Below are 134,210 nucleotides of genomic sequence, written 5' to 3' on the forward strand. Positions count from 1 at the left end.
GCGCGTCGGTGTGGAGGCGGTGCTGTGATACCGCGGTGCGAGGGGAGGCTGCGCGTCGGTGTGGAGGCGGTGCTGTGAGAGGCCGCGGTGCGAGGGGAGGCTGCGCGTCGGTGTGGAGGCGGTGCTGTGAGAGCCGCGGTGCGAGGGGAGGCTGCGTGTCGGTGTGGAGGCGGTGCTGTGAGGCCGCGGTGCGAGGGGAGGCTGCGCGTCGGTGTGGAGGCGGTGCTGTGAGGTCGCGGTGCGAGGGGAGGCTGCGCGTCGGTGTGGAGGCGGTGCTGTGAGGCCGCGGTGCGAGGGGAGGCTGCGTGTCGGTGTGGAGGCGGTGCTGTGAGGCCGTGCCGCAGTGCGAGGGGAGGCTGCGCGTCGGTGTGGAGGCGGTGCTGTGAGAGGTCGCGGTGCGAGGGGAGGCTGCGCGTCAGTGTGGAGGCGGTGCTGTGAGGCCGCGGTGCGAGGGGAGGCTGCGCGTCGGTGTGGAGGCGGTGCTGGGAGGCCGCGGTGCGAGGGGAGGCTGCGCGTCGGTGTGGAGACGGGGGTTTGAGACCGCGGTGCGAGGGGAGGCTGCGCGTCGGTGTGGAGGCGGTGCTGTGAGGTCGCGGTGCGAGGGGAGGCTGCGCGTCGGTGTGGAGGCGGTGCTGTGAGGCCGCGGTGCGAGGGGAGGCTGCGTGTCGGTGTGGAGGCGGTGCTGTGAGGCCGCGGTGCGAGGGGAGGCTGCGCGTCGGTGTGGAGGCGGTGCTGTGAGGCCGTGCCGCAGTGCGAGGGGAGGCTGTGCGTCGGTGTGGAGGCGGTGCTGTGAGGCTGCAGTGCGAGGGGAGGCTGTGCGTCGGTGTGGAGGCGGTGCTGTGAGGCTGCGGTGCGAGGGGAGGCTGCGCGTCGGTGTGGAGGCGGTGCTGTGAGGCCGCGGTGCGAGGGGAGGCTGCGCGTCGGTGTGGAGGGGGTGCTGTGAGGCCGCGGTGCGAGGGGAGGCTGCGCGTCGGTGTGGAGGGGGTGCTGTGAGGCCGCGGTGCGAGGGGAGGCTGCGCGTCGGTGTGGAGGCGGTGCTGTGAGGCCGCGGTGCGAGGGGAGGCTGCGCGTCGGTGTGGAGGCGGTGCTGTGAGGCTGCGGTGCGAGGGGAGGCTGCGCGTCGGTGTGGAGGCGGTGCTGTGAGGCCGTGCCGCAGTGCGAGGGGAGGCTGCGCGTCGGTGTGGAGGCGGTGCTGGGAGGCCGCGGTGCGAGGGGAGGCTGCGCGTCGGTGTGGAGGCGGTGCTGTGAGGCCGCGGTGCGAGGGGAGGCTGCGCGTCGGTGTGGAGGCGGTGCTGTGAGGCCGCGGTGCGAGGGGAGGCTGCGCGTCGGTGTGGAGGCGGTGCTGTGAGGCCGTGCCGCAGTGCGAGGGGAGGCTGCGCGTCGGTGTGGAGGCGGTGCTGTGAGGCTGCGGTGCGAGGGGAGGCTGCGCGTCGGTGTGGAGGCGGTGCTGTGAGGCCGCGGTGCGAGGGGAGGCTGCGCGTCGGTGTGGAGGCGGTGCTGGGAGAGGCCGCGGTGCGAGGGGAGGCTGCGCGTCGGTGTGGAGGCGGTGCTGTGAGAGGTCGTGGTGCGAAGGGAGGCTGCGCGTCGGTGTGGAGGCGGTGCTGGGAGAGGCCGCGGTGCGAGGGGAGGCTGCGCGTTGGTGTGGAGGCGGTGCTGTGAGGCCGTGCCGCAGTGCGAGGGGAGGCTGCGCGTCGGTGTGGAGGCGGTGCTGTGAGGCTGCGGTGCGAGGGGAGGCTGCGCGTCGGTGTGGAGGCGGTGCTGTGAGGCCGCGGTGCGAGGGGAGGCTGCGCGTCGGTGTGGAGGCGGTGCTGGGAGAGGCCGCGGTGCGAGGGGAGGCTGCGCGTCGGTGTGGAGGCGGTGCTGTGAGAGGTCGCGGTGCGAAGGGAGGCTGCGCGTCGGTGTGGAGGCGGTGCTGGGAGAGGCCGCGGTGCGAGGGGAGGCTGCGCGTTGGTGTGGAGGCGGTGCTGTGAGGCCGCGGTGCGAGGGGAGGCTGCGCGTCGGTGTGGAGGCGGTGCTGTGAGGCCGCGGTGCGAGGGGAGGCTGCGTGTCGGTGTGGAGGCGGTGCTGTGAGGCTGCGGTGCGAGGGGAGGCTGCGCGTCGGTGTGGAGGCGGTGCTGTGAGGCCGCGGTGCGAGGGGAGGCTGCGCGTCGGTGTGGAGGCGGTGCTGTGAGGCCGCGGTGTGAGGGGAGGCTGCGCGTCGGTGTGGAGGCGGTGCTGTGAGAGGCCGCGGTGCGAAGGGAGGCTGCGCGTCGGTGTGGAGGCGGTGCTGTGAGGCCGCGGTGCGAGGGGAGGCTGCGTGTCGGTGTGGAGGCGGTGCTGTGAGGCCGCGGTGTGAGGGGAGGCTGCGCGTCGGTGTGGAGGCGGTGCTGTGAGGCCGCGGTGCGAGGGGAGGCTGCGCGTCGGTGTGGAGGCGGTGCTGTGAGGCCGTGCTGCGGTGCGAGGGGAGGCTGCGCGTCGGTGTGGAGGCGGTGCTGTGAGGCCGCGGTGCGAGGGGAGGCTGCGCGTCGGTGTGGAGGCGGTGCTGTGAGGCCGCGGTGCGAGGGGAGGCTGCGCGTCGGTGTGGAGGCGGTGCTGTGATACCGCGGTGCGAGGGGAGGCTGCGCGTCGGTGTGGAGGCGGTGCTGTGAGGCCGCGGTGCGAGGGGAGGCTGCGCGTCGGTGTGGAGGCGGTGCTGTGAGAGGCCGCGGTGCGAGGGGAGGCTGCGTGTCGGTGTGGAGGCGGTGCTGTGAGGCCGCGGTGCGAGGGGAGGCTGCGCGTCGGTGTGGAGGCGGTGCTGTGAGGTCGCGGTGCGAGGGGAGGCTGCGCGTCGGTGTGGAGGCGGTGCTGTGAGGCCGCGGTGCGAGGGGAGGCTGCGTGTCGGTGTGGAGGCGGTGCTGTGAGGCCGTGCCGCAGTGCGAGGGGAGGCTGCGCGTCGGTGTGGAGGCGGTGCTGTGAGAGGTCGCGGTGCGAGGGGAGGCTGCGCGTCAGTGTGGAGGCGGTGCTGTGAGGCCGCGGTGCGAGGGGAGGCTGCGCGTCGGTGTGGAGGCGGTGCTGGGAGGCCGCGGTGCGAGGGGAGGCTGCGCGTCGGTGTGGAGACGGGGGTTTGAGACCGCGGTGCGAGGGGAGGCTGCGCGTCGGTGTGGAGGCGGTGCTGTGAGGTCGCGGTGCGAGGGGAGGCTGCGCGTCGGTGTGGAGGCAGTGCTGTGAGGCCACGGTGCGAGGGGAAGCTGCGTGTCGGTGTGGAGGCGGTGCTGTGAGGCCGCGGTGCGAGGGGAGGCTGCGCGTCGGTGTGGAGGCGGTGCTGTGAGGCCGTGCCGCAGTGCGAGGGGAGGCTGCGCGTCGGTGTGGAGGCGGTGCTGTGAGAGGTCGCGGTGCGAGGGGAGGCTGCGCGTCAGTGTGGAGGCTGTGCTGTGAGGCCGCGGTGCGAGGGGAGGCTGCGCGTCGGTGTGGAGACGGGGGTTTGAGACCGCGGTGCGAGGGGAGGCTGCGCGTCGGTGTGGAGGCGGTGCTGTGTGAGGCTGCGGTGCGAGGGGAGGCTGCGCGTCGGTGTGGAGGCGGTGCTGTGAGACCGCGGTGCGAGGGGAGGCTGCGCGTCGGTGTGGAGGCGGTGCTGTGAGGCCGCGGTGCGAGGGGAGGCTGCGCGTCGGTGTGGAGGCGGTGCTGTGAGGCTGCGGTGCGAGGGGAGGCTGCGCGTTGGTGTGGAGGCGGTGCTGTGAGGCCGCGGTGCGAGGAGGCTGCGCGTCGGTGTGGAGGCGGTGCTGTGAGACCGCGGTGCGAGGGGAGGCTGCGCGTCGGTGTGGAGACGGGGGTTTGAGACCGCGGTGCGAGGGGAGGCTGCGCGTCGGTGTGGAGGCGGTGCTGTGAGGCCGCGGTGCGAGGGGAGGCTGCGCGTCGGTGTGGAGGCGGTGCTGTGAGGCCGCGGTGCGAGGGGAGGCTGCGCGTCGGTGTGGAGGCGGTGCTGTGAGGCCGCGGTGCGAGGGGAGGCTGCGCGTCGGTGTGGAGACGGGGTTTGAGACCGCGGTGCGAGGGGAGGCTGCGCGTCGGTGTGGAGGCGGTGCTGTGAGAGGCCGCGATGCGAGGCGAGGCTGCGCGTCGGTGTGGAGGCGGTGCTGTGAGGCCTCGGTGCGAGGGGAGGCTGCGCGTCGGTGTGGAGACGGGGGTGTGAGACCGCGGTGCGAGGGGAGGCTGCGCGTCGGTGTGGAGGCGGTGCTGTGAGGCCTCGGTGCGAGGGGAGGCTGCGCGTCGGTGTGGAGGCGGTGCTGTGAGAGGCAGCGGTGCGAGGGGAGGCTGCGCGTCGGTGTGGAGGCGGTGCTGTGAGGCCGCGGTGCGAGGTGAGGCTGCGCGTCGGTGTGGAGGCGGTGCTGTGAGGCCGTGGTGCGAGGGGAGGCTGCGCGTCGGTGTGGAGGCGGTGCTGTGAGGTCGCGGTGCGAGGGGAGGCTGCGCGTCGGTGTGGAGGCGGTGCTGTGAGGCCGCGGTGCGAGGGGAGGCTGCGCGTCGGTGTGGAGGCGGTGCTGTGAGGCCGCGGTGCGAGGGGAGGCTGCGTGTCGGTGTGGAGGCGGTGCTGTGAGGCCGTGCCGCAGTGCGAGGGGAGGCTGCGCGTCGGTGTGGAGGCGGTGCTGTGAGGCCGCGGTGCGAAGGGAGGCTGCGCGTCGGTGTGGAGGCGGTGCTGTGAGGCCGCGGTGCGAGAGGAGGCTGCGCGTCGGTGTGGAGGCCGTGCTGTGAGGCCGCGGTGCGAGGGGAGGCTGCGCGTCGGTGTGGAGGCGGTGCTGTGAGGCCGTGCCGCAGTGCGAGGGGAGGCTGCGCGTCGGTGTGGAGGCGGTGCTGTGAGGCCGCGGTGCGAGGGGAGGCTGCGCGTCGGTGTGGAGGCGGTGCTGTGAGGCCGCGGTGCGAGGGGAGGCTGCGCGTCGGTGTGGAGGCGGTGCTGTGAGGCCGCGGTGCGAGGGGAGGCTGCGCGTCGGTGTGGAGGCGGTGCTGTGAGGCCGCGGTGCGAGGGGAGGCTGCGCGTCGGTGTGGAGACGGTGCTGTGAGGCCGCGGTGCGAGGAGGAGGCTGCGCGTCGGTGTGGAGGCGGTGCTGTGAGGCCGCGGTGCGAGGGGAGTCTGCGCGTCGGTGTGGAGGCGGTGCTGTGAGGCCGCGGTGCGAGGGGAGGCTGCGCGTCGGTGTGGAGGCGGTGCTGTGAGGCCGCGGTGCGAGGGGAGGCTGCGCGTCGGTGTGGAGGCGGTGCTGTGAGGCCGCGGTGCGAGGGGAGGCTGCGCGTCGGTGTGGAGGCGGTGCTGTGAGGCCGCGGTGCGAGGGGAGGCTGCGCGTCGGTGTGGAGACGGGGGTTTGAGACCGCGGTGCGAGGGGAGGCTGCGCGTCGGTGTGGAGGCGGTGCTGTGAGGCCGTGCCGCAGTGCGAGGGGAGGCTGCGTGTCGGTGTGGAGGCGGTGCTGTGAGGCCGCGGTGCGAGGGGAGGCTGCGCGTCGGTGTGGAGGCCGTGCTGTGAGGCCGCGGTGCGAGGCGAGGCTGCGCGTCGCTGTGGAGGCGGTGCTGTGAGGCCGCGGTGCGAGGGGAGGCTGCGCGTCGGTTTGGAGGCGGTGCTGTGAGAGGCCGCGGTGCGAGGGGAGGCTGCGCGTCGGTGTGGAGGCGGTGCTGTGAGGCCGCGGTGCGAGGGGAGGCTGCGCGTCGGTGTGGAGGCGGTGCTGTGAGGCCGCGGTGCGAGGGGAGGCTGCGCGTCGGTGTGGAGGCGGTGCTGTGAGGCCGCGGTGCGAGGGGAGGCTGCGCGTCGGTGTGGAGGCGGTGCTGTGAGGCCGCGATGCGAGGGGAGGCTGCGCGTCGGTGTGGAGGCGGTGCTGTGAGGCCGCGGTGCGAGGGGAGGCTGCGCGTCGGTGTGGAGGCGGTGCTGTGAGGCCGCAGTGCGAGGGGATGCTGCGCGTCGGTGTGGAGGCGGTGCTGTGAGGCCGCGGTGCGAGGGGAGGCTGCGCGTCGGTGTGGAGGCGGTGCTGTGAGGCCGCGGTGCGAGGGGAGGCTGCGCGTCGGTGTGGAGGCGGTGCTGTGAGGCCGCGGTGCGAGGGGAGGCTGCGCGTCGGTGTGGAGGCGGTGCTGTGAGGCCGCGGTGCGAGGGGAGGCTGCGCGTCGGTGTGGAGGCGGTGCTGTGAGGCCGCGGTGCGAGGGGAGGCTGCGCGTCGGTGTGGAGGCGGTGCTGTGAGACCGCGGTGCGAGGGGAGGCTGCGCGTCGGTGTGGAGGCGGTGCTGTGAGGCCGCGGTGCGAGGGGAGGCTGCGCGTCGGTGTGGAGGCGGTGCTGTGAGGCCGCGGTGCGAGGTGAGGCTGCGCGTCGGTGTGGAGGCGGTGCTGTGAGGCCGTGGTGCGAGGGGAGGCTGCGCGTCGGTGTGGAGGCGGTGCTGTGAGGTCGCGGTGCGAGGGGAGGCTGCGCGTCGGTGTGGAGGCGGTGCTGTGAGGCCGCGGTGCGAGGGGAGGCTGCGCGTCGGTGTGGAGGCGGTGCTGTGAGGCCGCGGTGCGAGGGGAGGCTGCGTGTCGGTGTGGAGGCGGTGCTGTGAGGCCGTGCCGCAGTGCGAGGGGAGGCTGCGCGTCGGTGTGGAGGCGGTGCTGTGAGGCCGCGGTGCGAAGGGAGGCTGCGCGTCGGTGTGGAGGCGGTGCTGTGAGGCCGCGGTGCGAGAGGAGGCTGCGCGTCGGTGTGGAGGCCGTGCTGTGAGGCCGCGGTGCGAGGGGAGGCTGCGCGTCGGTGTGGAGGCGGTGCTGTGAGGCCGTGCCGCAGTGCGAGGGGAGGCTGCGCGTCGGTGTGGAGGCGGTGCTGTGAGGCCGCGGTGCGAGGGGAGGCTGCGCGTCGGTGTGGAGGCGGTGCTGTGAGGCCGCGGTGCGAGGGAGGCTGCGCGTCGGTGTGGAGGCGGTGCTGTGAGGCCGCGGTGCGAGGGGAGGCTGCGCGTCGGTGTGGAGGCGGTGCTGTGAGGCCGCGGTGCGAGGGGAGGCTGCGCGTCGGTGTGGAGACGGTGCTGTGAGGCCGCGGTGCGAGGAGGAGGCTGCGCGTCGGTGTGGAGGCGGTGCTGTGAGGCCGCGGTGCGAGGGGAGTCTGCGCGTCGGTGTGGAGGCGGTGCTGTGAGGCCGCGGTGCGAGGGGAGGCTGCGCGTCGGTGTGGAGGCGGTGCTGTGAGGCCGCGGTGCGAGGGGAGGCTGCGCGTCGGTGTGGAGGCGGTGCTGTGAGGCCGCGGTGCGAGGGGAGGCTGCGCGTCGGTGTGGAGGCGGTGCTGTGAGGCCGCGGTGCGAGGGGAGGCTGCGCGTCGGTGTGGAGACGGGGGTTTGAGACCGCGGTGCGAGGGGAGGCTGCGCGTCGGTGTGGAGGCGGTGCTGTGAGGCCGTGCCGCAGTGCGAGGGGAGGCTGCGTGTCGGTGTGGAGGCGGTGCTGTGAGGCCGCGGTGCGAGGGGAGGCTGCGCGTCGGTGTGGAGGCCGTGCTGTGAGGCCGCGGTGCGAGGCGAGGCTGCGCGTCGCTGTGGAGGCGGTGCTGTGAGGCCGCGGTGCGAGGGGAGGCTGCGCGTCGGTTTGGAGGCGGTGCTGTGAGAGGCCGCGGTGCGAGGGGAGGCTGCGCGTCGGTGTGGAGGCGGTGCTGTGAGGCCGCGGTGCGAGGGGAGGCTGCGCGTCGGTGTGGAGGCGGTGCTGTGAGGCCGCGGTGCGAGGGGAGGCTGCGCGTCGGTGTGGAGGCGGTGCTGTGAGGCCGCGGTGCGAGGGGAGGCTGCGCGTCGGTGTGGAGGCGGTGCTGTGAGGCCGCGATGCGAGGGGAGGCTGCGCGTCGGTGTGGAGGCGGTGCTGTGAGGCCGCGGTGCGAGGGGAGGCTGCGCGTCGGTGTGGAGGCGGTGCTGTGAGGCCGCAGTGCGAGGGGATGCTGCGCGTCGGTGTGGAGGCGGTGCTGTGAGGCCGCGGTGCGAGGGGAGGCTGCGCGTCGGTGTGGAGGCGGTGCTGTGAGGCCGCGGTGCGAGGGGAGGCTGCGCGTCGGTGTGGAGGCGGTGCTGTGAGGCCGCGGTGCGAGGGGAGGCTGCGCGTCGGTGTGGAGGCGGTGCTGTGAGGCCGCGGTGCGAGGGGAGGCTGCGCGTCGGTGTGGAGGCGGTGCTGTGAGGCCGCGGTGCGAGGGGAGGCTGCGCGTCGGTGTGGAGGCGGTGCTGTGAGACCGCGGTGCGAGGGGAGGCTGCGCGTCGGTGTGGAGGCGGTGCTGTGAGGCCGCGGTGCGAGGGGAGGCTGCGCGTCGGTGTGGAGGCGGTGCTGTGAGGCCGCGGTGCGAGGGGAGGCTGCGCGTCGGTGTGGAGGCGGTGCGGTGAGGCCGCGGTGCGAGGGGAGGCTGCTCGTCGCTGTGGAGGCGGTGCTGTGAGGCCGCGGTGCGAGGCGAGGCTGCGCGTCGCTGTGGAGGCGGTGCTGTGAGGCCGCGGTGCGAGGGGAGGCTGCGCGTCGGTGTGGAGGCGGTGCTGTGAGAGGCCGCGGTGCGAGGGGAGGCTGCGCGTCGGTGTGGAGGCGGTGCTGTGAGGCCGCGGTGCGAGGGGAGGCTGCGCGTCGGTGTGGAGGCGGTGCTGTGAGGCCGCGGTGCGAGGGGAGGCTGCGCGTCGGTGTGGAGGCGGTGCTGTGAGGCCGCGGTGCGAGGGGAGGCTGCGCGTCGGTGTGGAGGCGGTGCGGTGAGGCCGCGGTGCGAGGGGAGGCTGCTCGTCGCTGTGGAGGCGGTGCTGTGAGGCCGCGGTGCGAGGCGAGGCTGCGCGTCGCTGTGGAGGCGGTGCTGTGAGGCCGCGGTGCGAGGGGAGGCTGCGCGTCGGTGTGGAGGCGGTGCTGTGAGAGGCCGCGGTGCGAGGGGAGGCTGCGCGTCGGTGTGGAGGCGGTGCTGTGAGGCCGCGGTGCGAGGGGAGGCTGCGCGTCGGTGTGGAGGCGGTGCTGTGAGGCCGCGGTGCGAGGGGAGGCTGCGCGTCGGTGTGGAGGCGGTGCTGTGAGGCCGCGGTGCGAGGGGAGGCTGCGCGTCGGTGTGGAGGCGGTGCTGTGAGGCCGCGATGCGAGGGGAGGCTGCGCGTCGGTGTGGAGGCGGTGCTGTGAGGCCGCGGTGCGAGGGGAGGCTGCGCGTCGGTGTGGAGGCGGTGCTGTGAGGCTACGGTGCGAGGGGAGGCTGCGCGTCGGTGTGGAGGCGGTGCTGTGAGGCCGCGGTGCGAGGGGAGGCTGCGTGTCGGTGTGGAGGCGGTGCTGTGAGGCCGCGGTGCGAGGGGAGGCTGCGCGTCGGTGTGGAGGCGGTGCTGTGAGGGGCCGCGGTGCGAGGGGAGGCTGCGCGTCGGTGTGGAGGCGGTGCTGTGAGGGGCCGCGGTGCGAGGGGAGGCTGCGCGTCGGTGTGGAGGCGGTGCTGTGAGGCCGCGGTGCGAGGGAAGGCAGCGCGTCGCTGTGGAGGCGGTGCTGTGAGGCTGCGGTGCGAGGGGAGGCTGCGCGTCGGTGTGGAGGCGGTGCTGTGAGGCCGCGGTGCGAGGGGAGGCTGCGTGTCGGTGTGGAGGCGGTGCTGTGAGGCCGCGGTGCGAGGGGAGGCTGCGCGTCGGTGTGGAGGCGGTGCTGTGAGACCGCGGTGCGAGGGGAGGCTGCGCGTCGGTGTGGAGGCGGTGCTGTGAGAGGCCGCGGTGCGAGGGGAGGCTGCGCGTCGGTGTGGAGGCGGTGCTGTGAGGCCGCGGTGCGAGGGGAGGCTGCGCGTCGCTGTGGAGGCGACGCTGTGAGGCTGCGGTGCGAGGGGAGGCTGCGCGTCGGTGTGGAGGCGGTGCTGTGAGGCCGCGGTGCGAGGGGAGGCTGCGCGTCGGTGTGGAGGCGGTGCTGTGAGAGGCCGCGGTGCGAGGGGAGGCTGCGCGTCGGTGTGGAGGCGGTGCTGTGAGGCCGCGGTGCGAGGGGAGGCTGCGCGTCGGTGTGGAGGCGGTGCTGTGAGGCCGCGGTGCGAGGGGAGGCTGCGCGTCGGTGTGGAGGCGGTGCTGTGAGGCCGCGGTGCGAGGGGAGGCTGCGCGTCGGTGTGGAGGCGGTGCTGTGAGGCCGCGATGCGAGGGGAGGCTGCGCGTCGGTGTGGAGGCGGTGCTGTGAGGCCGCGGTGCGAGGGGTGGCTGCGCGTCGGTGTGGAGGCGGTGCTGTGAGGCCGCGGTGCGAGGGGAGGCTGCGCGTCGGTGTGGAGGCGGTGCTGTGAGACCGCGGTGCGAGGGGAGGCTGCGCGTCGGTGTGGAGGCGGTGCTGTGAGGCCGCGGTGCGAGGGGAGGCTGCGCGTCGGTGTGGAGGCGGTGCTGTGAGGCTGCGGTGCGAGGGGAGGCTGCGCGTCGGTGTGGAGGCGGTGCTGTGAGGCCGCGGTGCGAGGGGAGGCTGTGCGTCGGTGTGGAGGCGGTGCTGTGAGGCTGCAGTGCGAGGGGAGGCTGTGCGTCGGTGTGGAGGCGGTGCTGTGAGGCTGCGGTGCGAGGGGAGGCTGCGCGTCGGTGTGGAGGCGGTGCTGTGAGGCCGCGGTGCGAGGGGAGGCTGCGCGTCGGTGTGGAGGGGGTGCTGTGAGGCCGCGGTGCGAGGGGAGGCTGCGCGTCGGTGTGGAGGGGGTGCTGTGAGGCCGCGGTGCGAGGGGAGGCTGCGCGTCGGTGTGGAGGCGGTGCTGTGAGGCCGCGGTGCGAGGGGAGGCTGCGCGTCGGTGTGGAGGCGGTGCTGTGAGGCTGCGGTGCGAGGGGAGGCTGCGCGTCGGTGTGGAGGCGGTGCTGTGAGGCCGTGCCGCAGTGCGAGGGGAGGCTGCGCGTCGGTGTGGAGGCGGTGCTGGGAGGCCGCGGTGCGAGGGGAGGCTGCGCGTCGGTGTGGAGGCGGTGCTGTGAGGCCGCGGTGCGAGGGGAGGCTGCACGTCGGTGTGGAGGCGGTGCTGTGAGGCCGCGGTGCGAGGGGAGGCTGCGCGTCGGTGTGGAGGCGGTGCTGTGAGGCCGTGCCGCAGTGCGAGGGGAGGCTGCGTGTCGGTGTGGAGGCGGTGCTGTGAGGCTGCGGTGCGAGGGGAGGCTGCGCGTCGGTGTGGAGGCGGTGCTGTGAGGCCGCGGTGCGAGGGGAGGCTGCGCGTCGGTGTGGAGGCGGTGCTGGGAGAGGCCGCGGTGCGAGGGGAGGCTGCGCGTCGGTGTGGAGGCGGTGCTGTGAGAGGTCGTGGTGCGAAGGGAGGCTGCGCGTCGGTGTGGAGGCGGTGCTGGGAGAGGCCGCGGTGCGAGGGGAGGCTGCGCGTTGGTGTGGAGGCGGTGCTGTGAGGCCGTGCCGCAGTGCGAGGGGAGGCTGCGCGTCGGTGTGGAGGCGGTGCTGTGAGGCTGCGGTGCGAGGGGAGGCTGCGCGTCGGTGTGGAGGCGGTGCTGTGAGGCCGCGGTGCGAGGGGAGGCTGCGCGTCGGTGTGGAGGCGGTGCTGGGAGAGGCCGCGGTGCGAGGGGAGGCTGCGCGTCGGTGTGGAGGCGGTGCTGTGAGAGGTCGCGGTGCGAAGGGAGGCTGCGCGTCGGTGTGGAGGCGGTGCTGGGAGAGGCCGCGGTGCGAGGGGAGGCTGCGCGTTGGTGTGGAGGCGGTGCTGTGAGGCCGCGGTGCGAGGGGAGGCTGCGCGTCGGTGTGGAGGCGGTGCTGTGAGGCCGCGGTGCGAGGGGAGGCTGCGTGTCGGTGTGGAGGCGGTGCTGTGAGGCTGCGGTGCGAGGGGAGGCTGCGCGTCGGTGTGGAGGCGGTGCTGTGAGGCCGCGGTGCGAGGGGAGGCTGCGCGTCGGTGTGGAGGCGGTGCTGTGAGGCCGCGGTGTGAGGGGAGGCTGCGCGTCGGTGTGGAGGCGGTGCTGTGAGAGGCCGCGGTGCGAAGGGAGGCTGCGCGTCGGTGTGGAGGCGGTGCTGTGAGGCCGCGGTGCGAGGGGAGGCTGCGTGTCGGTGTGGAGGCGGTGCTGTGAGGCCGCGGTGTGAGGGGAGGCTGCGCGTCGGTGTGGAGGCGGTGCTGTGAGGCCGCGGTGCGAGGGGAGGCTGCGCGTCGGTGTGGAGGCGGTGCTGTGAGGCCGTGCTGCGGTGCGAGGGGAGGCTGCGCGTCGGTGTGGAGGCGGTGCTGTGAGGCCGCGGTGCGAGGGGAGGCTGCGCGTCGGTGTGGAGGCGGTGCTGTGAGGCCGTGGTGTGAGGGGAGGCTGCGCGTCGGTGTGGAGGCGGTGCTGTGAGGCCGCGGTGCGAGGGGAGGCTGCGCGTCGGTGTGGAGGCGGTGCTGTGATACCGCGGTGCGAGGGGAGGCTGCGCATCGGTGTGGAGGCGGTGCTGTGAGAGGCCGCGGTGCGAGGGGAGGCTGCGCGTCGGTGTGGAGGCGGTGCTGTGAGAGGCCGCGGTGCGAGGGGAGGCTGCGTGTCGGTGTGGAGGCGGTGCTGTGAGGCCGCGGTGCGAGGGGAGGCTGCGCGTCGGTGTGGAGGCGGTGCTGTGAGGTCGCGGTGCGAGGGGAGGCTGCGCGTCGGTGTGGAGGCGGTGCTGTGAGGCCGCGGTGCGAGGGGAGGCTGCGTGTCGGTGTGGAGGCGGTGCTGTGAGGCCGTGCCGCAGTGCGAGGGGAGGCTGCGCGTCGGTGTGGAGGCGGTGCTGTGAGAGGTCGCGGTGCGAGGGGAGGCTGCGCGTCAGTGTGGAGGCGGTGCTGTGAGGCCGCGGTGCGAGGGGAGGCTGCGCGTCGGTGTGGAGGCGGTGCTGGGAGGCCGCGGTGCGAGGGGAGGCTGCGCGTCGGTGTGGAGACGGGGGTTTGAGACCGCGGTGCGAGGGGAGGCTGCGCGTCGGTGTGGAGGCGGTGCTGTGAGGTCGCGGTGCGAGGGGAGGCTGCGCGTCGGTGTGGAGGCAGTGCTGTGAGGCCACGGTGCGAGGGGAAGCTGCGTGTCGGTGTGGAGGCGGTGCTGTGAGGCCGCGGTGCGAGGGGAGGCTGCGCGTCGGTGTGGAGGCGGTGCTGTGAGGCCGTGCCGCAGTGCGAGGGGAGGCTGCGCGTCGGTGTGGAGGCGGTGCTGTGAGAGGTCGCGGTGCGAGGGGAGGCTGCGCGTCAGTGTGGAGGCTGTGCTGTGAGGCCGCGGTGCGAGGGGAGGCTGCGCGTCGGTGTGGAGACGGGGGTTTGAGACCGCGGTGCGAGGGGAGGCTGCGCGTCGGTGTGGAGGCGGTGCTGTGTGAGGCTGCGGTGCGAGGGGAGGCTGCGCGTCGGTGTGGAGGCGGTGCTGTGAGACCGCGGTGCGAGGGGAGGCTGCGCGTCGGTGTGGAGGCGGTGCTGTGAGGCCGCGGTGCGAGGGGAGGCTGCGCGTCGGTGTGGAGGCGGTGCTGTGAGGCTGCGGTGCGAGGGGAGGCTGCGCGTTGGTGTGGAGGCGGTGCTGTGAGGCCGCGGTGCGAGGAGGCTGCGCGTCGGTGTGGAGGCGGTGCTGTGAGACCGCGGTGCGAGGGGAGGCTGCGCGTTGGTGTGGAGGCGGTGCTGTGAGGCCGCGGTGCGAGGAGGCTGCGCGTCGGTGTGGAGGCGGTGCTGTGAGGCTGCGGTGCGAGGGGAGGCTGCGCGTCGGTGTGGAGGCGGTGCTGTGAGGCCGCGGTGCGAGGGGAGGCTGTGCGTCGGTGTGGAGGCGGTGCTGTGAGGCTGCAGTGCGAGGGGAGGCTGTGCGTCGGTGTGGAGGCGGTGCTGTGAGGCTGCGGTGCGAGGGGAGGCTGCGCGTCGGTGTGGAGGCGGTGCTGTGAGGCCGCGGTGCGAGGGGAGGCTGCGCGTCGGTGTGGAGGGGGTGCTGTGAGGCCGCGGTGCGAGGGGAGGCTGCGCGTCGGTGTGGAGGGGGTGCTGTGAGGCCGCGGTGCGAGGGGAGGCTGCGCGTCGGTGTGGAGGCGGTGCTGTGAGGCCGCGGTGCGAGGGGAGGCTGCGCGTCGGTGTGGAGGCGGTGCTGTGAGGCTGCGGTGCGAGGGGAGGCTGCGCGTCGGTGTGGAGGCGGTGCTGTGAGGCCGTGCCGCAGTGCGAGGGGAGGCTGCGCGTCGGTGTGGAGGCGGTGCTGGGAGGCCGCGGTGCGAGGGGAGGCTGCGCGTCGGTGTGGAGGCGGTGCTGTGAGGCCGCGGTGCGAGGGGAGGCTGCGCGTCGGTGTGGAGGCGGTGCTGTGAGGCCGTGCCGCAGTGCGAGGGGAGGCTGCGTGTCGGTGTGGAGGCGGTGCTGTGAGGCTGCGGTGCGAGGGGAGGCTGCGCGTCGGTGTGGAGGCGGTGCTGTGAGGCCGCGGTGCGAGGGGAGGCTGCGCGTCGGTGTGGAGGCGGTGCTGGGAGAGGCCGCGGTGCGAGGGGAGGCTGCGCGTCGGTGTGGAGGCGGTGCTGTGAGAGGTCGTGGTGCGAAGGGAGGCTGCGCGTCGGTGTGGAGGCGGTGCTGGGAGAGGCCGCGGTGCGAGGGGAGGCTGCGCGTTGGTGTGGAGGCGGTGCTGTGAGGCCGTGCCGCAGTGCGAGGGGAGGCTGCGCGTCGGTGTGGAGGCGGTGCTGTGAGGCTGCGGTGCGAGGGGAGGCTGCGCGTCGGTGTGGAGGCGGTGCTGTGAGGCCGCGGTGCGAGGGGAGGCTGCGCGTCGGTGTGGAGGCGGTGCTGGGAGAGGCCGCGGTGCGAGGGGAGGCTGCGCGTCGGTGTGGAGGCGGTGCTGTGAGAGGTCGCGGTGCGAAGGGAGGCTGCGCGTCGGTGTGGAGGCGGTGCTGGGAGAGGCCGCGGTGCGAGGGGAGGCTGCGCGTTGGTGTGGAGGCGGTGCTGTGAGGCCGCGGTGCGAGGGGAGGCTGCGCGTCGGTGTGGAGGCGGTGCTGTGAGGCCGCGGTGCGAGGGGAGGCTGCGTGTCGGTGTGGAGGCGGTGCTGTGAGGCTGCGGTGCGAGGGGAGGCTGCGCGTCGGTGTGGAGGCGGTGCTGTGAGGCCGCGGTGCGAGGGGAGGCTGCGCGTCGGTGTGGAGGCGGTGCTGTGAGGCCGCGGTGTGAGGGGAGGCTGCGCGTCGGTGTGGAGGCGGTGCTGTGAGAGGCCGCGGTGCGAAGGGAGGCTGCGCGTCGGTGTGGAGGCGGTGCTGTGAGGCCGCGGTGCGAGGGGAGGCTGCGTGTCGGTGTGGAGGCGGTGCTGTGAGGCCGCGGTGTGAGGGGAGGCTGCGCGTCGGTGTGGAGGCGGTGCTGTGAGGCCGCGGTGCGAGGGGAGGCTGCGCGTCGGTGTGGAGGCGGTGCTGTGAGGCCGTGCTGCGGTGCGAGGGGAGGCTGCGCGTCGGTGTGGAGGCGGTGCTGTGAGGCCGCGGTGCGAGGGGAGGCTGCGCGTCGGTGTGGAGGCGGTGCTGTGAGGCCGTGGTGTGAGGGGAGGCTGCGCGTCGGTGTGGAGGCGGTGCTGTGAGGCCGCGGTGCGAGGGGAGGCTGCGCGTCGGTGTGGAGGCGGTGCTGTGATACCGCGGTGCGAGGGGAGGCTGCGCATCGGTGTGGAGGCGGTGCTGTGAGAGGCCGCGGTGCGAGGGGAGGCTGCGCGTCGGTGTGGAGGCGGTGCTGTGAGAGGCCGCGGTGCGAGGGGAGGCTGCGTGTCGGTGTGGAGGCGGTGCTGTGAGGCCGCGGTGCGAGGGGAGGCTGCGCGTCGGTGTGGAGGCGGTGCTGTGAGGTCGCGGTGCGAGGGGAGGCTGCGCGTCGGTGTGGAGGCGGTGCTGTGAGGCCGCGGTGCGAGGGGAGGCTGCGTGTCGGTGTGGAGGCGGTGCTGTGAGGCCGTGCCGCAGTGCGAGGGGAGGCTGCGCGTCGGTGTGGAGGCGGTGCTGTGAGAGGTCGCGGTGCGAGGGGAGGCTGCGCGTCAGTGTGGAGGCGGTGCTGTGAGGCCGCGGTGCGAGGGGAGGCTGCGCGTCGGTGTGGAGGCGGTGCTGGGAGGCCGCGGTGCGAGGGGAGGCTGCGCGTCGGTGTGGAGACGGGGGTTTGAGACCGCGGTGCGAGGGGAGGCTGCGCGTCGGTGTGGAGGCGGTGCTGTGAGGTCGCGGTGCGAGGGGAGGCTGCGCGTCGGTGTGGAGGCAGTGCTGTGAGGCCACGGTGCGAGGGGAAGCTGCGTGTCGGTGTGGAGGCGGTGCTGTGAGGCCGCGGTGCGAGGGGAGGCTGCGCGTCGGTGTGGAGGCGGTGCTGTGAGGCCGTGCCGCAGTGCGAGGGGAGGCTGCGCGTCGGTGTGGAGGCGGTGCTGTGAGAGGTCGCGGTGCGAGGGGAGGCTGCGCGTCAGTGTGGAGGCTGTGCTGTGAGGCCGCGGTGCGAGGGGAGGCTGCGCGTCGGTGTGGAGACGGGGGTTTGAGACCGCGGTGCGAGGGGAGGCTGCGCGTCGGTGTGGAGGCGGTGCTGTGTGAGGCTGCGGTGCGAGGGGAGGCTGCGCGTCGGTGTGGAGGCGGTGCTGTGAGACCGCGGTGCGAGGGGAGGCTGCGCGTCGGTGTGGAGGCGGTGCTGTGAGGCCGCGGTGCGAGGGGAGGCTGCGCGTCGGTGTGGAGGCGGTGCTGTGAGGCTGCGGTGCGAGGGGAGGCTGCGCGTTGGTGTGGAGGCGGTGCTGTGAGGCCGCGGTGCGAGGAGGCTGCGCGTCGGTGTGGAGGCGGTGCTGTGAGACCGCGGTGCGAGGGGAGGCTGCGCGTCGGTGTGGAGGCGGTGCTGTGAGGCCGCGGTGCGAGGGGAGGCTGCGCGTCGGTGTGGAGACGGGGGTTTGAGACCGCGGTGCGAGGGGAGGCTGCGCGTCGGTGTGGAGGCGGTGCTGTGAGGCCGCGGTGCGAGGGGAGGCTGCGCGTCGGTGTGGAGGCGGTGCTGTGAGGCCGCGGTGCGAGGGGAGGCTGCGTGTCGGTGTGGAGGCGGTGCTGTGAGGCCGCGGTGCGAGGGGAGGCTGCGCGTCGGTGTGGAGACGGGGGTTTGAGACCGCGGTGCGAGGGGAGGCTGCGCGTCGGTGTGGAGGCGGTGCTGTGAGAGGCCGCGATGCGAGGCGAGGCTGCGCGTCGGTGTGGAGGCGGTGCTGTGAGGCCTCGGTGCGAGGGGAGGCTGCGCGTCGGTGTGGAGACGGGGGTGTGAGACCGCGGTGCGAGGGGAGGCTGCGCGTCGGTGTGGAGGCGGTGCTGTGAGGCCTCGGTGCGAGGGGAGGCTGCGCGTCGGTGTGGAGGCGGTGCTGTGAGAGGCAGCGGTGCGAAGGGAGGCTGCGCGTCGGTGTGGAGGCGGTGCTGTGAGGCCGCGGTGCGAGGTGAGGCTGCGCGTCGGTGTGGAGGCGGTGCTGTGAGGCCGTGGTGCGAGGGGAGGCTGCGCGTCGGTGTGGAGGCGGTGCTGTGAGGTCGCGGTGCGAGGGGAGGCTGCGCGTCGGTGTGGAGGCGGTGCTGTGAGGCCGCGGTGCGAGGGGAGGCTGCGCGTCGGTGTGGAGGCGGTGCTGTGAGGCCGCGGTGCGAGGGGAGGCTGCGTGTCGGTGTGGAGGCGGTGCTGTGAGGCCGTGCCGCAGTGCGAGGGGAGGCTGCGCGTCGGTGTGGAGGCGGTGCTGTGAGGCCGCGGTGCGAAGGGAGGCTGCGCGTCGGTGTGGAGGCGGTGCTGTGAGGCCGCGGTGCGAGAGGAGGCTGCGCGTCGGTGTGGAGGCCGTGCTGTGAGGCCGCGGTGCGAGGGGAGGCTGCGCGTCGGTGTGGAGGCGGTGCTGTGAGGCCGTGCCGCAGTGCGAGGGGAGGCTGCGCGTCGGTGTGGAGGCGGTGCTGTGAGGCCGCGGTGCGAGGGGAGGCTGCGCGTCGGTGTGGAGGCGGTGCTGTGAGGCCGCGGTGCGAGGGGAGGCTGCGCGTCGGTGTGGAGGCGGTGCTGTGAGGCCGCGGTGCGAGGGGAGGCTGCGCGTCGGTGTGGAGGCGGTGCTGTGAGGCCGCGGTGCGAGGGGAGGCTGCGCGTCGGTGTGGAGACGGGGGTTTGAGACCGCGGTGCGAGGGGAGGCTGCGCGTCGGTGTGGAGGTGGTGCTGTGAGGCTGCGGTGCGAGGGGAGGCTGCGTGTCGGTGTGGAGGCGGTGCTGTGAGAGGCCGCGGTGCGAGGGGAGGCTGCGCGTCGGTGTGGAGGCGGTGCTGTGAGGCCGCGGTGCGAGGGGAGGCTGCGCGTCGGTGTGGAGACGGTGCTGTGAGGCCGCGGTGCGAGGAGGAGGCTGCGCGTCGGTGTGGAGGCGGTGCTGTGAGGCCGCGGTGCGAGGGGAGTCTGCGCGTCGGTGTGGAGGCGGTGCTGTGAGGCCGCGGTGCGAGGGGAGGCTGCGCGTCGGTGTGGAGGCGGTGCTGTGAGGCCGCGGTGCGAGGGGAGGCTGCGCGTCGGTGTGGAGGCGGTGCTGTGAGGCCGCGGTGCGAGGGGAGGCTGCGCGTCGGTGTGGAGGCGGTGCTGTGAGGCCGCGGTGCGAGGGGAGGCTGCGCGTCGGTGTGGAGACGGGGGTTTGAGACCGCGGTGCGAGGGGAGGCTGCGCGTCGGTGTGGAGGCGGTGCTGTGAGGCCGTGCCGCAGTGCGAGGGGAGGCTGCGTGTCGGTGTGGAGGCGGTGCTGTGAGGCCGCGGTGCGAGGGGAGGCTGCGCGTCGGTGTGGAGGCCGTGCTGTGAGGCCGCGGTGCGAGGCGAGGCTGCGCGTCGCTGTGGAGGCGGTGCTGTGAGGCCGCGGTGCGAGGGGAGGCTGCGCGTCGGTTTGGAGGCGGTGCTGTGAGAGGCCGCGGTGCGAGGGGAGGCTGCGCGTCGGTGTGGAGGCGGTGCTGTGAGGCCGCGGTGCGAGGGGAGGCTGCGCGTCGGTGTGGAGGCGGTGCTGTGAGGCCGCGGTGCGAGGGGAGGCTGCGCGTCGGTGTGGAGGCGGTGCTGTGAGGCCGCGGTGCGAGGGGAGGCTGCGCGTCGGTGTGGAGGCGGTGCTGTGAGGCCGCGATGCGAGGGGAGGCTGCGCGTCGGTGTGGAGGCGGTGCTGTGAGGCCGCGGTGCGAGGGGAGGCTGCGCGTCGGTGTGGAGGCGGTGCTGTGAGGCCGCAGTGCGAGGGGATGCTGCGCGTCGGTGTGGAGGCGGTGCTGTGAGGCCGCGGTGCGAGGGGAGGCTGCGCGTCGGTGTGGAGGCGGTGCTGTGAGGCCGCGGTGCGAGGGGAGGCTGCGCGTCGGTGTGGAGGCGGTGCTGTGAGGCCGCGGTGCGAGGGGAGGCTGCGCGTCGGTGTGGAGGCGGTGCTGTGAGGCCGCGGTGCGAGGGGAGGCTGCGCGTCGGTGTGGAGGCGGTGCTGTGAGGCCGCGGTGCGAGGGGAGGCTGCGCGTCGGTGTGGAGGCGGTGCTGTGAGACCGCGGTGCGAGGGGAGGCTGCGCGTCGGTGTGGAGGCGGTGCTGTGAGGCCGCGGTGCGAGGGGAGGCTGCGCGTCGGTGTGGAGGCGGTGCTGTGAGGCCGCGGTGCGAGGGGAGGCTGCGCGTCGGTGTGGAGGCGGTGCTGTGAGAGGCCGCGGTGCGAGGGGAGGCTGCGCGTCGGTGTGGAGGCGGTGCTGTGAGGCCGCGGTGCGAGGGGAGGCTGCTCGTCGCTGTGGAGGCGGTGCTGTGAGGCCGCGGTGCGAGGCGAGGCTGCGCGTCGCTGTGGAGGCGGTGCTGTGAGGCCGCGGTGCGAGGGGAGGCTGCGCGTCGGTGTGGAGGCGGTGCTGTGAGAGGCCGCGGTGCGAGGGGAGGCTGCGCGTCGGTGTGGAGGCGGTGCTGTGAGGCCGCGGTGCGAGGGGAGGCTGCGCGTCGGTGTGGAGGCGGTGCTGTGAGGCCGCGGTGCGAGGGGAGGCTGCGCGTCGGTGTGGAGGCGGTGCTGTGAGGCCGCGGTGCGAGGGGAGGCTGCGCGTCGGTGTGGAGGCGGTGCTGTGAGGCCGCGGTGCGAGGGGAGGCTGCGCGTCGGTGTGGAGGCGGTGCTGTGAGGCTACGGTGCGAGGGGAGGCTGCGCGTCGGTGTGGAGGCGGTGCTGTGAGGCCGCGGTGCGAGGGGAGGCTGCGTGTCGGTGTGGAGGCGGTGCTGTGAGGCCGCGGTGCGAGGGGAGGCTGCGCGTCGGTGTGGAGGCGGTGCTGTGAGGGGCCGCGGTGCGAGGGGAGGCTGCGCGTCGGTGTGGAGGCGGTGCTGTGAGGGGCCGCGGTGCGAGGGGAGGCTGCGCGTCGGTGTGGAGGCGGTGCTGTGAGGCCGCGGTGCGAGGGAAGGCAGCGCGTCGCTGTGGAGGCGGTGCTGTGAGGCTGCGGTGCGAGGGGAGGCTGCGCGTCGGTGTGGAGGCGGTGCTGTGAGGCCGCGGTGCGAGGGGAGGCTGCGTGTCGGTGTGGAGGCGGTGCTGTGAGGCCGCGGTGCGAGGGGAGGCTGCGCGTCGGTGTGGAGGCGGTGCTGTGAGACCGCGGTGCGAGGGGAGGCTGCGCGTCGGTGTGGAGGCGGTGCTGTGAGAGGCCGCGGTGCGAGGGGAGGCTGCGCGTCGGTGTGGAGGCGGTGCTGTGAGGCCGCGGTGCGAGGGGAGGCTGCGCGTCGCTGTGGAGGCGACGCTGTGAGGCTGCGGTGCGAGGGGAGGCTGCGCGTCGGTGTGGAGGCGGTGCTGTGAGGCCGCGGTGCGAGGGGAGGCTGCGCGTCGGTGTGGAGGCGGTGCTGTGAGAGGCCGCGGTGCGAGGGGAGGCTGCGCGTCGGTGTGGAGGCGGTGCTGTGAGGCCGCGGTGCGAGGGGAGGCTGCGCGTCGGTGTGGAGGCGGTGCTGTGAGGCCGCGGTGCGAGGGGAGGCTGCGCGTCGGTGTGGAGGCGGTGCTGTGAGGCCGCGGTGCGAGGGGAGGCTGCGCGTCGGTGTGGAGGCGGTGCTGTGAGGCCGCGGTGCGAGGGGAGGCTGCGCGTCGGTGTGGAGGCGGTGCTGTGAGGCCGCGGTGCGAGGGGTGGCTGCGCGTCGGTGTGGAGGCGGTGCTGTGAGGCCGCGGTGCGAGGGGAGGCTGCGCGTCGGTGTGGAGGCGGTGCTGTGAGGCCGCGGTGCGAGGGGAGGCTGCGCGTCGGTGTGGAGGCGGTGCTGTGAGGCCACGGTGCGAGGGGAGGCTGCGCGTCGGTGTGGAGGCGGTGCTGTGAGGCCGCGGTGCGAGGGGAGGCTGCGCGTCGGTGTGGAGACGGGGGTGTGAGACCGCGGTGCGAGGGGAGGCTGCGCGTCGGTGTGGAGGCGGTGCTGTGAGAGGCCGCGGTGCGAGGGGAGGCTGCGCGTCGGTGTGGAGGCGGTGCTGTGAGGCCGCGGTGCGAGGGGAGGCTGCGCGTCGCTGTGGAGGCGGTGCTGTGAGGCTGCGGTGCGAGGGGAGGCTGCGCGTCGGTGTGGAGGCGGTGCTGTGAGGCCGCGGTGCGAGGGGAGGCTGCGCGTCGGTGTGGAGGCGGTGCTGTGAGAGGCCGCGGTGCGAGGGGAGGCTGCGCGTCGGTGTGGAGGCGGTGCTGTGAGCCCGCGGTGCGAGGGGAGGCTGCGCGTCGGTGTGGAGGCGGTGCTGTGAGGCCGCGGTGCGAGGGGAGGCTGCGCGTCGGTGTGGAGGCGGTGCTGTGAGGCTGCGGTGCGAGGGGAGGCTGCGCGTCGGTGTGGAGGCGGTGCTGTGAGGCCGCGGTGCGAGGGGAGGCTGCGCGTCGGTGTGGAGGCGGTGCTGTGAGGCCGCAGTGCGAGGGGAGATTGCGCGTCGGTGTGGAGGCGGTGCTGTGAGGCCGCGGTGCGAGGGGAGGCTGCGCGTCGGTGTGGAGGCGGTGCTGTGAGGCCGCGGTGCGAGGGGAGGCTGCGCGTCGGTGTGGAGGCGGTGCTGTGAGACCGCGGTGCGAGGGGAGGCTGCGCGTCGGTGTGGAGGCGGTGCTGTGAGGCCGCGGTGCGAGGGGAGGCTGCGCGTCGGTGTGGAGGCGGTGCTGTGAGGCCGCGGTGCGAGGGGAGGCTGCGCGTCGGTGTGGAGACGGGGGTGTGAGACCGCGGTGCGAGGGGAGGCTGCGCGTCGGTGTGGAGGCGGTGCTGTGAGGCCGCGGTGCGAGGGGAGGCTGCGCGTCGGTGTGGAGGCGGTGATGTGAGGCCGCAGTGCGAGGGGAGGCTGCGTGTCGGTGTGGAGGCGGTGCTGTGAGGCCGCGGTGCGAGGGGAGGCTGCGCGTCGGTGTGGAGGCGGTGCTGTGAGAGGCCGCGGTGCGAGGGGAGGCTGCGCGTCGGTGTGGAGGCGGTGCTGTGAGGCCGCGGTGCGAGGCGAGGCTGCGCGTCGGTGTGGAGGCGGTGCTGTGAGGCCGCGGTGCGAGGGGAGGCTGCGCGTTGGTGTGGAGGCGGTGCTGTGAGGCCGCATTGCGAGGGGAGGCTGCGCGTCGGTGTGGAGGCGGTGCTGTGAGGCCGCGGTGCGAGGGGAGCTGCGCGTTGGTGTGGAGGCGGTGCTGTGAGGCCGCATTGCGAGGGGAGGCTGCGCGTCGGTGTGGAGGCGGTGCTGTGATGCCGCGGTGCGAGGGGAGGCTGCGTGTCGGTGTGGAGGCGGTGCTGTGAGGCCACAGTGCGAGGGGAGGCTGCGCGTCGGTGTGGAGGCGGTGCTGTGAGGCCGCGGTGCGAGGGGAGGCTGCGCGTCGGGGTGGAGGCGGTGCTGTGAGACCGCGGTGCGAGGGGAGGCTGCGCGTCGGTGTGGAGGCGGTGCTGTGAGGCCGCGGTGCGAGGGAGGCTGCGCGTCGGTGTGGAGGCGGTGCTGTGAGGCCGTGCCGCAGTGCGAGGGAGGCTGCGCGTCGGTGTGGAGGCGGTGCTGTGAGACCGCGGTGCGAGGGGAGGCTGCGTGTCGGTGTGGAGGCGGTGCTGTGAGACCGCGGTGCGAGGGGAGGCTGCCGTCGGTGTGGAGGCGGTGCTGTGAGACCGCGGTGCGAGGGGAGGCTGCGCGTCGGTGTGGAGGCGGTGCTGTGAGGCCGTGCCGCAGTGCGAGGGGAGGCTGCGCGTCGGTGTGGAGGCGGTGCTGTGAGGCCGCGGTGCGAGGGGAGGCTGCGCGTCGGTGTGGAGGCGGTGCTGTGAGACCGCGGTGCGAGGGGAGGCTGCCGTCGGTGTGGAGGCGGTGCTGTGAGACAGCGGTGCGAGGGAGGCTGCGCGTCGGTGTGGAGGCGGTGCTGTGAGGCCGCGATGCGAGGGGAGGCTGCGCGTCGGTGTGGAGGCGGTGCTGTGAGGCCGCGGTGCGAGGGGAGGCTGCGCGTCGGTGTGGAGGCGGTGCTGTGAGGCTACGGTGCGAGGGGAGGCTGCGCGTCGGTGTGGAGGCGGTGCTGTGAGGCCGCGGTGCGAGGGGAGGCTGCGTGTCGGTGTGGAGGCGGTGCTGTGAGGCCGCGGTGCGAGGGGAGGCTGCGCGTCGGTGTGGAGGCGGTGCTGTGAGACCGCGGTGCGAGGGGAGGCTGCGCGTCGGTGTGGAGGCGGTGCTGTGAGGCCGCGGTGCGAGGGGAGGCTGCGCGTCGGTGTGGAGGCGGTGCTGTGAGGCCGCGGTGCGAGGGGAGGCTGCGCGTCGGTGTGGAGACGGGGGTGTGAGACCGCGGTGCGAGGGGAGGCTGCGCGTCGGTGTGGAGGCGGTGCTGTGAGGCCGCGGTGCGAGGGGAGGCTGCGCGTCGGTGTGGAGGCGGTGATGAGGCCGCAGTGCGAGGGGAGGCTGCGCGTCGGTGTGGAGGCGGTGATGTGAGGCCGCAGTGCGAGGGGAGGCTGCGCGTCGGTGTGGAGGCGGTGCTGTGAGAGGCCGCGGTGCGAGGGGAGGCTGCGCGTCGGTGTGGAGGCGGTGCTGTGAGGCCGCGGTGCGAGGCGAGGCTGCGCGTCGGTGTGGAGGCGGTGCTGTGAGGCCGCGGTGCGAGGGGAGGCTGCGCGTTGGTGTGGAGGCGGTGCTGTGAGGCCGCATTGCGAGGGGAGGCTGCGCGTCGGTGTGGAGGCGGTGCTGTGATGCCGCGGTGCGAGGGGAGGCTGCGTGTCGGTGTGGAGGCGGTGCTGTGAGGCCACAGTGCGAGGGGAGGCTGCGCGTCGGTGTGGAGGCGGTGCTGTGAGGCCGCGGTGCGAGGGGAGGCTGCGCGTCGGGGTGGAGGCGGTGCTGTGAGACCGCGGTGCGAGGGGAGGCTGCGCATCGGTGTGGAGGCGGTGCTGTGAGGCCGCGGTGCGAGGGGAGGCTGCGCGTCGGTGTGGAGGCGGTGCTGTGAGGCCGTGCCGCAGTGCGAGGGGAGGCTGCGCGTCGGTGTGGAGGCGGTGCTGTGAGACCGCGGTGCGAGGGGAGGCTGCGTGTCGGTGTGGAGGCGGTGCTGTGAGACCGCGGTGCGAGGGGAGGCTGCCGTCGGTGTGGAGGCGGTGCTGTGAGACCGCGGTGCGAGGGGAGGCTGCGCGTCGGTGTGGAGGCGGTGCTGTGAGGCCGTGCCGCAGTGCGAGGGGAGGCTGCGCGTCGGTGTGGAGGCGGTGCTGTGAGGCCGCGGTGCGAGGGGAGGCTGCGCGTCGGTGTGGAGGCGGTGCTGTGAGACCGCGGTGCGAGGGGAGGCTGCCGTCGGTGTGGAGGCGGTGCTGTGAGACCGCGGTGCGAGGGGAGGCTGCGCGTCGGTGTGGAGGCGGTGCTGTGAGGCCGCGATGCGAGGGGAGGCTGCGCGTCGGTGTGGAGGCGGTGCTGTGAGGCCGCGGTGCGAGGGGAGGCTGCGCGTCGGTGTGGAGGCGGTGCTGTGAGGCTACGGTGCGAGGGGAGGCTGCGCGTCGGTGTGGAGGCGGTGCTGTGAGGCCGCGGTGCGAGGGGAGGCTGCGTGTCGGTGTGGAGGCGGTGCTGTGAGGCCGCGGTGCGAGGGGAGGCTGCGCGTCGGTGTGGAGGCGGTGCTGTGAGACCGCGGTGCGAGGGGAGGCTGCGCGTCGGTGTGGAGGCGGTGCTGTGAGAGGCCGCGGTGCGAGGGGAGGCTGCGCGTCGGTGTGGAGGCGGTGCTGTGAGGCCGCGGTGCGAGGGGAAGGCTGCGCGTCGCTGTGGAGGCGGTGCTGTGAGGCTGCGGTGCGAGGGGAGGCTGCGCGTCGGTGTGGAGGCGGTGCTGTGAGGCCGCGGTGCGAGGGGAGGCTGCGTGTCGGTGTGGAGGCGGTGCTGTGAGGCCGCGGTGCGAGGGGAGGCTGCGCGTCGGTGTGGAGGCGGTGCTGTGAGACCGCGGTGCGAGGGGAGGCTGCGCGTCGGTGTGGAGGCGGTGCTGTGAGAGGCCGCGGTGCGAGGGGAGGCTGCGCGTCGGTGTGGAGGCGGTGCTGTGAGGCCGCGGTGCGAGGGGAGGCTGTGCGTCGCTGTGGAGGCGGTGCTGTGAGGCTGCGGTGCGAGGGGAGGCTGCGCGTCGGTGTGGAGGCGGTGCTGTGAGGCCGCGGTGCGAGGGGAGGCTGCGCGTCGGTGTGGAGGCGGTGCTGTGAGAGGCCGCGGTGCGAGGGGAGGCTGCGCGTCGGTGTGGAGGCGGTGCTGTGAGGCCGCGGTGCGAGGGGAGGCTGCGCGTCGGTGTGGAGGCGGTGCTGTGAGGCCGCGGTGCGAGGGGAGGCTGCGCGTCGGTGTGGAGGCGGTGCTGTGAGGCCGCGGTGCGAGGGGAGGCTGCGCGTCGGTGTGGAGGCGGTGCTGTGAGGCCGCGGTGCGAGGGGAGGCTGCGCGTCGGTGTGGAGGCGGTGCTGTGAGGCCGCAGTGCGAGGGGTGGCTGCGCGTCGGTGTGGAGGCGGTGCTGTGAGGCCGCGGTGCGAGGGGAGGCTGCGCGTCGGTGTGGAGGCGGTGCTGTGAGGCCGCGGTGCGAGGGGAGGCTGCGCGTCGGTGTGGAGGCGGTGCTGTGAGACCGCGGTGCGAGGGGAGGCTGCGCGTCGGTGTGGAGGCGGTGCTGTGAGGCCGCGGTGCGAGGGGAGGCTGCGCGTCGGTGTGGAGACGGGGGTGTGAGACCGCGGTGCGAGGGGAGGCTGCGCGTCGGTGTGGAGGCGGTGCTGTGAGAGCCCGCGGTGCGAGGGGAGGCTGCGCGTCGGTGTGGAGGCGGTGCTGTGAGGCCGCGGTGCGAGGGGAGGCTGCGCGTCGCTGTGGAGGCGGTGCTGTGAGGCTGCGGTGCGAGGGGAGGCTGCGCGTCGGTGTGGAGGCGGTGCTGTGAGGCCGCGGTGCGAGGGGAGGCTGCGCGTCGGTGTGGAGGCGGTGCTGTGAGAGGCGGCGGTGCGAGGGGAGGCTGCGCGTCGGTGTGGAGGCGGTGCTGTGAGGCCGCGGTGCGAGGGGAGGCTGCGCGTCGGTGTGGAGGCGGTGCTGTGAGGCCGCGGTGCGAGGGGAGGCTGCGCGTCGGTGTGGAGGCGGTGCTGTGAGGCCGCGGTGCGAGGGGAGGCTGCGCGTCGGTGTGGAGGCGGTGCTGTGAGGCCGCGGTGCGAGGGGAGGCTGCGCGTCGGTGTGGAGGCGGTGCTGTGAGGCCGCGGTGCGAGGGGAGATTGCGCGTCGGTGTGGAGGCGGTGCTGTGAGGCCGCGGTGCGAGGGGAGGCTGCGCGTCGGTGTGGAGGCGGTGCTGTGAGGCCGCGGTGCGAGGGGAGGCTGCGCGTCGGTGTGGAGGCGGTGCTGTGAGACCGCGGTGCGAGGGGAGGCTGCGCGTCGGTGTGGAGGCGGTGCTGTGAGGCCGCGGTGCGAGGGGAGGCTGCGCGTCGGTGTGGAGACGGTGCTGTGAGGCCGCGATGCGAGGGGAGGCTGCGCGTCGGTGTGGAGGCGGTGCTGTGAGGCCGCGGTGCGAGGGGAGGCTGCGCGTCGGTGTGGAGGCGGTGCTGTGAGGCTACGGTGCGAGGGGAGGCTGCGCGTCGGTGTGGAGGCGGTGCTGTGAGGCCGCGGTGCGAGGGGAGGCTGCGTGTCGGTGTGGAGGCGGTGCTGTGAGGCCGCGGTGCGAGGGGAGGCTGCGCGTCGGTGTGGAGGCGGTGCTGTGAGACCGCGGTGCGAGGGGAGGCTGCGCGTCGGTGTGGAGGCGGTGCTGTGAGAGGCCGCGGTGCGAGGGGAGGCTGCGCGTCGGTGTGGAGGCGGTGCTGTGAGGCCGCGGTGCGAGGGAAGGCTGCGCGTCGCTGTGGAGGCGGTGCTGTGAGGCTGCGGTGCGAGGGGAGGCTGCGCGTCGGTGTGGAGGCGGTGCTGTGAGGCCGCGGTGCGAGGGGAGGCTGCGTGTCGGTGTGGAGGCGGTGCTGTGAGGCCGCGGTGCGAGGGGAGGCTGCGCGTCGGTGTGGAGGCGGTGCTGTGAGACCGCGGTGCGAGGGGAGGCTGCGCGTCGGTGTGGAGGCGGTGCTGTGAGAGGCCGCGGTGCGAGGGGAGGCTGCGCGTCGGTGTGGAGGCGGTGCTGTGAGGCCGCGGTGCGAGGGGAGGCTGTGCGTCGCTGTGGAGGCGGTGCTGTGAGGCTGCGGTGCGAGGGGAGGCTGCGCGTCGGTGTGGAGGCGGTGCTGTGAGGCCGCGGTGCGAGGGGAGGCTGCGCGTCGGTGTGGAGGCGGTGCTGTGAGGCCGCGGTGCGAGGGGAGGCTGCGCGTCGGTGTGGAGGCGGTGCTGTGAGGCCGCGGTGCGAGGGGAGGCTGCGCGTCGGTGTGGAGGCGGTGCTGTGAGGCCGCGGTGCGAGGGGAGGCTGCGCGTCGGTGTGGAGGCGGTGCTGTGAGGCCGCGGTGCGAGGGGAGGCTGCGTGTCGGTGTGGAGGCGGTGCTGTGAGGCCGCGGTGCGAGGGGAGGCTGCGCGTCGGTGTGGAGGCGGTGCTGTGAGACCGCGGTGCGAGGGGAGGCTGCGCGTCGGTGTGGAGGCGGTGCTGTGAGAGGCCGCGGTGCGAGGGGAGGCTGCGCGTCGGTGTGGAGGCGGTGCTGTGAGGCCGCGGTGCGAGGGGAGGCTGTGCGTCGCTGTGGAGGCGGTGCTGTGAGGCTGCGGTGCGAGGGGAGGCTGCGCGTCGGTGTGGAGGCGGTGCTGTGAGGCCGCGGTGCGAGGGGAGGCTGCGCGTCGGTGTGGAGGCGGTGCTGTGAGAGGCCGCGGTGCGAGGGGAGGCTGCGCGTCGGTGTGGAGGCGGTGCTGTGAGGCCGCGGTGCGAGGGGAGGCTGCGCGTCGGTGTGGAGGCGGTGCTGTGAGGCCGCGGTGCGAGGGGAGGCTGCGCGTCGGTGTGGAGGCGGTGCTGTGAGGCCGCGGTGCGAGGGGAGGCTGCGCGTCGGTGTGGAGGCGGTGCTGTGAGGCCGCGGTGCGAGGGGAGGCTGCGCGTCGGTGTGGAGGCGGTGCTGTGAGGCCGCAGTGCGAGGGGTGGCTGCGCGTCGGTGTGGAGGCGGTGCTGTGAGGCCGCGGTGCGAGGGGAGGCTGCGCGTCGGTGTGGAGGCGGTGCTGTGAGGCCGCGGTGCGAGGGGAGGCTGCGCGTCGGTGTGGAGGCGGTGCTGTGAGACCGCGGTGCGAGGGGAGGCTGCGCGTCGGTGTGGAGGCGGTGCTGTGAGGCCGCGGTGCGAGGGGAGGCTGCGCGTCGGTGTGGAGACGGGGGTGTGAGACCGCGGTGCGAGGGGAGGCTGCGCGTCGGTGTGGAGGCGGTGCTGTGAGAGCCCGCGGTGCGAGGGGAGGCTGCGCGTCGGTGTGGAGGCGGTGCTGTGAGGCCGCGGTGCGAGGGGAGGCTGCGCGTCGCTGTGGAGGCGGTGCTGTGAGGCTGCGGTGCGAGGGGAGGCTGCGCGTCGGTGTGGAGGCGGTGCTGTGAGGCCGCGGTGCGAGGGGAGGCTGCGCGTCGGTGTGGAGGCGGTGCTGTGAGAGGCCGCGGTGCGAGGGGAGGCTGCGCGTCGGTGTGGAGGCGGTGCTGTGAGGCCGCGGTGCGAGGGGAGGCTGCGCGTCGGTGTGGAGGCGGTGCTGTGAGGCCGCGGTGCGAGGGGAGGCTGCGCGTCGGTGTGGAGGCGGTGCTGTGAGGCCGCGGTGCGAGGGGAGGCTGCGCGTCGGTGTGGAGGCGGTGCTGTGAGGCCGCGGTGCGAGGGGAGGCTGCGCGTCGGTGTGGAGGCGGTGCTGTGAGGCCGCGGTGCGAGGGGAGATTGCGCGTCGGTGTGGAGGCGGTGCTGTGAGGCCGCGGTGCGAGGGGAGGCTGCGCGTCGGTGTGGAGGCGGTGCTGTGAGGCCGCGGTGCGAGGGGAGGCTGCGCGTCGGTGTGGAGGCGGTGCTGTGAGACCGCGGTGCGAGGGGAGGCTGCGCGTCGGTGTGGAGGCGGTGCTGTGAGGCCGCGGTGCGAGGGGAGGCTGCGCGTCGGTGTGGAGACGGTGCTGTGAGGCCGCGGAGCAAGGGGAGGCTGCGCGTCGGTGTGGAGACGAGGGGTGTGAGAACGCGGTGCGAGGGGAGGCTGCGCGTCGGTGTGGAGGCGGTGCTGTGAGGCCGCGGTGCGAGGGGAGGCTGCGCGTCGGTGTGGAGGCGGTGATGTGAGGCCGCAGTGCGAGGGGAGGCTGCGCGTCGGTGTGGAGGCGGTGCTGTGAGGCCGCGGTGCGAGGGGAGGCTGCGCGTCGGTGTGGAGGCGGTGCTGTGAGAGGCCGCGGTGCGAGGGGAGGCTGCGCGTCGGTGTGGAGGCGGTGCTGTGAGGCCGCGGTGCGAGGCGAGGCTGCACGTCGGTGTGGAGGCGGTGCTGTGAGGCCGCGGTGCGAGGGGAGGCTGCGCGTTGGTGTGGAGGCGGTGCTGTGAGGCCGCATTGCGAGGGGAGGCTGCGCGTCGGTGTGGAGGCGGTGCTGTGAGGCCGCGGTGCGAGGGGAGGCTGCGCGTTGGTGTGGAGGCGGTGCTGTGAGAGGCCGCGGTGCGAGGGGAGGCTGCGCGTCGGTGTGGAGGCGGTGCTGTGAGGCCGCATTGCGAGGGGAGGCTGCGCGTCGGTGTGGAGGCGGTGCTGTGAGACCGCGGTGCGAGGGGAGGCTGCGCGTCGGTGTGGAGGCGGTGCTGTGATGCCGCGGTGCGAGGGGAGGCTGCGCGTCGGTGTGGAGGCGGTGCTGTGAGGCCGCGGTGCGAGGGGAGGCTGCGCGTCGGGGTGGAGGCGGTGCTGTGAGACCGCGGTGCGAGGGGAGGCTGCGCGTCGGTGTGGAGGCGGTGCTGTGAGGCCGCGGTGCGAGGGGAGGCTGCGCGTCGGTGTGGAGGCGGTGCTGTGAGGCCGTGCCGCAGTGCGAGGGGAGGCTGCGCGTCGGTGTGGAGGCGGTGCTGTGAGACCGCGGTGTGAGGGGAGGCTGCGTGTCGGTGTGGAGGCGGTGCTGTGAGGCCGCGGTGCGAGGGGAGGCTGCGCGTCGGTGTGGAGGCGGTGCTGTGAGACCGCGGTGCGAGGGGAGGCTGCGCGTCGGTGTGGAGGCGGTGCTGTGAGACCGCGGTGCGAGGGGAGGCTGCGCGTCAGTGTGGAGGCGGTGCTGTGAGGCCGCAGTGCGAGGGGAGGCTGCGTGTCGGTGTGGAGGCGGTGCTGTGAGGCCGCGGTGCGAGGGGAGGCTGCGCGTCGGTGTGGAGGCGGTGCTGTGAGAGGCCGCGGTGCGATGGGAGGCTGCGCGTCGGTGTGGAGGCGGTGCTGTGAGGCTGCGGTGCGAGGGGAGGCTGTGCGTCGGTGTGGAGACGGTGCTGTGAGGCCGCGGTGCGAGGGGAGGCTGCGCGTCGGTGTGGAGGCGGTGCTGTGAGACCGCGGTGCGAGGGGAGGCTGCGCGTCGGTGTGGAGGCGGTGCTGTGAGGCCGCGGTGCGAGGGGAGGCTGCGCGTCGGTGTGGAGGCGGTGCTGTGAGGCCGCGGTGCGAGGGGAGGCTGCGCGTCGGTGTGGAGGCGGTGCTGTGAGGCCGTGCCGCAGTGCGAGGGGAGGCTGCGCGTCGGTGTGGAGGCGGTGCTGTGAGACCGCGGTGCGAGGGGAGGCTGCGTGTCGGTGTGGAGGCGGTGCTGTGAGGCCGCGGTGCGAGGGGAGGCTGCGCGTCAGTGTGGAGGCGGTGCTGTGAGGCCGCGGTGCGAGGGGAGGCTGCGCGTCGGTGTGGAGGCGGTGCTGTGAGGCCGCGGTGCGAGGGGAGGCTGCGCGTTGGTGTGGAGGCGGTGCTGGGAGAGGCCGCGGTGCGAGGGGAGGCTGCGCGTCGGTGTAGAGGCGGTGCTGGGAGAGGCCACGGTGCAAGGGGAGGCTGCGCGTCGGTGTGGAGGCGGTGCTGTGAGGCCGCAGTGCGAGGGGAGGCTGCGCGTCGGTGTGGAGGCGGTGCTGTGAGGCCGCGGTGCGAGGGGAGGCTGCGCGTCGGTGTGGAGGCGGTGCTGTGAGGCCGCGGTGCGAGGGGAGGCTGCGCGTCTGTGTGGAGGCGGTGCTGTGAGGCCGCGGTGCGAGGGGAGGCTGCACGTCGGTGTGGAGGCGGTGCTGTGAGACCGCGGTGCGAGGGGAGGCTGCGCGTCGGTGTGGAGGCGGTGCTGTGAGGCCGCAGTGCGAGGGGAGGCTGCGCGTCGGTGTGGAGGCGGTGCTGGGAGAGGCCGCGGTGCGAGGGGAGGCTGCGCGTCGGTGTGGAGGCGGTGCTGTGAGGCCGTGCCGCAGTGCGAGGGGAGGCTGCGCGTCGGTGTGGAGGCGGTGCTGTGAGACCGCGGTGTGAGGGGAGGCTGCGTGTCGGTGTGGAGGCGGTGCTGTGAGGCCGCGGTGCGAGGGGAGGCTGCGCGTCGGTGTGGAGGCGGTGCTGTGAGACCGCGTGTGCGAGGGGAGGCTGCGCGTCGGTGTGGAGGCGGTGCTGTGAGACCGCGGTGCGAGGGGAGGCTGCGCGTCGGTGTGGAGGCGGTGCTGTGAGGCCGCAGTGCGAGGGGAGGCTGCGTGTCGGTGTGGAGGCGGTGCTGTGAGGCCGCGGTGCGAGGGGAGGCTGCGCGTCGGTGTGGAGGCGGTGCTGTGAGAGGCCGCGGTGCGAAGGGAGGCTGCGCGTCGGTGTGGAGGCGGTGCTGTGAGGCTGCGGTGCGAGGGGAGGCTGTGCGTCGGTGTGGAGACGGTGCTGTGAGGCCGCGGTGCGAGGGGAGGCTGCGCGTCGGTGTGGAGGCGGTGCTGTGAGACCGCGGTGCGAGGGGAGGCTGCGCGTCGGTGTGGAGGCGGTGCTGTGAGGCCGCGGTGCGAGGGGAGGCTGCGCGTCGGTGTGGAGGCGGTGCTGTGAGGCCGCGGTGCGAGGGGAGGCTGCGCGTCGGTGTGGAGGCGGTGCTGTGAGGCCGTGCCGCAGTGCGAGGGGAGGCTGCGCGTCGGTGTGGAGGCGGTGCTGTGAGACCGCGGTGCGAGGGGAGGCTGCGTGTCGGTGTGGAGGCGGTGCTGTGAGGCCGCGGTGCGAGGGGAGGCTGCGCGTCAGTGTGGAGGCGGTGCTGTGAGGCCGCGGTGCGAGGGGAGGCTGCGCGTCGGTGTGGAGGCGGTGCTGTGAGGCCGCGGTGCGAGGGGAGGCTGCGCGTCGGTGTGGAGGCGGTTGCTGGGAGAGGCCACGGTGCGAGGGGAGGCTGCGCGTCGGTGTGGAGGCGGTGCTGTGAGGCCGCAGTGCGAGGGGAGGCTGCGCGTCGGTGTGGAGGCGGTGCTGTGAGGCCGCGGTGCGAGGGGAGGCTGCGCGTCGGTGTGGAGGCGGTGCTGTGAGGCCGCGGTGCGAGGGGAGGCTGCGCGTCTGTGTGGAGGCGGTGCTGTGAGGCCGCGGTGCGAGGGGAGGCTGCGCGTCGGTGTGGAGGCGGTGCTGTGAGGCCGTGCCGCAGTGCGAGGGGAGGCTGCGCGTCGGTGTGGAGGCGGTGCTGTGAGACCGCGGTGCGAGGGGAGGCTGCGTGTCGGTGTGGAGGCGGTGCTGTGAGGCCGCGGTGCGAGGGGAGGCTGCGCGTCAGTGTGGAGGCGGTGCTGTGAGGCCGCGGTGCGAGGGGAGGCTGCGCGTCGGTGTGGAGGCGGTGCTGTGAGGCCGCGGTGCGAGGGGAGGCTGCGCGTCGGTGTGGAGGCGGTGCTGGGAGAGGCCACGGTGCGAGGGGAGGCTGCGCGTCGGTGTGGAGGCGGTGCTGTGAGGCCGCAGTGCGAGGGGAGGCTGCGCGTCGGTGTGGAGGCGGTGCTGTGAGGCCGCGGTGCGAGGGGAGGCTGCGCGTCGGTGTGGAGGCGGTGCTGTGAGGCCGCGGTGCGAGGGGAGGCTGCGCGTCTGTGTGGAGGCGGTGCTGTGAGGCCGCGGTGCGAGGGGAGGCTGCACGTCGGTGTAGAGGCGGTGCTGTGAGACCGCGGTGCGAGGGGAGGCTGCGTGTCGGTGTGGAGGCGGTGCTGTGAGGCCGCAGTGCGAGGGGAGGCTGCGCGTCGGTGTGGAGGCGGTGCTGGGAGAGGCCGCGGTGCGAGGGGAGGCTGCGCGTCGGTGTGGAGGCGGTGCTGTGAGGCCGCAGTGCGAGGGGAGGCTGCGCGTCGGTGTGGAGGCGGTGCTGTGAGGCCGCAGTGCGAGGGGAGGCTGCGCGTCGGTGTGGAGGCGGTGCTGTGAGACCGCGGTGCGAGGGGAGGCTGCGCGTCGGTGTGGAGACGGGGGTGTGAGGCCGCGGTGCGAGGGGAGGCTGCGCGTCGCTGTGGAGGCGGTGCTGTGAGGCCGCGGTGCGAGGGGAGGCTGCGCGTCGGTGTGGAGGCGGTGCTGGGAGGCCGCGGTGCGAGGGGAGGCTGCGCGTCTGTGTGGAGGCGGTGCTGTGAGGCCGCGGTGCGAGGGGAGGCTGCACGTCGGTGTGGAGGCGGTGCTGGGAGAGGCCGCGGTGCGAGGGGAGGCTGCGCGTCGGTGTGGAGGCGGTGCTGTGAGGCCGCAGTGCGAGGGGAGGCTGCGCGTCTGTGTGGAGGCGGTGCTGTGAGGCCGTGCCGCAGTGCGAGGGGAGGCTGCGCGTCGGTGTGGAGGCGGTGCTGTGAGGCCGCAGTGCGAGGGGAGGCTGCGCGTCGGTGTGGAGGCGGTGCTGTGAGACCGCGGTGCGAGGGGAGGCTGCGCGTCTGTGTGGAGGCGGTGCTGTGAGGCCGCGGTGCGAGGGGAGGCTGCGCGTCGGTGTGGAGGCGGTGCTGTGAGGCCGCAGTGCGAGGGGAGGCTGCGCGTCTGTGTGGAGGCGGTGCTGTGAGACCGCGGTGCGAGGGGAGGCTGCGCGTCGGTGTGGAGGCGGTGCTGTGAGGCCGCGGTGCGAGGGGAGGCTGCGCGTCGGTGTGGAGGCGGTGCTGTGAGGCCGCGGTGCGAGGCGAGGCTGCGCGTCGGTGTGGAGGCGGTGCTGTGAGGCCGCGGTGCGAGGCGAGGCTGCGCGTCTGTGTGGAGGCGGTGCTGTGAGGCCGCGGTGCGAGGGGAGGCTGCACGTCGGTGTGGAGGCGGTGCTGTGAGACCGCGGTGCGAGGGGAGGCTGCGCGTCGGTGTGGAGGCGGTGCTGTGAGGCCACAGTGCGAGGGGAGGCTGCGCGTCGGTGTGGAGGCGGTGCTGTGAGGCCGCGGTGCGAGGGGAGGCTGCGCGTCGGGGTGGAGGCGGTGCTGTGAGACCGCGGTGCGAGGGGAGGCTGCGCGTCGGTGTGGAGGCGGTGCTGTGAGGCCGCGGTGCGAGGGGAGGCTGCGCGTCGGTGTGGAGGCGGTGCTGTGAGGCCGTGCCGCAGTGCGAGGGGAGGCTGCGCGTCGGTGTGGAGGCGGTGCTGTGAGACCGCGGTGCGAGGGGAGGCTGCGTGTCGGTGTGGAGGCGGTGCTGTGAGGCCGCGGTGCGAGGGGAGGCTGCGCGTCGGTGTGGAGGCGGTGCTGTGAGACCGCGGTGCGAGGGGAGGCTGCGCGTCGCTGTGGAGGCGGTGCTGTGAGACCGCGGTGCGAGGGGAGGCTGCGCGTCGGTGTGGAGGCGGTGCTGTGAGGCCGCAGTGCGAGGGGAGGCTGCGTGTCGGTGTGGAGGCGGTGCTGTGAGGCCGCGGTGCGAGGGGAGGCTGCGCGTCGGTGTGGAGGCGGTGCCGTGAGAGGCCGCGGTGCGAAGGGAGGCTGCGCGTCGGTGTGGAGGCGGTGCTGTGAGGCTGCGGTGCGAGGGGAGGCTGTGCGTCGGTGTGGAGACGGTGCTGTGAGGCCGCGGTGCGAGGGGAGGCTGCGCGTCGGTGTGGAGGCGGTGCTGTGAGACCGCGGTGCGAGGGGAGGCTGCGCGTCGGTGTGGAGGCGGTGCTGTGAGGCCGCGGTGCGAGGGGAGGCTGTGCGTCGGTGTGGAGGCGGTGCTGTGAGGCCGCGGTGCGAGGGGAGGCTGCGCGTCGGTGTGGAGGCGGTGCTGTGAGGCCGTGCCGCAGTGCGAGGGGAGGCTGCGCGTCGGTGTGGAGGCGGTGCTGTGAGACCGCGGTGCGAGGGGAGGCTGCGTGTCGGTGTGGAGGCGGTGCTGTGAGGCCACGGTGCGAGGGGAGGCTGCTCGTCGGTGTGGAGGCGGTGCTGTGAGGCCGTGGTGCGAGGGGAGGCTGCGCGTCGGTGTGGAGGCGGTGCTGTGAGGCCGCGGTGCGAGGGGAGGCTGCGCGTCGGTGTGGAGGCGGTGCTGTGAGGCCGCGGTGCGAGGGGAGGCTGCGCGTCAGTGTGGAGGCGGTGCTGTGAGGCCGCGGTGCGAGGGGAGGCTGCGCGTCGGTGTGGAGGCGGTGCTGTGAGGCCGCGGTGCGAGGGGAGGCTGCGCGTTGGTGTGGAGGCGGTGCTGGGAGAGGCCGCGGTGCGAGGGGAGGCTGCGCGTCGGTGTAGAGGCGGTGCTGGGAGAGGCCACGGTGCGAGGGGAGGCTGCGCGTCGGTGTGGAGGCGGTGCTGTGAGGCCGCAGTGCGAGGGGAGGCTGCGCGTCGGTGTGGAGGCGGTGCTGTGAGGCCGCGGTGCGAGGGGAGGCTGCGCGTCGGTGTGGAGGCGGTGCTGTGAGGCCGCGGTGCGAGGGGAGGCTGCGCGTCTGTGTGGAGGCGGTGCTGTGAGGCCGCGGTGCGAGGGGAGGCTGCACGTCGGTGTGGAGGCGGTGCTGTGAGACCGCGGTGCGAGGGGAGGCTGCGCGTCGGTGTGGAGGCGGTGCTGTGAGGCCGCAGTGCGAGTGGAGGCGGTGCTGGGAGAGGCCGCGGTGCGAGGGGAGGCTGCGCGTCGGTGTGGAGGCGGTGCTGTGAGGCCGCAGTGCGAGGGGAGGCTGCGCGTCGGTGTGGAGGCGGTGCTGTGAGACCGCGGTGCGAGGGGAGGCTGCGCGTCGGTGTGGAGGCGGTGCTGTGAGGCCGCAGTGCGAGGGGAGGCTGCGCGTCGGTGTGGAGGCGGTGCTGTGAGGCCGCAGTGCGAGGGGAGGCTGCGCGTCGGTGTGGAGGCGGTGCTGTGAGACCGCGGTGCGAGGGGAGGCTGCGCGTCGGTGTGGAGACGGGGGTGTGAGGCCGCGGTGCGAGGGGAGGCTGCGCGTCGCTGTGGAGGCGGTGCTGTGAGGCCGCGGTGCGAGGGGAGGCTGCGCGTCGGTGTGGAGGCGGTGCTGGGAGGCTGCGGTGCGAGGGGAGGCTGCGCGTCTGTGTGGAGGCGGTGCTGTGAGGCCGCGGTGCGAGGGGAGGCTGCACGTCGGTGTGGAGGCAGTGCTGGGAGAGGCCGCGGTGCGAGGGGAGGCTGCGCGTCGGTGTGGAGGCGGTGCTGTGAGGCCGCAGTGCGAGGGGAGGCTGCGCGTCTGTGTGGAGGCGGTGCTGTGAGGCCGTGCCGCAGTGCGAGGGGAGGCTGCGCGTCGGTGTGGAGGCGGTGCTGTGAGGCCGCAGTGCGAGGGGAGGCTGCGCGTCGGTGTGGAGGCGGTGCTGTGAGACCGCGGTGCGAGGGGAGGCTGCGCGTCTGTGTGGAGGCGGTGCTGTGAGGCCGCGGTGCGAGGGGAGGCTGCACGTCGGTGTGGAGGCGGTGCTGGGAGAGGCCGCGGTGCGAGGGGAGGCTGCGCGTCGGTGTGGAGGCGGTGCTGTGAGGCCGCAGTGCGAGGGGAGGCTGCGCGTCTGTGTGGAGGCGGTGCTGTGAGACCGCGGTGCGAGGGGAGGCTGCGCGTCGGTGTGGAGGCGGTGCTGTGAGGCCGCGGTGCGAGGGGAGGCTGCGCGTCGGTGTGGAGGCGGTGCTGTGAGGCCGCGGTGCGAGGCGAGGCTGCGCGTTGGTGTGGAGGCGGTGCTGTGAGGCCGCGGTGCGAGTGGAGGCTGCGCGTTGGTGTGGAGGCGGTGCTGTGAGGCCGCATTGCGAGGGGAGGCTGCGCGTCGGTGTGGAGGCGGTGCTGTGAGGCCGCGGTGCGAGGGGAGGCTGCGCGTTGGTGTGGAGGCGGTGCTGTGAGGCCACAGTGCGAGGGGAGGCTGCGCGTCGGTGTGGAGGCGGTGCTGTGAGGCCGCGGTTGCGAGGGGAGGCTGCGCGTCGGGGTGGAGGCGGTGCTGTGAGACCGCGGTGCGAGGGGAGGCTGCGCGTCGGTGTGGAGGCGGTGCTGTGAGGCCGCGGTGCGAGGGGAGGCTGCGCGTCGGTGTGGAGGCGGTGCTGTGAGGCCGTGCCGCAGTGCGAGGGGAGGCTGCGCGTCGGTGTGGAGGCGGTGCTGTGAGGCCGCGGTGCGAGGGGAGGCTGCGCGTCGGTGTGGAGGCGGTGCTGGGAGGCCGCGGTGCGAGGGGAGGCTGCGCGTCTGTGTGGAGGCGGTGCTGTGAGGCCGCGGTGCGAGGGGAGGCTGCACGTCGGTGTGGAGGCGGTGCTGGGAGAGGCCGCGGTGCGAGGGGAGGCTGCGCGTCGGTGTGGAGGCGGTGCTGTGAGGCCGCAGTGCGAGGGGAGGCTGCGCGTCTGTGTGGAGGCGGTGCTGTGAGGCCGTGCCGCAGTGCGAGGGGAGGCTGCGCGTCGGTGTGGAGGCGGTGCTGTGAGGCCGCAGTGCGAGGGGAGGCTGCGCGTCGGTGTGGAGGCGGTGCTGTGAGACCGCGGTGCGAGGGGAGGCTGCGCGTCTGTGTGGAGGCGGTGCTGTGAGGCCGCGGTGCGAGGGGAGGCTGAACGTCGGTGTGGAGGCGGTGCTGGGAGAGGCCGCGGTGCGAGGGGAGGCTGCGCGTCGGTGTGGAGGCGGTGCTGTGAGGCCGCAGTGCGAGGGGAGGCTGCGCGTCTGTGTGGAGGCGGTGCTGTGAGACCGCGGTGCGAGGGGAGGCTGCGCGTCGGTGTGGAGGCGGTGCTGTGAGGCCGCGGTGCGAGGGGAGGCTGCGCGTCGGTGTGGAGGCGGTGCTGTGAGGCCGCGGTGCGAGGCGAGGCTGCGCGTCGGTGTGGAGGCGGTGCTGTGAGGCCGCGGTGCGAGGCGAGGCTGCGCGTCTGTGTGGAGGCGGTGCTGTGAGGCCGCGGTGCGAGGGGAGGCTGCACGTCGGTGTGGAGGCGGTGCTGTGAGACCGCGGTGCGAGGGGAGGCTGCGCGTCGGTGTGGAGGCGGTGCTGTGAGGCCACAGTGCGAGGGGAGGCTGCGCGTCGGTGTGGAGGCGGTGCTGTGAGGCCGCGGTGCGAGGGGAGGCTGCGCGTCGGGGTGGAGGCGGTGCTGTGAGACCGCGGTGCGAGGGGAGGCTGCGCGTCGGTGTGGAGGCGGTGCTGTGAGGCCGCGGTGCGAGGGGAGGCTGCGCGTCGGTGTGGAGGCGGTGCTGTGAGGCCGTGCCGCAGTGCGAGGGGAGGCTGCGCGTCGGTGTGGAGGCGGTGCTGTGAGACCGCGGTGCGAGGGGAGGCTGCGTGTCGGTGTGGAGGCGGTGCTGTGAGGCCGCGGTGCGAGGGGAGGCTGCGCGTCGGTGTGGAGGCGGTGCTGTTAGACCGCGGTGCGAGGGGAGGCTGCGCGTCGCTGTGGAGGCGGTGCTGTGAGACCGCGGTGCGAGGGGAGGCTGCGCGTCGGTGTGGAGGCGGTGCTGTGAGGCCGCAGTGCGAGGGGAGGCTGCGTGTCGGTGTGGAGGCGGTGCTGTGAGGCCGCGGTGCGAGGGGAGGCTGCGCGTCGGTGTGGAGGCGGTGCTGTGAGAGGCCGCGGTGCGAAGGGAGGCTGCGCGTCGGTGTGGAGGCGGTGCTGTGAGGCTGCGGTGCGAGGGGAGGCTGTGCGTCGGTGTGGAGACGGTGCTGTGAGGCCGCGGTGCGAGGGGAGGCTGCGCGTCGGTGTGGAGGCGGTGCTGTGAGACCGCGGTGCGAGGGGAGGCTGCGCGTCGGTGTGGAGGCGGTGCTGTGAGGCCGCGGTGCGAGGGGAGGCTGCGCGTCGGTGTGGAGGCGGTGCTGTGAGGCCGCGGTGCGAGGGGAGGCTGCGCGTCGGTGTGGAGGCGGTGCTGTGAGGCCGTGCCGCAGTGCGAGGGGAGGCTGCGCGTCGGTGTGGAGGCGGTGCTGTGAGACCGCGGTGCGAGGGGAGGCTGCGTGTCGGTGTGGAGGCGGTGCTGTGAGGCCACGGTGCGAGGGGAGGCTGCTCGTCGGTGTGGAGGCGGTGCTGTGAGGCCGTGGTGCGAGGGGAGGCTGCGCGTCGGTGTGGAGGCGGTGCTGTGAGGCCGCGGTGCGAGGGGAGGCTGCGCGTCGGTGTGGAGGCGGTGCTGTGAGGCCGCGGTGCGAGGGGAGGCTGCGCGTCAGTGTGGAGGCGGTGCTGTGAGGCCGCGGTGCGAGGGGAGGCTGCGCGTCGGTGTGGAGGCGGTGCTGTGAGGCCGCGGTGCGAGGGGAGGCTGCGCGTTGGTGTGGAGGCGGTGCTGGGAGAGGCCGCGGTGCGAGGGGAGGCTGCGCGTCGGTGTAGAGGCGGTGCTGGGAGAGGCCACGGTGCGAGGGGAGGCTGCGCGTCGGTGTGGAGGCGGTGCTGTGAGGCCGCAGTGCGAGGGGAGGCTGCGCGTCGGTGTGGAGGCGGTGCTGTGAGGCCGCGGTGCGAGGGGAGGCTGCGCGTCGGTGTGGAGGCGGTGCTGTGAGGCCGCGGTGCGAGGGGAGGCTGCGCGTCTGTGTGGATGCGGTGCTGTGAGGCCGCGGTGCGAGGGGAGGCTGCACGTCGGTGTGGAGGCGGTGCTGTGAGACCGCGGTGCGAGGGGAGGCTGCGCGTCGGTGTGGAGGCGGTGCTGTGAGGCCGCAGTGCGAGTGGAGGCGGTGCTGGGAGAGGCCGCGGTGCGAGGGGAGGCTGCGCGTCGGTGTGGAGGCGGTGCTGTGAGGCCGCAGTGCGAGGGGAGGCTGCGCGTCGGTGTGGAGGCGGTGCTGTGAGACCGCGGTGCGAGGGGAGGCTGCGCGTCGGTGTGGAGGCGGTGCTGTGAGGCCGCAGTGCGAGGGGAGGCTGCGCGTCGGTGTGGAGGCGGTGCTGTGAGGCCGCAGTGCGAGGGGAGGCTGCGCGTCGGTGTGGAGGCGGTGCTGTGAGACCGCGGTGCGAGGGGAGGCTGCGCGTCGGTGTGGAGACGGGGGTGTGAGGCCGCGGTGCGAGGGGAGGCTGCGCGTCGCTGTGGAGGCGGTGCTGTGAGGCCGCGGTGCGAGGGGAGGCTGCGCGTCGGTGTGGAGGCGGTGCTGGGAGGCTGCGGTGCGAGGGGAGGCTGCGCGTCTGTGTGGAGGCGGTGCTGTGAGGCCGCGGTGCGAGGGGAGGCTGCACGTCGGTGTGGAGGCGGTGCTGGGAGAGGCCGCGGTGCGAGGGGAGGCTGCGCGTCGGTGTGGAGGCGGTGCTGTGAGGCCGCAGTGCGAGGGGAGGCTGCGCGTCTGTGTGGAGGCGGTGCTGTGAGGCCGTGCCGCAGTGCGAGGGGAGGCTGCGCGTCGGTGTGGAGGCGGTGCTGTGAGGCCGCAGTGCGAGGGGAGGCTGCGCGTCGGTGTGGAGGCGGTGCTGTGAGACCGCGGTGCGAGGGGAGGCTGCGCGTCTGTGTGGAGGCGGTGCTGTGAGGCCGCGGTGCGAGGGGAGGCTGCACGTCGGTGTGGAGGCGGTGCTGGGAGAGGCCGCGGTGCGAGGGGAGGCTGCGCGTCGGTGTGGAGGCGGTGCTGTGAGGCCGCAGTGCGAGGGGAGGCTGCGCGTCTGTGTGGAGGCGGTGCTGTGAGACCGCGGTGCGAGGGGAGGCTGCGCGTCGGTGTGGAGGCGGTGCTGTGAGGCCGCGGTGCGAGGGGAGGCTGCGCGTCGGTGTGGAGGCGGTGCTGTGAGGCCGCGGTGCGAGGCGAGGCTGCGCGTTGGTGTGGAGGCGGTGCTGTGAGGCCGCGGTGCGAGGGGAGGCTGCGCGTTGGTGTGGAGGCGGTGCTGTGAGGCCGCATTGCGAGGGGAGGCTGCGCGTCGGTGTGGAGGCGGTGCTGTGAGGCCGCGGTGCGAGGGGAGGCTGCGCGTTGGTGTGGAGGCGGTGCTGTGAGGCCACAGTGCGAGGGGAGGCTGCGCGTCGGTGTGGAGGCGGTGCTGTGAGGCCGCGGTTGCGAGGGGAGGCTGCGCGTCGGGGTGGAGGCGGTGCTGTGAGACCGCGGTGCGAGGGGAGGCTGCGCGTCGGTGTGGAGGCGGTGCTGTGAGGCCGCGGTGCGAGGGGAGGCTGCGCGTCGGTGTGGAGGCGGTGCTGTGAGGCCGTGCCGCAGTGCGAGGGGAGGCTGCGCGTCGGTGTGGAGGCGGTGCTGTGAGACCGCGGTGCGAGGGGAGGCTGCGTGTCGGTGTGGAGGCGGTGCTGTGAGGCCGCGGTGCGAGGGGAGGCTGCGCGTCCGTGTGGAGGCGGTGCTGTGAGACCGCGGTGCGAGGGGAGGCTGCTCGTCGGTGTGGAGGCGGTGCTGTGAGACCGCGGTGCGAGGGGAGGCTGCACGTCGGTGTGGAGGCGGTGCTGTGAGGCCGCAGTGCGAGGGGAGGCTGCGTGTCGGTGTGGAGGCGGTGCTGTGAGGCCGCGGTGCGAGGGGAGGCTGCGCGTCAGTGTGGAGGCGGTGCTGTGAGAGGCCGCGGTGCGAAGGGAGGCTGCGCGTCGGTGTGGAGGCGGTGCTGTGAGGCTGCGGTGCGAGGGGAGGCTGTGCGTCGGTGTGGAGACGGTGCTGTGAGGCCGCGGTGCGAGGGGAGGCTGCGCGTCGGAGTGGAGGCGGTGCTGTGAGGCCGCGGTGCGAGGGGAGGCTGCGCGTCGGTGTGGAGGCGGTGCTGTGAGGCCGCGGTGCGAGGGGAGGCTGCGCGTCGGTGTGGAGGCGGTGCTGTGAGGCCGCGGTGCGAGGGGAGGCTGCGCGTCGGTGTGGAGGCGGTGCTGTGAGGCCGTGCCGCAGTGCGAGGGGAGGCTGCGCGTCGGTGTGGAGGCGGTGCTGTGAGACCGCGGTGCGAGGGGAGGCTGCGTGTCGGTGTGGAGGCGGTGCTGTGAGGCCGCGGTGCGAGGGGAGGCTGCTCGTCGGTGTGGAGGCGGTGCTGTGAGGCCGCGGTGCGAGGGGAGGCTGCGCGTCGGTGTGGAGGCGGTGCTGTGAGGCCGCGGTGCGAGGGGAGGCTGCGCGTCGGTGTGGAGGCGGTGCTGTGAGGCCGCGGTGCGAGGGGAGGCTGCGCGTCAGTGTGGAGGCGGTGCTGTGAGGCCGCGGTGCGAGGGGAGGCTGCGCGTCGGTGTAGAGGCGGTGCTGGGAGAGGCCGCGGTGCGAGGGGAGGCTGCGCGTCGGTGTGGAGGCGGTGCTGTGAGGCCGCAGTGCGAGGGGAGGCTGCGCGTCGGTGTGGAGGCGGTGCTGTGAGGCCGCGGTGCGAGGGGAGGCTGCGCGTCGGTGTGGAGGCGGTGCTGTGAGGCCGCGGTGCGAGGGGAGGCTGCGCGTCTGTGTGGAGGCGGTGCTGTGAGGCCGCGGTGCGAGGGGAGGCTGCACGTCGGTGTGGAGGCGGTGCTGTGAGACCGCGGTGCGAGGGGAGGCTGCGCGTCGGTGTGGAGGCGGTGCTGTGAGGCCGCGGTGCGAGGGGAGGCTGCGCGTCGGTGTGGAGGCGGTGCTGTGAGGCCGCAGTGCGAGGGGAGGCTTCGCGTCGGTGTGGAGGCGGTGCTGGGAGAGGCCGCGGTGCGAGGGGAGGCTGCGCGTCGGTGTGGAGGCGGTGCTGTGAGGCCGCAGTGCGAGGGGAGGCTGCGCGTCGGTGTGGAGGCGGTGCTGTGAGACCGCGGTGCGAGGGGAGGCTGCGCGTCGGTGTGGAGGCGGTGCTGTGAGGCCGCAGTGCGAGGGGAGGCTGCGCGTCGGTGTGGAGGCGGTGCTGTGAGGCCGCAGTGCGAGGGGAGGCTGCGCGTCGGTGTGGAGGCGGTGCTGTGAGACCGCGGTGCGAGGGGAGGCTGCGCGTCGGTGTGGAGACGGGGGTGTGAGGCCGCGGTGCGAGGGGAGGCTGCGCGTCTGTGTGGAGGCGGTGCTGTGAGGCCGCGGTGCGAGGGGAGGCTGCGCGTCGGTGTGGAGGCGGTGCTGGTAGGCCGCGGTGCGAGGGGAGGCTGCGCGTCTGTGTGGAGGCGGTGCTGGGAGAGGCCGCGGTGCGAGGGGAGGCTGCGCGTCGGTGTGGAGGCGGTGCTGGGAGAGGCCGCGGTGCGAGGGGAGGCTGCGCGTCGGTGTGGAGGCGGTGCTGTGAGGCCGCAGTGCGAGGGGAGGCTGCGCGTCTGTGTGGAGGCGGTGCTGTGAGGCCGTGCCGCAGTGCGAGGGGAGGCTGCGCGTCGGTGTGGAGGCGGTGCTGTGAGGCCGCAGTGCGAGGGGAGGCTGCGCGTCGGTGTGGAGGCGGTGCTGTGAGACCGCGGTGCGAGGGGAGGCTGCGCGTCTGTGTGGAGGCGGTGCTGTGAGGCCGCGGTGCGAGGGGAGGCTGCACGTCGGTGTGGAGGCGGTGCTGGGAGAGGCCGCGGTGCGAGGGGAGGCTGCGCGTCGGTGTGGAGGCGGTGCTGTGAGGCCGCAGTGCGAGGGGAGGCTGCGCGTCTGTGTGGAGGCGGTGCTGTGAGACCGCGGTGCGAGGGGAGGCTGCGCGTCTGTGTGGAGGCGGTGCTGTGAGGCCGCGGTGCGAGGGGAGGCTGCGCGTCGGTGTGGAGGCGGTGCTGGGAGAGGCCGCGGTGCGAGGGGAGGCTGCGCGTCGGTGTGGAGGCGGTGCTGTGAGGCCGCGGTGCGAGGGGAGGCTGCGCGTTGGTGTGGAGGCGGTGCTGTGAGGCCGCGGTGCGAGGGGAGGCTGCGCGTTGGTGTGGAGGCGGTGCTGTGAGGCCGCGGTGCGAGGGGAGGCTGCGCGTCGGTGTGGAGGCGGTGCTGTGAGGCCGCGGTGCGAGGGGAGGCTGCGCGTCGGTGTGGAGGCGGTGCTGTGAGAGACCGCGGTGCGAGGGGAGGCTGCGTGTCGGTGTGGAGGCGGTGCTGTGATGCCGCGGTGCGAGGGGAGGCTGCGCGTCGGTGTGGAGGCGGTGCTTTGAGACCGCGGTGCGAGGGGAGGCTGCGCGTCGGTGTGGAGGCGGTGCTGTGAGGCTGCGGTGCGAGGGGAGGCTGCGCGTCTGTGTGGAGGCGGTGCTGTGAGGCCGCGGTGCGAGGGGAGGCTGCGCGTCGGTGTGGAGGCGGTGCTGTGAGGCCGCGGTGCGAGGGGAGGCTGCGCGTCGGTGTGGAGGCGGTGCTGTGAGGCCGCGGTGCGAGGGGAGGCTGCGCATCGGTGTGGAGGCGGTGCTGTGAGGCCGCGGTGCGAGGGGAGGCTGCGCGTCGGTGTGGAGGCGGTGCTGTGAGACCGCGGTGCGAGGGGAGGCTGCGTGTCGGTGTGGAGGCGGTGCTGTGAGGCCGCGGTGCGAGGGGAGGCTGCTCGTCGGTGTGGAGGCGGTGCTGTGAGGCCGCGGTGCGAGGGGAGGCTGCGCGTCGGTGTGGAGGCGGTGCTGTGAGGCCGCGGTGCGAGGGGAGGCTGCGCGTCGGTGTGGAGGCGGTGCTGTGAGGCCGCGGTGCGAGGGGAGGCTGCGCGTCAGTGTGGAGGCGGTGCTGTGAGGCCGCGGTGCGAGGGGAGGCTGCGCGTCGGTGTAGAGGCGGTGCTGGGAGAGGCCGCGGTGCGAGGGGAGGCTGCGCGTCGGTGTGGAGGCGGTGCTGTGAGGCCGCAGTGCGAGGGGAGGCTGCGCGTCGGTGTGGAGGCGGTGCTGTGAGGCCGCGGTGCGAGGGGAGGCTGCGCGTCGGTGTGGACGCGGTGCTGTGAGGCCGCGGTGTGAGGGGAGGCTGCGCGTCTGTGTGGAGGCGGTGCTGTGAGGCCGCGGTGCGAGGGGAGGCTGCACGTCGGTGTGGAGGCGGTGCTGTGAGACCGCGGTGCGAGGGGAGGCTGCGCGTCGGTGTGGAGGCGGTGCTGTGAGGCCGCAGTGCGAGGGGAGGCTTCGCGTCGGTGTGGAGGCGGTGCTGGGAGAGGCCGCGGTGCGAGGGGAGGCTGCGCGTCGGTGTGGAGGCGGTGCTGTGAGGCCGCAGTGCGAGGGGAGGCTGCGCGTCGGTGTGGAGGCGGTGCTGTGAGACCGCGGTGCGAGGGGAGGCTGCGCGTCGGTGTGGAGGCGGTGCTGTGAGGCCGCAGTGCGAGGGGAGGCTGCGCGTCGGTGTGGAGGCGGTGCTGTGAGGCCGCAGTGCGAGGGGAGGCTGCGCGTCGGTGTGGAGGCGGTGCTGTGAGACCGCGGTGCGAGGGGAGGCTGCGCGTCGGTGTGGAGACGGGAGTGTGAGGCCGCGGTGCGAGGGGAGGCTGCGCGTCTGTGTGGAGGCGGTGCTGTGAGGCCGCGGTGCGAGGGGAGGCTGCGCGTCGGTGTGGAGGCGGTGCTGGTAGGCCGCGGTGCGAGGGGAGGCTGCGCGTCTGTGTGGAGGCGGTGCTGTGAGGCCGCGGTGCGAGGGGAGGCTGCACGTCGGTGTGGAGGCGGTGCTGTGAGGCCGCAGTGCGAGGGGAGGCTGCGCGTCTGTGTGGAGGCGGTGCTGTGAGGCCGTGCCGCAGTGCGAGGGGAGGCTGCGCGTCGGTGTGGAGGCGGTGCTGTGAGGCCGCGGTGCGAGGGGAGGCTGCTCGTCGGTGTGGAGGCGGTGCTGTGAGGCCGCGGTGCGAGGGGAGGCTGCGCGTCGGTGTGGAGGCGGTGCTGTGAGGCCGCGGTGCGAGGGGAGGCTGCGCGTCGGTGTGGAGGCGGTGCTGTGAGGCCGCGGTGCGAGGGGAGGCTGCGCGTCAGTGTGGAGGCGGTGCTGTGAGGCCGCGGTGCGAGGGGAGGCTGCGCGTCGGTGTAGAGGCGGTGCTGGGAGAGGCCGCGGTGCGAGGGGAGGCTGCGCGTCGGTGTGGAGGCGGTGCTGTGAGGCCGCAGTGCGAGGGGAGGCTGCGCGTCGGTGTGGAGGCGGTGCTGTGAGGCCGCGGTGCGAGGGGAGGCTGCGCGTCGGTGTGGACGCGGTGCTGTGAGGCCGCGGTGCGAGGGGAGGCTGCGCGTCTGTGTGGAGGCGGTGCTGTGAGGCCGCGGTGCGAGGGGAGGCTGCACGTCGGTGTGGAGGCGGTGCTGTGAGACCGCGGTGCGAGGGGAGGCTGCGCGTCGGTGTGGAGGCGGTGCTGTGAGGCCGCAGTGCGAGGGGAGGCTTCGCGTCGGTGTGGAGGCGGTGCTGGGAGAGGCCGCGGTGCGAGGGGAGGCTGCGCGTCGGTGTGGAGGCGGTGCTGTGAGGCCGCAGTGCGAGGGGAGGCTGCGCGTCGGTGTGGAGGCGGTGCTGTGAGACCGCGGTGCGAGGGGAGGCTGCGCGTCGGTGTGGAGGCGGTGCTGTGAGGCCGCAGTGCGAGGGGAGGCTGCGCGTCGGTGTGGAGGCGGTGCTGTGAGGCCGCAGTGCGAGGGGAGGCTGCGCGTCGGTGTGGAGGCGGTGCTGTGAGACCGCGGTGCGAGGGGAGGCTGCGCGTCGGTGTGGAGACGGGGGTGTGAGGCCGCGGTGCGAGGGGAGGCTGCGCGTCTGTGTGGAGGCGGTGCTGTGAGGCCGCGGTGCGAGGGGAGGCTGCGCGTCGGTGTGGAGGCGGTGCTGGTAGGCCGCGGTGCGAGGGGAGGCTGCGCGTCTGTGTGGAGGCGGTGCTGTGAGGCCGCGGTGCGAGGGGAGGCTGCACGTCGGTGTGGAGGCGGTGCTGGGAGAGGCCGCGGTGCGAGGGGAGGCTGCGCGTCGGTGTGGAGGCGGTGCTGTGAGGCCGCAGTGCGAGGGGAGGCTGCGCGTCTGTGTGGAGGCGGTGCTGTGAGGCCGTGCCGCAGTGCGAGGGGAGGCTGCGCGTCGGTGTGGAGGCGGTGCTGTGAGGCCGCAGTGCGAGGGGAGGCTGCGCGTCGGTGTGGAGGCGGTGCTGTGAGACCGCGGTGCGAGGGGAGGCTGCGCGTCTGTGTGGAGGCGGTGCTGTGAGGCCGCGGTGTGAGGGGAGGCTGCACGTCGGTGTGGAGGCGGTGCTGGGAGAGGCCGCGGTGCGAGGGGAGGCTGCGCGTCGGTGTGGAGGCGGTGCTGTGAGGCCGCAGTGCGAGGGGAGGCTGCGCATCTGTGTGGAGGCGGTGCTGTGAGACCGCGGTGCGAGGGGAGGCTGCGCGTCGGTGTGGAGGCGGTGCTGTGAGGCCGCGGTGCGAGGGGAGGCTGCGCGTCGGTGTGGAGGCGGTGCTGGGAGAGGCCGCGGTGCGAGGGGAGGCTGCGCGTCGGTGTGGAGGCGGTGCTGTGAGGCCGCGGTGCGAGGGGAGGCTGCGCGTTGGTGTGGAGGCGGTGCTGTGAGGCCGCGGTGCGAGGGGAGGCTGCGCGTTGGTGTGGAGGCGGTGCTGTGAGGCCGCGGTGCGAGGGGAGGCTGCGCGTCGGTGTGGAGGCGGTGCTGTGAGGCCGCGGTGCGAGGGGAGGCTGCGCGTCGGTGTGGAGGCGGTGCTGTGAGAGACCGCGGTGCGAGGGGAGGCTGCGTGTCGGTGTGGAGGCGGTGCTGTGATGCCGCGGTGCGAGGGGAGGCTGCGCGTCGGTGTGGAGGCGGTGCTGTGAGGCTGCGGTGCGAGGGGAGGCTGCGCGTCGGTGTGGAGGCGGTGCTGTGAGGCCGCGGTGCGAGGGGAGGCTGCGCGTCGGTGTGGAGGCGGTGCTGTGAGGCCGCGGTGCGAGGGGAGGCTGCGCGTCGGTGTGGAGGCGGTGCTGTGAGGCCGCGGTGCGAGGGGAGGCTGCGCATCGGTGTGGAGGCGGTGCTGTGAGGCCGCGGTGCGAGGGGAGGCTGCGCGTCGGTGTGGAGGCGGTGCTGGGAGAGGCCGCGGTGCGAGGGGAGGCTGCGCGTTGGTGTGGAGGCGGTGCTGGGAGAGGCCGCGGTGCGAGGGGAGGCTGCGCGTTGGTGTGGAGGCGGTGCTGTGAGGCCGTGCCGCAGTGCGAGGGGAGGCTGCGCGTCGGTGTGGAGGCGGTGCTGTGAGGCCGCGGTGCGAGGGGAGGCTGCGCGTCGGTGTGGAGGCGGTGCTGTGAGGCCGCGGTGCGAGGGGAGGCTGCGCGTCGGTGTGGAGGCGGTGCTGTGAGGCCGCGGTGCGAGGGGAGGCTGCACGTCGGTGTGGAGGCGGTGCTGGGAGAGGCCGCGGTGCGAGGGGAGGCTGCGCGTCGGTGTGGAGGCGGTGCTGTGAGGCCGCAGTGCGAGGGGAGGCTGCGCGTCTGTGTGGAGGCGGTGCTGTGAGACCGCGGTGCGAGGGGAGGCTGCGCGTCGGTGTGGAGGCGGTGCTGTGAGGCCGCGGTGCGAGGGGAGGCTGCGCGTCGGTGTGGAGGCGGTGCTGGGAGAGGCCGCGGTGCGAGGGGAGGCTGCGCGTCGGTGTGGAGGCGGTGCTGTGAGGCCGCATTGCGAGGGGAGGCTGCGCGTTGGTGTGGAGGCGGTGCTGTGAGGCCGCGGTGCGAGGGGAGGCTGCGCGTTGGTGTGGAGGCGGTGCTGTGAGGCTGCGGTGTGAGGGGAGGCTGCGCGTCGGTGTGGAGGCGGTGCTGTGATGCCGCGGTGCGAGGGGAGGCTGCGCGTCGGTGTGGAGGCGGTGCTGTGAGGCCGCGGTGCGAGGGGAGGCTGTGCGTCGGTGTGGAGGCGGTGCTGTGAGGCCGCGGTGCGAGGGGAGGCTGCGCGTCGGTGTGGAGGCGGTGCTGTGAGGCCGCGGTGCGAGGGGAGGCTGCGCGTCGGTGTGGAGGCGGTGCTGTGAGGCCGCGGTGCGAGGGGAGGCTGCGTGTCGGTGTGGAGGCGGTGCTGTGAGGCCGCGGTGCGAGGGGAGGCTGCGCGTCGGTGTGGAGGCGGTGCTGTGAGGCCGCGGTGCGAGGGGAGGCTGCGCGTCGGTGTGGAGGCGGTGCTGTGAGAGACCGCGGTGCGAGGGGTGGCTGCGTGTCGATGTGGAGACGGTGCTGTGAGGCCGCGGTGCGAGGGGAGGCTGCGCGTCGGTGTGGAGGCGGTGCTGTGATGCCGCGGTGCGAGGGGAGGCTGCGCGTCGGTGTGGAGGCGGTGCTTTGAGACCGCGGTGCGAGGGGAGGCTGCGTGTCGGTGTGGAGGCGGTGCTGTGAGGCTGCGGTGCGAGGGGAGGCTGCGCGTCGGTGTGGAGGCGGTGCTGTGAGGCCGCGGTGCGAGGGGAGGCTGCGCGTCGGTGTGGAGGCGGTGCTGTGAGGCCGCGGTGCGAGGGGAGGCTGCGCGTCGGTGTGGAGGCGGTGCTGTGAGGCCGCGGTGCGAGGGGAGGCTGCGCATCGGTGTGGAGGCAGTGCTGTGAGGCCGCAGTGCGAGGGGAGGCTGCGCGTCGGTGTGGAGGCGGTGCTGTGAGGCCGCGGTGCGAGGGGAAGCTGCGCGTCGGTGTGGAGGCGGTGCTGTGAGAGGCCGCGGTGCGAAGGGAGGCTGCGCGTCGGTGTGGAGGCGGTGCTGTGAGGCTGCGGTGCGAGGGGAGGCTGTGCGTCGGTGTGGAGACGGTGCTGTGAGGCCGCGGTGCGAGGGGAGGCTGCGCGTCGGAGTGGAGGCGGTGCTGTGAGACCGCGGTGCGAGGGGAGGCTGCGCGTCGGTGTGGAGGCGGTGCTGTGAGGCCGCGGTGCGAGGGGAGGCTGCGCGTCGGTGTGGAGGCGGTGCTGTGAGGCCGCGGTGCGAGGGGAGGCTGCGCGTCGGTGTGGAGGCGGTGCTGTGAGGCCGTGCCGCAGTGCGAGGGGAGGCTGCGCGTCGGTGTGGAGGCGGTGCTGTGAGACCGCGGTGCGAGGGGAGGCTGCGTGTCGGTGTGGAGGCGGTGCTGTGAGGCCGCGGTGCGAGGGGAGGCTGCTCGTCGGTGTGGAGGCGGTGCTGTGAGGCCGCGGTGCGAGGGGAGGCTGCGCGTCGGTGTGGAGGCGGTGCTGTGAGGCCGCGGTGCGAGGGGAGGCTGCGCGTCAGTGTGGAGGCGGTGCTGTGAGGCCGCGGTGCGAGGGGAGGCTGCGCGTCGGTGTAGAGGCGGTGCTGGGAGAGGCCGCGGTGCGAGGGGAGGCTGCGCGTCGGTGTGGAGGCGGTGCTGTGAGGCCGCAGTGCGAGGGGAGGCTGCGCGTCGGTGTGGAGGCGGTGCTGTGAGGCCGCGGTGCGAGGGGAGGCTGCGCGTCGGTGTGGAGGCGGTGCTGTGAGGCCGCGGTGCGAGGGGAGGCTGCGCGTCTGTGTGGAGGCGGTGCTGTGAGGCCGCGGTGCGAGGGGAGGCTGCACGTCGGTGTGGAGGCAGTGCTGTGAGACCGCGGTGCGAGGGGAGGCTGCGCGTCGGTGTGGAGGCGGTGCTGTGAGGCCGCAGTGCGAGGGGAGGCTTCGCGTCGGTGTGGAGGCGGTGCTGGGAGAGGCCGCGGTGCGAGAGGAGGCTGCGCGTCGGTGTGGAGGCGGTGCTGTGAGGCCGCAGTGCGAGGGGAGGCTGCGCGTCGGTGTGGAGGCGGTGCTGTGAGACCGCGGTGCGAGGGGAGGCTGCGCGTCGGTGTGGAGGCGGTGCTGTGAGGCCGCAGTGCGAGGGGAGGCTGCGCGTCGGTGTGGAGGCGGTGCTGTGAGGCCGCAGTGCGAGGGGAGGCTGCGCGTCGGTGTGGAGGCGGTGCTGTGAGACCGCGGTGCGAGGGGAGGCTGCGCGTCGGTGTGGAGACGGGGGTGTGAGGCCGCGGTGCGAGGGGAGGCTGCGCGTCTGTGTGGAGGCGGTGCTGTGAGGCCGCGGTGCGAGGGGAGGCTGCGCGTCGGTGTGGAGGCGGTGCTGGGAGGCCGCGGTGCGAGGGGAGGCTGCGCGTCTGTGTGGAGGCGGTGCTGTGAGGCCGCGGTGCGAGGGGAGGCTGCACGTCGGTGTGGAGGCGGTGCTGGGAGAGGCCGCGGTGCGAGGGGAGGCTGTGCGTCGGTGTGGAGGCGGTGCTGTGAGGCCGCAGTGCGAGGGGAGGCTGCGCGTCTGTGTGGAGGCGGTGCAGTGAGGCCGTGCCGCAGTGCGAGGGGAGGCTGCGCGTCGGTGTGGAGGCGGTGCTGTGAGGCCGCAGTGCGAGGGGAGGCTGCGCGTCGGTGTGGAGGCGGTGCTGTGAGACCGCGGTGCGAGGGGAGGCTGCGCGTCTGTGTGGAGGCGGTGCTGTGAGGCCGCGGTGCGAGGGGAGGCTGCACGTCGGTGTGGAGGCGGTGCTGGGAGAGGCCGCGGTGCGAGGGGAGGCTGCGCGTCGGTGTGGAGGCGGTGCTGTGAGGCCGCAGTGCGAGGGGAGGCTGCGCGTCTGTGTGGAGGCGGTGCTGTGAGACCGCGGTGCGAGGGGAGGCTGCGCGTCGGTGTGGAGGCGGTGCTGTGAGGCCGCGGTGCGAGGGGAGGCTGCGCGTCGGTGTGGAGGCGGTGCTGGGAGAGGCCGCGGTGCGAGGGGAGGCTGCGCGTCGGTGTGGAGGCGGTGCTGTGAGGCCGCGGTGCGAGGGGAGGCTGCGCGTTGGTGTGGAGGCGGTGCTGTGAGGCCGCGGTGCGAGGGGAGGCTGCGCGTTGGTGTGGAGGCGGTGCTGTGAGGCCGCGGTGCGAGGGGAGGCTGCGCGTCGGTGTGGAGGCGGTGCTGTGAGGCCGCGGTGCGAGGGGAGGCTGCGCGTCGGTGTGGAGGCGGTGCTGTGAGAGACCGCGGTGCGAGGGGAGGCTGCGTGTCGGTGTGGAGACGGTGCTGTGAGGCCGCGGTGCGAGGGGAGGCTGCGCGTCGGTGTGGAGGCGGTGCTGTGATGCCGCGGTGCGAGGGGAGGCTGCGCGTCGGTGTGGAGGCGGTGCTTTGAGACCGCGGTGCGAGGGGAGGCTGCGCGTCGGTGTGGAGGCGGTGCTGTGAGGCTGCGGTGCGAGGGGAGGCTGCGCGTCGGTGTGGAGGCGGTGCTGTGAGGCCGCGGTGCGAGGGGAGGCTGCGCGTCGGTGTGGAGGCGGTGCTGTGAGGCCGCGGTGCGAGGGGAGGCTGCGCGTCGGTGTGGAGGCGGTGCTGTGAGGCCGCGGTGCGAGGGGAGGCTGCGCATCGGTGTGGAGGCGGTGCTGTGAGGCCGCGGTGCGAGGGGAGGCTGCGCGTCGGTGTGGAGGCGGTGCTGGGAGAGGCCGCGGTGCGAGGGGAGGCTGCGCGTTGGTGTGGAGGCGGTGCTGGGAGAGGCCGCGGTGCGAGGGGAGGCTGCGCGTTGGTGTGGAGGCGGTGCTGTGAGGCCGTGCCGCAGTGCGAGGGGAGGCTGCGCGTCGGTGTGGAGGCGGTGCTGTGAGGCCGCGGTGCGAGGGGAGGCTGCGCGTCGGTGTGGAGGCGGTGCTGTGAGGCCGCGGTGCGAGGGGAGGCTGCGCGTCGGTGTGGAGGCGGTGCTGTGAGGCCGCGGTGCGAGGGGAGGCTGCACGTCGGTGTGGAGGCGGTGCTGGGAGAGGCCGCGGTGCGAGGGGAGGCTGCGCGTCGGTGTGGAGGCGGTGCTGTGAGGCCGCAGTGCGAGGGGAGGCTGCGCGTCTGTGTGGAGGCGGTGCTGTGAGACCGCGGTGCGAGGGGAGGCTGCGCGTCGGTGTGGAGGCGGTGCTGTGAGGCCGCGGTGCGAGGGGAGGCTGCGAGTCGGTGTGGAGGCGGTGCTGGGAGAGGCCGCGGTGCGAGGGGATGCTGCGCGTCGGTGTGGAGGCGGTGCTGTGAGGCCGCATTGCGAGGGGAGGCTGCGCGTTGGTGTGGAGGCGGTGCTGTGAGGCCGCGGTGCGAGGGGAGGCTGCGCGTTGGTGTGGAGGCGGTGCTGTGAGGCTGCGGTGTGAGGGGAGGCTGCGCGTCGGTGTGGAGGCGGTGCTGTGATGCCGCGGTGCGAGGGGAGGCTGCGCGTCGGTGTGGAGGCGGTGCTGTGAGGCCGCGGTGCGAGGGGAGGCTGTGCGTCGGTGTGGAGGCGGTACTGTGAGGCCGCGGTGCGAGGGGAGGCTGCGCGTCGGTGTGGAGGCGGTGCTGTGAGGCCGCGGTGCGAGGGGAGGCTGCGCGTCGGTGTGGAGGCGGTGCTGTGAGGCCGCGGTGCGAGGGGAGGCTGCGTGTCGGTGTGGAGGCGGTGCTGTGAGGCCGCGGTGCGAGGGGAGGCTGCGCGTCGGTGTGGAGGCGGTGCTGTGAGGCCGCGGTGCGAGGGGAAGCTGCGCGTCGGTGTGGAGGCGGTGCTGTGAGAGACCGCGGTGCGAGGGGAGGCTGCGTGTCGGTGTGGAGACGGTGCTGTGAGGCCGCGGTGCGAGGGGAGGCTGCGCGTCGGTGTGGAGGCGGTGCTGTGATGCCGCGGTGCGAGGGGAGGCTGCGCGTCGGTGTGGAGGCGGTGCTTTGAGACCGCGGTGCGAGGGGAGGCTGCGCGTCGGTGTGGAGGCGGTGCTGTGAGGCTGCGGTGCGAGGGGAGGCTGCGCGTCGGTGTGGAGGCGGTGCTGTGAGGCCGCGGTGCGAGGGGAGGCTGCGCGTCGGTGTGGAGGCGGTGCTGTGAGGCCGCGGTGCGAGGGGAGGCTGCGCGTCGGTGTGGAGGCGGTGCTGTGAGGCCGCGGTGCGAGGGGAGGCTGCGCATCGGTGTGGAGGCGGTGCTGTGAGGCCGCGGTGCGAGGGGGGGAGGCTGCGCGTCGGTGTGGAGGCGGTGCTGGGAGAGGCCGCGGTGCGAGGGGAGGCTGCGCGTTGGTGTGGAGGCGGTGCTGGGAGAGGCCGCGGTGCGAGGGGAGGCTGCGCGTTGGTGTGGAGGCGGTGCTGTGAGGCCGTGCCGCAGTGCGAGGGGAGGCTGCGCGTCGGTGTGGAGGCGGTGCTGTGAGGCCGCGGTGCGAGGGGAGGCTGCGCGTCGGTGTGGAGGCGGTGCTGTGAGGCCGCGGTGCGAGGGGAGGCTGCGCGTCGGTGTGGAGGCGGTGCTGTGAGGCCGCGGTGCGAGGGAGGCTGCACGTCGGTGTGGAGGCGGTGCTGGGAGAGGCCGCGGTGCGAGGGGAGGCTGCGCGTCGGTGTGGAGGCGGTGCTGTGAGGCCGCAGTGCGAGGGGAGGCTGCGCGTCTGTGTGGAGGCGGTGCTGTGAGACCGCGGTGCGAGGGGAGGCTGCGCGTCGGTGTGGAGGCGGTGCTGTGAGGCCGCGGTGCGAGGGGAGGCTGCGCGTCGGTGTGGAGGCGGTGCTGGGAGAGGCCGCGGTGCGAGGGGAGGCTGCGCGTCGGTGTGGAGGCGGTGCTGTGAGGCCGCATTGCGAGGGGAGGCTGCGCGTTGGTGTGGAGGCGGTGCTGTGAGGCCGCGGTGCGAGGGGAGGCTGCGCGTTGGTGTGGAGGCGGTGCTGTGAGGCTGCGGTGTGAGGGGAGGCTGCGCGTCGGTGTGGAGGCGGTGCTGTGATGCCGCGGTGCGAGGGGAGGCTGTGCGTCGGTGTGGAGGCGGTGCTGTGAGGCCGCGGTGCGAGGGGAGGCTGCGCGTCGGTGTGGAGGCGGTGCTGTGAGGCCGCGGTGCGAGGGGAGGCTGCGCGTCGGTGTGGAGGCGGTGCTGTGAGGCCGCGGTGCGAGGGAGGCTGCGCGTCGGTGTGGAGGCGGTGCTGTGAGGCCGCGGTGCGAGGGGAGGCTGCGTGTCGGTGTGGAGGCGGTGCTGTGAGGCCGCGGTGCGAGGGGAGGCTGCGCGTCGGTGTGGAGGCGGTGCTGTGAGGCCGCAGTGCGAGGGGAGGCTGCGCGTCGGTGTGGAGGCGGTGCTGTGAGAGACCGCGGTGCGAGGGGAGGCTGCGTGTCGGTGTGGAGACGGTGCTGTGAGGCCGCGGTGCGAGGGGAGGCTGCGCGTCGGTGTGGAGGCGGTGCTGTGATGCCGCGGTGCGAGGGGAGGCTGCGCGTCGGTGTGGAGGCGGTGCTTTGAGACCGCGGTGCGAGGGGAGGCTGCGCGTCGGTGTGGAGGCGGTGCTGTGAGGCTGCGGTGCGAGGGAGGCTGCGCGTCGGTGTGGAGGCGGTGCTGTGAGGCCGCGGTGCGAGGGGAGGCTGCGCGTCGGTGTGGAGGCGGTGCTGTGAGGCCGCGGTGCGAGGGGAGGCTGCGCGTCGGTGTGGAGGCGGTGCTGTGAGGCCGCGGTGCGAGGGGAGGCTGCGCATCGGTGTGGAGGCGGTGCTGTGAGGCCGCGGTGCGAGGGGAGGCTGCGCGTCGGTGTGGAGGCGGTGCTGGGAGAGGCCGCGGTGCGAGGGGAGGCTGCGCGTTGGTGTGGAGGCGGTGCAGGGAGAGGCCGCGGTGCGAGGGGAGGCTGCGCGTCGGTGTGGAGGCGGTGCTGTGAGGCCGTGCCGCAGTGCGAGGGGAGGCTGCGCGTCGGTGTGGAGGCGGTGCTGTGAGGCCGCGGTGCGAGGGGAGGCTGCGCGTCGGTGTGGAGGCGGTGCTGTGAGGCCGCGGTGCGAGGGGAGGCTGCGTGTCGGTGTGGAGGCGGTGCTGTGAGGCCGCGGTGCGAGGGGAGGCTGCGCGTCGGTGTGGAGGCGGTGCTGTGAGGCCGCGGTGCGAGGGGAGGCTGCGCGTCGGTGTGGAGGCGGTGCTGTGAGAGGCCGCGGTGCGAGGGGAGGCTGCGTGTCGGTTGTGGAGGCGGTGCTGTGAGGCCGCGGTGCGAGGGGAGGCTGCGCGTCGGTGTGGAGGCGGTGCTGTGAGGCCGCGGTGCGAGGGGAGGCTGCGCGTCGGTGTGGAGGCGGTGCTGTGAGGCCGCGGTGCGAGGGGAGGCTCCGCGTCAGTGTGGAGGCGGTGCTGTGAGGCCGCGGTGCGAGGGGAGGCTGCGCGTCGGTGTGGAGGCGGTGCTGTGAGGCCGCGGTGCGAGGGGAGGCTGCGCGTTGGTGTGGAGACGGTGCTGTGAGGCCGTGGTGCGAGGGGAGGCTGCGTGTCGGTGTGGAGGCGGTGCTGGGAGAGGCCGCGGTGCGAGGGGAGGCTGCGCGTTGTTGTGGAGGCGGTGCTGGGAGAGGCCGCGGTGCGAGGGGAGGCTGCGCGTTGTTGTGGAGGCGGTGCTGTGATGCCGCAGTGCGAGGGGAGGCTGCGCGTCGGTGTGGAGGCGGTGCTGGGAGAGGCCGCGGTGCGAGGGGAGGCTGCGCGTCGTTGTGGAGGCGGTGCTGTGAGGCCGCAGTGCAAGGGGAGGCTGCGCGTCGGTGTGGAGGCGGTGCTGTGAGGCCGCGGTGCGAGGGGAGGCTGCGTGTCGGTGTGGAGGCGGTGCTGTGAGGCCGCGGTGCGAGGGGAGGCTGCGCGTCGGTGTGTAGGCGGTGCTGTGAGGCCGCGGTGCGAGGGGAGGCTGCGCGTCTGTGTGGAGGCGGTGCTGTGAGGCCGCGGTGCGAGGGGAGGCTGCGCGTCGGTGTGGAGGCGGTGCTGTGAGGCCGCAGTGCGAGGGGAGGCTGCGCGTCGGTGTGGAGGCGGTGCTGTGAGACCGCGGTGCGAGGGGAGGCTGCGTGTCGGTGTGGAGGCGGTGCTGTGAGGCCGCGGTGCGAGGGGAGGCTGCGCGTCGGTGTGTAGGCGGTGCTGTGAGGCCGCGGTGCGAGGGGAGGCTGCGCGTCTGTGTGGAGGCGGTGCTGTGAGGCCGCGGTGCGAGGGGAGGCTGCGCGTCGGTGTGTAGGCGGTGCTGTGAGGCCGCGGTGCGAGGGGAGGCTGCGCGTCGGTGTGGAGGCGGTGCTGTGAGGCCGCGGTGCGAGGGGAGGCTGCGCGTTGGTGTGGAGACGGTGCTGTGAGGCCGTGGTGCGAGGGGAGGCTGCGTGTCGGTGTGGAGGCGGTGCTGTGAGGCCGCGGTGCGAGGGGAGGCTGCGCGTCGGTGTGGAGGCGGTGCTGTGAGGCCGCGGTGCGAGGGGAGGCTGCGCGTCGGTGTGGAGGCGGTGCTGTGAGGCCGCGGTGCGAGGGGAGGCTGCGCGTCGGTGTGGAGGCGGTGCTGTGAGGCCGCGGTGCGAGGGGAGGCTGCACGTCGGTGTGGAGGCGGTGCTGGGAGAGGCCGCGGTGCGAGGGGAGGCTGCGCGTCGGTGTGGAGGCGGTGCTGTGAGGCCGCAGTGCGAGGGGAGGCTGCGCGTCTGTGTGGAGGCGGTGCTGTGAGACCGCGGTGCGAGGGGAGGCTGCGCGTCGGTGTGGAGGCGGTGCTGTGAGGCCGCGGTGCGAGGGGAGGCTGCGCGTCGGTGTGGAGGCGGTGCTGGGAGAGGCCGCGGTGCGAGGGGAGGCTGCGCGTCGGTGTGGAGGCGGTGCTGTGAGGCCGCATTGCGAGGGGAGGCTGCGCGTTGGTGTGGAGGCGGTGCTGTGAGGCCGCGGTGCGAGGGGAGGCTGCGCGTTGGTGTGGAGGCGGTGCTGTGAGGCTGCGGTGTGAGGGGAGGCTGCGCGTCGGTGTGGAGGCGGTGCTGTGATGCCGCGGTGCGAGGGGAGGCTGCGCGTCGGTGTGGAGGCGGTGCTGTGAGGCCGCGGTGCGAGGGGAGGCTGTGCGTCGGTGTGGAGGCGGTGCTGTGAGGCCGCGGTGCGAGGGGAGGCTGCGCGTCGGTGTGGAGGCGGTGCTGTGAGGCCGCGGTGCGAGGGGAGGCTGCGCGTCGGTGTGGAGGCGGTGCTGTGAGGCCGCGGTGCGAGGGGAGGCTGCGCGTCGGTGTGGAGGCGGTGCTGTGAGGCCGCGGTGCGAGGGGAGGCTGCGTGTCGGTGTGGAGGCGGTGCTGTGAGGCCGCGGTGCGAGGGGAGGCTGCGCGTCGGTGTGGAGGCGGTGCTGTGAGGCCGCAGTGCGAGGGGAGGCTGCGCGTCGGTGTGGAGGCGGTGCTGTGAGAGACCGCGGTGCGAGGGGAGGCTGCGTGTCGGTGTGGAGACGGTGCTGTGAGGCCGCGGTGCGAGGGGAGGCTGCGCGTCGGTGTGGAGGCGGTGCTGTGATGCCGCGGTGCGAGGGGAGGCTGAGCGTCGGTGTGGAGGCGGTGCTTTGAGACCGCGGTGCGAGGGGAGGCTGCGCGTCGGTGTGGAGGCGGTGCTGTGAGGCTGCGGTGCGAGGGGAGGCTGCGCGTCGGTGTGGAGGCGGTGCTGTGAGGCCGCGGTGCGAGGGGAGGCTGCGCGTCGGTGTGGAGGCGGTGCTGTGAGGCCGCGGTGCGAGGGGAGGCTGCGCGTCGGTGTGGAGGCGGTGCTGTGAGGCCGCGGTGCGAGGGGAGGCTGCGCATCGGTGTGGAGGCGGTGCTGTGAGGCCGCGGTGCGAGGGGAGGCTGCGCGTCGGTGTGGAGGCGGTGCTGGGAGAGGCCGCGGTGCGAGGGGAGGCTGCGCGTTGGTGTGGAGGCGGTGCAGGGAGAGGCCGCGGTGCGAGGGGAGGCTGCGCGTTGGTGTGGAGGCGGTGCTGTGAGGCCGTTGCCGCAGTGCGAGGGGAGGCTGCGCGTCGGTGTGGAGGCGGTGCTGTGAGGCCGCGGTGCGAGGGGAGGCTGCGCGTCGGTGTGGAGACGGTGCTGTGAGGCCGCGGTGCGAGGGGAGGCTGCGCGTCGGTGTGGAGGCGGTGCTGTGATGCCGCGGTGCGAGGGGAGGCTGCGCGTCGGTGTGGAGGCGGTGCTTTGAGACCGCGGTGCGAGGGGAGGCTGCGCGTCGGTGTGGAGGCGGTGCTGTGAGGCTGCGGTGCGAGGGGAGGCTGCGCGTCGGTGTGGAGGCGGTGCTGTGAGGCCGCGGTGCGAGGGGAGGCTGCGCGTCGGTGTGGAGGCGGTGCTGTGAGGCCGCGGTGCGAGGGGAGGCTGCGCGTCGGTGTGGAGGCGGTGCTGTGAGGCCGCGGTGCGAGGGGAGGCTGCGCATCGGTGTGGAGGCGGTGCTGTGAGGCCGCGGTGCGAGGGGAGGCTGCGCGTCGGTGTGGAGGCGGTGCTGGGAGAGGCCGCGGTGCGAGGGGAGGCTGCGCGTTGGTGTGGAGGCGGTGCAGGGAGAGGCCGCGGTGCGAGGGGAGGCTGCGCGTTGGTGTGGAGGCGGTGCTGTGAGGCCGTGCCGCAGTGCGAGGGGAGGCTGCGCGTCGGTGTGGAGGTGGTGCTGTGAGGCCGCGGTGCGAGGGGAGGCTGCGCGTCGGTGTGGAGGCGGGTGCTGTGAGGCCGCGGTGCGAGGGGAGGCTGCGTGTCGGTGTGGAGGCGGTGCTGTGAGGCCGCGGTGCGAGGGGAGGCTGCGCGTCGGTGTGGAGGCGGTGCTGTGAGGCCGCGGTGCGAGGGGAGGCTGCGCGTCGGTGTGGAGGCGGTGCTGTGAGAGGCCGCGGTGCGAGGGGAGGCTGCGTGTCGGTGTGGAGGCGGTGCTGTGAGGCCGCGGTGCGAGGGGAGGCTGCGCGTCGGTGTGGAGGCGGTGCTGTGAGGCCGCGGTGCGAGGGGAGGCTGCGCGTCGGTGTGGAGGCGGTGCTGTGAGGCCGCGGTGCGAGGGGAGGCTGCGCGTCGGTGTGGAGGCGGTGCTTTGAGACCGCGGTGCGAGGGGAGGCTGCGCGTCGGTGTGGAGGCGGTGCTGTGAGGCTGCGGTGCGAGGGGAGGCTGCGCGTCGGTGTGGAGGCGGTGCTGTGAGGCCGCGGTGCGAGGGGAGGCTGCGCGTCGGTGTGGAGGCGGTGCTGTGAGGCCGCGGTGCGAGGGGAGGCTGCGCGTCGGTGTGGAGGCGGGTGCTGTGATGCCGCGGTGCGAGGGGAGGCTGCGCGTCGGTGTGGAGGCGGTGCTTTGAGACCGCGGTGCGAGGGGAGGCTGCGCGTCGGTGTGGAGGCGGTGCTGTGAGGCTGCGGTGCGAGGGGAGGCTGCGCGTCGGTGTGGAGGCGGTGCTGTGAGGCCGCGGTGCGAGGGGAGGCTGCGCGTCGGTGTGGAGGCGGTGCTGTGAGGCCGCGGTGCGAGGGGAGGCTGCGCGTCGGTGTGGAGGCGGTGCTGTGAGGCCGCGGTGCGAGGGGAGGCTGCGCATCGGTGTGGAGGCGGTGCTGTGAGGCCGCGGTGCGAGGGGAGGCTGCGCGTCGGTGTGGAGGCGGTGCTGGGAGAGGCCGCGGTGCGAGGGGAGGCTGCGCGTTGGTGTGGAGGCGGTGCAGGGAGAGGCCGCGGTGCGAGGGGAGGCTGCGCGTTGGTGTGGAGGCGGTGCTGTGAGGCCGTGCCGCAGTGCGAGGGGAGGCTGCGCGTCGGTGTGGAGGCGGTGCTGTGAGGCCGCGGTGCGAGGGGAGGCTGCGCGTCGGTGTGGAGGCGGTGCTGTGAGGCCGCGGTGCGAGGGGAGGCTGCGTGTCGGTGTGGAGGCGGTGCTGTGAGGCCGCGGTGCGAGGGGAGGCTGCGCGTCGGTGTGGAGGCGGTGCTGTGAGGCCGCGGTGCGAGGGGAGGCTGCGCGTCGGTGTGGAGGCGGTGCTGTGAGAGGCCGCGGTGCGAGGGGAGGCTGCGTGTCGGTGTGGAGGCGGTGCTGTGAGGGCCGCGGTGCGAGGGGAGGCTGCGCGTCGGTGTGGAGGCGGTGCTGTGAGGCCGCGGTGCGAGGGGAGGCTGCGCGTCGGTGTGGAGGCGGTGCTGTGAGGCCGCGGTGCGAGGGGAGGCTGCGCGTCGGTGTGGAGGCGGTGCTTTGAGACCGCGGTGCGAGGGGAGGCTGCGCGTCGGTGTGGAGGCGGTGCTGTGAGGCTGCGGTGCGAGGGGAGGCTGCGCGTCGGTGTGGAGGCGGTGCTGTGAGGCCGCGGTGCGAGGGGAGGCTGCGCGTCGGTGTGGAGGCGGTGCTGTGAGGCCGCGGTGCGAGGGGAGGCTGCGCGTCGGTGTGGAGGCGGTGCTGTGAGGCCGCGGTGCGAGGGGAGGCTGCGCATCGGTGTGGAGGCGGTGCTGTGAGGCCGCGGTGCGAGGGGAGGCTGCGCGTCGGTGTGGAGGCGGTGCTGGGAGAGGCCGCGGTGCGAGGGGAGGCTGCGCGTTGGTGTGGAGGCGGTGCAGGGAGAGGCCGCGGTGCGAGGGGAGGCTGCGCGTTGGTGTGGAGGCGGTGCTGTGAGGCCGTGCCGCAGTGCGAGGGGAGGCTGCGCGTCGGTGTGGAGGCGGTGCTGTGAGGCCGCGGTGCGAGGGGAGGCTGCGCGTCGGTGTGGAGGCGGTGCTGTGAGGCCGCGGTGCGAGGGGAGGCTGCGCGTCGGTGTGGAGGCGGTGCTGTGAGGCCGCGGTGCGAGGGGAGGCTGCGCGTCGGTGTGGAGGCGGTGCTGTGAGGCCGCGGTGCGAGGGGAGGCTGCGCGTCGGTGTGGAGGCGGTGCTGTGAGAGGCCGCGGTGCGAGGGGAGGCTGCGTGTCGGTGTGGAGGCGGTGCTGTGAGGCCGCGGTGCGAGGGGAGGCTGCGCGTCGGTGTGGAGGCGGTGCTGTGAGGCCGCGGTGCGAGGGGAGGCTGCGCGTCGGTGTGGAGGCGGTGCTGTGAGGCCGCGGTGCGAGGGGAGGCTCCGCGTCAGTGTGGAGGCGGTGCTGTGAGGCCGCGGTGCGAGGGGAGGCTGCGCGTCGGTGTGGAGGCGGTGCTGTGAGGCCGCGGTGCGAGGGGAGGCTGCGTGTCGGTGTGGAGGCGGTGCTGGGGAGAGGGCGCGGTGCGAGGGGAGGCTGCGCGTCGGTGTAGAGGCGGTGCTGGGAGAGGCCGCGGTGCGAGGGGAGGCTGCGCGTTGTTGTGGAGGCGGTGCTGTGATGCCGCAGTGCGAGGGGAGGCTGCGCGTCGGTGTGGAGGCGGTGCTGGGAGAGGCCGCGGTGCGAGGGGAGGCTGCGCGTCGTTGTGGAGGCGGTGCTGTGAGGCCGCAGTGCAAGGGGAGGCTGCGCGTCGGTGTGGAGGCGGTGCTGTGAGGCCGCGGTGCGAGGGGAGGCTGCGTGTCGGTGTGGAGGCGGTGCTGTGAGGCCGCGGTGCGAGGGGAGGCTGCGCGTCGGTGTGTAGGCGGTGCTGTGAGGCCGCGGTGCGAGGGGAGGCTGCGCGTCTGTGTGGAGGCGGTGCTGTGAGGCCGCGGTGCGAGGGGAGGCTGCACGTCGGTGTGGAGGCGGTGCTGGGAGAGGCCGCGGTGGGAGGGGAGGCTGCGCGTCGGTGTGGAGGCGGTGCTGTGAGGCCGCAGTGCGAGGGGAGGCTGCGCGTCGGTGTGGAGGCGGTGCTGTGAGACCGCGGTGCGAGGGGAGGCTGCGTGTCGGTGTGGAGGCGGTGCTGTGAGGCCGCGGTGCGAGGGGAGGCTGCGCGTCGGTGTGTAGGCGGTGCTGTGAGGCCGCGGTGCGAGGGGAGGCTGCGCGTCTGTGTGGAGGCGGTGCTGTGAGGCCGCGGTGCGAGGGGAGGCTGCGCGTCGGTGTGTAGGCGGTGCTGTGAGGCCGCGGTGCGAGGGGAGGCTGCGCGTCGGTGTGGAGGCGGTGCTGTGAGGCCGCGGTGCGAGGGGAGGCTGCGCGTTGGTGTGGAGACGGTGCTGTGAGGCCGTGGTGCGAGGGGAGGCTGCGTGTCGGTGTGGAGGCGGTGCTGGGAGAGGGCGCGGTGCGAGGGGAGGCTGCGCGTCGGTGTAGAGGCGGTGCTGGGAGAGGCCGCGGTGCGAGGGGAGGCTGCGCGTCGGTGTGGAGGCGGTGCTGTGAGGCCGCAGTGCGAGGGGAGGCTGCGCGTCGGTGTGGAGGCGGTGCTGGGAGAGGCCGCGGTGCGAGGGGAGGCTGCGCGTCGGTGTGGAGGCGGTGCTGTGAGGCCGCAGTGCAAGGGGAGGCTGCGCGTCGGTGTGGAGGCGGTGCTGTGAGGCCGCGGTGCGAGGGGAGGCTGCGTGTCGGTGTGGAGGCGGTGCTGTGAGGCCGCGGTGCGAGGGGAGGCTGCGCGTCGGTGTGTAGGCGGTGCTGTGAGGCCGCGGTGCGAGGGGAGGCTGCGCGTCTGTGTGGAGGCGGTGCTGTGAGGCCGCGGTGCGAGGGGAGGCTGCACGTCGGTGTGGAGGCGGTGCTGGGAGAGGCCGCGGTGGGAGGGGAGGCTGCGCGTCGGTGTGGAGGCGGTGCTGTGAGGCCGCAGTGCGAGGGGAGGCTGCGCGTCGGTGTGGAGGCGGTGCTGTGAGACCGCGGTGCGAGGGGAGGCTGCGCGTCGGTGTGGAGGCGGTGCTGTGAGGCCGCAGTGCGAGGGGAGGCTGCGCGTCGGTGTGGAGGCGGTGCTGTGAGGCCGCGGTGCGAGGGGAGGCTGCGCGTCTGTGTGGAGGCGGTGCTGTGAGGCCGCGGTGCGAGGGGAGGCTGCGCGTCGGTGTGTAGGCGGTGCTGTGAGGCCGCGGTGCGAGGGGAGGCTGCGCGTCGGTGTGGAGGCGGTGCTGTGAGGCCGCGGTGCGAGGGGAGGCTGCGCGTTGGTGTGGAGACGGTGCTGTGAGGCCGTGGTGCGAGGGGAGGCTGCGTGTCGGTGTGGAGGCGGTGCTGGGAGAGGGCGCGGTGTGAGGGGAGGCTGCGCGTCGGTGTAGAGGCGGTGCTGGGAGAGGCCGCGGTGCGAGGGGAGGCTGCGCGTCGGTGTGGAGGCGGTGCTGTGAGGCCGCAGTGCGAGGGGAGGCTGCGCGTCGGTGTGGAGGCGGTGCTGGGAGAGGCCGCGGTGCGAGGGGAGGCTGCGCGTCGGTGTGGAGGCGGTGCTGTGAGGCCGCAGTGCAAGGGGAGGCTGCGCGTCGGTGTGGAGGCGGTGCTGTGAGGCCGCGGTGCGAGGGGAGGCTGCGTGTCGGTGTGGAGGCGGTGCTGTGAGGCCGCGGTGCGAGGGGAGGCTGCGCGTCGGTGTGTAGGCGGTGCTGTGAGGCCGCGGTGCGAGGGGAGGCTGCGCGTCTGTGTGGAGGCGGTGCTGTGAGGCCGCGGTGCGAGGGGAGGCTGCACGTCGGTGTGGAGGCGGTGCTGGGAGAGGCCGCGGTGGGAGGGGAGGCTGCGCGTCGGTGTGGAGGCGGTGCTGTGAGGCCGCAGTGCGAGGGGAGGCTGCGCGTCGGTGTGGAGGCGGTGCTGTGAGACCGCGGTGCGAGGGGAGGCTGCGCGTCGGTGTGGAGGCGGTGCTGTGAGGCCGCAGTGCGAGGGGAGGCTGCGCGTCGGTGTGGAGGCGGTGCTGTGAGGCCGCGGTGCGAGGGGAGGCTGCGCGTCGGTGTGGAGGCGGTGCTGTGAGGCCGCGGTGCGAGGGGAGGCTGCGCGTTGGTGTGGAGACGGTGCTGTGAGGCCGTGGTGCGAGGGGAGGCTGCGTGTCGGTGTGGAGGCGGTGCTGGGAGAGGGCGCGGTGCGAGGGGAGGCTGCGCGTCGGTGTAGAGGCGGTGCTGGGAGAGGCCGCGGTGCGAGGGGAGGCTGCGCGTCGGTGTGGAGGCGGTGCTGTGAGGCCGCAGTGCGAGGGGAGGCTGCGCGTCGGTGTGGAGGCGGTGCTGGGAGAGGCCGCGGTGCGAGGGGAGGCTGCGCGTCGGTGTGGAGGCGGTGCTGTGAGGCCGCAGTGCAAGGGGAGGCTGCGCGTCGGTGTGGAGGCGGTGCTGTGAGGCCGCGGTGCGAGGGGAGGCTGCGTGTCGGTGTGGAGGCGGTGCTGTGAGGCCGCGGTGCGAGGGGAGGCTGCGCGTCGGTGTGTAGGCGGTGCTGTGAGGCCGCGGTGCGAGGGGAGGCTGCGCGTCTGTGTGGAGGCGGTGCTGTGAGGCCGCGGTGCGAGGGGAGGCTGCACGTCGGTGTGGAGGCGGTGCTGGGAGAGGCCGCGGTGGGAGGGGAGGCTGCGCGTCGGTGTGGAGGCGGTGCTGTGAGGCCGCAGTGCGAGGGGAGGCTGCGCGTCGGTGTGGAGGCGGTGCTGTGAGACCGCGGTGCGAGGGGAGGCTGCGCGTCGGTGTGGAGGCGGTGCTGTGAGGCCGCAGTGCGAGGGGAGGCTGCGCGTCGGTGTGGAGGCGGTGCTGTGAGGCCGCGGTGCGAGGGGAGGCTGCACGTCGGTGTGGAGGCGGTGCTGTGAGACCGCGGTGCGAGGGGAGGCTGCGCGTCGGTGTGGAGGCGGTGCTGGGAGGCCGCGGTGCGAGGGGAGGCTGCGCGTCTGTGTGGAGGCGGTGCTGTGAGGCCGCGGTGCGAGGGGAGGCTGCACGTCGGTGTGGAGGCGGTGCTGGGAGAGGCCGCGGTGCGAGGGGAGGCTGCGCGTCGGTGTGGAGGCGGTGCTGTGAGGCTGCGGTGCGAGGGGAGGCTGCGCGTCGGTGTGGAGGCGGTGCTGTGAGGCTGCGGTGCGAGGGGAGGCTGCGCGTCGGTGTGGAGGCGGTGCTGTGAGGCCGCGGTGCGAGGGGAGGCTGCGTGTCGGTGTGGAGGCGGTGCTGTGAGACCGCGGTGCGAGGGGAGGCTGCGCGTCGGTGTGGAGGCGGTGCTGTGAGGCCGCGGTGCGAGGGGAGGCTGCGCGTCGGTGTGGAGGCGGTGCTGTGAGGCCGCGGTGCGAGGGGAGGCTGCGCGTCGGTGTGGAGACGGTGCTGTGAGGCCGCAGTGCGAGGGGAGGGCTGCGCGTCTGTGTGGAGGCGGTGCTGTGATGCCGCGGTGCGAGGGGAGGCTGCGCGTCGGTGTGGAGGCGGTGCTGTGAGACCGCAGTGCGAGGGGAGGCTGCGCGTCGGTGTGGAGGCGGTGCTGTGATGCCGCGGTGCGAGGGGAGGCTGCGCGTCGGTGTGGAGGCGGTGCTTTGAGACCGCGGTGCGAGGGGAGGCTGCGCGTCGGTGTGGAGGCGGTGCTGTGAGGCCGCGGTGCGAGGGGAGGCTGCGCGTCGGTGTGGAGGCGGTGCTGGGAGAGGCCGCGGTGCGAGGGGAGGCTGCGCGTCGGTGTGGAGGCGGTGCTGTGAGGCCGCATTGCGAGGGGAGGCTGCGCGTTGGTGTGGAGGCGGTGCTGTGAGGCCGCGGTGCGAGGGGAGGCTGCGCGTTGGTGTGGAGGCGGTGCTGTGAGGCCGCGGTGCGAGGGGAGGCTGCGTGTCGGTGTGGAGACGGTGCTGTGAGCCCGCGGTGCGAGGGGAGGCTGCGCGTCGGGTGTGGAGGCGGTGCTGTGATGCCGCGGTGCGAGGGGAGGCTGCGCGTCGGTGTGGAGGCGGTGCTGTGAGGCCGCGGTGCGAGGGGAGGCTTTGCGTCGGTGGTGAAGGCGGTGCTGTGAGGCCGCGGTGCGAGGGGAGGCTGCGCGTCGGTGTGGAGGCGGTGCTGTGAGGCCGCGGTGCGAGGGGAGGCTGCGCGTCGGTGTGGAGGCGGTGCTGTGAGGCCGCGGTGCGAGGGGAGGCTGCGCGTCGGTGTGGAGGCGGTGCTGTGAGGCCGCGGTGCGAGGGGAGGCTGCGCGTCGGTGTGGAGGCGGTGCTGTGAGGCCGCGGTGCGAGGGGAGGCTGCGCGTCGGTGTGGAGGCGGTGCTGTGAGGCCGCGGTGCGAGGGGAGGCTGCGCGTCGGTGTGGAGGCGGTGCTGTGAGGCCGCGGTGCGAGGGGAGGGCTGCGCGTCGGTGTGGAGGCGGTGCTGTGAGGCCGCGGTGCGAGGGGAGGCTGCGCGTCGGTGTGGAGGCGGTGCTGTGAGGCCGCGGTGCGAGGGGAGGCTGCGCGTCGGTGTGGAGGCGGTGCTGTGAGGCCGTGCCGCAGTGCGAGGGGAGGCTGCGCGTCGGTGTGGAGGCGGTGCTGTGAGGCCGTGCCACGGTGCGAGGGGAGGCTGCGCGTCGGTGTGGAGGCGGTGCTGTGTGAGGCCGCGGTGCGAGGGGAGGTTGCGCGTCGGTGTGGAGGCGGTGCTGTGAGGCCGCGGTGCGAGGGGAGGCTGCGCGTCGGTGTGGAGGCGGTGCTGTGAGGCCGCGGTGCGAGGGGGAGGCTGCGCGTCGGTGTGGAGGCGGTGCTGTGAGAGACCACGGTGCGAGGGGAGGCTGCGCGTCGGTGTGGAGGCGGTGCTGAGAGAGGCCACGGTGCGAGGGGAGGCTGCGCGTCGGTGTGGAGGCGGTGCTGTGTGAGGCCGCGGGGCGAGGGGAGGTTGCGCGTCGGTGTGGAGGCGGTGCTGTGAGGCCGCGGTGCGAGGGGAGGCTGCGCGTCGGTGTGGAGGCGGTGCTGTGAGGCCGCGGTGCGAGGGGAGGCTGCGCGTCGGTGTGGAGGCGGTGCTGTGAGGCCGCGGTGCGAGGGGAGCTGCGCGTCGGTGTGGAGGCGGTGCTGTGAGAGACCGCGGTGCGAGGGGAGGCTGCGCGTCGGTGTGGAGGCGGTGCTGTGTGGCCACGGTGCGAGGGGAGGCTGCGCGTCGGTGTGGAGGCGGTGCTGTGAGAGGCCGCGGTGCGAGGGGAGGCTGCGCATCGGTGTGGAGGCGGTGCTGTGAGCCCGCGGTGCGAGGGGAGGCTGCGCGTCGGTGTGGAGGCGGTGCTGTGAGGCCGCAGTGCGAGGGGGAGGCTGCGCGTCGGTGTGGAGGCGGTGCTGTGAGGCCGCAGTGCGAGGGGAGGCTGCGCGTCGGTGTGGAGGCGGTGCTGTGAGAGGCCGTGGTGCGAGGGGAGGTTGCGCGTCGGTGTGGAGGCGGTGCTGTGAGGCTGCGGTGCGAGAGGAGGCTGCGCGTCGGTGTGGAGGCGGTGCTGTGAGAGCCCGCGGTGCGAGGGGAGGTTGCGCGTCGGTGTGGAGGCGGTGTTGTGAGGCCGCGGTTCGAGGGGAGGCTGCGCGTCGGTGTGGAGGCGGGGCTGTGAGGCCGCGGTGCGAGGGGAGGCTGCGTGTCGGTGTGGAGGCGGTGCTGTGAGAGGCTGCGGTGCGAGGGGAGGCTGCGCGTCGGTGTGGAGGCGGTGCTGTGAGGCCGCGGTGCGAGGGGAGGCTGCGCGTCGGTGTGGAGGCGGTGCTGTGAGGCCACGGTGCGAGGGGAGGCTGCGCGTCGGTGTGGAGGCGGTGCTGTGTGAGGCCGCGGTGCGAGGGGAGGTTGCGCGTCGGTGTGGAGGCGGTGCTGTGAGGCCGCGGTGCGAGGGGAGGCTGCGCGTCGGTGTGGAGGCGGTGCTGTGAGGCCGCGGTGCGAGGGGAGGCTGCGCGTTGGTGTGGAGGCGGTGCTGTGAGGCCGCGGGTGCGAGGGGAGGCTGCGCGTCGGTGTGGAGGCGGTGCTGTGAGACCGCAGTGCGAGGGGAGGCTGCGCGTCGGTGTGGAGGCGGTGCTGTAAGGCCGCAGTGCGAGGGGGAGGCTGCGCGTTGGTGTGGAGGCGGTGCTGTGAGGCCGCATTGCGAGGGGAGGCTGCGCGTTGGTGTGGAGGCGGTGCTGTGAGGCCGCGGTGCGAGGGGAGGCTGCGCATTGGTGTGGAGGCGGTGCTGTGAGACCGCAGTGCGAGGGGAGGCTGCGCGTCGGTGTGGAGGCGGTGCTGTGAGGCCGCGGTGCGAGGGGAGGCTGTGCGTTGGTGTGGAGGCGGTGCTGTGAGACCGCAGTGCGAGGGGAGGCTGCGCGTCGGTGTGGAGGCGGTGCTGTGAGGCCGCGGTGCGAGGGGAGGCTGCGCGTCGGTGTGGAGGCGGTGCTGTGAGGCCGCGGTGCGAGGGGAGGCTGCGCGTCGGTGTGGAGGCGGTGCTGTGAGGCCGCGGTGCGAGGGGAGGCTGCGCGTCGGTGTGGAGGCGGTGCTGTGTGAGGCCGCGGTGCGAGGGGAGGTTGCGCGTCGGTGTGGAGGCGGTGCTGTGAGGCCGCGGTGCGAGGGGAGGCTGCGCGTCGGTGTGGAGGCGGTGCTGTGAGGCCGCGGTGCGAGGGGAGGCTGCGCGTCGGTGTGGAGGCGGTGCTGTGAGAGACCGCGGTGCGAGGGGAGGCTGGGCGTCGGTGTGGAGGCGGTGCTGTGAGGCCGCAGTGCGAGGGGAGGCTGCGCGTCGGTGTGGAGGCGGTGCTGTGAGAGGCCACGGTGCGAGGGGAGGCTGCGTGTCGGTGTGGAGGCGGTGCTGTGAGAGACCGCGGTGCGAGGGGAGGCTGCGCGTCGGTGTGGAGGCGGTGCTGTGAGGCCGCAGTGCGAGGGGAGGCTGCGCGTCGGTGTGGAGGCGGTGCTGTGAGGCCGCGGTGCGAGGGGAGGGTTGCGCGTCGGTGTGGAGGCGGTGCTGTGAGGCCGCGGTGCGAGGGGAGGCTGCGCGTCGGTGTGGAGGCGGTGCTGTGAGGCCGCGGTGCGAGGGGAGGCTGCGCGTCGGTGTGGAGGCGGTGCTGTGAGGCCGCGGTGCGAGGGGAGGCTGCGTGTCGGTGTGGAGGCGGTGCTGTGAGGCCGCGGTGCGAGGGGAGGCTGCGCGTCGGTGTGGAGGCGGTGCTGTGAGGCCGCGGTGCGAGGGGAGGCTGCGCGTCGGTGTGGAGGCGGTGCTGTGAGAGACCGCGGTGCGAGGGGAGGCTGCGTGTCGGTGTGGAGACGGTGCTGTGAGGCCGCGGTGCGAGGGGAGGCTGCGCGTCGGTGTGGAGGCGGTGCTGTGATGCCGCGGTGCGAGGGGAGGCTGCGCGTCGGTGTGGAGGCGGTGCTTTGAGACCGCGGTGCGAGGGGAGGCTGCGCGTCGGTTGTGGAGGCGGTGCTGTGAGGCTGCGGTGCGAGGGGAGGCTGCGCGTCGGTGTGGAGGCGGTGCTGTGAGGCCGCGGTGCGAGGGGGAGGCTGCGCGTCGGTGTGGAGGCGGTGCTGTGAGGCCGCGGTGCGAGGGGAGGCTGCGCGTCGGTGTGGAGGCGGTGCTGTGAGGCCGCGGTGCGAGGGGAGGCTGCGCATCGGTGTGGAGGCGGTGCTGTGAGGCCGCGGTGCGAGGGGACGCTGCGCGTCGGTGTGGAGGCGGTGCTGTGAGAGGCCGCGGTGCGAGGGGAGGTTGCGCGTCGGTGTGGAGGCGGGTGCTGTGAGGCCGCGGTGCGAGGGGAGGCTGCGCGTCGGTGTGGAGGCGGGTGCTGTGAGGCCGCAGTGCGAGGGGAGGCTGCGCGTCGGTGTGGAGGCGGTGCTGTGAGAGGCCGCGGTGCGAGGGGAGGTTGCGCGTCGGTGTGGAGGCGGTGCTGTGAGGCTGCGGTGCGAGGGGAGGCTGCGCGTCGGTGTGGAGGCGGTGCTGTGAGGCCGCGGTGCGAGGGGAGGCTGCGCGTCGGTGTGGAGGCGGTGCTGTGAGAGGCCGCGGTGCGAGGGGAGGCTGCGCGTCGGTGTGGAGGCGGTGCTGTGAGGCCGCGGTGCGAGGGGAGGCTGCGCGTCGGTGTGGAGGCGGTGCTGTGAGGCCGCGGTGCGAGGGGAGGCTGCGCGTCGGTGTGGAGGCGGTGCTGTGAGGCCGCGGTGCGAGGGGAGGCTGCACGTCAGTGTGGAGGCGGTGCTGTGAGGCCGCGGTGCGAGGGGAGGCTGCGCGTCGGTGTGGAGGCGGTGCTGTGAGGCCGCGGTGCGAGGGGAGGCTGCGCGTTGGTGTGGAGACGGTGCTGTGAGGCCGTGGTGCGAGGGGAGGCTGCGTGTCGGTGTGGAGGCGGTGCTGGGAGAGGCCGCGGTGCGAGGGGAGGCTGCGCGTCGGTGTAGAGGCGGTGCTGGGAGAGGCCGCGGTGCGAGGGGAGGCTGCGCGTCGGTGTGGAGGCGGTGCTGTGAGGCCGCAGTGCGAGGGGAGGCTGCGCGTCGGTGTGGAGGCGGTGCTGGGAGAGGCGCGGTGCGAGGGGAGGCTGTGCGCGTCGGTGTGGAGGCGGTGCTGTGAGGCCGCAGTGCAAGGGGAGGCTGCGCGTCGGTGTGGAGGCGGTGCTGTGAGGCCGCGGTGCGAGGGGAGGCTGCGTGTCGGTGTGGAGGCGGTGCTGTGAGGCCGCGGTGCGAGGGGAGGCTGCGCGTCGGTGTGGAGGTGGTGCTGTGAGGCCGCGGTGCGAGGGGAGGCTGCGCCTCTGTGTGGAGGCGGTGCTGTGAGGCCGCGGTGCGAGGGGAGGCTGCACGTCGGTGTGGAGGCGGTGCTGGGAGAGGCCGCGGTGCGAGGGGAGGCTGCGCGTCGGTGTGGAGGCGGTGCTGTGAGACCGCGGTGCGAGGGGAGGCTGCGCGTCGGTGTGGAGGCGGTGCTGTGAGGCCGCAGTGCGAGGGGAGGCTGCGCGTCGGTGTGGAGGCGGTGCTGTGAGACCGCGGTGCGAGGGGAGGCTGCGCGTCGGTGTGGAGGCGGTGCTGTGAGGCCGCAGTGCGAGGGGAGGCTGCGCGTCGGTGTGGAGGCGGTGCTGTGAGGCCGCGGTGCGAGGGGAGGCTGCACGTCGGTGTGGAGGCGGTGCTGGGAGGCCGCGGTGCGAGGGGAGGCTGCGCGTCGGTGTGGAGGCGGTGCTGTGAGGCCGCGGTGCGAGGGGAGGCTGCACGTCGGTGTGGAGGCGGTGCTGGGAGAGGCCGCGGTGCGAGGGGAGGCTGCGTGTCGGTGTGGAGGCGGTGCTGTGAGGCCGCAGTGCGAGGGGAGGCTGCGCGTCTGTGTGGAGGCGGTGCTGTGATGCCGCGGTGCGAGGGGAGGCTGCGCGTCGGTGTGGAGGCGGTGCTGTGAGACCGCAGTGCGAGGGGAGGCTGCGCGTCGGTGTGGAGGCGGTGCTGTGATGCCGCGGTGCGAGGGGAGGCTGCGCGTCGGTGTGGAGGCGGTGCTTTGAGACCGCGGTGCGAGGGGAGGCTGCGCGTCGGTGTGGAGGCGGTGCTGTGAGGCTGCGGTGCGAGGGGAGGCTGCGCGTCGGTGTGGAGGCGGTGCTGTGAGGCCGCGGTGCGAGGGGAGGCTGCGCGTCGGTGTGGAGGCGGTGCTGTGAGGCCGCATTGCGAGGGGAGGCTGCGCGTTGGTGTGGAGGCGGTGCTGTGAGGCTGCGGTGCGAGGGGAGGCTGCGCGTCGGTGTGGAGGCGGTGCTGTGAGGCCGCGGTGCGAGGGGAGGCTGCGTGTCGGTGTGGAGACGGTGCTGTGAGGCCGCGGTGCGAGGGGAGGCTGCGCGTCGGTGTGGAGGCGGTGCTGTGATGCCGCGGTGCGAGGGGAGGCTGCGCGTCGGTGTGGAGGCGGTGCTGTGAGGCCGCGGTGCGAGGGGAGGCTGCGCGTCGGTGTGGAGGCGGTGCTGTGAGGCCGCGGTGCGAGGGGAGGCTGCGCGTCGGTGTGGAGGCGGTGCTGTGAGGCCGCGGTGCGAGGGGAGGCTGCGCGTCGGTGTGGAGGCGGTGCTGTGAGGCCGCGGTGCGAGGGGAGGCTGCGCGTCGGTGTGGAGGCGGTGCTGTGAGGCCGCGGTGCGAGGGGAGGCTGCGCGTCGGTGTGGAGGCGGTGCTGTGAGGCCGCGGTGCGAGGGGAGGCTGCGTGTCGGTGTGGAGGCGGTGCTGTGAGGCCGCGGTGCGAGGGGAGGCTGCGCGTCGGTGTGGAGGCGGTGCTGTGAGGCCGCGGTGCGAGGGGAGGCTGCGCGTCGGTGTGGAGGCGGTGCTGTGAGGCCGCGGTGCGAGGGGAGGCTGCGCGTCGGTGTGGAGGCGGTGCTGTGAGGCCGCGGTGCGAGGGGAGGCTGCGCGTCGGTGTGGAGGCGGTGCTGTGAGGCCGCGGTGCGAGGGGAGGCTGCGCGTCGGTGTGGAGGCGGTGCTGTGAGGCCGCGGTGCGAGGGGAGGCTGCGCGTCGGTGTGGAGGCGGTGCTGTGAGGCCGCGGTGCGAGGGGAGGCTGCGCGTCGGTGTGGAGGCGGTGCTGTGAGGCCGTGCCACGGTGCGAGGGGAGGCTGCGCGTCGGTGTGGAGGCGGTGCTGTGTGAGGCCGCGGTGCGAGGGGAGGTTGCGCGTCGGTGTGGAGGCGGTGCTGTGAGCCCGCGGTGCGAGGGGAGGCTGCGCGTTGGTGTGGAGGCGGTGCTGTGAGACCGCAGTGCGAGGGGAGGCTGCGCGTCGGTGTGGAGGCGGTGCTGTAAGGCCGCAGTGCGAGGGGAGGCTGCGCGTTGGTGTGGAGGCGGTGCTGTGAGGCCGCATTGCGAGGGGAGGCTGCGCGTTGGTGTGGAGGCGGTGCTGTGAGACCGCAGTGCGAGGGGAGGCTGCGCGTTGGTGTGGAGGCGGTGCTGTGAGACCGCAGTGCGAGGGGAGGCTGCGCGTCGGTGTGGAGGCGGTGCTGTGATGCCGCGGTGCGAGGGGAGGCTGCGCGTCGGTGTGGAGGCGGTGCTGTGAGGCCGCGGTGCGAGGGGAGGCTGCGCGTCGGTGTGGAGGCGGTGCTGTGAGGCCGCGGAGCGAGGGGAGGCTGCGCGTCGGTGTGGAGGCGGTGCTGTGTGAGGCCGCGGTGCGAGGGGAGGTTGCGCGTCGGTGTGGAGGCGGTGCTGTGAGGCCGCGGTGCGAGGGGAGGCTGCGCGTCGGTGTGGAGGCGGTGCTGTGAGGCCGCGGTGCGAGGGGAGGCTGCGCGTCGGTGTGGAGGCGGTGCTGTGAGAGACCACGGTGCGAGGGGAGGCTGCGCGTCGGTGTGGAGGCGGTGCTGAGAGAGGCCACGGTGCGAGGGCAGGCTGCGCGTCGGTGTGGAGGCGGTGCTGTGTGAGGCCGCGGGGCGAGGGGAGGTTGCGCGTCGGTGTGGAGGCGGTGCTGTGAGGCCGCGGTGCGAGGGGAGGCTGCGCGTCGGTGTGGAGGCGGTGCTGTGAGAGACCGCGGTGCGAGGGGAGGCTGCGCGTCGGTGTGGAGGCGGTGCTGTGAGGCCGCGGTGCGAGGGGAGGCTGCGCGTCGGTGTGGAGGCGGTGCTGTGAGAGGCCGCGGTGCGAGGGGAGGCTGCGCATCGGTGTGGAGGCGGTGCTGTGAGGCCGCGGTGCGAGGGGAGGCTGCGCGTCGGTGTAGAGGCGGTGCTGTGAGGCCGCAGTGCGAGGGGAGGCTGCGCGTCGGTGTGGAGGCGGTGCTGTGAGGCCGCAGTGCGAGGGGAGGCTGCGCGTCGGTGTGGAGGCGGTGCTGTGAGAGGCCGCGGTGCGAGGGGAGGTTGCGCGTCGGTGTGGAGGCGGTGCTGTGAGGCTGCGGTGCGAGGGGAGGCTGCGCGTCGGTGTGGAGGCGGTGCTGTGAGAGGCCGCGGTGCGAGGGGAGGTTGCGCGTCGGTGTGGAGGCGGTGCTGTGAGCCCGCGGTGCGAGGGGAGGCTGCGCGTCGGTGTGGAGGCGGTGCTGTGAGGCCGCGGTGCGAGGGGAGGCTGCGTGTCGGTGTGGAGGCGGTGCTGTGAGAGGCTGCGGTGCGAGGGGAGGCTGCGCGTCGGTGTGGAGGCGGTGCTGTGAAGCCGCGGTGCGAGGGGAGGCTGCGCGTCGGTGTGGAGGCGGTGCTGTGAGGCCACGGTGCGAGGGGAGGCTGCGCGTCGGTGTGGAGGCGGTGCTGTGAGGCAGCGGTGCGAGGGGAGGCTGCGCGTCGGTGTGGAGGCGGTGCTGTGAGGCCGCGGTGCGAGGGGAGGCTGCGCGTCGGTGTGGAGGCGGTGCTGTGAAGCCGCGGTGCGAGGGGAGGCTGCGCGTCGGTGTGGAGGCGGTGCTGTGAGGCCACGGTGCGAGGGGAGGCTGCGCGTCGGTGTGGAGGCGGTGCTGTGAGGCCGCGGTGCGAGGGGAGGCTGCGCGTCGGTGTGGAGGCGGTGCTGTGTGAGGCCGCGGTGCGAGGGGAGGTTGCGCGTCGGTGTGGAGGCGGTGCTGTGAGGCCGCGGTGCGAGGGGAGGCTGCGCGTCGGTGTGGAGGCGGTGCTGTGAGGCCGCGGTGCGAGGGGAGGCTGCGCGTTGGTGTGGAGGCGGTGCTGTGAGGCCGCGGTGCGAGGGGAGGCTGCGCGTCGGTGTGGAGGCGGTGCTGTGAGACCGCAGTGCGAGGGGAGGCTGCGCGTCGGTGTGGAGGCGGTGCTGTAAGGCCGCAGTGCGAGGGGAGGCTGCGCGTTGGTGTGGAGGCGGTGCTGTGAGGCCGCATTGCGAGGGGAGGCTGCGCGTTGGTGTGGAGGCGGTGCTGTGAGGCCGCGGTGCGAGGGGAGGCTGCGCGTTGGTGTGGAGGCGGTGCTGTGAGACCGCAGTGCGAGGGGAGGCTGCGCGTCGGTGTGGAGGCGGTGCTGTGAGGCCGCGGTGCGAGGGGAGGCTGTGCGTTGGTGTGGAGGCGGTGCTGTGAGACCGCAGTGCGAGGGGAGGCTGCGCGTCGGTGTGGATGCAGTGCTGTGAGGCCGCGGTGCGAGGGGAGGCTGCGCGTCGGTGTGGAGGCGGTGCTGTGAGGCCGCGGTGCGAGGGGAGGCTGCGCGTCGGTGTGGAGGCGGTGCTGTGAGGCCGCGGTGCGAGGGGAGGCTGCGCGTCGGTGTGGAGGCGGTGCTGTGTGAGGCCGCGGTGCGAGGGGAGGTTGCGCGTCGGTGTGGAGGCGGTGCTGTGAGGCCGCGGTGCGAGGGGAGGCTGCGCGTCGGTGTGGAGGCGGTGCTGTGAGGCCGCGGTGCGAGGGGAGGCTACGCGTCGGTGTGGAGGCGGTGCTGTGAGAGACCGCGGTGCGAGGGGAGGCTGCGCGTCGGTGTGGAGGCGGTGCTGTGAGGCCGCAGTGCGAGGGGAGGCTGCGCGTCGGTGTGGAGGCGGTGCTGTGAGAGGCCACGGTGCGAGGGGAGGCTGTGTGTCGGTGTGGAGGCGGTGCTGTGAGAGACCGCGGTGCGAGGGGAGGCTGCGCGTCGGTGTGGAGGCGGTGCTGTGAGGCCGCAGTGCGAGGGGAGGCTGCGCGTCGGTGTGGAGGCGGTGCTGTGAGGCCGCGGTGCGAGGGGAGGTTGCGCGTCGGTGTGGAGGCGGTGCTGTGAGGCCGCGGTGCGAGGGGAGGCTGCGCGTCGGTGTGGAGGCGGTGCTGTGAGGCCGCGGTGCGAGGGGAGGCTGCGCGTCGGTGTGGAGGCGGTGCTGTGAGAGGCCGCGGTGCGAGGGGAGGTTGCGCGTCGGTGTGGAGGCGGTGCTGTGAGGCTGCGGTGCGAAGGGAGGCTGCGCGTCGGTGTGGAGGCGGTGCTGTGAGAGGCCGCGGTGCGAGGGGAGGTTGCGCGTCGGTGTGGAGGCGGTGCTGTGAGGCCGCGGTGCGAGGGGAGGCTGCGCGTCGGTGTGGAGGCGGTGCTGTGAGGCCGCGGTGCGAGGGGAGGCTGCGTGTCGGTGTGGAGGCGATGCTGTGAGAGACCGCGGTGCGAGGGGAGGCTGCGCGTCGGTGTGGAGGCGGTGCTGTGAGGCCGTGCCGCAGTGCGAGTGGAGGCGGTGCTGTGAGGCCGTGCCGCGGTACGAGGGGAGGCTGCGCGTCGGTGTGGAGGCCGTGCTGTGAGGCCGCGGTGCGAGGGGAGGCTGCGCGTCGGTGTGGAGGCGGTGCTGTGAGGCCGCGGTGCGAGGGGAGGCTGCGCGTCGGTGTGGAGGCGGTGCTGTGAGGCCGTGCCGCAGTGCGAGGGGAGGCTGCGCGTCGGTGTGGAGGCGGTGCTGTGAGGCCGCGGTGCGAGGGGAGGCTGCGCGTCGGTGTGGAGGCGGTGCTGTGAGGCCGCGGTGCGAGGGGAGGCTGCGTGTCGGTGTGGAGGCGGTGCTGTGAGAGGCCGCGGTGCGAGGGGAGGCTGCGCGTCGGTGTGGAGGCGGTGCTGTGAGGCCGCGGTGCGAGGGGAGGCTGCGCGTCGGTGTGGAGGCGGTGCTGTGAGGCCACGGTGCGAGGGGAGGCTGCGCGTCGGTGTGGAGGCGGTGCTGTGTGAGGCCGCGGTGCGAGGGGAGGTTGCGCGTCGGTGTGGAGGCGGTGCTGTGAGGCCGCGGTGCGAGGGGAGGCTGCGCGTCGGTGTGGAGGCGGTGCTGTGAGGCCGCGGTGCGAGGGGAGGCTGCGCGTCGGTGTGGAGGCGGTGCTGTGAGACCGCAGTGCGAGGGGAGGCTGCGCGTCGGTGTGGAGGCGGTGCTGTAAGGCCGCAGTTCGAGGGGAGGCTGCGCGTTGGTGTGGAGGCGGTGCTGTGAGGCCGCATTGCGAGGGGAGGCTGCGCGTTGGTGTGGAGGCGGTGCTGTGAGGCCGCGGTGCGAGGGGAGGCTGCGCGTTGGTGTGGAGGCGGTGCTGTGAGGCCGCGGTGCGAGGGGAGGCTGCGCGTCGGTGTGGAGGCGGTGCTGTGAGACCGCAGTGCGAGGGGAGGCTGCGCGTCGGTGTGGAGGCGGTGCTGTGATGCCGCGGTGCGAGGGGAGGCTGCGCGTCGGTGTGGAGGCGGTGCTGTGAGGCCGCGGTGCGAGGGGAGGCTGCGCGTCGGTGTGGAGGCGGTGCTGTGTGAGGCCGCGGTGCGAGGGGAGGTTGCGCGTCGGTGTGGAGGCGGTGCTGTGAGGCCGCGGTGCGAGGGGAGGCTGCGCGTCGGTGTGGAGGCGGTGCTGTGAGGCCGCGGTGCGAGGGGAGGCTGCGCGTCGGTGTGGAGGCGGTGCTGTGTGAGGCCGCGGTGCGAGGGGAGGATGCGCGTCGGTGTGGAGGCGGTGCTGTGAGGCCGCGGTGCGAGGGGAGGCTGCGCGTCGGTGTGGAGGCGGTGCTGTGAGGCCGCAGTGCGAGGGGAGGCTGCGCGTCGGTGTGGAGGCGGTGCTGTGAGACCGCAGTGCGAGGGGAGGCTGCGCGTCGGTGTGGAGGCGGTGCTGTAAGGCCGCAGTGCGAGGGGAGGCTGCGCGTTGGTGTGGAGGCGGTGCTGTGAGGCCGCATTGCGAGGGGAGGCTGCGCGTTGGTGTGGAGGCGGTGCTGTGAGGCCGCGGTGCGAGGGGAGGCTGCGCGTTGGTGTGGAGGCGGTGCTGTGAGACCGCAGTGCGAGGGGAGGCTGCGCGTCGGTGTGGAGGCGGTGCTGTGATGCCGCGGTGCGAGGGGAGGCTGCGCGTCGGTGTGGAGGCGGTGCTGTGAGGCCGCGGTGCGAGGGGAGGCTGCGCGTCGGTGTGGAGGCGGTGCTGTGTGAGGCCGCGGTGCGAGGGGAGGTTGCGCGTCGGTGTGGAGGCGGTGCTGTGAGGCCGCGGTGCGAGGGGAGGCTGCGCGTCGGTGTGGAGGCGGTGCTGTGAGGCCGCGGTGCGAGGGGAGGCTGCGCGTCGGTGTGGAGGCGGTGCTGTGAGAGACCGCGGTGCGAGGGGAGGCTGCGCGTCGGTGTGGAGGCGGTGCTGTGAGGCCGCGGTGCGAGGGGAGGCTGCGCGTCGGTGTGGAGGCGGTGCTGTGAGGCCGCGGTGCGAGGGGAGGCTGCGCGTCGGTGTGGAGGCGGTGCTGTGAGAGGCCACGGTGCGAGGGGAGGCTGCGCGTCGGTGTGGAGGCGGTGCTGTGTGAGGCCGCGGTGCGAGGGGAGGTTGCGCGTCGGTGTGGAGGCGGTGCTGTGAGGCCGCGGTGCGAGGGGAGGCTGCACGTCGGTGTGGAGGCGGTGCTGTGAGGCCGCGGTGCGAGGGGAGGCTGCGCGTCGGTGTGGAGGCGGTGCTGTGAGGCCGCGGTGCGAGGGGAGGCTGCGCGTCGGTGTGGAGGCGGTGCTGTGAGAGACCGCGGTGCGAGGGGAGGCTGCGCGTCGGTGTGGAGGCGGTGCTGTGAGGCCGCAGTGCGAGGGGAGGCTGCGCGTCGGTGTGGAGGCGGTGCTGTGAGGCCGCGGTGCGAGGGGAGGCTGCGCGTCGGTGTGGAGGCGGTGCTGTGAGGCCGCGGTGCGAGGGGAGGCTGCGCGTCGGTGTGGAGGCGGTGCTGTGAGAGACCGCGGTGCGAGGGGAGGCTGCGCGTCGGTGTGGAGGCGGTGCTGTGAGGCCGCGGTGCGAGGGGAGGCTGCGCGTCGGTGTGGAGGCGGTGCTGTGAGGCCGCGGTGCGAGGGGAGGCTGCGCGTCGGTGTGGAGGCGGTGCTGTGAGAGGCCACGGTGCGAGGGGAGGCTGCGCGTCGGTGTGGAGGCGGTGCTGTGTGAGGCCGCGGTGCGAGGGGAGGTTGCGCGTCGGTGTGGAGGCGGTGCTGTGAGGCCGCGGTGCGAGGGGAGGCTGCGCGTCGGTGTGGAGGCGGTGCTGTGAGGCCGCGGTGCGAGGGGAGGCTGCGCGTCGGTGTGGAGGCGGTGCTGTGAGGCCGCGGTGCGAGGGGAGGCTGCGCGTCGGTGTGGAGGCGGTGCTGTGAGAGACCGCGGTGCGAGGGGAGGCTGCGCGTCGGTGTGGAGGCGGTGCTGTGAGGCCGCAGTGCGAGGGGAGGCTGCGCGTCGGTGTGGAGGCGGTGCTGTGAGGCCGCGGTGCGAGGGGAGGCTGCGTGTCGGTGTGGAGGCGGTGCTGTGAGGCCGCAGTGCGAGGGGAGGCTGCGCGTCGGTGTGGAGGCGGTGCTGTGAGGCCGCGGTGCGAGGGGAGGCTGCGCGTCGGTGTGGAGGCGGTGCTGTGAGGCCGCGGTGCGAGGGGAGGCTGCGCGTCGGTGTGGAGGCGGTGCTGTGAGGCCGCAGTGCGAGGGGAGGCTGCGCGTCGGTGTGGAGGCGGTGCTGTGAGGCCGCGGTGCGAGGGGAGGTTGCGCGTTGGTGTGGAGGCGGTGCTGTGAGGCCGCGGTGCGAGGGGAGGTTGCGCGTCGGTGTGGAGGCGGTGCTGTGAGGCCGCGGTGCGAGGGGAGGCTGCGCGTCGGTGTGGAGGCGGTGCTGTGAGGCCGCGGTGCGAGGGGAGGCTGCGAGTCGGTGTGGAGGCGGTGCTGTGAGAGACCGCGGTGCGAGGGGAGGCTGCGCGTCGGTGTGGAGGCGGTGCTGTGAGGCCGCAGTGCGAGGGGAGGCTGCGCGTCGGTGTGGAGGCGGTGCTGTGAGGCCGCGGTGCGAGGGGAGGCTGCGCGTCGGTGTGGAGGCGGTGCTGTGAGACCGCGGTGCGAGGGGAGGCTGCGCGTCGGTGTGGAGGCGGTGCTGTGAGGCCGCAGTGCGAAGGGAGGCTGCGCGTCGGTGTGGAGGCGGTGCTGTGAGGCCGCGGTGCGAGGGGAGGCTGCGCGTCGGTGTGGAGGCAGTGCTGTGAGGCCGCGGTGCGAGGGGAGGCTGCGCGTCGGTGTGGAGGCGGTGCTGTGAGAGGCCGCGGTGCGAGGGGAGGTTGCGCGTCGGTGTGGAGGCGGTGCTGTGAGGCCGCAGTGCGAGGGGAGGCTGCGCGTCGGTGTGGAGGCGGTGCTGTGAGACCGCGGTGCGAGGGGAGGCTGCGCGTCGGTGTGGAGGCGGTGCTGTGAGGCCGCGGTGCGAGGGGAGGCTGCGCGTCGGTGTGGAGGCGGTGCTGTGAGGCCGCGGTGCGAGGGGAGGCTGCGTGTCGGTGTGGAGGCGGTGCTGTGAGAGACCGCGGTGCGAGGGGAGGCTGCGCGTCGGTGTGGAGGCGGTGCTGTGAGGCCGCAGTGCGAGGGGAGGCTGCGCGTCGGTGTGGAGGCGGTGCTGTGAGGCCGCGGTGCGAGGAGGCTGCGCGTCAGTGTGGAGGCGGTGCTGTGAGAGACCGCGGTGCGAGGGGAGGCTGCGCGTCGGTGTGGAGGCGGTGCTGTGAGGCCGCGGTGCGAGGGGAGGCTGCGCGTCGGTGTGGAGGCCGTGCTGTGAGGCCGCGGTGCGAGGGGAGGCTGCGCGTCGGTGTGGAGGCGGTGCTGTGAGGCCGCGGTGCGAGGGGAGGCTGCGCGTCGGTGTGGAGGCGGTGCTGTGAGGCCGCGGTGCGAGGGGAGGCTGCGCGTCGGTGTGGAGGCGGTGCTGTGAGGCCGTGCCGCAGTGCGAGGGGAGGCTGCGCGTCGGTGTGGTGGCGGTGCTGTGAGAGGTCGCGGTGCGAGGGGAGGCTGCGCGTCGGTGTGGAGGCGGTGCTGTGAGGCCGCGGTGCGAGGGGAGGCTGCGCGTCGGTGTGGAGGCGGTGCTGTGAGGCCGTGGTGCGAGGGGAGGCTGCGCGTCGGTGTGGAGGCGGTGCTGTGAGGCCGCGGTGCGAGAGGTGGCTGCGCGTCGGTGTGGAGGCGGTGCTGTGAGGCCGCGGTGCGAGGGGAGGCTGCGCGTCGGTGTGGAGGCGGTGCTGTGAGGCCGTGCCGCAGTGCGAGGGGAGGCTGCGCGTCGGTGTGGAGGCGGTGCTGTGAGAGGTCGCGGTGCGAGGGGAGGCTGCGCGTCGGTGTGGAGGCGGTGCTGTGAGGCCGCGGTGCGAGGGGAGGCTGCGCGTCGGTGTGGAGGCGGTGCTGTGAGGCCGTGCCGCAGTGCGAGGGGAGGCTGCGCGTCGGTGTGGAGGCGGTGCTGTGAGAGGTCGCGGTGCGAGGGGAGGCTGCGCGTCGGTGTGGAGGCGGTGCTGTGAGAGGTCGCGGTGCGAGGGGAGGCTGCGCGTCGGTGTGGAGGCGGTGCTGTGAGAGGTCGCGATGCGAGGGGAGGCTGCGCGTCGGTGTGGAGGCGGTGCTGTGAGAGGTCGCGGTGCGAGGGGAGGCTGCGCGTCGGTGTGGAGGCGGTGCTGTGAGAGGTCGCGGTGCGAGGGGAGGCTGCGCGTCGGTGTGGAGGCGGTGCTGTGAGGCCGTGCCGCAGTGCGAGGGGAGGCTCCGCGTCGGTGTGGAGGCGGTGCTGTGAGGCCGTGCCGCAGTGCGAGGGGAGGCTCCGCGTCGGTGTGGAGGCGGTGCTGCGGTGAGACTGGAGGTGATTGAGGGGGGTTGTACTGAAGTGGGGGGGCAGGGATTGTAGATTTCGGGGGTAATATTGAAATGGTCTAGCAATGCAGATCAAAAGAACGGCAGGGATCTTTTGTTCAAACTGGTTGTAAGATACGTGGCCCCCATATCACGTGGCCCCCATATCACGTGGCACACGGAAAGTGTCCAGGTCCCAATGTTTTTCCAGGCTTGGGAAATGCTCTCTCTGGGGTCTGTAACTGCTGGAGTGCCTGCTTCTTGGTGCTGGCGAAGCCCTCTGGCGCTTGGCAAGTTGCAGCTGGTGCTGTAGGTCTGCAGCATATCTCGCTGTGTCACGCTCTGATGCTTGTCTTTTTCTGCGGCACACGTCATTGCGTCGCGCTCTGCGGCACACGTCATTGCGTCGCGCTCTGCGGCACACGTTGCTGCGGCGCGCTCTGCGGCACACGTCATTGCGTCGCGCTCTGCGGCACACGTCATTGCGTCGCGCTCTGCGGCACACGTTGCTGCGTCGCGCTCTGCGGCACACGTCGCTCTTTGGCACACGTCTCTGCGTCGCGCTCTGCGGCACACGTTGCTCTGTGGCACACGTCGCTGCGGCGCGCTCTGCGGCACACGTTGCTGCGGCGCGCTCTGCGGCACACGTTGCTCTGTGGCACACGTCGCTGCGGCGCGCTCTGCGGCACACGTTGCTGCGGCGCGCTCTGCGGCACACGTTGCTGCGGCACACGTTGCTCTGCGGCACACGTTGCTCTGCGGCACACGTTGCTCTGCGGCACACGTCGCTGCGGCGCGCTCTGCGGCACACGTTGCTCTGTGGCACACATCGCTGCGGCGCGCTCTGCGGCACACGTCGCTCTGTGGCACACATCGCTGCGGCGCACTCTGCGGCACACGTCGCTGCGGCGCGCTCTGTGGCACACGTTGCTGCGGCGCGCTCTGCGGCACACGTCGCTGCGGCGCGCTCTGCGGCACACGTTGCTCTGCGGCACACGTTGCTCTGCGGCACACGTCGCTGCGGCGCACTCTGCGGCACACGTTGCTGCGGCGCGCTCTGCGGCACACGTTGCTGCGTCGCGCTCTGCGGCACACGTCGCTCTGCGGCACACGTCGCTCTGCGGCACACGTCGCTCTGCGGCACACGTCGCTCTGTGGCACACGTCGCTCTGTGGCACACGTTGCTGCATCGCGCTCTGCGGCACACGTCGCTCTGCGGCACACGTTGCTGCGTCGCGCTCTGCGGCACACGTCGCTCTGCGGCACACGTTGCTGCGTCGCGCTCTGCGGCACACGTTGCTCTGCGGCACACGTCGCTCTGCGGCACACGTCGCTCTGCGGCACACGTTGCTGCGTCGCGCTCTGCGGCACACGTCGCTCTGCGGCACACGTCGCTCTGCGGCACACGTTGCTCTGCGGCACACGTCGCTCTGTGGCACACGTCGCTCTGCGGCACACGTTGCTGCGTCGTGCTCTGCGGCACACGTCGCTCTGTGGCACACGTTGCTCTGCGGCACACGTTGCTGCGTCGTGCTCTGCGGCACACGTCGCTCTGCGGCACACGTCGCTCTGCGGCACACGTTGCTGCGTCGCGCTCTGCGGCACACGTTGCTCTGCGGCACACGTCGCTCTGCGGCACACGTTGCTCTGCGGCACACGTCGCTCTGCGGCACACGTTGCTGCGTCGCGCTCTGCGGCACACGTTGCTGCGTCGCGCTCTGCGGCACACGTTGCTGCGTCGCGCTCTGCGGCACATGTTGCTCTGCGGCACACGTCGCTCTGCGGCACACGTTGCTCTGCGGCACACGTCGCTCTGCGGCACACGTTGCTGCGTCGTGCTCTGTGGCACACGTCGCTCTGCGGCACACGTTGCTCTGCGGCACACGTTGCTGCGTCGCGCTCTGCGGCACACGTCGCTCTGCGGCACACGTCGCTCTGCGGCACACGTTGCTGCGTCGCGCTCTGCGGCACACGTCGCTCTGTGGCACACGTTGCTGCGTCGCGCTCTGCGGCACACGTTGCTCTGCGGCACACGTTGCTCTGCGGCACACGTTGCTCTGTGGCACACGTCGCTCTGCGGCACACGTCGCTCTGTGGCACACGTTGCTGCGTCGCGCTCTGCGGCACACGTTGCTCTGCGGCACACGTCGCTCTGCGGCACACGTCGCTCTGCGGCACACGTTGCTCTGCGGCACACGTCGCTCTGCGGCACACGTCGCTCTGCGGCACACGTCGCTCTGCGGCACACGTCGCTCTGCGGCACACGTCGCTCTGCGGCACACGTTGCTGCGTCGCGCTCTGCGGCACACGTCGCTCTGCGGCACACGTTGCTCTGCGGCACACGTCGCTCTGCGGCACACGTCGCTCTGCGGCACACGTTGCTGCGTCGCGCTCTGCGGCACACGTCGCTCTGCGGCACACGTTGCTCTGCGGCACACGTCGCTCTGTGGCACACGTCGCTCTGTGGCACACGTTGCTGCGTCGCGCTCTGCGGCACACGTTGCTCTGCGGCACACGTTGCTCTGCGGCACACGTTGCTGCGTCGCGCTCTGCGGCACACGTCGCTCTGCGGCACACGCTGCTTCGCGCTCTGCGGCACACGTTGCTCTGTGGCACACGTTGCTCTGTGGCACACGTCGCTCTGCGGCACACGTTGCTGCGTCGCGCTCTGTGGCACACGTCGCTCTGCGGCACACGTTGCTGCGTCGCGCTCTGCGGCACACGTCGCTCTGCGGCACACGTCGCTGCGGCGCGCTCTGCGGCACGTTCTTGGAATTGGATGATGAGCTGCAGCCGCGTTGCGTCGTCTGCTGGTCCCACGTACTTGAGTAGTTTGGAAGTTCACGTCCAAGGCGCCGGCCGGCTGAGAGCTGCTGGAGTCCTCGGAATAGGACAGTCCTGGGTTCCTTGCCCCGTGGGCAATTTCCAGGCTACGCCACCCTCCGTGCCGCTGCTGCGGTCGCCCTGGCGCAGTGTAGCATCTCGCTCACTATCCTTCTCCAGCAAGACTTGTACGCGCTCTTCTTTATCTTCACCCAGACCTTGGAGATCACGCTCCTCACACAGAGCCATCAGCGCCTCTTGTGTCTGCCGTCGGTATAAAGCCGCCATATTCACCGCACTTTACTCAAAATAAAAAGAAAGCAAAACAAGAGGGAGGGGGGGGGGGACACGAAACTGTCTGCTTGTATGTTTTATAATAATAGCGCTGAGTAATCGCTTTGGGTCCTGAGCTGTGATCTGTCGCCCGACTCCGTTTGCAATCCTGGGGGAGCATGGAAGGGAGATGAAACAAAATGCAATCCAAGTGAAGACAGTTTGATAACTTATGGGTTAATTCAGTGATTTGTATTGGCTCGTATGTGTGGCCTACTCACAAGATGCAGGTCAAAAACGGGCAGTGTGACACAGTGGTCTTTGCGGGAAGGACTTCTATTCCAATGGATAATGGAGACTCACCACCTCCGGTCTGTGGACCCTGCGTGGGACGCTGCTACGCTGGACTCTCCACCTCCTGAGATCCCTCTGGGGTGTACTGGTGCCGTCAGCTCCGGTCCTTGAGTTGGACGCCGCTCTGTTCTGTCTCTGGAGCTCCCTCTAAGGCGTGCTGTCCCGTCCCCTCCCGTTAGCTCCGATATGTCACTTCCGGTTGTGGGTCTGCAATCTCTGACACTGCTTCTCTCCTCCTCTGGGCAGCTACCACTCTACGCGTTTCGCCAATACGGTGCGGGCTTCCTCAGGAGTGTCGCATGACTCACAGGTCAGTCACTTTTTAGTGTGTTCGGTTTTCCCGCAGGCATAAACGCAAACCACTAAAAAGCTCTGATATTAATGTAGCCCCCTGTAAACAGCACGGGCTATATATATCTTTCTCCTACTGTGGTAAGTCCTGTTAAGGGCAGGCGCCAGTAGTAATCATGGGTTTTCCCCCTTCACGCCTTGCCCTGAGTGATAGATGCAGGCCCCTGACTCTGCTGCAGGCAAGAGACAGAGGGGAGGTCCTGCTGACATCATGAGAGGTGGGGCTGACTCTATTTAGTAGCCAGTTCCTGTGAGTGACAGTTAGTTCGAGTTCTAGTTCGAGTCTGTCCTGGGAGTTGGAGGAGAGGAATAGGTCGAGCTCTGTCCTGGGAGCAGGAGAGAGAGAGAACTCTGGCCTATAAGTTTGGACAGTGAGCAGAGCTCCGGTGGACCAATGCCCCTCACCCTGATGAGGGGGTGATGGGGAAGATCTATCCCCACCCAGAGGATACCCTCTGAGGTGGGCATTGGGGTATTGAGGCCCCTCACAGACCATCCTGTCGGAGTGCATATTGGAGGAAAGGAGAGGAGAGGAGAAGGCCTGTGCACCTTTGGAGTGCCTTGTGTGCTGCTGCTGCCGTGTGCTGCCAAGGCTGCTGTGTGCGAGCTAGAGACCATAAAAAGACATTGCTGATTTTACCCGAGACTGTGTGTGATTCTGGAGCATCCACCCTGGGACCAGGGTTATTTCTTCTATATGGGTCCTACCCCATATCCCTGGAAAGGTATAGAGGATGGAGGCGCTGCACCACCACTAAAGAATGAGGCAACTACCCCAGAAGCCTGGTCCTGTGTCCCCAACATCATCGCGGGAAGCTCAGGCCCTCCTGTTACCGGCAGGTACGCACCACTCAAGCACGTGTAACCAGCCCTCACTACACCCTAGATATGGCATCTGTGTCTGGGGGGGGGGGGGGGGAATATGGGTTACATTTGGAGGCGAGCTGCTGAGATCCAGAACAGGACAGGCTTTCAGCGAAGCAGAGCGGGAAGAGTGATGTGCACTCTCCGGGCAAGTGCTAAAGAAAGTAGGGCATGCCATACCGGGGGTAGTCAGGGGAGCTTGGACCTCCGCTCCCGCACAGTACGCCCTGGGTGCCCTAAGAGGGTGATGTAAGATGGGTGTAAGGCTATAGCTGTTCTAGTCCCTTGAGGCAGATAGTGTGAGACAACTGGGGGGGTTAGCCTGCTAACGTGTCCAGGGACCATGGCCCAGGGCCCGCACTATGAGTGGCCAAAAGTAGGGACGCCCGTACTTAGGGAGATGCCCGGTACACTAGCCAGCACCCACATAAAACGCACCACAGAGCACTTGCCGGAACAGTCACCGAGTACAGTGCACAGAGAAGGAGTTCTGCCTAGCCTGGGGTATGCCACCTCATATCAGTGGGCATAGTCAGAAAGCATGCAGAGAGCATCCGGGAGTGTCAGTGGGTACAGTCAGTGTCTAGGAACGTGTTACACCGTAGACACTGAGAATAGTGCACATTTACATGTGGTGGGCTCATCAAAGATGGCGGCCGTCACTACATGTGCTCCGCGGAGCAAAGAAGAACCCAAAATGGCGACAAACGCGCCATCCACGGCCCAGCAGTTAGCAGCCGAACTAAAATGGCGATTCCCGCCAATCCTGGAGCGCGCACGTGAATCGTGCAAAGAGACTGTGAGAGAAATGTGGCGGGAGATGTGGAGGGGTTTGGCGCCAAACCCAGATCCCCTGCAAGAGGAGCAGCGCGAAAGCCGAAAGCCCACCTGTGCTGTGACTGGCCGACAGCCCAGACCACGTCAGACTGAAAGAAGGAGTGCCCCACCTCTGGATTCCACCAGAGGGAGGGGGCACAAGGAGAGCCAATCAGAAGCGTCCTCCCCAGCAAAGGGAGGGACAGGAAGCAAGAGCGAAGAGAGTCACTTCTGCCTGGCATTCGAGGAGCAAGGAGCTGAAACATTGAACTGTTCCACCCCTGAGCTAACAATGTCCGAACTGAGCACCACGATTTACCAGCTACCAGGAGGCTTACTGGTAGTGGAGGTGGAGGGCCACGAATACCTCCGGTGTCTGTGCGTCCACTGCGGGATACCCGGAGCGGTCCCAAGCACTAAGGCATGATGCCCTCAATGCGGCACGTACTACCTGTGGCCTAACGAGCCATGGCCACTGATCGAGACCCCACGGGGTGCCTCTCTGGGAACACTAACGGAGGTGGCGGAGACGAAAGACAAGGCTGCCCTAGTTCTCTGTTGCAACCAAGCGGGAAGAACCAAGGCCCAGCCAGCTACAGAGCCAAGAGAACCGTCGGCGGAGAGCGTGACCGCAGTGGAGGTACCGGAGCGGGCCCGCTTCGTACCAATACCCACTGGCGGTATCGCAGAAGAACCCGGTGACTCCCTTGCGGAGGATCCGATCGTGATATCCTCGGAGGAAGAGGTTGGCGTACCATCGGTGGCGATGCGCCTACCGGCGAACCACCCCAGCGGTAACAAAGAAGAGCAGATGAGTCCGGACACCGTCCGACGGCGAGCGCTGGTGCGGCCTGAGGCCCGTAAAAGTCCCACGGCCGTGGTGACTCCCAGTGCGGCGGAGATGGCGTCCGAGACGACTCCAGAGGACCCCCAGATCACCAAACAGCAGCGGAGCGGTAAGGAGACTCCACCACCCCCTTACACCCGCCAGGCGAAGACAGCAACCGCAGAGGACGAGAAGGAGAGGCTTGCGGCCTACTTGTCCGTCTGCGAACCGGATGCTCTACCACCGCCCCTTCCGGTCCTCGACGCACTTCCGGTGCGTGACCACGGAGTGGATGGAGATTCCGCGGGCACCGGCGATGACGTCACTTCCGGGCCCGACGGGAAGAGAGGCCCGGGAGCGCTGTTCTCCTCACGGAGAGTAGCCATGGCCACTGCAATGGCCACCCTGAAGAGCCGAGGTCCATCCAGAGAAGCGCGAAGTATGGCGGAGAAAGCACCCAAGAAAGCGTCCCTTGGTCGCGGTATTACCCGCTTGCTGGACACTGACTTGAACATTGCCCCAACCCCTAGCTCCATCGCCCCGGCCACTGCCCCTGCCCCGTCACGAGTGTTGTCACCGGGACCTAGCGGGGATAAATTGAGCAAGTACCCCAAATATTCCAGAGATTGGCGGGACTGGGAATTGAGCGATGAGGGGTCTGAGGGGGAAATACCATATGCCAATCTGATACGTGTGCCTAACCCTGTGCCTTTTTCTCCTACAGCTAGAGGGAGGGCCCGAGGGTCCGACACTCCAGCAGAGGCTTGGTCTGTCAGTGAGGTGGTTCACAAGATGAACCCTACAAGGTATATCAACGCCAAAGGGAGGAGAGATTGCTCGCGCTCTACAGAGGCGGGGACGTCCAGTGTCTCGTCCCAAGCAGTCAGAGGTAGAGCACACTAGCCATTCCACAGAGTACGAGCACCGTGACAAATGATGGGCACCCTTGTTCACTGGGTACCACGAAGGTATGGACCGTACGTGGTTCCTGCTCATTAAGAACAACATAGTTGATTATTTGGTGGGCGGCAGGTGCCTTTACTCCCCAGGAGGTGGAGGACGAGATAGATCACAGGTACCCGGAGATAGAGCAGAAACTCATTCAGCCCAAGGGCCCCAGTATATTGTATGACGAGATTGCTCTTGAAGAACCACAGTTTTGGGTACTGCCAAGCAGGGCGGGTCACCGTAAGCTCACTAAGTTGAGCCGAGCAGACAGAGCCATAGTGGCTAGGTATAGGCAGTCCCATGGATACGAATACCCTTATGTGCCTGAGCCCATAATGAGGGAAATAGAGGAGAGCAGAGATAGTTGGCTCCGAGAAGCCGTACGAGAATATCTGCAAACAAAGTTTGGTAAGGTTACCATAATGAGGACAGGATTAGTGAGTTGGTCCGGATCTGGAGTATAGGACGGTGCATATACATGCACAGTGTAATATATCGGCCAGAGCATGGGTCGGTACAGTCCTTCTTTGTGACCATTACGGATCACAATGGCAGAAAAGTAAGGAAACCTGATCCGAATCATTACCATTAGGGTTCTCCACGTTGGGAGTAACCGGTGTTTTGTATTACTACCTCATGGGAGCATATGTTATGACTACCAAACTGCATGATATGTGTTTTGTTTCCCAGGTTGTTCACCGCAGGATGGTACTGCTAAAGTTAGGTCCAAGTGGGGACCATTGGATTCCACCAGAGGGAGAGTGTAGCCCCCTGTAAACAGCACGGGCTATATATATCTTTCTCCTACTGTGATAAGTCCTGTTAAGGGCAGGCGCCAGTAGTAATCATGGGTTTTCCCCCTTCACGCCGTGCCTTGAGTGATAGATGCAGGCCCCTGACTCTGCTGCAGGCATGAGACAGAGGGGAGGTCCTGCTGACATCATGAGAGGTGGGGCTGACTCTATTTAGTAGCCAGTTCCCGTGAGTGACAGTCATTCTAGTTCGAGTTCTAGTTCGAGGAGTAGGTCGAGCTCTGTTCTGGGAGCAGGAGAGAGAACTCTGGCCTATGAGTTTGGAGAGTGAGCAGAGCTCCGGTGGACCAATGCCCCTCACGCTGATGAGGGGGTGATGGGGAAGATCTATCCCCACCCAGAGGATACCCTCTGAGGTGGGCATTGGGGTATTGAGGCCCCTCACAGACCATCCTGTCAGAGTGCATCTTGGAGGAAAGGAAAGGAGAGAAGGCCTGTGCACCTTTGGAGTGCCTTGTGTGCTGCTGCTGCTGCTGCTGCTGCTGCTGTGTGCTGCCAAGGCTGCTGTGTGCGAGCTAGAGACAATAAAGAGACATTGCTGATTTTATCAGAGACTGTGTGTGATTCTGGAGCATCCACCCTGGGACCAGGGTTATTTCTTCTATACGGGTCCTAGCCCATATCCCTGGGAAGGTATAGAGGATGGAGGCACTGCACCACCACTAAAGAATGAGGCAACTACCCCAGAAGCCTGGTGCTGTCTCCCCAACATCATCGCGGGAAGCTTAGGCCCTCCTGCTACCGGCAGGTACGCACCCCCAAAGCACATGTAGCCAGCCCTCACACACCCTAGATATAGCATCTGTGTCTGGGGGGGGGGAATATGGGTTACATTAACAAATACAAATTGTTATCCCACCGCTGCCACCATTTGTCATGTATGACCCCCAGCTAGCACATGACCTCCATACGGGACAAGGGTTAATATGCATGCTCGTAAGCTGATTCTCCGCACACCGACCCTCAAACGGAAAAGATCTCCCCTTAATCCGTCACAAAATACATCTTTATTTGCAACCGCCACCAAAGACAAAGAATAATTATAATCGCCATGATCTTTGTTCCCTGGTTACTAAGAAAATATGCATTAACTCACTCACTCACACACACACACTCTCACTCACTCACTGTGACGGTAGGGAGGGTTTGGCCCGGGGTTAACGGGGTTACACCCCAAGGGCCCCCTCTAACCTCGCCAGGGAGACAAGGGGTTAACTGGGCTGAGGCCCAGAAATGTGATTTTACCCTTGTTATAACCTGTAAATGTGTTCTCCCCCTGTTTCCCTGTCCCATTGTAATGTCTGGGTTAATCAGTGTTTGCATAACACACACACTGGGTCATCAGGGGTTAACTGTGTAAGCCCAGTGGGCTAGTCAATGCGTTATCGGTGTATTCCCTTTGCCTCATGGGCCTGCAACTGCCTGTGTCAGAGTGTAAGTGATGTCTGGAACATGAGGGGAAAGGGGGGGAATATTTTAACCTGTCTTGCCTGCCAGCGAGGTATTCTGAGCTGGGGTCTTAGAGAAGAGAAGGTTTTAGCACCCCACATGATAGATGCAGATGGGGGACATATATTTTTGATAAAGTGACTTTTTGCAGTTTGTGGAAATGTCCAGAAACCAAATGGTTTGCCTCATCTGAGTCTAGTCACTTGCCTATGCACGCTTCCTCTCTCCCAGTGCATATCAAAAGGGAGGTGTGAATTGGCCAGATTGGAGCCTGGCTTCCCAGGGGAATTGTTTATGCAAAGAGCAAAAGCCCAGTTCAATAGGTTTTATTGATGGGGCCAGGGGGGGGGGCTAACCCCAACAGGATATCAAAAGTGAGTAACTTTATTAAATATAAGAATATTATGAGATGTCCTTGGCTGAACCAGCTAAGAATTACATAAGTGTATTGGCGGGAGTAGGCCGATCTTGGGGAGACTAAACCCTGTATATGTACCTGCTGCTAAATGCCAGATATTAATATCTCTATTAATTTTCATATTACCCTGTAATTTTTGGTCTTTCTGCGACCGTCAGGTGCCACAGACCGTATTAATATATCTCACCTGACTGTATGTTTTACTGAACTCAAGTTATGAGGTAATTTGCAGTAAAAATGAAACTTTGGTTGAGTCTGAGGAACCCCTGTTGTGATGAGCAGGAAAGGAGAATTTACAAACCTGATCATCAAAGACCAAGGGAAGTGGATGGTTTTGTAAATGTGGTAATTCACACCCCAAGCTGGAAGTCCCAAAATGAGCTTCAAAAGCTTGAAAGGGACGTTTGCTAGACGGCACGGAGCCGTAAACTGGGGTACCAGGGTTAAAATGATATATAAGTCAAAGCCACCCTTTACCCAAGTTGTTCATGCTGTTCATGCAAAGTTGTTCATGTTCATTGTTCTTCATGCAAATGATCTTCATGCATGCATGTGACCTGCCTGTTTTGCTGTGATGTCCACTGCAATATGGAAGAAGTGGCCAGTCTGTAATCCTGCTGGCTGTCTTGCCATAATCTTTACGTAAGTGTCTATATTTTGCCTGTTATTGTATAATCTGTTGTGTTCACCTTTATCAAGGAATAAATTCTATTTATCATATCTAAGTCTCGTCCCAGTTCAAACCCAGGTATATATATATTTATATATAGTTTTTGGTGTACAATTACAGCCTGTCGCAAGCTCTCGTGACACTCACACCCTCACTCAGTCTCTCACTCACTCGCACTCTCTCACACTCTCTCTCACACTCTCTCTCACACTCTCACACACTCACTCTCACACACTCACTCTCACACACTCACTCTCACACACTCTCACTCTCACACACTCTCACTCTCACTCTCACACACTCTCACACTCTCACTCTCACACACTCTCACTCTCTCTCACTCTCTCACTCTCTCTCACTCTCTCTCACTCTCTCTCTCACACACTCTCACACACTCTCACACACTCTCACACACTCTCACACACTCTCACACACTCTCACACACTCTCACACACTCTCACACACTCTCACACACTCTCACACACTCACTCTCATACTCAATAAATTACTACAAAGTGTGCAGCAGTTAATTCAGAATCCAGAGTATTACTTATTAAAGTTTAGATTTAATATACAAAAAGCACAGTGCTAAGCTTACAGAGAAAGGTTATTACAGGAACATACGGTATAACATGCAGACCGTTTCATCAAATAAAAACGATAAACAAAGAATTCCTGTACGTTACCACAGAACATGTAGCGGGCGTGGCTGGCGTTGTCAAGGAGACACGGGAATTCTCACCTTTCCCTCAGACATTGGTAAATTCTAAATTCATGTTGCAAATGAATGGTTTATATCCTAAACCCCTGCATTGAAACCACATGCGCTCACCTTCCTGGGCGTACCCCTAACTCTCCTCCTCGCCCCCCCTCTTTCTCTGCCACAGGTTCTTATAACGGATGCCGTCCTGCCATGTAGGACTTTTGGCCGTGGCCAAATCTGTGCCGATGCCCCACCGCCACGCATCTTAACACACCACCGGACACCTCGATGCCGCCATTGTACATTTCTTTGTTCCCGCGCTGCGCTTGATGGACAGGGAACAATTACGCAAATCGTAGAATTTCTAAACCAAAACTTTCCGTATGTTGATTGGTATTTGGAGAAGTCATCAACCCGTCCAACGTGGTGTTCTCGCCATGTGGAACGCAGAAAGTGAGGTGTGCGGCCAATGTTACGTGTTTTATAGAATGAGTGGCGTTTTGGCGCTGTGAACAAGGGAGGCGTAACGCGGAGACATGACGCGCAGCTGCACACAGAAGGTGGTAATGTTGCGCTGAAACTCGGTGAACACTTGTCTGACGCTTCGGTAGTGAAAATTAATCGGCGTGGAAGAGAATAAGGCGACTACACCAAAGTGATTGGCACGGGGCAAGTGTGATTGGCACTGGGCGTGAGGGTGGGTGGGTTTGGCACTGGGCGTGAGGGTGGGTGGGATTGGCACTGGGCGTGAGGGTGGGTGGGGTTGGCGCTGGGCGTGAGGGTGGGTGTGATTGGCACTGGGCGTGAGGGTGGGTGGGATTGGCACTGGGCGTGAGGGTGGGTGGGATTGGCACTGGGCGTGAGGGTGGGTGGGATTGGCACTGGGCGTGAGGGTGGGTGGGATTGGCACTGGGCGTGAGGGTGGGTGGGATTGTCACTGGGCGTGAGGGTGGGTGGGATTGGCGCTGGGCGTGAGGGCGGGTGGGTTTGGCACTGGGCGTGAGGGTGGGTGGGATTGGCACTGGGAGTGAGGGTGGGTGGGATTGGCACTGGGCGTGAGGGTGGGTGGGTTTGGCACTGGGCGTGAGGGAGTGGGATTGGCACTGGGCGTGAGGGTGGGTGGGATTGGCACTGGGCGTGAGGGTGGGTGGGATTGGCATTGGGCGTGAGGGCGAGTGTGTTTGGCACTGGGCGTGAGGGCGGGTGGGTTTGGCGCTGGCCGTGAGGGTGGGTGGGATTGGCACTGGGCGTGAGGGTGGGTGGGTTTGGCACTGGGCGTGAGGGTGGGTGGGTTTGGCACTGGGTGTGAGGGTGGGTTTGGTACTGGGCGTGAGGGTGGGTGGGATTGGCACTGGGCGTGAGGGTGGGTGGGATTGGCACTGGGCGTGAGGGTGGGTGGGATTGGCACTGGGCGTGAGGGTGGGTGGGATTGGCACTGGGCGTGAGGGCGGGTGGGATTGGCACTGGGTGTGAGGGTGGGTGTGATTGGCACTGGGCGTGAGGGTGGGTGGGTTTGGCACTGGGCGTGAGGGTGGGTGGGATTGGCACTGGGCGTGAGGGTGGGTGGGGTTGGCGCTGGGCGTGAGGGTGGGTGTGATTGGCACTGGGCGTGAGGGTGGGTGGGATTGGCACTGGGCGTGAGGGTGGGTGGGATTGGCACTGGGCGTGAGGGTGGGTGGGATTGGCACTGGGCGTGAGGGCGGGTGGGATTGGCACTGGGCGTGAGGGTGGGTGGGATTGGCACTGGGCGTGGGGGTGGGTGGGATTGGCACTGGGCGTGAGGGTGGGTGGGATTGGCACTGGGCGTGAGGGTGGGTGGGATTGGCACTGGGCGTGAGGGTGGGTGGGATTGGCACTGGGCGTGAGGGTGGGTGGGATTGGCACTGGGCGTGAGGGTGGGTGGGATTGGCACTGGGCGTGAGGGTGGGATTGGCACTGGGCGTGAGGGTGGGTGGGATTGGCACTGGGCGTGAGGGTGGGATTGGCGCAGGGCGTGAGGGTGGGTGGGATTGGCACTGGGCGTGAGGGTGGGATTGGCACTGGGCGTGAGGGTGGGTGGGATTGGCACTGGGCGTGGGGGTGGGTGGGATTGGCGCTGGGCGTGAGGGTGGGTGGGATTGGCACTGGGCGTGAGGGTGGGTGGGATTGTCACTGGGCGTGAGGGTGGGTGGGATTGGCGCTGGGCGTGAGGGCGGGTGGGTTTGGCACTGGGCGTGAGGGTGGGTGGGATTGGCACTGGGCGTGAGGGTGGGTGGGTTTGGCACTGGGCGTGAGGGTGGGTGGGTTTGGCACTGGGCGTGAGGGTGGGTGGGTTTGGCACTGGGCGTGAGGGTGGGTGGGATTGGCATTGGGCGTGAGGGCGAGTGTGTTTGGCACTGGGCGTGAGGGCGGGTGGGTTTGGCGCTGGCCGTGAGGGTGGGTGGGATTGGCACTGGGCGTGAGGGTGGGTGGGTTTGGCACTGGGCGTGAGGGTGGGTGGGTTTGGCACTGGGTGTGAGGGTGGGTGGGTTTGGTACTGGGCGTGAGGGTGGGTGGGTTTGACATTGGGCGTGAGGGTGGGTGGGATTGGCACTGGGCGTGAGGGTGGGTGGGTTTGGCACTGGGTGTGAGGGTGGGTGGGATTGGCACTGGGCGTGAGGGCGAGTGTGATTGGCACTGGGCGTGAGGGTGGGTGGGATTGGCACTGGGCGTGAGGGTGGGTGGGATTGGCACTGGGCGTGAGGGAGTGGGATTGGCACTGGGCGTGAGGGTGGGTGGGTTTGGCACTGGGCGTGAGGGCGAGTGTGATTGGCACTGGGCGTGAGGGTGGGTGGGATTGGCACTGGGCGTGAGGGTGGGTGGGATTGGCACTGGGCGTGAGGGGTGGGATTGGCACTGGGCGTGAGGGCGGGTGGGTTTGGCGCTGGCCGTGAGGGTGGGTGGTATTGGCACTGGGCGTGAGGGTGGGTGGGTTTGGCACTGGGCGTGAGGGTGGGTGGGATTGGCACTGGGCGTGAGGGTGGGTGGGATTGGCACTGGGCGTGAGGGTGGGTGGGATTGGCACTGGGCGTGAGGGTGCGTGGGTTTGGCACTGGGCGTGGGGGTGGGTGGGATTGGCACTGGGTGTGAGGGTGGGTGGGATTGGCACTGGGCGTGAGGGTGGGTGGGATTGGCACTGGGCGTGAGGGTGGGTGGGATTGGCACTGGGCGTGAGGGCGAGTGTGATTGGCACTGGGCGTGAGGGTGGGTGGGATTGGCACTGGGTGTGAGGGTGGGTGGGTTTGGCACTGGGCGTGAGGGGTGGGATTGGCACTGGCCGTGAGGGTGGGTGGGATTGGCACTGGGCGTGAGGGTGGGTGGGATTGGCACTGGGCGTGAGGGTGGGTGGGTTTGGCACTGGGCGTGAGGGTGGGTGGGATTGGCACTGGGCGTGAGGGTGGGTGGGGTTGGCACTGGGCGTGAGGGTGGGTGGGATTGGCGCTGGGCGTGAGGGTGGGTGTGATTGGCACTGGGCGTGAGTGTGGGTGGGATTGGCACTGGGCGTGAGGGTGGGTGGGATTGGCACTGGGCGTGAGGGTGGGTGGGATTGGCACTGGGCGTGAGGGCGAGTGTGATTGGCACTGGGCGTGAGGGAGTGGGATTGGCGCTGGGCGTGAGGGTGGGTTTGGCACTGGGCGTGAGGGTGGGTGGGGTTGGCACTGGGCGTGAGGGCGAGTGTGATTGGCACTGGGCGTGAGGGTGGGTGGGGTTGGCACTGGGCGTGAGGGCGAGTGTGATTGGCACTGGGCGTGAGGGTGGGTGGGATTGGCACTGGGCGTGAGGGAGTGGGATTGGCACTGGGCGTGAGGGTGGTTGGGATTGGCACTGGGCGTGAGGGCGAGTGTGATTGGCACTGGGCGTGAGGGTGGGTGGGATTGGCACTGGGCGTGAGGGTGGGTGGGTTTGGCACTGGGCGTGAGGGCGGGTGGGATTGGCACTGGGCGTGAGGGTGGGTGGGATTGGCACTGGGTGTGAGGGTGGGTGGGTTTGGCACTGGGCGTGAGGGGTGGGATTGGCACTGGCCGTGAGGGTGGGTGGGATTGGCACTGGGCGTGAGGGTGGGTGGGATTGGCACTGGGCGTGAGGGTGGGTGGGTTTGGCACTGGGCGTGAGGGTGGGTGGGATTGGCACTGGGCGTGAGGGTGGGTGGGGTTGGCACTGGGCGTGAGGGTGGGTGGGATTGGCACTGGGCGTGAGGGTGGGTGGGATTGGCACTGGGCGTGAGGGTGGGTGGGTTTGGCACTGGGCGTGAGGGTGGGTGGGATTGGCACTGGGCGTGAGGGTGGGTGGGATTGGCACTGGGCGTGAGGGTGGGTGGGATTGGCACTGGGCGTGAGGGTGGGTGGGATTGGCACTGGGCGTGAGGGCGAGTGTGATTGGCACTGGGCGTGAGGGAGTGGGATTGGCGCTGGGCGTGAGGGCGAGTGTGATTGGCACTGGGCGTGAGGGTGGGTTTGGCACTGGGCGTGAGGGTGGGTGGGGTTGGCACTGGGCGTGAGGGCGGGTGGGATTGGCACTGGGCGTGAGGGTGGGTGGGATTGGCACTGGGCGTGAGGGCGAGTGTGATTGGCACTGGGCGTGAGGGTGGGTTTGGCACTGGGCGTGAGGGTGGGTGGGGTTGGCACTGGGCGTGAGGGCGAGTGTGATTGGCACTGGGCGTGAGGGTGGGTGGGGTTGGCACTGGGCGTGAGGGCGAGTGTGATTGGCACTGGGCGTGAGGGTGGGTGGGATTGGCACTGGGCGTGAGGGAGTGGGATTGGCACTGGGCGTGAGGGTGGTTGGGATTGGCACTGGGCGTGAGGGCGAGTGTGATTGGCACTGGGCGTGAGGGTGGGTGGGATTGGCACTGGGCGTGAGGGTGGGTGGGTTTGGCACTGGGCGTGAGGGCGGGTGGGATTGGCACTGGGCGTGAGGGCGAGTGTGATTGGCGCTGGGCGTGAGGGTGGGTGTGATTGGCACTGGGCGTGAGGGTGGGTGGGATTGGCACTGGGCGTGAGGGTGGGTGGGATTGGCACTGGGCGTGAGGGAGTGGGATTGGCGCTGGGCGTGAGGGTGGGTTTGGCACTGGGCGTGAGGGTGGGTTTGGCACTGGGTGTGAGGGGTGGGATTGGCACTGGGCGTGAGGGTGGGTGGGATTGGCACTGGGCGTGAGGGTGGGTGGGTTTGGCACTGGGCGTGAGGGGTGGTATTGGCACTGGGCGTGAGGGTGGGTGGGATTGGCACTGGGCGTGAGGGTGGGTGGGTTTGGCACTGGGCGTGAGGGGTGGGATTGGCACTGGGCGTGAGGGTGGGTGGGATTGGCACTGGGCGTGAGGGTGGGTGGGTTTGGCACTGGGCGTGAGGGTGGGATTGGCACTGGGTGTGAGGGTGGGATTGGCACTGGGCGTGAGGGTGGGTGGGATTGGCACTGGGCGTGAGGGCGGGTGGGATTGGCACTGGGTGTGAGGGTGGGTGGGATTGGCACTGGGCGTGAGGGCGGGTGGGATTGGCACTGGGTGTGAGGGTGGGTGGGATTGGCACTGGGCGTGAGGGTGGGTGGGATTGGCACTGGGCGTGAGGGTGGGTGGGATTGGCACTGGGCGTGAGGGAGTGTGGGATTGGCACTGGGCGTGAGGGTGGGTGGGTTTGGCACTGGGCGTGAGGGTGGTTGGGATTGGCACTGGGCGTGAGGGAGTGGGATTGGCACTGGGCGTGAGGGTGGGTGGGATTGGCACTGGGCGTGAGGGTGGGTGGGATTGGCACTGGGCGTGAGGGAGTGGGATTGGCGCTGGGCGTGAGGGTGGGTGGGGTTGGCACTGGGCGTGAGGGTGGGTGGGATTGGCACTGGGCGTGAGGGTGGGTGGGTTTGGCACTGGGCGTGAGGGTGGGTGGGATTGGCACTGGGCGTGAGGGTGGGTGGGTTTGGCACTGGGCGTGAGGGCGAGTGTGATTGGCACTGGGCGTGAGGGTGGGGTTGGCGCTGGGCGTGAGGGTGGGTTTGGCACTGGGCGTGAGGGTGGGTGGGATTGGCGCTGGGCGTGAGGGTGGGTGGGATTGGCACTGGGCGTGAGGGTGGGTGGGGTTGGCACTGGGCGTGAGGGTGGGTGGGTTTGGCACTGGGCGTGAGGGTGGGTGGGATTGGCACTGGGCGTGAGGGTGGGTGGGATTGGCACTGGGCGTGAGGGTGGGTGGGTTTGGCACTGGGCGTGAGGGTGGGTGGGGTTGGCACTGGGCGTGAGGGTGGGTGGGTTTGGCACTGGGCGTGAGAGTGGGTGGGTTTGGCACTGGGCTTGAGGGCGGGTGGGATTGGCACTGGGTGTGAGGGCGGGTGGGATTGGCACTGGGTGTGAGGGTGGGTGGGATTGGCACTGGGCGTGAGGGTGGGATTAGCGCTGGGCGTGAGGGCGAGTGTGATTGGCACTGGGCGTGAGGGTGGGTGGGAGTGGCACTGGGCGTGAGGGTGGGTGGGGTTGGCACTGGGCGTGGGGGTGGGTGGGATTGGCACTGGGCGTGGGGGGTGGGTGGGATTGGCACTGGGCGTGAGGGTGGGTGGGATTGGCACTGGGCGTGAGGGTGGGTTTGACACTGGGCGTGAGGGTGGGTGGGATTGGCAGTGGGCGTGAGGGTGGGTGGGTTTGGCACTGGGCGTGAGAGTGGGTGGGTTTGGCACTGGGCTTGAGGGCGGGTGGGATTGGCACTGGGTGTGAGGGCGGGTGGGATTGGCACTGGGTGTGAGGGTGGGTGGGATTGGCACTGGGCGTGAGGGTGGGTGGGTTTGGCACTGGGCGTGAGGGTGGGTTTGGCACTGGGCGTGAGGGTGGGTGGGGTTGGCACTGGGCGTGAGGGTGGGTGGGTTTGGCACTGGGCGTGAGAGTGGGTGGGTTTGGCACTGGGCTTGAGGGCGGGTGGGATTGGCACTGGGTGTGAGGGCGGGTGGGATTGGCACTGGGTGTGAGGGTGGGTGGGATTGGCACTGGGCGTGAGGGTGGGATTAGCGCTGGGCGTGAGGGCGAGTGTGATTGGCACTGGGCGTGAGGGTGGGTGGGAGTGGCACTGGGCGTGAGGGTGGGTGGGGTTGGCACTGGGCGTGGGGGTGGGTGGGATTGGCACTGGGCGTGGGGGTGGGTGGGATTGGCACTGGGCGTGAGGGTGGGTGGGTTTGGCACTGGGCGTGAGGGTGGGTGGGATTGGCACTGGGCGTGAGGGTGGGTGGGATTGGCACTGGGCGTGAGGGTGGGTGGGATTGGCACTGGGCGTGGGGGTGTGGGATTGGCACTGGGCGTGAGGGTGGGTGGGATTGGCACTGGGCGTGAGGGTGGGTGGGATTGGCACTGGGCGTGAGGGTGGGTGGGATTGGCACTGGGCGTGAGGGTGGGTGGGATTGGCACTGGGCGTGAGGGTGGGTGGGATTGGCACTGGGCGTGAGGGTGGGTGGGATTGGCACTGGGCGTGAGGGTGGGTGGGATTGGCACTGGGCGTGAGGGCGGGTGGGATTGGCACTGGGCGTGAGGGTGGGTGGGATTGGCACTGGGCGTGGGGGTGGGTGGGATTGGCACTGGGCGTGAGGGTGGGTGGGATTGGCACTGGGCGTGAGGGTGGGTGGGATTGGCACTGGGCGTGAGGGTGGGTGGGATTGGCACTGGGCGTGAGGGTGGGTGGGATTGGCACTGGGCGTGAGGGTGGGTGGGATTGGCACTGGGCGTGAGGGTGGATTGGCACTGGGCGTGAGGGTGGGTGGGATTGGCACTGGGCGTGAGGGTGGGATTGGCGCAGGGCGTGAGGGTGGGTGGGATTGGCACTGGGCGTGAGGGTGGGATTGGCACTGGGCGTGAGGGTGGGTGGGATTGGCACTGGGCGTGGGGGTGGGTGGGATTGGCGCTGGGCGTGAGGGTGGGTGGGATTGGCACTGGGCGTGAGGGTGGGTGGGATTGTCACTGGGCGTGAGGGTGGGTGGGATTGGCGCTGGGCGTGAGGGCGGGTGGGTTTGGCACTGGGCGTGAGGGTGGGTGGGATTGGCACTGGGCGTGAGGGTGGGTGGGTTTGGCACTGGGCGTGAGGGTGGGTGGGTTTGGCACTGGGCGTGAGGGTGGGTGGGTTTGGCACTGGGCGTGAGGGTGGGTGGGATTGGCATTGGGCGTGAGGGCGAGTGTGTTTGGCACTGGGCGTGAGGGCGGGTGGGTTTGGCGCTGGCCGTGAGGGTGGGTGGGATTGGCACTGGGCGTGAGGGTGGGTGGGTTTGGCACTGGGCGTGAGGGTGGGTGGGTTTGGCACTGGGTGTGAGGGTGGGTGGGTTTGGTACTGGGCGTGAGGGTGGGTGGGTTTGACATTGGGCGTGAGGGTGGGTGGGATTGGCACTGGGCGTGAGGGTGGGTGGGTTTGGCACTGGGTGTGAGGGTGGGTGGGATTGGCACTGGGCGTGAGGGCGAGTGTGATTGGCACTGGGCGTGAGGGTGGGTGGGATTGGCACTGGGCGTGAGGGTGGGTGGGATTGGCACTGGGCGTGAGGGAGTGGGATTGGCACTGGGCGTGAGGGTGGGTGGGTTTGGCACTGGGCGTGAGGGCGAGTGTGATTGGCACTGGGCGTGAGGGTGGGTGGGATTGGCACTGGGCGTGAGGGTGGGTGGGATTGGCACTGGGCGTGAGGGGTGGGATTGGCACTGGGCGTGAGGGCGGGTGGGTTTGGCGCTGGCCGTGAGGGTGGGTGGTATTGGCACTGGGCGTGAGGGTGGGTGGGTTTGGCACTGGGCGTGAGGGTGGGTGGGATTGGCACTGGGCGTGAGGGTGGGTGGGATTGGCACTGGGCGTGAGGGTGGGTGGGATTGGCACTGGGCGTGAGGGTGCGTGGGTTTGGCACTGGGCGTGGGGGTGGGTGGGATTGGCACTGGGTGTGAGGGTGGGTGGGATTGGCACTGGGCGTGAGGGTGGGTGGGATTGGCACTGGGCGTGAGGGTGGGTGGGATTGGCACTGGGCGTGAGGGCGAGTGTGATTGGCACTGGGCGTGAGGGTGGGTGGGATTGGCACTGGGTGTGAGGGTGGGTGGGTTTGGCACTGGGCGTGAGGGGTGGGATTGGCACTGGCCGTGAGGGTGGGTGGGATTGGCACTGGGCGTGAGGGTGGGTGGGATTGGCACTGGGCGTGAGGGTGGGTGGGTTTGGCACTGGGCGTGAGGGTGGGTGGGATTGGCACTGGGCGTGAGGGTGGGTGGGGTTGGCGCTGGGCGTGAGGGTGGGTGGGATTGGCGCTGGGCGTGAGGGTGGGTGTGATTGGCACTGGGCGTGAGTGTGGGTGGGATTGGCACTGGGCGTGAGGGTGGGTGGGATTGGCACTGGGCGTGAGGGTGGGTGGGATTGGCACTGGGCGTGAGGGCGAGTGTGATTGGCACTGGGCGTGAGGGAGTGGGATTGGCGCTGGGCGTGAGGGTGGGTTTGGCACTGGGCGTGAGGGTGGGTGGGGTTGGCACTGGGCGTGAGGGCGAGTGTGATTGGCACTGGGCGTGAGGGTGGGTGGGGTTGGCACTGGGCGTGAGGGCGAGTGTGATTGGCACTGGGCGTGAGGGTGGGTGGGATTGGCACTGGGCGTGAGGGAGTGGGATTGGCACTGGGCGTGAGGGTGGTTGGGATTGGCACTGGGCGTGAGGGCGAGTGTGATTGGCACTGGGCGTGAGGGTGGGTGGGATTGGCACTGGGCGTGAGGGTGGGTGGGTTTGGCACTGGGCGTGAGGGCGGGTGGGATTGGCACTGGGCGTGAGGGTGGGTGGGATTGGCACTGGGTGTGAGGGTGGGTGGGTTTGGCACTGGGCGTGAGGGGTGGGATTGGCACTGGCCGTGAGGGTGGGTGGGATTGGCACTGGGCGTGAGGGTGGGTGGGATTGGCACTGGGCGTGAGGGTGGGTGGGTTTGGCACTGGGCGTGAGGGTGGGTGGGATTGGCACTGGGCGTGAGGGTGGGTGGGGTTGGCACTGGGCGTGAGGGTGGGTGGGATTGGCGCTGGGCGTGAGGGTGGGTGTGATTGGCACTGGGCGTGAGTGTGGGTGGGATTGGCACTGGGCGTGAGGGTGGGTGGGATTGGCACTGGGCGTGAGGGTGGGTGGGTTTGGCACTGGGCGTGAGGGTGGGTGGGATTGGCACTGGGCGTGAGGGTGGGTGGGATTGGCACTGGGCGTGAGGGTGGGTGGGATTGGCACTGGGCGTGAGGGTGGGTGGGATTGGCACTGGGCGTGAGGGCGAGTGTGATTGGCACTGGGCGTGAGGGAGTGGGATTGGCGCTGGGCGTGAGGGCGAGTGTGATTGGCACTGGGCGTGAGGGTGGGTTTGGCACTGGGCGTGAGGGTGGGTGGGGTTGGCACTGGGCGTGAGGGCGGGTGGGATTGGCACTGGGCGTGAGGGTGGGTGGGATTGGCACTGGGCGTGAGGGCGAGTGTTATTGGCACTGGGCGTGAGGGTGGGTTTGGCACTGGGCGTGAGGGTGGGTGGGGTTGGCACTGGGCGTGAGGGCGAGTGTGATTGGCACTGGGCGTGAGGGTGGGTGGGGTTGGCACTGGGCGTGAGGGCGAGTGTGATTGGCACTGGGCGTGAGGGTGGGTGGGATTGGCACTGGGCGTGAGGGAGTGGGATTGGCACTGGGCGTGAGGGTGGTTGGGATTGGCACTGGGCGTGAGGGCGAGTGTGATTGGCACTGGGCGTGAGGGTGGGTGGGATTGGCACTGGGCGTGAGGGTGGGTGGGTTTGGCACTGGGCGTGAGGGCGGGTGGGATTGGCACTGGGCGTGAGGGCGAGTGTGATTGGCGCTGGGCGTGAGGGTGGGTGTGATTGGCACTGGGCGTGAGGGTGGGTGGGATTGGCACTGGGCGTGAGGGTGGGTGGGATTGGCACTGGGCGTGAGGGAGTGGGATTGGCGCTGGGCGTGAGGGTGGGTTTGGCACTGGGCGTGAGGGTGGGTTTGGCACTGGGTGTGAGGGGTGGGATTGGCACTGGGCGTGAGGGTGGGTGGGATTGGCACTGGGCGTGAGGGTGGGTGGGTTTGGCACTGGGCGTGAGGGGTGGTATTGGCACTGGGCGTGAGGGTGGGTGGGATTGGCACTGGGCGTGAGGGTGGGTGGGTTTGGCACTGGGCGTGAGGGGTGGGATTGGCACTGGGCGTGAGGGTGGGTGGGATTGGCACTGGGCGTGAGGGTGGGTGGGTTTGGCACTGGGCGTGAGGGTGGGATTGGCACTGGGTGTGAGGGTGGGATTGGCACTGGGCGTGAGGGTGGGTGGGATTGGCACTGGGCGTGAGGGCGGGTGGGATTGGCACTGGGTGTGAGGGTGGGTGGGATTGGCACTGGGCGTGAGGGCGGGTGGGATTGGCACTGGGTGTGAGGGTGGGTGGGATTGGCACTGGGCGTGAGGGTGGGTGGGATTGGCACTGGGCGTGAGGGTGGGTGGGATTGGCACTGGGCGTGAGGGTGGTTGGGATTGGCACTGGGCGTGAGGGAGTGGGATTGGCACTGGGCGTGAGGGTGGGTGGGATTGGCACTGGGCGTGAGGGTGGGTGGGATTGGCACTGGGCGTGAGGGAGTGGGATTGGCGCTGGGCGTGAGGGTGGGTGGGGTTGGCACTGGGCGTGAGGGTGGGTGGGATTGGCACTGGGCGTGAGGGTGGGTGGGTTTGGCACTGGGCGTGAGGGTGGGTGGGATTGGCACTGGGCGTGAGGGTGGGTGGGTTTGGCACTGGGCGTGAGGGCGAGTGTGATTGGCACTGGGCGTGAGGGTGGGGTTGGCGCTGGGCGTGAGGGTGGGTTTGGCACTGGGCGTGAGGGTGGGTGGGATTGGCGCTGGGCGTGAGGGTGGGTGGGATTGGCACTGGGCGTGAGGGTGGGTGGGGTTGGCACTGGGCGTGAGGGTGGGTGGGTTTGGCACTGGGCGTGAGGGTGGGTGGGATTGGCACTGGGCGTGAGGGTGGGTGGGATTGGCACTGGGCGTGAGGGTGGGTGGGTTTGGCACTGGGCGTGAGGGTGGGTGGGGTTGGCACTGGGCGTGAGGGTGGGTGGGTTTGGCACTGGGCGTGAGAGTGGGTGGGTTTGGCACTGGGCTTGAGGGCGGGTGGGATTGGCACTGGGTGTGAGGGCGGGTGGGATTGGCACTGGGTGTGAGGGTGGGTGGGATTGGCACTGGGCGTGAGGGTGGGATTAGCGCTGGGCGTGAGGGCGAGTGTGATTGGCACTGGGCGTGAGGGTGGGTGGGAGTGGCACTGGGCGTGAGGGTGGGTGGGGTTGGCACTGGGCGTGGGGGTGGGTGGGATTGGCACTGGGCGTGGGGGTGGGTGGGATTGGCACTGGGCGTGAGGGTGGGTGGGATTGGCACTGGGCGTGAGGGTGGGTTTGACACTGGGCGTGAGGGTGGGTGGGATTGGCAGTGGGCGTGAGGGTGGGTGGGATTGGCACTGGGCGTGGGGGTGTGGGATTGGCACTGGGCGTGAGGGTGGGTGGGATTGGCACTGGGCGTGAGGGTGGGTGGGATTGGCACTGGGCGTGAGGGTGGGTGGGATTGGCACTGGGCGTGAGGGTGGGTGGGATTGGCACTGGGCGTGAGGGTGGGTGGGATTGGCACTGGGCGTGAGGGTGGGTGGGATTGGCACTGGGCGTGAGGGTGGGTGGGGTTGGCACTGGGTGTGAGGGAGTGTGGGATTGGCACTGGGCGTGAGGGTGGGTGGGATTGGCACTGGGCGTGAGGGTGGGTGGGATTGGCACTGGGCGTGAGGGTGGGTGGGGTTGGCACTGGGTGTGAGGGAGTGTGGGATTGGCGCTGGGCGTGAGGGTGGGTGTGATTGGCACTGGGCGTGAGGGTGGGTGGGATTGGCAGTGGGCGTGAGGGTGGGTGGGATTGGCACTGGGCGTGAGGGTGGGTGGGATTGGCACTGGGCGTGAGGGTGGGTGGGTTTGGCACTGGGCGTGAGGGAGTGGGATTGGCACTGGGCGTGAGGGTGGGTGGGATTGGCACTGGGCGTGAGGGTGGGTGGGTTTGGCACTGGGCGTGAGGGTGGGTGGGTTTGGCACTGGGCGTGAGGGTGGGTGGGATTGGCACTGGGCGTGAGGGTGTTTGATTGGCACTGGGCGTGAGGGTGGGTGGGTTTGGCACTGGGCGTGAGGGTGGGAGGGATTGGCGCTGGGCGTGAGGGTGTTTGATTGGCACTGGGCGTGAGGGTGGGTGGGATTGGCGCTGGGCGTGAGGGTGGGTGGGATTGGCACTGGGCGTGAGGGTGGGTGGGATTGGCACTGGGCGTGAGGGTGGGTGGGATTGGCACTGGGCGTGAGGGTGGGTGGGATTGGCACTGGGCGTGAGGGTGGGTGGGATTGGCACTGGGCGTGAGGGTGGGTGGGTTTGGCACTGGGCGTGAGGGTGGGTGGGATTGGCACTGGGCGTGAGGGTGGGTGGGATTGGCACTGGGCGTGAGGGTGGGTGGGATTGGCACTGGGCGTGAGGGTGGGTGGGATTGGCACTGGGCGTGAGGGTGGGTGGGATTGGCACTGGGCGTGAGGGTGGGTGGGATTGGCACTGGGCGTGGGGGTGTGGGATTGGCACTGGGCGTGAGGGTGGGAGGGATTGGCACTGGGCGTGAGGGAGTGTGGGATTGGCGCTGGGCGTGAGGGTGGGTGGGTTTGGCACTGGGCGTGAGGGTGGGTGGGGTTGGCACTGGGCGTGAGGGTGGGTGGGTTTGGCGCTGGGCGTGAGGGTGGGTGGGTTTGGCACTGGGCGTGAGGGTGGGTGGGTTTGGCACTGGGCGTGAGGGTGGGTGGGATTGGCACTGGGCGTGAGGGTGGGTGGGATTGGCACTGGGCGTGAGGGTGGGTGGGATTGGCACTGGGCGTGAGGGTGGGTGGGATTGGCACTGGGCGTGGGGGTGTGGGATTGGCACTGGGCGTGAGGGTGGGTGGGATTGGCACTGGGCGTGAGGGCGGGTGGGTTTGGCACTGGGCGTGAGGGTGGGTGGGATTGGCACTGGGCGTGAGGGTGGGAGGGATTGGCACTGGGCGTGAGGGTGGGTGGGGTTGGCACTGGGCGTGAGGGTGGGTGGGTTTGGCGCTGGGCGTGATGGTGGGTGGGTTTGGCACTGGGCGTGAGGGTGGGTAGGTTTGGCACTGGGGCGTGAGGGTGGGTGGGATTGGCACTGGGCGTGAGGGTGGGTGGGATTGGCACTGGGCGTGAGGGTGGTGGGATTGGCACTGGGCGTGAGGGTGGGTGGGATTGGCACTGGGCGTGGGGGTGTGGGATTGCACTGGGCGTGAGGGTGGGGTGGGTTTGGCACTGGGCGTGAGGGCGGGTGGGATTGGCGCTGGGCGTGAGGGTGGGTGGGTTTGGCACTGGGCGTGAGGGTGGGTGGGATTGGCACTGGGCGTGAGGGGTGGGGTGGGATTGGCATTGGGCGTGAGGGTGGGGTGGGATTGGCACTGGGCGTGAGGGTGGGTGGGATTGGCACTGGGCGTGAGGGGTGGGTGGGATTGGCACTGGCGTGAGGGTGGGTGGGGTTGTCACTGGGCGTGAGGGTGGGTGGGATTGGCACTGGGCGTGAGGGTGGGTGGGATTGGCACTGGGCGTGAGGGTGGGTGGGGTTGGCACTGGGTGTGAGGGGAGTGTGGGATTGGCACTGGGCGTGAGGGTGGGGTGGGATTGGCACTGGGCATGAGGGTGGGGTGGGATTGGCACTGGGCGTGAGGGTGGGTGGGATTGGCACTGGGCGTGGGCGTGAGGAGTGGGATTGGCACTGGGCGTGAGGGTGGGTGGGATTGGCACTGGGCGTGAGGGTGGGTGGGTGGGTTTGGCACTGGGCGTGAGGGTGGGTGGGATTGGCACTGGGCGTGAGGGTGTTTGATTGGCACTGGGCATGAGGGTGGGTGGGTTTGGCACTGGGCGTGAGGGTGGGAGGGATTGGCGCTGGGCGTGAGGGTGTTTGATTGGCACTGGGCGTGAGGGTGGGTGGGTTTGGCACTGGGTGTGAGGGTGGGTGGGATTGGCACTGGGCGTGAGGGTGGGATTGGCACTGGGCGTGAGGGTGGGTGGGGATTGGCACTGGGCGTGAGGGTGGGTGGGATTGGCACTGGGCGTGAGGGCGGGTGGGATTGGCACTGGGCGTGAGGGTGGGTGGGATTGGCACTGGGCGTGAGGGTGGGTGGGATTAGCACTGGGCGTGAGGGTGGGTGGGGTTGGCACTGGGCGTGAGGGTGTGTGGGATTGGCACTGGGCGTGAGGGTGGGTGGGTTTGGCACTGGGCGTGAGGCGTGGGTGGGATTGGCACTGGGCGTGAGGGTGGGTGGGATTGGCACTGGGCGTGAGGGTGGGTGGGATTGGCACTGGGCGTGAGGGTGGGTGGGATGGCACTGGGCGTGATGGTGGGTGGGATTGGCACTGGGCGTGAGGGGTGGGTGGGATTGGCACTGGGGTGTGAGGGGTGGGTGGGATTGGCACTGGGGCGTGAGGGTGGGTGGGTTTGGCACTGGGCGTGAGGGTGGGTGGGATTGGCGCTGGGCGTGAGGGTGTGTGGGATTGGCACTGGGCGTGAGGGTTGGTGGGTTTGGCGCTGGGCGTGAGGGTGGGTGGGATTGGCACTGGGGCGTGAGGGTGGGTGGGATTGGCACTGGGCGTGGAGGGTGGGTGGGATTGGCGCTGGGCGTGAGGGTGGGTGGGGTTGGCACTGGGCGTGAGGGTGGGTGGGGATTGGCACTGGGCGTGAGGGTGGGTGGGTTTGGCACTGGGCGTGAGGGGTGGGATTGGCACTGGGCGTGAGGGTGGGGTGGGATTGGCACTGGGCGTGAGGGTGGGGTGGGATTGGCGCTGGGCGTGAGGGGTGGGTGGGGTTGGCACTGGGCGTGTGAGGGTGGGTGGGATTGGCACTGGGGCGTGAGGGTGGGTGGGATTGGCGCTGGGCGGTGAGGGTGGGTGGGGTTGGCACTGGGCGTGAGGGTGGGTGGGATTGGCACTGGGCGTGAGGGTGGGTGGGTTTGGCACTGGGCGTGAGGGGTGGGATTGGCACTGGGCGTGAGGGTGGGTGGGATTGGCACTGGGCGTGAGGGTGGGTGGGATTGGCGCTGGGCGTGAGGGTGGGTGGGGTTGGCACTGGGCGTGAGGGTGGGTGGGATTGGCACTGGGCGTGAGGGTGGGTGGGATTGGCACTGGGCGTGAGGGTGGGTGGGGTTGGGCACTGGGCGTGAGGGTGGGATTGGCACTGGGCGTGAGAGGTGGGTGGGGTTGGCACTGGGCGTGAGGGTGGGTGGGGTTGGCACTGGGCGTGAGGGTGGGGTGGGATTGGCACTGGGCGTGAGGGTGGGTGGGTTTGGCGCTGGGCGTGAGGGGTGGGATTGGCACTGGGCGTGAGGGTGGGATTGGGCACTGGGTGTGAGGGTGGGTGGGATTGGCACTGGGCGTGAGGGTGGGTGGGATTGGCACTGGGCGTGGGGGTGGGTGGGATTGGCACTGGGCGTTGAGGGTGGGTGGGATTGGCACTGGGCGTGAGGGTGGGTGGGATTGGCACTGGGCGTGAGGGTGGGTGGGATTGGCACTGGGCGTGAGGGTGGGTGGGATTGGCACTGGGCGTGGGGGTGGGTGGGGTTGGCACTGGGCGTGAGGGTGGGTGGGTTTGGCACTGGGCGTGAGGGTGGGTGGGATTGGCACTGGGCGTGAGGGTGGGTGGGATTGGCACTGGGCGTGAGGGTGGGTGGGATTGGCACTGGGCGTGAGGGTGGGTGGGATTGGCACTGGGCGTGAGGGTGGGTGGGATTGGCACTGGGCGTGAGGGTGGGTGGGATTGGCACTGGGCGTGAGGGTGGGTGGGATTGGCACTGGGCGTGAGGGAGTGGGATTGGCACTGGGTGTGAGGGTGGGGTGGGATTGGCACTGGGCGTGAGGGTGGGTGGGTTTGGCACTGGGCGTGAGGGTGGGTGGGATTGGCACTGGGCGTGAGGGTGTTTGATTGGCACTGGGCGTGAGGGTGGGTGGGTTTGGCACTGGGCGTGAGGGTGGGAGGGATTGGCGCTGGGCGTGAGGGTGTTTGATTGGCACTGGGCGTGAGGGTGGGTGGGTTTGGCACTGGGTGTGAGGGTGGGTGGGATTGGCACTGGGCGTGAGGGTGGGATTGGCACTGGGCGTGAGGGTGGGTGGGATTGGCACTGGGCGTGAGGGTGGGTGGGATTGGCACTGGGCGTGAGGGCGGGTGGGATTGGCACTGGGCGTGAGGGCGGGTGGGATTGGCACTGGGCGTGAGGGTGGGTGGGATTGGCACTGGGCGTGAGGGTGGGTGGGTTTGGCACTGGGCGTGAGGGTGGGTGGGATTGGCACTGGGCGTGAGGGTGGGTGGGATTGGCACTGGGCGTGAGGGCGGGTGGGATTGGCACTGGGCGTGAGGGTGTGTGGGATTGGCACTGGGCGTGAGGGTGGGTGGGTTTGGCACTGGGCGTGAGGGTGGGTGGGATTGGCACTGGGCGTGAGGGTGGGTGGGATTGGCACTGGGCGTGAGGGTGGGTGGGATTGGCACTGGGCGTGAGGGTGGGTGGGATTGGCACTGGGCGTGAGGGTGGGTTGGATTGGCACTGGGCGTGAGGGTGGGTGGGATTGGCACTGGGTGTGAGGGTGGGTGGGATTGGCACTGGGCGTGAGGGTGGGTGGGTTTGGCACTGGGCGTGAGGGTGGGTGGGATTGGCGCTGGGCGTGAGGGTGTGTGGGATTGGCACTGGGCGTGAGGGTTGGTGGGTTTGGCGCTGGGCGTGAGGGTGGGTGGGATTGGCACTGGGCGTGAGGGTGGGTGGGATTGGCACTGGGCGTGAGGGTGGGTGGGATTGGCGCTGGGCGTGAGGGTGGGTGGGGTTGGCACTGGGCGTGAGGGTGGGTGGGATTGGCACTGGGCGTGAGGGTGGGTGGGTTTGGCACTGGGCGTGAGGGGTGGGATTGGCACTGGGCGTGAGGGTGGGTGGGATTGGCACTGGGCGTGAGGGTGGGTGGGATTGGCGCTGGGCGTGAGGGTGGGTGGGGTTGGCACTGGGCGTGAGGGTGGGTGGGATTGGCACTGGGCGTGAGGGTGGGTGGGATTGGCGCTGGGCGTGAGGGTGGGTGGGGTTGGCACTGGGCGTGAGGGTGGGTGGGATTGGCACTGGGCGTGAGGGTGGGTGGGTTTGGCACTGGGCGTGAGGGGTGGGATTGGCACTGGGCGTGAGGGTGGGTGGGATTGGCACTGGGCGTGAGGGTGGGTGGGATTGGCGCTGGGCGTGAGGGTGGGTGGGGTTGGCACTGGGCGTGAGGGTGGGTGGGATTGGCACTGGGCGTGAGGGTGGGTGGGGTTGGCACTGGGCGTGAGGGTGGGATTGGCACTGGGCGTGAGGGTGGGTGGGGTTGGCACTGGGCGTGAGGGTGGGTGGGGTTGGCACTGGGCGTGAGGGTGGGTGGGATTGGCACTGGGCGTGAGGGTGGGTGGGTTTGGCGCTGGGCGTGAGGGGTGGGATTGGCACTGGGCGTGAGGGTGGGATTGGCACTGGGTGTGAGGGTGGGTGGGATTGGCACTGGGCGTGAGGGTGGGTGGGATTGGCACTGGGCGTGGGGGTGGGTGGGATTGGCACTGGGCGTGAGGGTGGGTGGGATTGGCACTGGGCGTGAGGGTGGGTGGGATTGGCACTGGGCGTGAGGGTGGGTGGGATTGGCACTGGGCGTGAGGGTGGGTGGGATTGGCACTGGGCGTGGGGGTGGGTGGGGTTGGCACTGGGCGTGAGGGTGGGTGGGTTTGGCACTGGGCGTGAGGGTGGGTGGGATTGGCACTGGGCGTGAGGGTGGGTGGGATTGGCACTGGGCGTGAGGGTGGGTGGGATTGGCACTGGGCGTGAGAGTGGGTGGGATTGGCACTGGGCGTGAGGGTGGGTGGGATTGGCACTGGGCGTGAGGGTGGGTGGGATTGGCACTGGGCGTGAGGGTGGGTGGGATTGGCACTGGGCATGAGGGCGGGTGGGATTGGCGCTGGGCGTGAGGGTGGGTGGGATTGGCACTGGGCGTGAGGGCGAGTGTGATTGGCGCTGGGCGGGTAGGTTTGGCACTGGGCGTGTGGGTGGGTGGGATTGGCACTGGGCGTGAGGGTGGGTGGGATTGGCACTGGGCGTGAGGGGGCGGGTGGGATTGGCGCTGGGCGTGAGGGTGGGTGGGATTGGCACTGGGCGTGAGGGTGGGTGGGATTGGCACTGGGCGTGAGGGTGGGTGGGATTGGCACTGGGCGTGAGGGTGGGTGGGTTTGGCACTGGGCGTGAGGGTGGGTGGGATTGGCACTGGGCGTGAGGGTGGGTGGGATTGGCACTGGGCGTGAGTGCGGGTGGGATTGGCACTGGGCGTGAGGGTGGATGGGTTTGGCACTGGGCGTGAGGGCGAGTGTGATTGGCGCTGGGCGTGAGGGCGAGTGTGATTGGCGCTGGGCGTGAGGGCGAGTGTGATTGGCGCTGGGCGGGTGGGTTTGGCACTGGGTGTGAGGGTGGGTGGGTTTGGCACTGGGCGTGAGGGTGGGTGGGATTGGCACTGGGCGTGAGGGTGGGTGGGATTGGCACTGGGCGTGAGGGTGGGTGGGATTGGCACTGGGCGTGAGGGTGGGTGGGATTGGCACTGGGCGTGAGGGTGGGTGGATTTGGCACTGGGCGTGAGGGTGGGTGGGATTGGCACTGGGCGTGAGGGTGGGTGGGATTGGCACTGGGCGTGAGTGTGGGTGGGTTTGGCACTGGGCGTGAGGGTGGGTGGGATTGGCAGTGGGCGTGAGGGTGGGTGGGATTGGCACTGGGCGTGAGGGTGGGTGGGATTGGCACTGGGCGTGGGGGTAGGTGGGATTGGCACTGGGCGTGAGGGCGGGTGAGTTTGGCACTGGGCGTGAGGGTGGGTGGGATTGGCACTGGGCGTGGGGGTGGGTGGGATTGGCACTGGGCGTGAGGGTGTGTGGGATTGGCACTGGGCGTGAGGGCGGGTGGGATTGGCACTGGGCGTGAGGGTGGGTGGGATTGGCACTGGGCGTGGGGGTGGGTGGGATTGGCACTGGGTGTGAGGGTGGGTGGGGTTGGCGCTGGGCGTGAGGGTGGGTGGGTTTGGCACTGGGTGTGAGGGCGGGTGGGATTGGCACTGGGCGTGAGGGTGGGTGGGATTGGCACTGGGCGTGAGGGTGGGTGGGATTGGCACTGGGCGTGAGGGGATGTGGGATTGGCACTGGGCGTGAGGGTGGGTGGGATTGGCACTGGGCGTGAGGGTGGGTGGGATTGGCACTGGGCGTGAGGGTGGGTGGGATTGGCACTGGGCGTGAGGGTGGGTGGGTTTGGCACTGGGCGTGAGGGTGGGTGGGGTTGGCACTGGGCGTGAGGGCGGGTGGGATTGGCGCTGGGCGTGAGGGTGGGTGGGATTGGCGCTGGGCGTGAGGGTGGGTGGGATTGGCACTGGGCGTGAGGGCGGGTGGGGTTGGCACTGGGCGTTGGGGTGGGTGGGATTGGCGCTGGGCGTGAGGGTGTGTGGGTTTGGCGCTGGGCGTGACGGCGGGTGGGATTGGCACTGGGTGTGAGAGTGGGTGGGATTGGCACTGGGCGTGAGGGTGGGTGGGATTGGCACTGGGCGTGAGGGTGGGTGGGATTGGCACTGGGCGTGAGGGTGGGTGGGATTGGCACTGGGCGTGAGGGTGGGTGGGATTGGCACTGGGCGTGAGGGTGGGTGGGTTTGGCACTGGGCGTCGGGGTGGGTGGGATTGGCACTGGGCGTGAGGGTGGGTGGGATTGGCGCTGGGCGTGAGGGTGGGTGGGATTGGCAGTGGGCGTGGTGGTGGGTGGGATTGGCGCTGGGCGTGAGGGCGGGTGGGATTGGCGCTGGGCGTGAGGGTGGGTGGGATTGGCGCTGGGCGTGAGGGCGGGTGGGATTGGCGCTGGGCGTGGGGGTAGGTGGGATTGGCACTGGGCGTGAGGGCGGGTGGGATTGGCACTGGGCGTGAGGGCGGGTGGGATTGGCACTGGGCGTGAGGGCGGGTGGGATTGGCACTGGGCGTGGTGGTGGGTGGGATTGGCACTGGGCGTGAGGGTGGGTGGGATTGGCACTGGGCGTGAGGGCGGGTGGGATTGGCACTGGGCGTGAGGGCGGGTGGGATTGGCACTGGGCGTGAGGGCGGGTGGGATTGGCACTGGGCGTGGTGGTGGGTGGGATTGGCACTGGGCGGGTAGGTTTGGCACTGGGCGTGTGGGTGGGTGGGATTGGCACTGGGCGTGAGGGCGGGTGGGATTGGCGCTGGGCGTGAGGGTGGGTGGGATTGGCACTGGGCGTGAGGGTGGGTGGGATTGGCACTGGGCGTCGGGGTGGGTGGGATTGGCACTGGGCGTGAGGGTGGGTGGGATTGGCGCTGGGCGTGAGGGTGGGTGGGATTGGCACTGGGCGTGGGGGTGGGTGGGGTTGGCACTGGGCGTGGGGGTGGGTGGGATTGGCACTGGGCGTGAGGGTGGGTGGGATTGGCACTGGGCGTGACGGCGGGTGGATTGGCAATGGGCGTGAGGGTGGGTGGGATTGGCACTGGGCGTGAGGGTGGGTGGGATTGGCACTGGGCGTGACGGCGGGTGGGATTGGCAATGGGCGTGAGGGCGGGTGGGATTGGCACTGGGCGTGAGGGTGGGTGGGATTGGCACTGGGCGTGAGGGTGGGTGGGATTGGCACTGGGCGTGACGGCGGGTGGGATTGGCAATGGGCGTGAGGGTGGGTGGGATTGGCACTGGGCGTGAGGGTGGGTGGGGTTGGCACTGGGCGTGAGGGCGGGTGGGATTGGCAATGGGCGTGAGGGTGGGTGGGATTGGCACTGGGCGTGAGGGTGGGTGGGGTTGGCACTGGGCGTGAGGGTGGGTGGGATTGGCACTGGGCGTGAGGGTGGGTGGGATTGGCACTGGGCGTGAGGGTGGGTTTGGCACTGGGCGTGAGGGTGGTGGGATTGGCACTGGGCGTGAGGGTGTGTGGGATTGGCACTGGGCGTGAGGGTGTGTGGGATTGGCGCTGGGCGTGAGGGTGGGTGGGATTGGCGCTGGGCGTGAGGGTGGGTGGGATTGGCACTGGGCGTGAGGGTGGGTGGGATTGGCACTGGGCGTGAGGGCGGGTGGGATTGGCACTGGGCGTGAGGGCGGGTGGGATTGGCACTGGGCGTGAGGGTGTGTGGGGTTGGCGCTGGGCGTGAGGGAGGGTGGGATTGGCGCTGGGCGTGAGGGTGGGTGGGATTGGCGCTGGGCGTGAGGGAGGGTGGGATTGGCGCTGGGCGTGAGGGTGGGTGGGATTGGCACTGGGCGTGAGGGTGGGTGGGATTGGCACTGGGCGTGAGGGTGGGTGGGATTGGCACTGGGCGTGAGGGTGGGTGGGATTGGCACTGGGCGTGAGGGTGGGTGGGATTGGCACTGGGCGTGAGGGTGGGTGGGATTGGCACTGGGCGTGAGGGTGGGTGGGATTGGCACTGGGCGTGAGGGTGGGTGGGATTGGCACTGGGCGTGAGGGTGGGTGGGATTGGCACTGGGCGTGAGGGTGGGTGGGATTGGCACTGGGCGTGTGGGTGTGTGGGATTGGCACTGGGCGTGAGGGTGGGTGGGATTGGCAGTGGGCGTGAGGGTGTGTGGGATTGGCACTGGGCGTGAGGGAGTGGGATTGGCACTGGGCGTGAGGGCGGGTGGGATTGGCACTGGGCGTGAGGGTGGGTGGGATTGGCACTGGGCGTGAGGATGGGTGGGGTTGGCACTGGGCGTGAGGGTGGGTGGGATTGGCACTGGGCGTGAGGGTGGGTGGGATTGGCACTGGGCGTGAGGGTGGGTGGGATTGGCACTGGGCGTGAGGGTGGGTGGGTTTGGCACTGGGCGTGAGGGTGGGTGGGTTTGGCACTGGGCGTGAGGGTGGGTGGGATTGGCACTGGGCGTGAGGGTGGGTGGGATTGGCACTGGGCGTGAGGGTGGGTGGGATTGGCACTGGGCGTGAGGGTGGGTGGGTTTGGCACTGGGCGTGAGGGCGGGTGGGATTGGCACTGGGCATGAGGGCGGGTGGGATTGGCACTGGGCGTGAGGGTGTGGGATTGGCACTGGGTGTGAGGGTGGGTGGGATTGGCACTGGGCGTGAGGGTGGGTGGGATTGGCACTGGGCGTGAGGGCGGGTGGGATTGGCACTGGGCGTGAGGGTGGGTGGGGTTGGCACTGGGCGTGAGGGTGGGTGGGATTGGCACTGGGAGTGAGGGTGGGTGGGATTGGCACTGGGAGTGAGGGTGGGATTGGCACTGGGCGTGAGGGAGTGTGGGATTGGCACTGGGCGTGAGGGCGGGTGGGATTGGCACTGGGAGTGAGGGTGGGTGGGATTGGCACTGGGAGTGAGGGTGGGTGGGATTGGCACTGGGCGTGAGGGTGGGTGGGATTGGCACTGGGAGTGAGGGTGGGTGGGATTGGCGCTGGGCGTGAGGGTGTGTGGGTTTGGCACTGGGCGTGAGGGTGGGTGGGATTGGCACTGGGCGTGAGGGTGGGTGGGATTGGCAGTGGGCGTGAGGGTGGGTGGGATTGGCACTGGGCGTGAGGGTGGGTGGGATTGGCACTGGGCGTGAGGGTGGGTGGGTTTGGCACTGGGCGTGAGGGAGTGTGGGATTGGCACTGGGCGTGAGGGCGGGTGGGATTGGCACTGGGAGTGAGGGAGTGTGGGATTGGCACTGGGCGTGAGGGCGGGTGGGATTGGCACTGGGAGTGAGGGTGGGTGGGATTGGCACTGGGAGTGAGGGTGGGTGGGATTGGCACTGGGCGTGAGGGTGGGATTGGCACTGGGCGTGAGGGAGTGTGGGATTGGCACTGGGCGTGAGGGCGGGTGGGATTGGCACTGGGAGTGAGGGTGGGTGGGATTGGCACTGGGCATGAGGGTGGGTGGGATTGGCACTGGGAGTGAGGGTGGGTTTGGCACTGGGCGTGAGGGTGGGTGGGATTGGCGCTGGGCATGAGGGTGGGTGGGATTGGTACTGGGCGTGGGGGTGGGTTTGGCACTGGGCGTGGGGGTGTGTGGGATTGGCACTGGGCGTGAGGGTGGGTGGGATTGGCACTGGGTGTGAGGGTGGGTGGGATTGGCACTGGGCGTGAGGGTGGGTGGGATTGGCGCTGGGCGTGAGTGTGGGTGGGTTTGGCACTGGGCGTGAGGGTGGGTGGGATTGGCACTGGGCGTGAGGGTGGGTGGGATTGGCGCTGGGCGTGAGGGTGGGTGGGATTGGCACTGGGCGTGAGGGCGGGTAGGATTGGCGCTGGGCGTGAGGGTGGGTGGGTTTGGCGCTGGGCGTGAGGGTGTGTGGGATTGGCACTTGGCGTGAGGGTGGGTGGGATTGGCGCTGGGCGTGAGGGTGGGTGGGATTGGCACTGGGCGTGAGGGTGGGATTGGCACTGGGCGTGAGGGTGGGTGGGTTTGGCGCTGGGCGTGAGGATGTGTGGGATTGGCACTGGGCGTGAGGGTGGGTGGGATTGGCGCTGGGCGTGAGGGTGGGTGGGATTGGCACTGGGCGTGAGGGTGGGTGGGATTGGCACGGGGCGAGTGTGATTGGCACTGGGCGTGAGGGTGTGTGGGATTGGCGCTGGGCGTGAGGGTGGGTGGGATTGGCACTGGGCGTGAGGGCGGGTGGGATTGGCACTGGGCGTGAGGGTGGGTGGGATTGGCACTGGGCGTGAGGGTGGGTGTGATTGGCACTGGGCGTGAGGGTGGGTGTGTTTGGCACTGGGCGTGGGGGTGGGTGGGATTGGCACTGGGCGTGAGGGTGGGTGGGATTGGCACTGGGCGTGAGGGTGGGTGGGATTGGCACTGGGCATGAGGGTGGGTGGATTTGGCACTGGGCGTGAGGGCGAGTGTGATTGGCACTGGGCGTGAGGGTGGGTGGATTTGGCACTGGGCGTGAGGGCGAGTGTGATTGGCACTGGGCGTGAGGGCGAGTGTGATTGGCACTGGGCGTGAGGGTGGGTGGGATTGGCACTGGGCATGAGGGTGGGTGGGTTTGGCACTGGGTGTGAGGGAGTGTGGGATTGGCACTGGGCGTGAGGGTGGGTGGGATTGGCACTGGGCGTGAGGGTGGGTGGGATTGGCAGTGGGCGTGAGGGTGGGTGGGATTGGCACTGGGCGTGAGGGCGGGTGGGATTGGCACTGGGCGTGAGGGAGTGTGGGATTGGCACTGGGCGTGAGGGTGGGTGGGATTGGCACTGGGTGTGAGGGTGGGTGGGATTGGCAGTGGGCGTGAGGGTGGGTGGGATTGGCACTGGGCGTGAGGGCGGGTGGGATTGGCACTGGGCGTGAGGGAGTGTGGGATTGGCACTGGGCGTGAGGGTGGGTGGGATTGGCACTGGGCGTGAGGGTGGGTGGGATTGGCACTGGGCGTGAGGGTGGGTGGGACTGGCACTGGGCGTGAGGGTGTGTGGGATTGGCGCTGGGCGTGAGGGAGTGTGGGATTGGCACTGGGCGTGAGGGTGGGTGGGATTGGCACTGGGCGTGAGGGTGGGTGGGATTGGCACTGGGCGTGAGGGTGGGTGGGATTGGCACTGGGCATCAGGGTGGGTGGGATTGGCACTGGGCGTGGGGGTGGGTGGGATTGGCACGGCGTGGGGGTGGGTGGGATTGGCACTGGGCGTGAGGGTGTGTGGGATTGGCACTGGGCGTGAGGGCGGGTGGGATTGGCACTGGGCGTGAGGGTGGGTGGGATTGGCACTGGGCGTGAGGGTGGGTGGGATTGGCACTGGGCGTGAGGGTGGGTGGGTTTGGCACTGGGCGTGAGGGTGGGTGGGATTGGCACTGGGCGTGAGGGTGGGTGGGATTGGCACTGGGCGTGAGGGTGGGTGGGTTTGGCACTGGGCGTGAGGGTGGGTGGGATTGGCACTGGGCGTGAGGGTGGGTGGGATTGGCACTGGGCGTGAGGGTGGGTGGGTTTGGCACTGGGCGTGAGGGCGGGTGGGATTGGCACTGGGCGTGGGGGTAGGTGGGATTGGCACTGGGCGTTGGGGTGGGTGGGATTGGCACTGGGCGTGAGGGTGGGATTGGCACTGGGCGTGAGGGTGGGTGGGGTTGGCACTGGGCGTGAGGGCGGGTGGGATTGGCACTGGGCGTGAGGGTGGGTGGGATTGGCACTGGGCGTGAGGGTGGGTGGGTTTGGCACTGGGCGTGAGGGTGGGTGGATTTGGCACTGGGCGTGAGGGCGAGTGTGATTGGCACTGGGCGTGAGGGTGGGTGGGATTGGCACTGGGCGTGAGGGTGGGTGGGATTGGCACTGGGCGTGAGGGTGGGTGGATTTGGCACTGGGCGTGAGGGCGAGTGTGATTGGCACTGGGCGTGAGGGCGAGTGTGATTGGCACTGGGCGTGAGGGTGTGTGGGATTGGCGCTGGGCGTGAGGGAGTGTGGGATTGGCACTGGGCGTGAGGGTGGGTGGGATTGGCACTGGGCGTGAGGGTGGGTGGGATTGGCACTGGGCGTGAGGGTGGGTGGGATTGGCACTGGGCGTGAGGGTGGGTGGGATTGGCACTGGGCATCAGGGTGGGTGGGATTGGCACTGGGCGTGGGGGTGGGTGGGATTGGCACGGCGTGGGGGTGGGTGGGATTGGCACTGGGCGTGAGGGTGTGTGGGATTGGCACTGGGCGTGAGGGTGGGTGGGATTGGCACTGGGCGTGAGGGTGGGTGGGGTTGGCACTGGGCGTGAGGGTGGGTGGGTTTGGCACTGGGTGTGAGGGCGGTGGGTTTGGCACTGGGAGTGAGGGCGGGTGGGTTTGGCACTGGGAGTGAGGGTGGGTGGGATTGGCACTGGGCGTGAGGGTGGGTGGGATTGGCACTGGGTGTGAGGGTGGGTGGGATTGGCACTGGGCGTGAGAGTGGGTGGGTTTGGCACGGGGCGAGTGTGATTGGCACTGGGCGTGAGGGTGGGTGGGATTGGCACTGGGTGTGAGGGTGGGTGGGATTGGCACTGGGCGTGAGGGTGGGTGGGTTTGGCACGGGGCGAGTGTGATTGGCACTGGGCGTGAGGGCGGGTGGGATTGGCACTGGGCGTGGGGGTAGGTGGGATTGGCACTGGGCGTCGGGGTGGGTGGGATTGGCACTGGGCGTGAGGGTGGGATTGGCACTGGGCGTGAGGGTGGGTGGGGTTGGCACTGGGCGTGAGGGCGGGTGGGATTGGCACTGGGCGTGAGGGTGGGTGGGATTGGCACTGGGTGTGAGGGTGGGTGGGATTGGAACTGGGCGTGAGGGTGGGTGGGTTTGGCACTGGGCGTGAGGGTGGGTGGGATTGGCACTGGGCGTGAGGGCGGGTGGGATTGGCACAGGGCGAGTGTGATTGGCACTGGGCGTGAGGGAGTGTGGGATTGGCACTGGGCGTGAGGGTGGGTGGGTTTGGCACTGGGCGTGAGGGTGGGTGGGTTTGGCACTGGGCGTGAGGGTGGGTGGGATTGGCACTGGGCGTGAGGGTGGGTGGGATTGGCACTGGGCGTGAGGGCGGGTGGGATTGGCACAGGGCGAGTGTGATTGGCACTGGGCGTGAGGGAGTGTGGGATTGGCACGGGGCGAGTGTGATTGGCACTGGGCGTGAGGGAGTGTGGGATTGGCACTGGGCGTGAGGGTGGGTGGGGTTGGCACTGGGTGTGAGGGTGGGTGGGATTGGCACTGGGCGTGAGGGTGTGTGGGATTGGCACTGGGCGTGAGGGCGGGTGGGTTTGGCACTGGGCGTGAGGGCGGGTGGGATTGGCACTGGGCGTGAGGGTGGGTGGGATTGGCACTGGGCGTGAGGGTGGGTGGGTTTGGCACTGGGCGTGAGGGTGGGTGGGATTGGCACTGGGCGTGAGGGTGGGTGTGATTGGCATTGGGCGTGAGGGTGGGTGGGATTGGCACTGGGCGTGAGGGTGGGTGTGATTGGCATTGGGCGTGAGGGTGGGTGGGATTGGCACTGGGCGTGAGGGTGGGTGGGATTGGCACAGGGCGTGAGGGTGGGTGGGATTGGCACTGGGCGTGAGGGCGGGTGGGATTGGCACTGGGCGTGAGGGTGGTTGGGATTGGCACTGGGCGTGAGGGTGGGTGGGATTGGCACTGGGCGTGAGGGTGGTTGGGATTGGCACTGGGCGTGAAGGTGGGTGGGATTGGCACTGGGCATGAGGGTGGGTGGGATTGGCACTGGGCGTGAGGGTGGGTGGGATTGGCACTGGGCGTGAGGGCGGGTGGGATTGGCACTGGGCGTGAGGGTTGGTGGGATTGGCACTGGGCGTGAGGGCGGGTGTGATTGGCACTGGGCGTGAGGGTGGGTGGGATTGGCACTGGGCGTGAGGGTGTGTGGGATTGGCGCTGGGCGTGAAGGAGTGTGGGATTGGCGCTGGGCGTGAAGGAGTGTGGGATTGGCACTGGGCGTGAGGGAGTGTGGGATTGGCACTGGGCGTGAGGGAGTGTGGGATTGGCACTGGGCGTGAGGGCGAGTGTGATTGGCACTGGGTGTGAGGGTGTGTGGGATTGGCGCTGGGCGTGAAGGAGTGTGGGATTGGCACTGGGCGTGAGGGTGGGTGGGATTGGCACTGGGCGTGAGGGCGAGTGTGATTGGCACTGGGCGTGAGGGTGGGTGGGATTGGCACTGGGCGTGAGGGTGGGTGGGATTGGCGCTGGGCGTGAGGGTGGGTGGGATTGGCACTGGGCGTGAGGGTGGTTGGGATTGGCACTGGGCGTGAGGGTGGTTGGGTTTGGCACTGGGCGTGAGGGCGGGTGGGTTTGGCACTGGGTGTGAGGGCGGGTGGGATTGGCACTTGGCGTGAGGGTGGGTGGGTTTGGCACTGGGAGTGAGGGTGGGTGGGTTTGGCACTGGCGTGAGAGTGGGTGGGTTTGGCACTGGGCGTGAGGGTGGTTGGGATTGGCACTGGGCGTGAGGGTGGGTGGGATTGGCACTGGGCGTGAGGGTGGTTGGGATTGGCACTGGGCGTGAGGGTGGGTGGGATTGGCACTGGGCGTGAGGGTGGGTGGGATTGGCACTGGGCGTGAGGGCGGGTGGGATTGGCACTGGGCGTGAGGGCGGGTGGGATTGGCACTGGGCGTGAGGGCGGGTGGGATTGGCACTGGGCGTGAGGGCGGGTGGGATTGGCACTGGGCGTGAGGGTTGGTGGGTTTGGCACTGGGTGTGAGGGTGGGTGGGATTGGCACTGGGCGTGAGGGTGGGTGGGATTGGCACTGGGCGTGAGGGCGGGTGGGATTGGCACTGGGCGTGAGGGTGGGTGGGATTGGCGCTGGGCGTGAGGGTGGGTGGGATTGGCACTGGGCGTGAGGGTGTGTGGGATTGGCACTGGGCGTGAGAGTGGGTGGGATTGGCACTGGGCGTGAGGGTGGGTGGGATTGGCACTGGGCGTGAGGGTGGGTGGGATTGGCACTGGGCGTGAGGGTGGGTGGGATTGGCACTGGGCGTGAGGGTGGGTGGGATTGGCACTGGGCGTGAGGGTGGGTGGGATTGGCACTGGGCGTGAGGGCGGGTGGGATTGGCACAGGGCGAGTGTGATTGGCACTGGGCGTGAGGGTGTGTGGGATTGGCACGGGGCGAGTGTGATTGGCACTGGGCGTGAGGGTGTGTGGGATTGGCACGGGGCGAGTGTGATTGGCACTGGGCGTGAGGGAGTGTGGGATTGGCACTGGGCGTGAGGGCGGGTGGGATTGGCACTGGGCGTGAGGGTGGGTGGGTTTGGCACTGGGCGTGAGGGTGGGTGGGTTTGGCACTGGGCGTGGGGGTGGGTGGGATTGGCACTGGGCGTGAGGGCGGGTGGGATTGGCACTGGGCGTGAGGGTGGGTGGGTTTGGCACTGGGCGTGAGGGTGGGATTGGCACTGGGCGTGAGGGTGGGTGGGATTGGCACTGGGCGTGAGGGCGGGTGGGATTGGCACTGGGCGTGAGGGTGGGTGGGATTGGCACTGGGCGTGAGGGCGGGTGGGATTGGCACAGGGCGAGTGTGATTGGCACTGGGTGTGAGGGTGTGTGGGATTGGCACGGGGCGAGTGTGATTGGCACTGGGCGTGAGGGTGGGTGGGATTGGCACGGGGCGAGTGTGATTGGCACTGGGCGTGAGGGTGGGTGGGATTGGCACTGGGAGTGAGGGTGGGTGGGATTGGCACTGGGCGTGAGGGTGGGTGGGATTGGCACTGGGCGTGAGGGTGGGTGGGATTGGCACTGGGCGTGAGGGCGAGTGTGATTGGCACTGGGCGTGAGGGTGGGTGGGATTGTCACTGGGCGTGAGGGTGGGTGGGATTGGCACTGGGCGTGAGGGTGGGTGGGATTGGCACTGGGCGTGAGGGTGGGTGGGATTGGCACTGGGCGTGAGGGTGGGTGGGATTGGCACTGGGCGTGAGGGTGGGTGGGTTTGGCACTGGGCGTGAGGGTGGGTGGGATTGGCACTGGGCGTGAGGGTGGGTGGGATTGGCACTGGGCGTGAGGGTGGGTGGGATTGGCACTGGGCGTGAGGGTGGGTGGGATTGGCACTGGGCGTGAGGGAGTGTGGGATTGGCACTGGGCGTGAGGGTGTGTGGGATTGGCACGGGGCGAGTGTGATTGGCACTGGGCGTGAGGGCGGGTGGGATTGGCACAGGGCGAGTGTGATTGGCACTGGGCGTGAGGGTGTGTGGGATTGGCACTGGGCGTGAGGGTGGGTGGGATTGGCACTGGGCGTGAGGGTGGGTGGGATTGGCACTGGGCGTGAGGGTGGGTGGGATTGGCACTGGGCGTGAGGGTGGGTGGGTTTGGCACTGGGCGTGAGGGTGGGTGGGATTGGCGCTGGGCGTGAGGGTGGGTGGGATTGGCACTGGGCGTGAGGGTGGGTGGGTTTGGCACTGGGCGTGAGGGTGGGTGGGATTGGCACTGGGCGTGAGGGTGGGTGGGATTGGCACTGGGCGTGAGGGTGGGTGGGTTTGGCACTGGGCGTGAGGGTGGGTGGGATTGGCACTGGGCGTGAGGGTGGGTGGGATTGGCACTGGGCGTGAGGGTGGGTGGGATTGGCACTGGGCGTGAGGGAGTGTGGGATTGGCACTGGGCGTGAGGGTGGGTGGGTTTGGCACTGGGCGTGAGGGTGGGTGGGATTGGCACTGGGCGTGAGGGTGGGTGGGATTGGCACTGGGTGTGAGGGCGGGTGGGATTGGCACTGGGCGTGAGGGTGGGTGGGATTGGCACTGGGCGTGAGGGTGGGTGGGATTGGCACTGGGCGTGAGGGTGGGTGGGATTGGCACTGGGCGTGAGGGTGGGTGGGTTTGGCACTGGGCGTGAGGGTGGGTGGGATTGGCACTGGGCGTGAGGGTGGGTGGGATTGGCACTGGGCGTGAGGGCGAGTGTGATTGGCACTGGGCGTGAGGGTGGGTGGGATTGGCACTGGGCGTCGGGGTGGGTGGGATTGGCACTGGGCGTGAGGGTGGGTGGGATTGGCACTGGGTGTGAGGGTGGGTGGGATTGGCACTGGGCGTGAGGGTGGGTGGGTTTGGCGCTGGGCGTGAGGGTGGGTGGGTTTGGCACTGGGCGTGAGGGTGGGTGGGATTGGCACTGGGCATGAGGGCGGGTGGGATTGGCACGGGGCGAGTGGGATTGGCACTCGGCGTGAGGGTGTGTGGGATTGGCGCTGGGCGTGAGGGTGGGTGGGATTGGCACTGGGCGTGAGGGCGGGTGGGATTGGCACTGGGCGTGAGGGTGGGTGGGATTGGCACTGGGCGTGAGGGTGGGTGGGATTGGCACTGGGCGTGAGGGTGGGTGGGATTGGCACTGGGCGTGAGGGCGGGTGGGATTGGCACTGGGCGTGAGGGCGGGTGGGATTGGCACTGGGCGTGAGGGTGGGTGGGATTGGCACTGGGCGTGAGGGTGGGTGGGATTGGCACTGGGCGTGAGGGTGGGTGGGATTGGCACTGGGCGTGAGGGTGGGTGGGATTGGCACTGGGCGTGAGGGTGGGTGGGTTTGGCACTGGGCGTGAGGGTGGGTGGGATTGGCACTGGGCGTGAGGGTGGGTGGGTTTGGCACTGGGCGTGGGGGTGGGTGGGATTGGCACTGGGCGTGAGGGTGGGTGGGATTGGCGCTGGGCGTGAGTGTGGGTGGGATTGGCACTGGGCGTGAGGGTGGGTACTGGGCGTGAGGGTGGGTGGGATTGGCACTGGGCGTGAGGGTGGGTGGGATTGGCACTGGGCGTGAGGGTGGGTGGGATTGGCACTGGGCGTGAGGGTGGGTGGGATTGGCAGTGGGCGTGAGGGTGGGTGGGATTGGCACTGGGTGTGAGGGTGGGTGGGATTGGCACTGGGCGTGAGGGTGGGTGGGATTGGCACTGGGCGTGAGGGTGGGTGGGATTGGCACTGGGCGTGAGGGTGGGTGGGATTGGCGCTGGGCGTGAGTGTGGGTGGGTTTGGCACTGGGCGTGAGGGTGGGTGGGATTGGCACTGGGCGTGAGGGTGGGTGGGATTGGCAGTGGGCGTGAGGGTGGGTGGGATTGGCACTGGGCGTGAGGGCGGGTGGGATTGGCACTGGGCGTGAGGGTGGGTGGGATTGGCACTGGGCGTGAGGGCGGGTGGGATTGGCACTGGGCGTGAGGGTGGGTGGGATTGGCACTGGGCGTGAGGGTGGGTGGGATTGGCACTGGGCGTGAGGGAGTGGGATTGGCACTGGGCGTGAGGGCGGGTGGGATTGGCACTGGGCGTGAGGGAGTGTGGGATTGGCACTGGGCGTGAGGGTGGGTGGGTTTGGCACTGGGCGTGAGGGTGGGTGGGATTGGCACTGGGCGTGAGGGCGGGTGGGATTGGCACTGGGCGTGAGGGTGGGTGGGATTGGCACTGGGCGTGAGGGCGGGTGGGATTGGCACTGGGCGTGAGGGTGGGTGGGATTGGCACTGGGCGTGAGGGTGGGTGGGATTGGCACTGGGCGTGAGGGAGTGGGATTGGCACTGGGCGTGAGGGAGTGGGATTGGCACTGGGCGTGAGGGCGGGTGGGATTGGCACTGGGCGTGAGGGTGGGTGGGTTTGGCACTGGGCGTGAGGGTGGGTGGGATTGGCACTGGGCGTGAGGGTGGGTGGGATTGGCACTGGGCGTGAGGGTGGGTGGGATTGGCACTGGGCGTGAGGGTGGGTGGGATTGGCAGTGGGCGTGAGGGTGGGTGGGATTGGCACTGGGCGTGAGGGTGGGTGGGTTTGGCACTGGGCGTGGGGGTGGGTGGGATTGGCACTGGGCGTGAGGGTGGGTGGGATTGGCACTGGGCGTGAGGGTGGGTGGGATTGGCGCTGGGCGTGAGTGTGGGTGGGTTTGGCACTGGGCGTGAGGGTGGGTGGGATTGGCACTGGGCGTGAGGGTGGGTGGGATTGGCACTGGGCGTGAGGGTGGGTGGGATTGGCACTGGGCGTGAGGGTGGGTGGGATTGGCACTGGGCGTGAGGGTGGGTGGGTTTGGCACTGGGTGTGAGGGTGGGTGGGATTGGCACTGGGCGTGAGGGAGTGGGATTGGCACTGGGCGTGAGGGTGGGTGGGATTGGCACTGGGCGTGAGGGTGGGTGGGATTGGCACTGGGTGTGAGGGTGGGTGGGATTGGCACTGGGCGTGAGGGTGGGATTGGCACTGGGCGTGAGGGTGGGTGGGACTGGCACTGGGCGTGAGGGTGGGTGGGTTTGGCACTGGGCGTGCGGGTGGGATTGGCACTGGGCGTGAGGGCGGGTGGGATTGGCGCTGGCCGTGAGGGTGGGTGGGTTTGACATTGGGCGTGAGGGTGGGTGGGATTGGCACTGGGCGTGAGGGCGGGTGGGATTGGCACTGGGCGTGAGGGCGGGTGGGATTGGCGCTGGGCGTGAGGGCGGGTGGGATTGGCGCTGGGCGTGAGGGCGGGTGGGATTGGCACTGGGCGTGAGGGTGGGTGGGATTGGCACTGGGCGTTAGGGTGGGTGGGATTGGCACTGGGCGTGAGGGTGGGTGGGATTGGCACTGGGCGTGAGGGTGGGTGGGATTGGCAGTGGGCGTGAGGGTGGGTGGGATTGGCACTGGGCGTGAGGGTGGGTGGGATTGGCACTGGGTGTGAGGGTGGGTGGGATTGGCACTGGGCGTGAGGGTGGGTGGGTTTGGCACTGGGCGTGGGGGTGGGTGGGATTGGCACTGGGCGTGAGGGTGGGTGGGATTGGCGCTGGGCGTGAGGGTGGGTGGGATTGGCGCTGGGCGTGAGTGTGGGTGGGTTTGGCACTGGGCGTGAGGGTGGGTGGGATTGGCACTGGGCGTGAGGGTGGGTGGGATTGGCAGTGGGCGTGAGGGTGGGTGGGATTGGCACTGGGCGTGAGGGTGGGTGGGATTGGCACTGGGCGTGAGGGTGGGTGGGATTGGCACTGGGCGTGAGGGTGGGTGGGATTGGCACTGGGCGTGAGGGTGGGTGGGATTGGCACTGGGCGTGAGGGTGGGTGGGATTGGCAGTGGGCGTGAGGGTGGGTGGGATTGGCACTGGGCGTGAGGGTGGGTGGGTTTGGCACTGGGCGTGGGGGTGGGTGGGATTGGCACTGGGCGTGAGGGTGGGTGGGATTGGCACTGGGCGTGAGGGTGGGTGGGATTGGCGCTGGGCGTGAGTGTGGGTGGGTTTGGCACTGGGCGTGAGGGTGGGTGGGATTGGCACTGGGCGTGAGGGTGGGTGGGTTTGGCACTGGGCGTGAGGGTGGGTGGGATTGGCACTGGGCGTGAGGGTGGGTGGGTTTGGCACTGGGCGTGAGGGTGGGTGGGATTGGCACTGGGCGTGAGGGTGGGATTGGCACTGGGCGTGAGGGTGGGTGGGACTGGCACTGGGCGTGAGGGTGGGTGGGTTTGGCACTGGGCGTGCGGGTGGGATTGGCACTGGGCGTGAGGGCGGGTGGGATTGGCGCTGGGCGTGAGGGTGGGTGGGATTGGCAGTGGGCGTGAGGGTGGGTGGGATTGGCAGTGGGCGTGAGGGTGGGTGGGATTGGCACTGGGCGTGAGGGTGGGTGGGATTGGCACTGGGTGTGAGGGTGGGTGGGATTGGCACTGGGCGTGAGGGTGGGTGGGTTTGGCACTGGGCGTGGGGGTGGGTGGGATTGGCACTGGGCGTGAGGGTGGGTGGGATTGGCACTGGGCGTGAGGGTGGGTGGGATTGGCGCTGGGCGTGAGTGTGGGTGGGTTTGGCACTGGGCGTGAGGGTGGGTGGGATTGGCACTGGGCGTGAGGGTGGGTGGGATTGGCAGTGGGCGTGAGGGTGGGTGGGATTGGCACTGGGCGTGAGGGTGGGTGGGATTGGCACTGGGCGTGAGGGTGGGTGGGATTGGCACTGGGCGTGAGGGTGGGTGGGATTGGCACTGGGCGTGAGGGTGGGTGGGATTGGCACTGGGCGTGAGGGTGGGTGGGATTGGCAGATGGAAAGATTGGCATAAGTAGGTGCACAAACTGTGCCCATTGCTGTACCTTGGGTTTGTGGTAGATGGATTTTGTTCTGACAAGAAATTATTTTCTATTCAAGAATTCCAATAGCTTGATGACAAATTCATTGTGTTGACAATATTGGTTTCTCCTGCCAGAAGGGAAATATGAGACAGATTTAAGTCCTGCATGATGTGGTTGTGACAGGGGGCAGAAGGGGTTAAACTGATTTGCTATGCATTACTGTGTTTGCCCTGTCCCTGACGGTTTTGTCCCCCATTGGCAAGCCATTCCCTGCTTGCTATATTAAAAGTAAAAATGCATTGCTTGCCATTCCCTCTAACCGACACATGATGTGGTGGCATAGAAGCCAGACAATATAAGAGAAATGCTGCACACCTCAAAAAGAAAAATAATGATACAGTTACCGGTGCTCCAGTGTTTGCACGAAAGCCTGCGATCAGTCCTGAACAGATAAACAAAGGAACATAGGGCACAACGGGTTTAGCAAATCAAACTCATTTATTGAGCCAACACGACGTTTCGACCATAATGGTCTTTATCAAGGGACAATGGCATGCCATTGTCACGTGGTATAGAAGCCGGCATTTCAATGAGAAATACTCATTCTAGAACGAAAGCACCCAGAAACCTGATTTTTGAGGTGCAAGTACAGTAAGACACCACATGCACCTACATATAAAAATTACAGTTATAACACAAACGGAACATGTTGTTTTAATAAAGTGTGTAAAAACTGCAGGTCTTAAATGTAAGGCAGGATGTATGTTGGAAAGCCGGAGAGGAATTCCAAGGACATACAGCTGTGAGATGGGTGAACGAACTGGGGTATTTTTATGACTGAGCCTCAAAGGGATTTAGCTGATTTTGCATCTCCCTGTCTAAAAGAGTGTCAGTCATGAAAAGACCCAGAGACCCATAATATATACACGGCTGGCATTTTGAGGTTTAACAGATGACAGGCTATTGACACCTCTGGGTCAAAAATCAGATGCAGCGGCGCCAAAGTATGGGTATATCCCAGGTATGTTAAGTGGCATGGGTGTCACCCTGACCCAGGCGCTTTGCATACCGGACAGCCTTTTTGACCGGTCTTATGAACTGTGGGCAACCTGGCTATTGGTGGGTTTTTTTTGTTCCCACGAGGTGATTGGATCCACATGTTAAAGATAACTTTTGGCAGTCTATAACCGTGGCTCCACAGGGTGATTCCTTAATTTTGATCCATGATGTAAGATGCAAGGCTTTGTTCCAGCACAGCGGCAACTGGTCCAGAAGTGAAATGGGTTAATAACAACGTAACCAAGGATTTGCCCCATACTTCGGAATTCGTTAGCCCTGGTGACTCTGGAACGAATTCTAACGAAGTTCCATGAAATACTTTGAGGTGGCTGAGATATCAGATCAGCAACTTGTGATCTGGCCACAGAACCTTTAAACCAAGGCTGCATTTCTTGCGCTTGCAAGCAAAGGACAATGTATGTCGTTCTCTTATCCCAGCAAGTGTTGTTTTAAGTGTATTCTGCAGATGTCGTGTGTTTGTCTATCAAGGAAATAAATAACAATTTATTTTGCAACTTGTTCTGTTCAATCAAGTACCCAGAAATATAAATGTGTTAAAGTTGGTGTCCATCGTGACAGTTGTAAGGAGATGTAAAGTGCTTCCACATCCAACCCTACCAACAGTGTTTCAACATCCGTGACAATGTCCTCTAGCCTCCTTTAAATGTCCTCTAGTCTCCTTTAAATTTCCTCTAGCCTCCTTAAAATGTCCTTTAGCCTCCTTAAAATGTCCTAAGTATCTTGTAGATACGATGCAAGCGAGGTTACAACGTTACGGAGGATCTTGTCCAGCATTTCTATGCTCGCATTTTTGGTCAAGTTGCCTTGACACGAAACGGTAGGGCGGCCTGGTGGGGGCACTACACCCTCATGCACTTTCCGTAGGGCGGCCTGGTGGGGGCACTACACCCTCATGCACTTTCCGTAGGGTGGCCTGGTGGGGGCACTACATCCTCATGCACTTTCCGTAGGGCGGCCTGGTGGGGGCACTACACCCTCATCCCCTTTCCGTAGGGCGGCCTGGTGGGGGCACTACACCCTCATGCACTTTCCGTAGGGCGGCCTGGTGGGGGCACTGCACCCTCATGCACTTTCCATAGGGCGGCCTGGTGGGGGCACTTCACCCTCATGCACTTTACATAGGGTGGCCTGGTGGGGGCACTACACCCTCATGCACTTTCCATAGGGCGACCTGGTGGGGGCACTGCACCCTCATGCACTTTCCGTAGGGTGTGATGTTGCTATGCTTGGGTTGCCCCCATTTGATTACTACTGTGGTAGGCGAGTGCTGCAATAAGGGATTCCTCTGAGCCTACTTACCCCTTCTAAGGGGTAGAGCTCAGATTATTTGTGTGTATATGTAATAACATGCAACAACATGTAACATGTAAACTATAACATGCAACAACATGTAACATGTAAACTATAACATGCAACAACATGTAACATGTAAACTATAACATGCAACATGTAACATGTAAATTATAACATGTAACATGTAAATTATAACATGCAACAATATGTAACATGTAAATTATAACATGCAACAACATGTAACGTGTAAATTAGAACATGCAACAACATGTAAACTATAACATGCAGAAGATGATACAACTGATTGTGCCGGAAGCTTTGAGACAGGCTCTTAATAATACACCACCAAATATAACTGGGTTGAACTGATACGAGATTTAGATATGATTAAATATAATTTATTCCTTGATAAAGGTGAACACACGAGATATACAAATAACAGACAAAATATAGACACTTACTTAAAGGTTAGGACAAGAAAGCCCTCAGGATACAGGATGGGCCATTTCTTCCATAATTCAGTTGACATCACAGCAATACATGAAGGACTCATGAAGACACATGAAGACCCATGAAGACAATTGAGTAAGGGATGACTCTGACTTACATACCATTTTAACCCTTCTCTTACACTCAAGGCGCTGAGCTGTCTAGCAAAAATCTCTTTGAAGCAGATTTTGGCTTCCATTGCAAGTGTGAAGTATCACACTTAAAAACCACTCAGTTCCTTGGTTCCTGCCCCCAGCATAAACAATTAGGCAATTAGCCTTTGATCACCGGGCTATGTTAATTCTGGCAGGATGCTCTTCCTGCCTATTAACATAGCAGACGGAGTCTGCAGTTTTCAGAGCAGATCCAAAACCCCATATACATTTTAATACCTACACATATTAAAATACCCGGTTCTGATAGGTCCAGCGGGTCCAAACTTTCCAGACCTTAATGCAGGAAGTGGTACACTATAGGGTCCAAATTTCAGCCCGCTAGAACCTTCGGAACCGGAGTTATACAAATATCACATAAACCGTCTCATATTTTATTATAAAAATCTCCGCTAAAAAGAAATCTCAGCGTTTCACTAAATCCCCATTGAAAACAACGGGCTCCGCCACCATGGGTTTCAATGGAGCAACTCAGCCGTTGTAGTCAATGGAGTTTCCCGCCATAGACTTTCAATGGAGGAACCGCCGCCATTGAAGTCTATGAGAAAATTCACAAATCTTTACCTGCGTCCCCACTCCGTCTGAAGGGGCTGGGAAGGGGCTGGGAAGGGGCATGCATTAAAGCCGGAACCTTGGCTATATGCCACCCAAATCCCATCCCTCTGGTCCTTCCAGAACCGGAGATATGGACTTACACATTTCAACATTTCACACTTTGTCGTTTTTTCGCCATGCGGCTTTTCCCCATTGGAATCAATGGCCGGCGCCGCCATTGACAATGCATGGCGCCCGCCGCCATTAGATTCAATGGTGCGACCCTCCTCCGCTTGACCCCTTACGGGGGTCCCTCATTACCGGACCCGGTGTGGATCGTGTGTGGGGATGCCTAGGAGCTAGGGACAAAAAGAACTTTATTCCCAGAAGCCCTAGAACCCAAGATTCCCACGCCAATTGTCGTTGAACTTGACCAAAGTGATTAAACTCTTTTCAAAGACATTGTATCCGCTTTTGCGGTCTGCGGTTTGGATGGCTGCCAACCTGTTCCTCGAGGCCGGCGTTGAGGAATCTCCATTGAAGTCAATGAGCCCATTGACTTACAATGGGAAACCGCCGCTCCTCCTCTCGGACGCCACCTGCTGGTCATCGCTGGAAAACAGGTCCAAAACCGCTACTTCTGCCATTAGAACGCATGGAGGCTCAATGGTGACCTATGGACGGCTGCAAAATGGAGCCTGAAAAGGCGGGAAAATTACACAAAGGGCTATAATCACTATTTTAACATTAACCCCTTCCCTCCCGCATCAACCCTAGTGTATGTGTGGGTGCAAACACCAGGATAACACAATACATTTACACAGGGGAATAAACATTTGAATATTGGAGCAAGGCAAAACACATTACTGGACCTCAGTCCAGTTAACCCCTTTCTTCCCAGGTGAGAGTAGAGGGTGGCCAAATGGGGTGTAACCCCTTTAATCCCGGGCCAAATCCTCTCTATCATCACACTGATTAAACCTGGAATTGTACATTTGAACAACCTTAAATGTATAGAAAAGTACACAAAAATAGGTATAAAACCCCCAGTACTAACACAATTTGAGAATGAGCGGATTAGAGATCTGTGCACATCACACAAATCGTGACCATGAAATATATCATCAAATGACCAAGTATATAAATGCACCTGGACTGGAGACGGCAAGTCCCCGATATTAATAGCAAACATATTACATGTGTAGCCCTGGTAAGAAATGGGGCTATAGTCATATCCTCTTCCTGTGTGTAAACTCTGCTAAGGGCAGATTGCCAGGAGTTGACATGGGTTTCCCCCACTTATGACACTGGGTTGTGTAAGTGAAGGTAGGTCACGTGACCCTGTGTCCAATCAAGAGAAACAGGGGCGGTGCCTACTGGAGGTTACATACAGCAGTGTCACTTCCTATTTAGTTGATTCTGTAGAAGTGTGTTAAAGAGTTAGTGTTAGTGAGTTAGGAGGAGAGGAGTGAGCAGCTCATGAGCAGAGCTGATCCAACTATAGTTTAGTGAGGTGGACCAAGTACCTCTCACCCTGCGTAGGGGGTGAGGGAAGAGCTAGCCCCACTCTGGATGCCCTTGGTCCAGAGTAGTGGCAGGGAGGGACCATCACAAGGGAGAACAATTAGTGGACTGTGCGCTGCTGCTGCTGCTGCTGCCCTGCTGAGAATAAAGACTGCTGCTTATAAAGATAACCCTGTGTGAGACTGGAATCTCTCGTCCCTGTGGGGAATCTCTGTGGTAAGGATTCCACCCCGCATTCCTGGGGCTTACTATAGATGGAGGCGCTGCACCATTGAACCAGAACGAAGGCATCCACCCCAGTAACCTGTTCCTGTTATCCCCCATGTCATCGTGGGAGGCTCAGGCCCTCCTGTTGCCAGCAGGTATGCACCACACAGAGACACCTAGCCAGACCCCAGAACAACTTAGGGGACCCGATCTGCGATTGGGAGGGGAAGAGGGGCCAGACATGTTTAAATAAAATTCACGTTTCATGAACAGGGATATGTCACAGACAGCTAATATGTGTCTGATTCCTATATTGGGAAAATGAATATCATACAAAAATTCAATCTTGAAGAAAATGCTTTAATTCCCATTTACAATTGAAACCTCTAGGTTAGAGGTATTTAATGTGAATATCCAATACATTTCCTTTTTGTTGAACATTTAATCTATCCTCAGGGGTGCCGGGTAAAGCACTACCTGAATTTCATTGGTCAGCAGCAGGAAACTAATAAAACATCAATCAATCCAAGAGCAGAACACTCTATATAACAATGAGGATAGAACTGTAGATACGTTAATAATAATATAAATCAGATAAATTACCGGGAAAATGATTAAAAATGTATTTAATGAAATATCTGGGGATCCACATCACCAAAGATGCAAAAAGCATCTATAATGCAAATTATCCCAACCTAATTCGGACTTTAAAACAAGACCTCATTAGATGGTCTTCCAAGAAGATAACTTGGATTGGACGGATACACAGCGTTAAAATGAATTTACTCCCCCGTATCCTCTACCTCTTCCAGACATTACCGGTGCCACTCAAACTGAAGGACATACTCTCACTTCAGTCTGAAATCTCTAACTTTATCTGGGGAGGGAAAAAACGAGAGTCAACAAATTAAATATGAAAAGACCTACCTTAGCGGGTGGCCTAGCGGTACCCTGCCTGTTATCATACTATAAAGCGGCTCAATTAAGTCACATTGTTCAATGGCATTCTGATCCTAAACTTAAAAGATGGGTGGAGCTGGAGAGTGCGGCCTGCGCCCCATTAGCGCTTAACACCCTGATTTGGCTACCTAAAACTGCAAGAAAATTGGCTCTGCTACCGCTCGCCTCAATGACCAACTCCATATCGGCCTGGGAAGGACCGAGATTAAAAAACTCTCTCACCTCAGGAAGTTCGCTGATGTCGCCCATTTGGAACAACCCCGGTTTTGCGCCTGGCCTTATTGGTAACAATCACCCAATTTGGAAACTAAAAGGATACAACAGACTCAAAGACCTGGAGGGCTATAATCTAAAAATCAAATCATTCGATCATATCAGACTAGAAAAAGACATTCCCCACGTTGAATTCTATAAATACCTCCAGCT

Source organism: Ascaphus truei, unplaced genomic scaffold (assembly GCF_040206685.1).
Source record: "Ascaphus truei isolate aAscTru1 unplaced genomic scaffold, aAscTru1.hap1 HAP1_SCAFFOLD_845, whole genome shotgun sequence".
Classification (NCBI taxonomy): domain Eukaryota; kingdom Metazoa; phylum Chordata; class Amphibia; order Anura; family Ascaphidae; genus Ascaphus; species Ascaphus truei.